At 41.7% G+C, this 144,179-nt stretch overlaps 3 protein-coding genes across 11 annotated transcripts in view; 2 read left to right on the top strand and 1 right to left on the bottom strand.

Moving 5' to 3' along the window:
- TFAP2D (transcription factor AP-2 delta) overlaps positions 1 to 44,997 on the top strand; it is a 54,328-nt gene extending 9,331 nt beyond the window's left edge. For all 3 annotated transcript variants that reach the window (XM_005308343.2, XM_065587252.1, XM_065587251.1), the window contains 5 exons: positions 7,310 to 7,475; positions 9,420 to 9,538; positions 19,240 to 19,381; positions 27,052 to 27,165; positions 44,175 to 44,997. In XM_005308343.2, the coding sequence (XP_005308400.1) occupies positions 7,310 to 7,475; positions 9,420 to 9,538; positions 19,240 to 19,381; positions 27,052 to 27,165; positions 44,175 to 44,394 (761 nt within the window). In that variant the 3' untranslated portion in view covers positions 44,395 to 44,997. The remainder of the gene's footprint in view (positions 1 to 7,309; positions 7,476 to 9,419; positions 9,539 to 19,239; positions 19,382 to 27,051; positions 27,166 to 44,174) is intronic.
- Positions 44,998 to 72,430: 27,433 nt separating this feature from the next.
- On the top strand, positions 72,431 to 127,413 carry TFAP2B (transcription factor AP-2 beta). Of its 7 annotated transcripts, none has more exons than XM_024101082.3 (10): positions 73,690 to 73,894; positions 77,329 to 77,355; positions 78,385 to 78,843; positions 83,758 to 83,818; positions 91,701 to 91,920; positions 94,475 to 94,593; positions 97,643 to 97,784; positions 100,857 to 101,116; positions 102,249 to 102,311; positions 123,971 to 127,413. In XM_024101082.3, exons 1-9 carry the CDS (start codon positions 73,814 to 73,816, stop codon positions 102,287 to 102,289), a joined length of 1,410 nt encoding a protein of 469 aa, XP_023956850.1. In that variant the 5' UTR covers positions 73,690 to 73,813; the 3' UTR covers positions 102,290 to 102,311; positions 123,971 to 127,413. The 7 variants fall into 7 exon arrangements, 6 of the variants coding, with proteins under 6 accessions (XP_005308397.1, XP_065443569.1, XP_023956850.1 ...); XM_065587496.1 differs by lacking the exon at positions 123,971 to 127,413 and adding an exon at positions 106,221 to 106,367; XR_010599357.1 differs by lacking the exon at positions 77,329 to 77,355 and having other exon boundaries at positions 73,694 to 73,894; positions 123,971 to 124,075; positions 124,757 to 127,413.
- Positions 115,299 to 117,187, bottom strand: LOC135982160 (uncharacterized). Its single transcript, XM_065587495.1, has 2 exons — positions 116,519 to 117,187; positions 115,299 to 115,923 (listed from the first exon to the last, which is right to left on the bottom strand). The coding sequence occupies exons 1-2, from the start codon at positions 117,060 to 117,062 to the stop codon at positions 115,421 to 115,423; spliced, it is 1,047 nt and encodes a 348-aa protein (XP_065443567.1). The 5' UTR covers positions 117,063 to 117,187; the 3' UTR covers positions 115,299 to 115,420.
- Positions 127,414 to 144,179: the final 16,766 nt, after the last annotated feature.

Raw genomic sequence — 144,179 nt, 5'->3', positions numbered from 1 at the left:
GCTTGCTTGCTAAATATTCTCTATGTCAAGACAGATTATCCTACTCTCTCTCTCTCTCTCTCTCTCTCTCACTCACTCACTCACCCCCCCCCCCCAAGCTAGGATATACCCATTCCTATATTTCTCCAATACTAAGAAGTACTATTCTGTATCCAAAATAAAATCTATACGTAGGAAATCGAAAAAGCAGAATTCGGTTTTACATAACAAAGGATAATGTATCGTTCTACAATGATGATGTGAAACTTTCCACTAAAAGGAAACTTATTTTTCTCCAGGTAATTAAGGGCAAAGGATAAGATCTGGATCTATAGGCGTATTCTGTACTGTAGGCTAATATAGTACTGTACATAAAGGCAGTTTAATCTTTCAATTAATTGTATTTTCCTCCTTTTGTTGTTCTCAGGCCCCACCTCCTTTCCCCCACCAGCTCTTATCTGTTGAAGAACCGTACAATAGTCTTGATAATCCTGTAATACCTATAATTGTGTCCCGAGTCCTAATGCACTGTAATTAACACGGCTGTCTCTTTTCAGGGGCCAATTTGAATTGCATTAAATCCTAATAACTTGTTTAATTAATAGGTTTCGCGGTTCCAGCCGAGATAATCTCAAATCGACAACAACAAAAATTGGTCGAGGAGTTACGCTAGAAGGCAGGGTCTGTAATCCGCGCAGCGTTAGACGTTTGTGTTTATTAGGCGTCAAATAAAATAAAATAAAAACCCATTCCTGCAGCTTGCTTTGCCCTACACGGGAACGGCAAGCACGTGACTAGGTTGGGAGAGGGATTCGATTTTGTTTGCCTGCAAAAATCGTCCCTTGTGGTGTCAAACCAATGCCACAACTGGTCGCTAATGTTTGCAAGATCAGGGTTCCTGCGAAACTTGAGGGAACAAACGCCCCGTTTCCATCAGAGCTGCATGGAAATGTGGCTTCAGCTGTAGCATGGGGCAGTGAAGGAGTTACTGGTGGGCAGGGGAGTCCGCTCTGTGCTAACCTTCTGCTATTTTCTTCACCTTCTGCTACATTTCACCTTCTGCTCCATTGCAAGGTTGGGAGCTTTTGTGCTTCCTAACGCGAGACAACAGCTTCAGCTCGGCCTGTCTGTGAATGGCTGAAACACGCGGTAGCCACACACACACATACACACACACACACACACACACACACCGGCGCACAATCCAAGCCACACAAACAGAACTCCCATAGCATAGACTGGGACAGGGCGCAAACCACAATGCACATGTCGCCCAGCGCACAGAACACCACACGCACCTGAACACCACCACAAGCAGATATGCGCACCAGGACAGGACGCACACATCGGTACAACACACCAGCAGCACACAAAGCAAGCAACCCACGCATAACCTCAGTAGAAGAGGGTCGCACCTCTCGCGCCACGCACACACAGCGAGGACAGCACCCAGACATGATACAATATGTCAAATACAACGCCCCCCAACCGCACGAGCGCGCAACCCCCCCCCCCCCAAGAGAGAGCACACCGACTAGCACAACGCCCAGCGGCACGCAATGCAAACGAGACTCACAGAGTGCAAAAGACAACACAAGGGAAGAGAAAAGTACATAATACAACATAGGGAACACAAAACACACCACACAGCGTACCAAAGTCTCATCAACACACACACACACACACACACACACACACACACACACACACACACACACACACACACACACACACACCGGGAGAACACACACAGCACAACACAAAACACAATATAGTGTGCCAAAATCTCATCATTCAGCATATACACAGAACACAGCAAGCCAAATTAAAAAAACAAAAAGAAACCTGCCTACATTTCCCCAAATCTCTGGCAGGATGAAGAGTTGGAACATCTGCTAAAAGATTGTTAACTGGGAATTTCTGCTTAAAAAAAAACCTTAATGTCTTAGGAGTTCTTTTAGATAGTTCTGCTCCTTTCTGACACATTTGACTATTAGGGAGACAGGTGAAATTAACAAATCAAACTCTAACAATGCTTAGGAGTTATTGATGTGAAAGAGAAATGGACTGATTTTTTTCCTTTTATCTCTGAACATTTTGCATTTGAGCCCATACCGTTAAAATAAGATTTATGTTCTCATTATAAAGCACAAATCCCTTCAGTATAATTGCATGATGTTGGCATTATGATTGATCAAGCACCCATCGTCCTTCCATTGAATGTCTTCCTTTTGTGCATCTCTGTAGAAATCTTTACAGTTGTGTTCCTGGAAGCCAGTGAGATGAGGACAAAGAACAACAAAACAAACAAAAGCACACTTGTCCTTTTGTTTATTTTGTTTTGCATCCATTATAGTGGCATTCCCTACTTCATCTGAATTAACTTCTTAGGTCAAGATTTTCAAACATAGGTGCCCAAAGTTAGGCTCTTAATTGACTATTTAGGCCTATACTTAAGTGGTTTGATTTTCAAAAGTATTGACAACTCAGCAGCTCCCACTGAACTCAACCATATTACTCATGATTTTACAGTTACACAGGTGCTTACATTCTTTGCTGGGCAAAAACCTCAAAAAAAATCCCCTGATTATTTACTATTTATAGTATATAGTATATATATATAAAATAAATTCACTTTTGCTGCATTCACACCCCTTTTGTGTTTAGTTAACATGAATATTCTGTAAACGAGGTTATTGCACAAATGTACACGGAAACAGTACGTTTTAAGTGACTATGAGAGATAGTCACACAGTTTGAACTCATAAATGTAAGAAACCTGATTACAAAGGTTATATGTATTCAGCCTGTCCAGTCACAAATAACCAACACAGCTGGAATTTGGAACATTTATAATGAACTGCTCACAAATAAACTACAGAGCAGCCGTTCTTCACAGACATTAATGTGAATCTGAATAATTTGATGAATAATTCTGAGAAAATTCTAAATTGCCCACAATGACTCATACACAGAAAAAGAGGTGGAATGTGTCAAATAAACCACTCATCAGTAGCTATTTTGACAGTTCTATTACTTAACAAAACATAAGGATTTCTGTGTTTCCATTTTGTAATAAGCTGCAAATTTGCCAGATTTTCAGAACATGGTAAAAAAAAATCTGAAAGGTGTCATGAATTGTAACCCAGAAATTCATTTTAAAGGCACCTGTAGACATAAAGAATAGAATAATAAAAGAACAGAACCTAATGTTCATTGTTTATATAAAATAAATCCCACATCTATCTCCTTAAAAACCCATTTCTTCACTGATGACTCTAGTGCATTATGCTGATTCTTATAGAAAAGCACTATATACACATGCTATTTGCTACAGGCCAGAAAAAATATGAACTCACAATGCAGTGACAGCAGTAGAAATATATGTCTCACATTTCTGACAAAGCAATAGCATTGTTTTCTATTAAAACACAAATAATTAATGCACAGCATTTTAACTAATGGGGGGAGAGAGGCATCTCAGAACACAGATCTACTGATAAATGGGCACACATGTGCCCTATTCAACATAACCACATGCCTAACTTTAAGTATGCCAGTGAGATTTAAAGTTAAGCATGTGCTTAAATGAATCAGGATCTAAATGATTTTCCACCACACTACATTATCATGTACATCTTCTATTCATATGAAAGGGAAACATTAAAACCAAAATCCACAAACCTGTCTTTGCACCTTAATTTACTGACATTTTCATTGTGTTGACAGGACTGATGTGTTTCTAGTAAGTTAGTGAAGTCCATTGGTGTTCCTACTATTATTATTTGATGCATTTATCATTATTGGTGGCTAGTGTTTTGCACTGAAATAGTTCATTTGGTGCAAAGAGAGGAATAAAGTACAAATACTCTCCCAAAACTGGCATTTACTTCCTTTTAATGCTAATTGGTCAACTATTTAGCACAACTCTTGATAGTTCTATTTCAAGAGGTGACGGTCAGATTAGGGGTGAGAGAACAAAGTCAAAGCAGAGTCCAGTACAAAAGAGCCAGTTTTACTCCTATTTAAGTAAATGGGAAGGAGATTTTTCCCCTTTACCTTCAGTGGGAATAGGATTGGGCCCCAAAATATTACAGCAAAAATTAAAAATACCCTTTCCCTATTAAAGCACCCAATCCTTCAAGGAGTTTATCAACAGCATCCTCATCTCCCAGTGAAGTTCATGGTAGCTTCGGGCACTCTATACCTTGAAGGATCGGGCCCAGAATCTTCTGTCCCTCGGTTGGGTTTTCTGTTCCCCTAATTATAGATATCTTTTTCCCCCTTTTCCTCGGTACTGTTATATTTGTTGAAATAGTAATGAGGATGACAAATAAGAAGACAAGTCATGGGATAAAGAAAGATGGTAACTTAATAATCACATTTATCATGCGTTCCACAGTCGTAGCTGATGCACCATACATGATCCTACAAACGCTTCCCCATCTCGATAATGCTTTGTCCTGAGAGTGGCCCCATTGCAGTCAACAGGTCTCTTTGCATAAGTAAGGAATGGTTTGCAAGATCAGTTTTATAGCGAATGGGCCCAGTCCTATGAAAACTTATTTATGTCAGTGCCTTGCTAGCTGGGGTAGTCCTGTTGGCATCTTTTCAACGGCACCACTCACAAAGGACTATGTTCTGAAATCTTTACTCTGTAAGTATCCTAGTAGACCTCACTGGGACTACTCATGTGAATAATTGCTCACCAGTGTGTGTAAGTGGCTCACAATCTGCCACTTTACTCATGTTGAGTACTGACTTTTCATGGGTAAGGTGCTACTCAGCATGAGTACTAGTGGCAGCATCTGGTCCCTAACAACTACTGAAGGGAGTGATAACTACTCATGAGAGCAAGGGTTTCCAGGATCAGACATTAAACTCCTGAGAGGCTTAGAATTTTTTGCCCTGTCCTCTGTTATTTCAGCTGTTGCCCACTGCCTGTGGTTGGCTATCAGCTAGGACAATTCCTTTGATGTTCTGTACCAAGAACTGTGTTTCTAAAGGTGAGCAATGATTGGCCTTAGTTGCTGTCATTGCTATTTCATAGGAAATAATGCACAAACGGGCCTCTCACTGCTGACCTCAGCTTCTTCTCAACTTTATCTCTACATTTTAATATACTAACTAAAAAAGAATTGGAAGCTAAAAATATGTGCATGCAGCAGGAAGCATAACCTGTGATCATTCACTGTTGTTTGTAGTTGTCCTTCCCTTTCTATTCCTACTGCCTCTCCCTTTGTTTATTGCCACTCCTTGGTCTCTTCTCTTGGGTGTAGGGTCCAGTCCCACGGTCCTCATTCCCATTAGTCCCCAGTGGGAGTATTCATGTGAGTAAGGACTTCAAAGAAGATTGCCTGCTCCTTGAGGCCTATTTTTGGAGCCATCTTTGTCCGTAAAACTCCCCTCTTCTCCGTGGTGCAGTAGCAATGAATAATTAATATAGTGCAATAATTATATGCAACAGATTTTACCATGTTCTAATTTGCATCTGGTTTTCAGCATTTCTAAAAAAAAATGAATTTAGCTTTTTTGATTTTTGTTTTGAAGAAAAGAACACTTTTTCTTTCTCCCATACATGTTCCCCCTCCGTATTGTTATTAATGGGATTGTTTGGCACGGTAACTGTGTTTTTAAATATTTAAGTTGTAAGGTATTTACAACTACAGATTAATGACAAGGTTTTCAATAAGCTCAGGTTAGGGAAGGAAAGCCAAGGTGGGACCAAAATATTTTCATATTAAATGAATAATGATTTATTCAGTGTCAATTGCTTGTGCACATATGGGTTTAATTTAAGAGAGAAAGAGAAATATTAACATTTCATTAATTTCAGTACAGTCTGATTGTTTGTAAAATAGACAAAGGACTTGCCTCTTATTTTGAAATAAGTAGATCTATATCTATAGCTCCCTCTATACATATACACATGTAGGCGTGTGAATATATATATATACAAACATGCAATGAGGCTATATTGAACTTAATCAGGGTGGAAAGAAAGATCAGATAAACATCTGAAGCCATCACAAATTTGTATTGCCATTTTCAGCTGCACATTATAGACCAGAAATTTTAAAATGTTTGTGAGAAAATATGCAGGGACTTTTGTACAACTCTGACTTGTATATACATAAACTCCACTGCATGCATGTGGCACTTGACTTATCTGTTCTAACACCTAGATGCTTACTCAAATCAGGGTTCACGTGTGCATCATAGACTGCACATTAGAGAGGGCAGATTGAAGAAATGCACCTTCCATTTGGAGCAGAAGGGGATCATTAGTCTTGAGATCCTGGGGAGGGTTCATTCCACACCCTTATGGTTGAAAGTTGCATTGTGCCTGAGAAGCAGAATTGTTGACCACATTCTTCATCCCTGAGCTTTTGGTGGTCTTGTAGATAACCTGGGCCCAGGCCAAACAGATGTTAATTGCAAGGAATAAATAGATCTAGAACTCATCTGGGGATAAACCAGTGTAGCTTCATTGTCTCCAGTCAAGCTATGGTGATACACCAGCTGAAGAGCTGGTCTAATGGAAGGCAGAGTGTTTGAAGGTTCTGAGACCTCTGGAACCATTCTGATTAAAAAAAAGTAATTGTAACATGACCATTTTTCCTAGACTGAATAGGATACCAGTGTTCACGATTGATGTTATACACTGTCTTGTGAATGTTAAGATGCAGTTTTTTAGCAGTGAGGGTAATTTACCATCGGAGCAGATCACTAAGGGATGTGGTAAATTCTCTATCACTTGAGGAGTTTCTAAATCATGACTAGCTGTCTAAAGCAAATGCTTTAGTTCAGCCATAAGTTGTCAGCATGCTACATGCAGGAATCACTGGCTGACATCAGAGGTGCTGGAACTAGGAGTGCAGGGGGTGCTGTAGCACCCCCTGACTTGAAGTGGTTTCCATTATATACAGGATTTACAGTTTGGTTCAATGGCTCTCAGCACCCGCACTATAAAAATTGTTCCAGCACCTCTGGCTGACATTACACGGCCAGTCTTGTGCAGATCAGACTGGATAATCATAATGGTGTCTTCTAGCTTTAAAATTTATGATTTAAAAAAAAATTGGTTCATTTCCTCCACCTATTAGATTTCAATCTAGTAGGTCTTCTGAAAACTGTAGAGTGAGAAGAAAGAAAGAAAGAAAGAAAGAAAGAAAGAAAGAAAGAAAGAAAGAAAGAAAGAAAGAAAGAAAGAAAGAAAGAAAGAAAAGTGCACAATTGTGCCTGTATTTGTCAAAGCAAAGAAAAATATCTTAGAGACCATACTTTGATTCCGTCTTCTAACCTAAGGCATGTGTCTTTTGTTTTGTAGGTGGTACCTGTGTTGTTAACCCCACAGATCTTTTTTGCTCTGTACCCGGGCGCTTGTCTCTACTCAGCTCCACTTCTAAATACAAAGTGACCATTGCGGAGGTGAAGAGGCGCCTCTCTCCACCCGAATGCCTCAATGCTTCGCTCTTGGGAGGCATTTTGAGAAGGTAAGTTGAGGTCAGGTGTAGCAGAATCAAGGTAGCACTGTCATTCTTTTCCTCATCCACTTTTGTCTAGATCATCATAGGTAGAGTACATCAGAAAATGGTGGGGAGAGGGGCAAGTTCTGAGGAAAATTTCAGTGAAAACAAAAAGAAATATTCTTTTCATCAACATTTTCTGCAGAAAAAGATGGACTTTTCATCAAAAAAAAAATCAGCTTTTCATTGGCAAGACCAAATGTTCCATGGAAAGCAGACCCTTTGTGTGGAAAAAAATCATTTCGTCCAAAAACTAATTTCCTGTTGAAAAAGAATTTTGATGGAAAATTTTCAGGAAGCCCTAGTCACAGCTTAGCCGCATAAGGGAATACGAGGGAGTGAGGTCCCCTGTTCAACCCCCCTCAGATTTTGACTCCAGTCAGGATGGAGTGAGCAGGTGCTACTTGCTCAATTCTCCCCACTCTGGGACAAAGGGGCAGTGAGAAGGGAGCAGTGGACAGGGTTTTGTCTCCCCTCTGCCCCACTCACCAGCCAGAAGAGCTGCCTAGGTTTGCAACAAGCAGTAAACTGATCTACTAAAAAGAGTGAAGTAATTTATTCCACCTCACACAGCCAGGGGAAAATGGGAGTGGATTGTGACTCAGAGGGGTGTGTGTAAGGGGTATGTCAATACTCCATAGCGAGCCTGCAGGGTGACTCAGGTTTGAGACCAACCACCCTTCTGCTCACACACAAATCTGTCTGATTCTGCACCTGGCTTCTAGGTCTCTGCTGGGGAGATAAGCCCAAGCCCTGTCCTTTTGCAGTGTGGACACAGGTCAAGGCACAGACCCAAGCAAGAAAGTTTCTATACCGAGGCATGGATACGTTACTACAGCTGTGAGACCTGGGTCCAGCAGGTGTAAGCCCAGGTTTACAATGCAGCGTGGATGCTCAAGTGCAGGCTTGGAAACGCCAAGTCCTGGGGCCCACAGATCCAGGTGTACGATGCAGTGTAGACATACCCAAAGTCTCTTGAGCAGAGCTGGGTGACTAACAGGTATTTTGATTCACTGGAGATTTTAAAAAGTAAAAAAATATATATCATTTTGGGTTAGACCAAAACCAATTTTTTTTTTTTTTAATTTTGAGAGAAGCAAAAAGTCAGAAAGAATTTTAGTTTCAGGCCAACCAAAATGTTTAATTTTGACAAAATGTTTTGTTTCAATGTCGACTATTTAAAAAGATTTCTGAATTGTTTCAAAATAGCAATTCAATAACATTTAAAAACAAAAACGTTATTTCAAACAGAAAAATTGACGCATTTCATATAGGAAATATCAAAAACCACGGTGTCTATTTGTCTGGATTTTTTTCTGAGGTGAGGATGTTTCAAAAAGAACAATGCCTTGGAATCAACATGAATTCGCAAAATGTTTCAGTGTCGCCCAATCTGCATTTTGCACCAGAAAAATTTTCAACTGACATATTTTGTCCAGCTCTGTTCACGAGGCTACTTTTAGGGTGGAGCCGCTTATGTGAAACCCTTTGCTCAGGACTGTGCTGAAAGTCACAGCCTCAAGTAATTTAAAGCTAGATGCTGATCACCGTACACATGCTCAATATCACCTTACCCAAGTGGTACTTCAATGGGACCACTACTAGAGTAAATCACTACTCGGTGTGAGTAAGGGAATAAGGATCTGTCCCTGACAGATTTTTCATTGACATCAGCAGTGGTGGGATAGACCCAAGATTAGCAAAAGGGGTGAATGGAAATTTTAGATTGGCATGTAATGAACAAACAAGCAAAATGAATACACAGATATTCTTCAGGAACTATTTTGGAGAAGTTGTATGGCTTGTGTTATACAGGAGGTTAGAATGGATGATCACAATGGGATTTTTTGGCATTTTGAATCTATGAATAAAATCAGTGTGGGATTTTTTTAATCCCATTTATCATGACAGAGCAAAATCCAAGAACGGGGGGCGCTGTTTGCGAGAAAAATTGGACAGACTGGGACTGAATTTGCCTGCAGGAAGAAGGAAAGCAGCCAATGTCACCCTTCTGACTTCCTTGGTTGAAGGTAGGCTTTGTAATATCATAATGTAATAATACTGTCATGTAATAATGTGTTTGCAATGTTGTAGCCACGTTGGCCCCAGCATATTAAGAAGACAAGGTGGATGAGGTAATATCTTTTTATTGGACCGGCTTCTGTTGCTGAAAGAGACAAGTTCTGAGCTCTGAGTGAGCTCGAAATCTTCTCTCTTTCACCAACAGAAGTTGGTCCAACAAAATATATTACCTCACCCATCTTTGTCTATGTAATAATTTGCATCGATATGACACCTTCCATCCCTAGATTTAAACATCATCATCCCATTTTGTACAAAGAGGCACAGTGACTTGCCTAAGTTCATGAGGGAATCACTGGCAGAGACAGGAGTTAAAACTCAGGTCTCCTGTCCCCCAGTCCAGTAGCTTATTCATTAAACCATGCTTCCCTTCACATTTATATGATGCTTTCTGACCAGGGAATCTCACACATTAACCAAAGAAGCATCACCGTGCTGTTGTGAGGTAGATGAGGATTCTATACCCATTCTACAGATGGGACTATTTCTCTGGCAAATGTGTCCTTTTTGTGTGTGTCTCTTCATGAATTGCTTAGAGCTGGTTCAAAATATTGAACATTTCCCCCCAAAAAGGGGACACATTTTTCAACAAAGATTTTTTGTGAGAAAAATTCCTTTTTCAAACCTAGAGCAGCTTAAGATTTCCCAGGATTTATCTGCAGTTTGAAAGGCATTCAACAAGCACTCCCTGCTGATTGCTGGCCTGTTGCTTGGTCGTGAGCAGCTCTGTGCCCCAGAGAGGCGAGGAACAGCTCCTCCTAGGTGCTGAGAGCTCTCAGCTCCCATTGACGCAGTGGGAGCTCAGCACCTGACGGGATAATACCCTACACGTCCATTCAGAAGTAAACAGGGCGGCTCAGGTTTGAAAATGGGAAAATGGAATGGTCAGCACGAGTGTGGGAGTGGAGAACACGCAGCACCTGGCAGGAGGGACCTAGCTCCTTGTTTGATCAAGCCCACTCAGCACATATGACTACATTGCGATTTAGGCCTGGTCTGTATTGTGGATTTGCCCAGATCACAGCTGGTTGTAATCAGGATAGAGCCCTATTGTAGACAATGTCTAAGAATATAAACCTGCACGGGGGAGTAAGAATCATCCCGCCCCTTACTCTCCTTTATGGGCTACCCAGCCCATAGGTGCTGGCACACAGAAGGAAGCATAGCTATGTGACCACTTACTCGGTAGGTGGACAGGGGCTCGGCAGAGAGGTGAGGGGTGTTGGCAGAGCCTCGGTTACATCCTACTCCTACCCCAATTTGCTTGCCAGCACAGCTGGTCATGCGATGGCGGGAAGCAGTAATTTACTTCTGGGCTAAGTCAGTAGCAAATTACTTCTCTCCTGCAGTAAGGGGGAAAACAGGGAAGGGGTTGCAACTTACAAGAGTCAGTGTGAATTCCCCACTTCCCCTTACTCAGGGCTATTGACAAAGCCACTATCAAGCCCGGGGTGTTGTTTCTGTTCTCTCACTGCTGGAAGGGTGGGAGCCTCTCAGAGTCAGGTTTCGAGAATGAACACTCATGTTTGTGATGCAAACTTCACTGTTGGCCAATGCCTGCTTAAAATTAGCTGTTTGCCTGAGCATTCCTGCTATTCAACTGGTTTGCTGGAATACGGATAGAAAGTGAACTCCAAAGGGGTGGGAACAAAGCCAAAGTGAATCCAAGTTTCTGTCTGAACAAATGTTCCAACAATATGTAGAGGTATTCACCTGGCTCTGTTGGCACATAAGTCACACTCATCTGGCACACCCCCTAAATGCCACATTAGCACAAATTGCACTTCTTTGCCTTTTACAATCGAAGTGAAACCTGTTTATGTGGCTGGTGAAGCTGTCCCCAAGACCTCCACGGAAATAGAACGCGCTTACACCAGGAACTGGGAAGGATTATACTGGCCACCATTTGACAGACAAGTTAAAAATCGGTGTGTCTTTTTTAACTCCCACATGATCCTATAGATTACACAGCCATCACCCATGCCCTGGTCACATCTATCGTACTTATCCGGCACCCATTTCTGTAGCACCTCAGAAGCTTTAATGCATTTGCTTTCTCAACACCTCTGAGAGGTAGGGAAGTGCTATTACCCCTAATTTACAGCTGGGGAAGCAAACCATAGAGACTTTCCCGAGGTCACACAGGAAATCTGTAGGAAAGCAACGAATTAAACCTGGATCTCCAGCTACCCCTCTTACCCCTGGGCCATCCTTCTTCTCTTTAGTATTAAGTTATTACGATGTGTATTATATGGGGCCAAGACTTAAATCAACTTGGAAGCTGGTGCAGAAGGTGGCAGCCTGCTTGGTAAGCCATGCATCAGATAAATGAGCACTCTACACCAATGCTCCAGGATCTGCATTGGGTGCCTGTTAGTTTCCAGGTGGAGTTTAAGATGCTGATTGTGACCTATAAAGCCCTAAATAGCTTGAGATCAGCTTACTTGAGAGGCTGCCTTTCTCATGCTGATATGGAGGAGTTGGGATTCCCTCCAAAACCTTTTCCATTCAGCTTATCCAGAACATCTTGTCCAGTTCTGAGAGAACACTTCATCCAGTTCTCTGGGATCCAAAACACTCAGTTCAACTCTGGATTTCGTCACTCGGGCACCTATATTTGGCATAGAGCAAAACGACACTGAGTTGATCAGACTCAATCGTAGGGGGGTGGGTACAAGGTGTACTGCACATACACAAAGTAACACAAACCATCTCTTCCTTCATATACATTTTCACATCATATTGCATTTACTGTACATTAAATCACACACTTTTGGAATGGCTTGGTCACTCTGCAGGAACCAATCCCTGCACAGCATGCTCTGTCTGTGTGCTGTTCCCGTGGAACCTGATCTTTACATTCCAAGTTTATCTTGTCCGTAGTCCCTGACATCAGGGTGTTGCTGCTTACCTTAGCTAGCACAGACACCCTGACTCCAGCATACTGTTTGTCAAGCCCCTGTTTACCACTTAACCATCCGTTTGCCTTCCCAATTACGCCCACTAAGAAATGAGGCAAGTTACTTATGTCAAACCAGGCCTACAAGAGGAGAGAAGAAGTGCTTGAGGAAGAGTACATAACAGAAGGAGCCACCAGCAGGGAATTGTCCATGAAGTCCTTAGGAATTCACTCTGCCCCTTCCCGGGGTCTGAAATTGCCAGAATCTGTGGATCTTTGGGGCCCATCACACAGCTCATCTAATTGCGGAAGTTCTGTGCATGTCACGGGCGGGGATGTGGTTTTTGTGGAAGCTGAAGTAGGGAAATGTTGTTTTTTGTGGCTTCTTTTGTGCAGAGGAGGGTGGCTGGTTTGCTCCGGCTGGTTGCGTTTTCATCGGATTGTATTTCCGCTTCTCTGTCAAGGGCACTTAGAGCCAGGGCGAGGAGTTCTTTTCACGTGGCCTTGCTGAAAGTGAAACAAATGAACCAAGTTGGTTGAATGTGATGGATTTCAGGAGGGAGTGAACTCCACACCTAGGTCTACCCCAGCAAAGGCACGATCTCCCACCGACTTAGGACATCCTTATACTGCAGCCTGCGCCATAATGCAGCTCTTCGTTCCTTCCAGGGCCTGGTTTAGATAAATGGTTTATGAGTCTGCAACAGTACCAAGCTAGTCCTTTAGCTCACAGAGTAGCGGGTTATCCTCTTATAGCCAAAGTTCCTGGGGTCGAGCCCTGGGGTGGGCTGAAGGAGGCATGCAGGAGTGCAGAGATCACATTTGCTTGGAGAGGCTCCCCCATGGAAGGGAAAAAGCCAGCCACACTATGATTTCACAAGGTGAAAAATCCAATCAAGCAATTGGAACTTTAAATAAAGCAAAATAAGACTTTAAAATCCAAGGTTTAAAAAAAGACAATCCAGGATTTTTTCTGCCAAACCCCATGAGGACACCAGTTTTATTGTACCCTACACGTATCTTTCCAAGGATCATCTCTTCGGTATCCCTTCCCAAGCGCTGCACTTCCTGGTAAATAGGGCAGCAGGGAAAATGGCTCTTTTGTCTGCACTGATATAAAACATCATATTCTTTCTTATCCCTTCCTTTAGCCTTTGTTTTCACATCCCTCCCTCCTCCCTTCCCATCCGGTGAGTGGAAAGACAACATCCACCCTCACCTCTGTTCCTTGTATAGGAGTTCTGCTGGATAGTAACATCAGATGGAGGTAAAGCCAAGGAGGAGAGGAGACTCAGAACCAGAGCTTTCTCCTGGGATACTGCCTCTGCCTTCACTCCAGATAGGAGCATCCCTCAGTCTTGGCTAGGCCCAGGAGAGCTTCACGCTGCTCCTTGCACCTGCCGTCAGAAGCCTGTCAAGGTACACAGCCTGGTCCCTCCAGTGGGGCTTTCCAGAGCTGTTTGTGTCAGCTCAACCTCAGCAACTGTCCCTTTCAATCATGCAAATCTTCCTGGTCAATTGTCAAGCATTATAGGAACACGTTGCCGTTCAGCGCCGGCTAGAGCTGTAAACAAGGCAGCGCCCCAGATTTAATGGGAAATAATGAATGGTCTCTGATGCCGTCTTTTGTCTCTGACTCAGGAAAATGCTCCGGCTATCAGCAACAAAGTCATTTTTTTGTGTTTAAACAGGGCACTGGATTGGAAAACGCAGGGCTTTTAATGGGAAGCTAGCATCCATCTTTACCGTGGAGGGACTAGTACTCCACTGAAAGAAGCAATAGCAAGCTAGGAAAGGAAGAAACCAAGATGACATCATACGCAGATGTAAAAAGAGACCCGATACAGCTCATCAACATTTTCCAAACTTCCATCTATTTTCCAGTCAATATTTTTTGTGAGAATTTTGATGGGAAAAAAGGGAAACATTTTAAGTGAAATTTCATGCAACGTGTTTCTTATTTTTCGACGCTATGTACAGTTAAGAACTCCCTCAAGCCATAATCAAGATAATGTGCAACACCGGCATGTATATAAAGACATAATAAGAGCTGCATCTAAATAAACAGCATGTTGGTATTGGGACAAAACCTCAGGTTTGTTCAACAATGAGGGTGTGTGAAGAATCATACCCTACAGGCTACAATATTTAGAACCTGACATTTTAACATAGAAAGCTCTTTTCACAGGGCGCGTCTCAGTAAAGCACTATATAAAATCTACATCAGTTTTCTCTTTCCAGCAAATACATCATTTTAAAGTTATGTGTATGTGTGAATATATACATATATATGCACACAACACATGCAGACATATATGCATTTTGATAGATAGATAGATAGATAGATAGATAGATAGATAGATAGATAGATAGATAGATAGATGTTATTACGCCTAATTTGTACAGAAGTAGCACCCAAACAGAACCAGAGTCCCAACTCAAGATATAAAATTCAAATTATAATCCCCTTGGCATAAGTGTCAACACAGCTATGTACTCAGCAGTGGTCCAATATACATGCAATCAATTGGTGAACAGGATTTACAATTGTAATCACATTTGCTTTCCATTTGCCTGCATGTATTTGAAAATGTTATCCAAATGCTAACATTATTCTGGGCCCTGTAACGTGGCTGGCTGCTTCCCATGTACCCTCCGTACGTGGCAGGTACTCCACACAAAGGTTTCTCTTCCTTCTCCCAAGCCTTGCTGCCTGGAGCCTTTCTTGCTTTGGGAGGCCATTCCCAGGACCTTCCCGGCTGGAGTCTCGGAGTATGTCTACATTGCAATGTAAGCCCAGGGTTAGTGGGACTTGAGTCAGCTGATCTGTTCTAGGGAACCCTGGGCTTGAGCATCTACATTGTATTTTAACCCTAGGTTCAACATTTTCTGAGCCATGCTCAAGGGTTCTGGCGTCCTCACTGCAGTGTGAAGACCCGAGTCAAAGTAACCATATCCCAGAGTCCCTTGAGTGCCCACCCTAAAATATGGCTGCTCTAGCCCTAGGACTGTGGTGCATTGTGGAAAAACTGTACTGCCCATTCTGCACATTACCGGGAAGCAGCTCACTTTGCAAAAGGCTTGATCGGTTCGCTCTCCATTGCAAACCCAGGAGGCTCGCTGACTGATAGTGTGCTTGCAAATTGGTGATCAGAACGGAATGGGTTAGCGCTGACCTCAGCTGCTGCCGTTTGCCAAGTGGGGAGCAGGGCAGCTTCTGTTTTCAATAGAGTGGATTGCAGATTGTTGGGATGGAGAGTGTGATGGGTTCCCCGCGGGGTGCCACTTGGAACTGGGATATCACTGAGCCCGCCTGTCCCACCAGCCTGGGTTCCGCTTACTCTGTACTGCTGTGACAGGCTCTCAAGCCCTTTTCCAGCTCACACACAGGTAGGGACACACCCAGCTGCAGCTATTTTCACACAGATGGCTGAGATCAGCTCTGCATGGGAAGGCTCAGCTAAGGAACTGCCCAGCACTCTCCCTCTGGAGAGTAAACCCAAAATTGTATTGTCAAGTGCTGCACAGAGAACGGCACAGCGTAAGCTAATTGAAATTTGCCCCCTCCTTCAACGTGGAGAGAGATATGCACAGCTTTTTGCCCCCCACCCCAGTTATGAATTGCACAAACTGGATTTTGGAATAAACAAAGAGCAGGTTTATTAACTACAAAAGGTAGATTTTAAGTGATTATAAGGGATAGCAAACAGAATAAAGCAGATTACCTTAGTAAATAAAAAAACCTGCAAACTGATCTTAACACACTACATAGGTAGGATATAAATTAGCAAATTCTCACCCTGAGTGATAAACAGTCTGGCAGATTCTTAAGGCAAAAGTTGCCTTGGCTTTTCCAGGTTTTCATACACAGGCTAAAGATCCTTCTAGCCGGGGCCCATCACTTCCCCTTCCCACAGTTCAGTCTTTATTTCTCAGATGTTTCCAGGTGTGTTGTTCTAGGGTGAGTGAGGACCCCCCATAATGTCATTTCCCCCCTTTTATATCATCTCCCCACTTGCTGGAAAGCTCTTTTGCTGTGACCTGGGTCAAACAGTTCCCATTGCGTAGTGCTATCTCTGAGAGGTTTCCATTGTACGCAGTTCCTGGATAATCCATGTGCTTGTGTGCATTTCCTCAGTAAGCCATTAACATTTTTACTGTCGTACCTGAAAGACTGCTTGTGGGTGTTTTCAGCCTCAGGACATATTTTAGCAACACATACCTAGCCAAACTTCATAACTTCACATACAACGGTAGCACATACAATCCAACAAGATATTACTGTCGAGCGGATCAAAACTTTTAGAATGACACCTCACAAGGCACACTTTGTATAAGACATATCCTAACTGCATGACAGTGGTGACTGTTGGGGTTTCAGGGTGCAACAGAGAGGACTAAGGAAGTTGTGGGATACTTCTGGGACCTGAATCAAGCAGGGCTGCAGCTACACTTCAAAGCAATATGGCTCAGACTTTGGGGCCTGGCTTGACTCGGGTTTGGACCCTCCATGGTCCTGGGATACTGGGTCCAAGCCCTGGGTTAGTGCAACTGTAGTGTAGATGCAAGGGAGGATTAGCCTTGAACCCTGGCTCAAGCATGGGCTTACATTGCTATGTAGACCTATCTACAGGACTCTGTGCTACAGCCAGCTTATCCCTAGAAGTCTCTAATCCCTGAGCATTCCCCCTTCACTGCAGCCTCCCACTGCTCTTTATAGAGCAGTCACCCTGATCTCTCCTGGATGTGGTTCATTATGTAATCAGCCCTTCAGCTTTAAAGGGGCAAGCCACCTTGTTACAGGACCCACTAAGCATGTGCCTAACTTTAACCACATCATAGGTAGTTCTGCTGGAGTCAGGAGCACTGATCACATGCCTAAAGTTAGACATGGGCTTAAATACGTTGCTGAATCAGGACTCTTATGTGTATTGCATTAGTGTCCAGAGGCCCCAGTCAGGATCAAGACAGAGTTGTCGGGAGGACGGCAATTCTGATTAGCGACAACTTTTGAGGTTTCAAAAGATTTTTTTGTTCCAACGTGGAACCAAAACTAAACCAAGTGAATGTTTCAGAAAATGGAATTTGTGTTGAAATAGGTGTTTTCGGATCAAAAACCTGAGTTTTTCAATTCAGTCTCTGTCTCTCTCTCTGGTCAGACATGACCAAAAATCTGTGGATGATGTCTCCTCAAAACATTTCAGCTTTGACAAAATATCATATATTGATGAGATCAGATTTCATGGAAAATGTTCCAACCAGCTCTAGATCAAGGTTCTGTTACGCTAGGTGCTGTACAAATAGTAGAAACCAGTTTCCTTTTTCCAACTCAGCAGTATGTTTAGCTTGCAGAGACATTTCCTTTGTTCAGTTCAGGAGTATACCCTTGCATTCCAGATCCAGAGCAGTCACCCTGATCTGAGGGATAGCTCAGTGGTTTGAGCATTGGTCTACTAAACCCAGGGTTGTGAGTTCAATCTTTGAGAGGGCCACTTAGGGATCTGGGGCAAAAATCAGTACTCGGTCCTGCTAGTGAAGGCAGGGGGCTGGACTTGATGACCTTTCAAGGTCCCTTCCAGTTCTAGGAGATTGGATATCTCCATTTAAAAAAAAAATCCAGAATAAATGATTTTAACATGTATATGGTTTTGAGCAGTGGTTCTCCACCAGGGGTACGTGTACCCTGGGTATGCAGAGTTCTTCCAGGGGGTACATCAACTCATCTAGATATTGGCTTAGTTTTACAAGAGGCTACATAAAAAGCACTAGCGAAATCAGTACAAACTAAAATTTCATACAGACAAACTGAGAAAGTAAGCGATTTTTCAGTAATAGTGTGCTGTGACACTTTTGTATTTTTATGTCTGATTTTGTAAGTGAGGTATGCAAGATAAATCAGACTCCCAAAAGGGGTACAGTAGTCTGGAAAGGCTGAGAACCACTGGTTTTGAGCACCCACAAACAGATTGTGCTTGCAAAAGTCGATGTCGACTTATGTCACGTAATGAGTGTCATGTGATCAATGCATGCATTGAATTGGTTTATACATGCCGTTAGGTGCATGACAACCTGATTTATGTAGACAGTGGGGGGGGGGTTGCATGTGGAAATTGAATATGTTCCTGTGTCAGAAAAAATCTTACAGGAGATGACAGTAGCATCACCCTCTAAATGGAAAGAGGTATTAGTCTAATTGACACCTCCCTCCAGCAGGTTCAGGGAATCTGGCCCCACCTCTTGGTATTTGCTGATCCCTTGGCTGCTCACTTAAGATGGGTTTCACTGGAAATTAAACTGGGGAAACCCACCCAATCAATAAACATACAAAGGAAAATTCAAAGATACGCAGCTGAAGTGAAATCCTCTATCCACCCGCACAAAGCCTCAGTAATCAGACTCCAGGGAATGGGGGAAGGACCCAGCGGGGGGGGTGAGATGGATGGACTCCATCATCTCACCAGCAGGACTTCACTGCAGCCTTTTCAGAGCTGCTGTTCCAACCGAAAGGCTGGAAGAGTGGCCACCGTGCCCCTCCATTCCTTACACAGCGCCCCATATCTGGGCCGCATATAATAGCAGGGCCAAGAGGCCAGAATCTGGTCTCAGTTACGCTGGAGTAATTGAGCTCAAGGACGTATTCACACTGCAGTGACCTATTGTGCTTACTTTTTTTTTTAAATATATAGCTGAAAAAAAATCTTGAAAAAAAAGTTTCGGATAAACCGATTGACCCATTTTGTCTGCCTCCAGGGGAAGCCTTACATTTGGCCAGGGATTTTGGCTACACCTGCGAAACAGAGTTCCCAGCCAAGGCAGTAGGAGAACATCTTGCCAGACAGCATATGGAACAGAAAGAACAGACAGCGAGGAAAAAGATGATCCTAGCGACAAAGTAAGCAAGAAAAATCATTAAACACAAGAAATGTGTCCAGACGCTTTTCATTTGGATCATAGGAGGTTTATTAGTATTTGTATTACAATAGCCCCCAGAGGCCGCAAGCGAGATCAAGGCCCCTTTGTGCTAAGTGCTGTCAAAACACAGTAAGAGACAGCATTTAACCTGAAGAGCTTACACTGGGACTGCTCACAATGCAGGAAGTTAAGCATGCGCATAAGTCTTTGCAGGACTGGGGCATAGATAGGGAGGGAGCATTGTTAAAACGTAGGCTCTTTGGGACAGAGGCCAGCTCTGTGTTCTGTGTTTGTACAGTGTCCAGCACAATCCTGCTCCATGATTAGGGCTCCAATCTGCTACCACAATACAACTAATAACTAATAATTATTCCCAATGTACAGAGGGGGAACTGAGGCACTGGATGCGGGGGTCAGATCCTCAGCTGGTACAATTGCTACAGCTCCACTAAAGTCCATGGAGCTATGACAGTTTACACCAACTGAGGATCTCCACCAGAGAGATTAAGGCCCCGATCTTGCTGCGCTCAGCTTCGCAATGCCTAACTGAGCTGTGAGCCTAACTGATTTTCAAAAGAGATTTAGGCGCTGAGGAGTCTAGATCTCGACTATTGATGGGATTTACACTCCTAAGTCCCTAAATCCCTTTTGCAGATGAGATTTAGGCTCCTAAATACATTAGGCATTGTGATGCCGAGCACAGCAATGCCTATAAAGATCGGGGCCTAGGTGACTTGCCCAACATCACACTGGAAGTCTATGGCAGAGCCAGGAACTGAAGCCAGCGCTCCTGAATCCCCAATTCACAAGATGACCCTGCCTCATTAGTGTCTGCAATAATGGGAACAAACCATGCCAGAATATAACTCATGAAATAAAGATAATTTGCTGGGAAGAAGGTATGCAGACCAGTTGGCCCTTATGGTCAATACACACCAACGGTTACAATTTTTCATGTACTGTTGGACCACAAGTATCTTTGTCTATTCTGAGCAGACTTTTGCTGTCATCACGTCGTTTATATGTCCAACGCTATATGTGAGTCAGAGCCAAGACTTCTTCGAGTTCTAAGTGGCAAAGCACATTAAGGACTATGCAATCTAGTGCTCAATTCCTGTTGAGGCAAATGAGAGTTCCATTCACGGACTAAGAACAACGCGTGACTCAGGATATGCATGTACATCACTGGCTTGATGTCAAGCTTTATTCATTCCTGGTACTGCAGCCCTTTGAGAACATTGGGTACAAGGGAAGATGTGAGTGCAAAGTATTGTTATTATTATACTTATGTTCTTCCCTCACGTATATCAGCTGTCTGATGCATTTCACAAATGTAGGAATAAGTAAATAACCCAGAAGTTGCTAAAACACCACTTGGCTCATTGGGAGTTGCGTAGCTACGCTTCTGGTTAAACCGTTGAGTATTTAGGGCTTGATTGTGCCTCCAGGCATAGCCCTGAGCAAGGGGGTGGTATATGTAAGCTGCACCACCCCACAACTACCCCAGAGGCATGGTGAGTCAGCAACATCCCTCCGAGGCACAAATTCTTCTATTCTCTCGCCTTCCCCTCGGGAGATAGTAAATTGCCTCTGGCTTATACCACCAACAAATTACCATCTTCCCCAGGCTGGTTCAGCTCTACTGGCTGGCCCATCAGGGGACAAGTCGTCCCATTCCCCTGCCACTTTCTACATTTACCAGCCACCTGCTCGCAGAGAGGGTGAGGAGTACCGGGCACACAGAGTCCATTTAGCTGTGCATCTCTGGACCCACAATCCAGCCAGTCCATCCGGGGGCCTCATAAAGAGGTTATCTTCTCCACCGCACACCCCAGCGCAGCTGCATAGTCCATGTCATAACCTAGCCCCCATTCTGTATACATGATACATTGATATGGACCAAAATAAATAAAGAGAGAAGTAAACAGCAGTTTAATCTGGAAATGCTCCCTGATCCTTAATGCAACCATTGACGCCATGACGCTATCATATTTTCAGAGTCATAGAAATGCCATATTTCCCCTCCACCAGCTAAAAGTACTCGCTAGTTGGTCAGTTAACCATACCTTTAAAAGTAAAGATATAATTTATCATACTGTATGTAGGAAAAAACAACAAGGAGTCCGGTGGCACGTTAAAGAATAACAGATTTATTTGGGCATAAGCTGTCATGAGTAAAAAACCTCTGAAGAAGTGAGGTTTTTTACCCACGAAAGCTTATGCTCAAATAAATCTGTTAGTCTTTAAGGTGCCACCGGACTCCTTGTTGTTTTTGTGGATACAGACTAACACGGCTAACTCCTGATACTTGACTGTATGTAGGGTGATTGATGTAGTGTAATGGACTGGCTGGTGTGTATGTTACAAATGCCCTCTACTGGATGGAATTTGAACTACACCACACAGTATCATAGGCCCTAAGGTATTGTGATCCCAGATACTACACAAATGGGCATCCGAAATTAAACTAAAATGCTTGGGCACCATAGAAACTCAAGGATATCCTGTGTCTAACCTTACCTGAATCCATTCTCTGCCACTGACAGTTCAGTTCCTCCACTGATTACAGTTGCTGGCTAGTTGTGGTACATCTTCCTACATCATGCCAGTGCATTCAATAGCCTCTATCACTGTCTTCTGCCAGCTCTTCCTCGGCCTTCCTCATTTTCTCCTGGGGTGTACCCAATTCAATGCTCACTCAGCATGCCTCCCATCTTCCATATGGTGTACATGTCTCAGCCACCTAAGCCTTCTTTCTTTGATTATATTTTCTAACAAACCCAAAGCTATCAGCTGCCTTACCCTCGCTTTGTTATTTTATCTCTCCATTAAATATGTAGTTGTTTAACTAAGAAAGTAAATGAACTGGTGGGTAGGTTGCGGGGCACTGCCCTCTACTGGATAGAATCAGAACTGCTTAACTGTGTGTCATTGATAGAGCTGATGAGATTGTCTGAATTTCGAGTTCTTGATAAAATATGAAAACGGTTGAAAAAGTTCCCTAGTGAAAATTTTCAGGTTTTTCAATCAGCTTGTGGAAATTTCTGAACAACCAAAAAATGTCATGGAAATGTCAACATTTTTTGAAAATTTGAAAAATCAGCAAAAATGATTTTTTCTACTTGTTTGATTGTTTATTTTACTAGCACTAGTTATTAACGTTCTGCTGAATGTTACGCTTCAGCTCAAGCGGTAGGGGACTTTGCTTATAGACCAGTAAGGTTTGAGTTCTAGACTTACTAACTCTGAAGTTTAAAATTGTTATTATTTATTATTTAGATTCCAGTAATGCCCGGGATGATCAATTATGGATCAGAACCCCATTGTACTAGGCACTGTACTAACAGAACAAAAATAGTCCATGAACCAAGGAGTTTATAATCTAATAAACTGTGATGCACTGTCCAGGGAAAATCATGAAGTTGTAGTGACCCCAGATGTGTTACAGGATCAAAGGCTGTAGAACACCTGCATGCAATAGTCCAAAACTCATACCACTGACTTAAAGTGGAGAGAAACAGGATATCACTTTGATTGGCATTCACTGTAGACATAACCAAATGTTGAAAATCCATAACCACACCAGAGGCAGGTTTCAGAGGCAGATAGTCCTTGATAAACTCTTTCAATTCCCCAAGGAGCCATTAAAAAACAATTACTCTGTCAGGGCCAAAAAGCCCACATGGCAACTTCAATTACTTACACAAGTCTAGCACAGATCCACTTCACATGCATGCACTGTTTCAAAGCGTCCTCATTCTCAAAAGAGCCATTGACAAGCCAGATGCACCACAGGCATATCTACCTGTACAAGACTGCATGAAGTGCTTCCCATCTCACCTCTTAGACCTGGTCTGGAGCCCACCACAGGCTCATTTTATGGTTACATCCCAGAATAGAACGACTGCTGTGAGACAATAGATCAATGACCTCTATAGTCCAGCATCCTGACGCCAAGAATGACCAATGGCAGATGCTTCAGAGGAAAGTGTAAAACCCTTACAAAACATCTAACTCTGCAATGCTATAACATAGGGGAAATGTCTTGACGATTTTGACTGTTAATCAGCTGATGCATGATGATGTAGGACCAGAAGAATGATTTTCCAAGTCAAAAACGTATTATGAGACATGTGAGCGAGAGGAAAGATGGTCTAGTGGTTAGGGTGCTAGGCTATGACTAGAGAGACCTAGGTTCAGTTTCCTGCTTTGTCACAGGATTCTTGAATGACCTTGGGCAAGTCATTTAGTCTCTCTGTGCTTCAGTTCCCCATCTGTAACACAAGGGTGATAGTACTTCCCTACCTCACAGGGTTTCTGTGGATGAATACATTAAAGATTGGGAGATCTTCAGCTGTTAAACACATCTTGTCAAAAACCTAGTTGCCCCAACATAACCCACTGCATAAGAAGCGTGGGAACCTGTCAAACCTCTGGCACAAAACAGGTGATGTCCTCCTATGCCATCAGCTCTAAATCTTCCACTCCATTGCATGACCATCATTCAGCTAAGGACACAAAATATAGCTATGGAGCTAAGGTCCTATGGTGATCAATACATTAGCGTTACTTTCATTGACACACAGATGGATAAGTAGTTATCATTTGAGTGAGTTATTCTACATCAGCAATGGTTGCTTGCTTGCTTTCTCCAGTATTTGTTTAAGCATCAGTGCAAGTAATTATAGATTACAAAGGGTATGTTGTTCATCACCTGAATTTAGGTCCTGTATTGAGAGAAAATTTGAGAAAAACAGTGATCTGCTCACAGTTGCAGATATTCCAGGTGTCGCAAAAGAGGCAACATTCATCTAATGAAATGGTTTCCTGTGAATTCTTGACTCAGCTCTAATGCACATTAACATACACATAAATCGAGTCAAACTTTTTTGAACTTCAGGTCAGCCAGGTCTGAAATTTGGGTGTGAGTTCTGGTTGGTTCTAATATCACACAAATTGGTTTGCCCATCCCTGGCAGCCAAGGAAATAATGTTTTCATATGTGAATTGAGCAGATTCGTAGTAGAGCCACCGAGGAGTGTACATTCAGCTGGGTAGACACCCAGTCTCTCATTGCATTTGCAAAATTGAACAGCGAGTTGGACATCTGAGCACTTGCCCCATCTGATTTGCACTCAAAATTCAGCTGCAAGCGTAAAAGGGAGGATGTGTATTTTGTGGGTGCAATGGAAAAAAGGAGCAAAGTTTGTGGCTGCAACTTGCACCCAGCACAGGAAATAACCCTTCTGGGAATGTATCCCCCTAAGTCATTAACAGTCCTCATTTGGCCCTGATTGGAGTAAAGCATCCCTCACATCCCTGCTCCGTGCTGCTCAGACTGTGACTGTGACCATGATGAGACGAGCTGGGGCAACTTGCCTGATACAGCTGGCGGCAAGCAAGGGAGCAGGGAGGCAGTGGATAGAGCATCGGCAAGGAACGTAGCCAGTGGGTGGTGAAGGGGTAAGCAATGGGAGGACCCTGACCCCACCCACTCGCACCCTGGCCTGAGTAGATGACTGGATGCAGAGCGAGGAGTACGCTGCTCCACGGAAAGGAGTAGTAACTTGTTTTCCCTTAGAGCATGAGAAGTACTGTGCCTCTTGGAGTCACAATTCACTCTCTGGTCTGCTCCTGGGACCGCGTGCCCATGTGCCATCCCTTCATCAGGGCTGCCTGCAGAATCACAGGCTGTCCCAGAGCGAGTAACTATGGAACCCCATGGAGTCGTTTTTCCAGAGACACTTCTCTGCCTGGGAAGCCACTTTAAAGTAGGTTACTGCTCTCTGTCAGTTTTCATGTATAATGCAAAGCTGCTTTTCTCCCCCTTCAATCTACAGCCCTATTTAACGACTTCTGACATATCGGGAGGGAAGAGATAGGAACCGAGCACTTGGCTCAGTTCTGACACTTCCCGTAGTCAAATCCTAACAACTTTTAAGCTGAACGTTTCCAACAGGTAGAACCTGGAGGTAGAACTGACAGGCATCCTAGGTGTGTTAGATCATTTATAAGCCAAAGCACTTGACTGATTTCTGTTGTTAAAAGAGTCTTTTTTCCCCCTCTAAGGGCCTGATTCATTAAAACTGTATACGCCATATGCATACACTTCTCTGTAAATTTACCAGAAAAAGTGCTGAATCCCTCTCTTTGGATACAAGTCTGCACTGATGCAAATCTTTCAACAAATCAGCTCGCAGAGCCATATTCACTGCCCCCATTTACAAGAGGCAGACTGGGTAAACCCAGACTAGCTCAGAGGTTGCTAGTCTCTTATCGCTTATGGGGTTCCACCTTTAGCGTAAGGGGGTTGTGGTATTGAAGATCAACCCCAATAGATGACCCCTGAGGGAATTAGTTACAAAAGTGGCACCCAAAAGGACTCAAACTTTAACAGGCCTCAGATACGCAGGATGAGATGATTTTAACAGCAGAGTTGTGTAATGTACATTTGCACGCTTCCCTCCACTGGCTGTTCTGCAAGAGGATAGCAGCCCACTATTGCTGCCAATCAGTGGAGTTACTCCTTTAGCCCAAGAATAGAGATGGTCGAGCTGGTGTGAACATTTTTGTCTAAATGCTTGTAGAGACCTATTGGTTTTGAATAAGTTTTTATCAGCCCTGGGAGGCAACAGAGAAAGAAAGGGGCAACTTCCTTATACTTTATAGCCTGATGGTGCGGGCCTTTGGGTGGGATATGGGAGATGCTGCTTCAAATACCTGCTCTGCCTAAGTCAGAGTGATGTGGGATGAAAAACTCTCCTCTGAATGAGTCCTGATTTCAGTGGATGGGCACAGAGCTCAGATTTCAGCCTGAAGGGAACATTTTGACACACTTCCATTTCAGGGAAAACATTCAAAAGTTTTTGATGCAGAACAAAACTAGATTTCAAAAGTTGCTGCAAAATGGAATTACTGTCCTCCGGTCAATCCCAGGAGAGAGGTCTATGTTGAGTTGTAATAGGTCCTGGGTTCAGACACTGTAGATGACCCACAGGTAGTTATAACATGGACATAATGAACAGCAGCAGGGGCAAATAGCTCTGGGAACATTTTGCTCCACAGTTCCCACTGCTGCATTTGGTTGTAGAGCTGGGGTTAGCTGGACCCAGGACGGGGTGTAGGCGAGGCACTTTATACACATTTGGCCAGTTTGCACATGCAAATATCATCTTGCCTGCCTATACAGTGTCTGTACAAATGTTGCAGACAAGTTTAGGGTATGCCTATCATGTTAATAGACTTTCAAACATACCTTGCCACTAGTGTAGACAAAATTTAACCCTTTAAAAGTGTGTTAGCTGACTCAGCTAACACATCTTTAAAGGTGTTAAAACTGTTCCATTCTAGGTGCAAAAAGCATGTGTAAAAACCGGTCAGGAAACCTGTTTTCCAACACAACCTGTTTCTTTAATCTAGACAGGGTCCTACAGAGAGGCTTGTGAAGATTCTGCTGACAGTGTCCATCTACTGATGCTTTTGGTCATTTTTTGCTGTCATATATCATTGTACTCTAAACCATTTTTGTGCTAGGGCTGGACTGACAGACGCTACACCAATACAGTTGAATTGTTATGATGTCTGGTGTGGGTATCAGCCTCACAACGGAGATTGCATGGATCCCTTTTAAATGATTCCCCTTTTCTTTTAGACAAATATGTAAAGAATTCCAGGACCTATTGAGTCAAGACAGATCGCCCCTCGGATCCTCAAGACCAACTCCAATATTAGACCTCGACATCCAGAGACATTTAACACACTTCAGGTATGACCTTTGAAGTCATTTTGTGGTGCAACTTCCCAAAGAAAGACAAAGGCTTAGGTTAACTGAATAGGAGAGATCTTGGAGAGGTGAATGGGAAGTCTTTTAAACTGGATTTCTTCTACAGGAACTGATAGATATTTTGTTTCTGCTTAGAAGGACAAAATTCCAAAGCTGGATCTCATAGGGTACGTCTTCACTACCCGCCGGATCGGCGGGTAGTGATCAATCTATTGGGGATCGATTTATCATGTCTAGTGTAGACGCGATAAATCAATCCCCGATCACTTTGCCGTCGACTCCAGAACTCCACCGTGGCAAGAGGTGGAAGCGGAGTTGACGGGGGCGTGGCAGCCATCAATCCTGCACCGTGAGGACAGGAGGTAAGTCGAACTAAGATATGTCGACTTCAGCTACGCTATTCTCGTAGCTGAAGTTGTGTATCTTAGGTCGATTCCCCCCCTTCTGTAGACCAGGCCATAAAGACTCTGCATTCAAATACAGTGGCACCTGTTCTCTTATCTCCCCACAGTTCGGACTACAAGGGTGTGAACAGCAGGGAGATGAGCTGTAACTCCTCCATGTGGATGCTGCAGGTATGAACTAAAAGGCTCCTAGTTTGCATTAACAGAGTCCCCTTCAAACAGGGCTACTTTAATGAGAAGTAGGAACCTTTCACTTTGCACCCACAGTGTCCACATGGGGGAGTTACAGTGCAGCACGTTGGTGCACACCGCTATTCACACCCCTGGCGTTCAAACTGTGGGGCAGTGGACACATTCCCTAAGAGCCACAAGAAGGGAAACATACAGAGCACCAAGCAGCCGTAACTGAGATTACAGCCGCACTGCACATACACATAGTGCGAGAAAGTCCCTGCCCCAAATTGCCTATGGTATAAATAGATCAAAGGTGGAAGCAACGGCATCAGAGCGGTGGCCCCCTCATTTCTACAAAGGTTCTTGCCCCCTTGGCTGGAAGAAAGGAAGTATTATCCTGCCCATACCACTTGAGGTGCAGTGAGATTCAAGGCCAGATTTTCAAAGGTATTTAGTCACCTAAAGATGCAGATAGACATCTGGTGGAGTTTTCCAAAGCACGGAGGTGCCAAATTCCTTCTGACTGAAACAGGAGTTAGTTAGGCACTTTTGAAAATCTCACTAAGTACCTATCTGCATCTTTAGGCACCTTTGAAAATCGGGTCCTAAGTGACTTGGCTAAGGTCTATGGCAGAGCTGGGGACAGAACACACAGCTCCCAATTCCTAGTCTAATATCTTGATTACAAAATCATCCTTCCTCTCTTTGCACAGAAACTACCATGAGCTTCAGGTAGGGTCTATGTCAGCCAGACAGCCCTTAAGTATTTTTGCACAAAACAGGGATAGTAGCAGTTGAAGCTTTACATCATTCTGTTGCTACACCACAGCCCTGACCCGGAGATTGGGAGAGGAAAATTAAGTCTTCGTGGTTCAGCAGTCCCTGGCCTTTCTGCTGAGACTGCCAACAAAGCTTCTAGTTACTGCCAGTGGAGGAAATGGTTTCAGTGCGGTGCACTGGGCTGTGCAAGTTATTTATTAACCACTAAATAACTTGATTGAAACGATCAATTTATTTCACGTACGCCACTGAAGAGCCATCAAATGGTACCTGCTAAGAGCTAACAGAAGAGAAGATAAGAACTTAAGAGTGGCCATACTGGGTCAGACCAAAGGTCCATCTAGCCCAGTATCCGGTCTTCCTACAGTGGCCAATGCCAGGAGCCCCAGAGGGAATAAACAGAACAGGTAATAATCAAGTGATCTATCCCCTGTCGCTCATTCACAGCTTCTGGCAAACAGAGGCTAGGGACACCACAAGAGCTGCATGTAAACTGCTCCCACAAGTAGCCATTTGGAGTGTATCATGCCAACAAATTGTATTTGGTGCTACAAAACCCAGGAACAATGTTGTGTGCTCTCTAGCACCATCTACTGGCACTTTATCTATTAACTAACTACACATACCACTCTCTTTTACGGCACAGTCCTGTAAGAGTAATGGCTTTCAGTCCTTACCATCCTGGACTGAGTTCCCATTAATAGTCCTCTGAGCCATGCAGTACTCAGCGTCTCCTGGGTCTTGTTTCCCCTTTACTCACACACAGATGCACACACAAAACATAGAGCTCCCATTAATCATAAGCTGATATAAATGGGACCATCCTGTTGAGGGAATGGATAAGTCACATTATATGCACACAAAGCAAATGTGACACAATGCAGCTAATCATGGTATGTTTTGCACATTACATTAAATGGGATTTAAAAGGGACACCGAGGGAACGGACCTAATACTGAAGTCAAGATTCCCATCCTCCCCTTTGCTGCCCTGTGTGATACAGGAGGGTCAGGGAGCAGTGGGAGAGTGGTAGAGGGGAAATATATAAGCCCTAGGCTAATTAAGGCATGGTTCCCTGTAGACTAGGGAGGGTTGCTACAGGTTAATGGGAGCACCAGCAGTCAATTAAGGCCCTGTCAGGAACCTAATAAAATCCCCTGCTTCAGGCAGTCAGAAGAGGAGGAAGGAGAGAGGACTGAAGCTTGGAGGTGTGTTGTGAGATGGGAAAGACCAGAGAACCGAAGTAAGGGAGACTTGTCCCGGCAGGGCAGGGAGACTCCCTTCCCCAGTGTCTAAGGACTGAGAGTAACCCCACCCACGGGGGCAGAGGGTAAGAAACCTGCAGGGGTTGAGAGGGGCTGGGACTCAGAGTGAGGAGCAAAGCCAGACCCCTCCCCCGCTTCCCTCCTCTCCCACCTACCAGGGCCACTAGCAGGTGCCCAAGAGCAGAGGCAAGGGGTGGCGTCTTGGCCCCCTGCCAAGAAAAGCGCGGGACCCACCATACTAACATTGGCCATCTTGTCATGCCTGCTACACTGGGACTTCAATCCCAACTGCTAACATCCTTGAGGATGCTTAACTTTATCTTCAATGGGACTACTCAGGTGCTTAAATTTGGGCACGTGGTTGAGTACCTTGCTGAATTGGAGCCTAAAGGCAGAACTTCCTTCACCAGTCACTTGATTGGCTTTGGCCTCGATGTGGTTTACATCAGTCAATAGGCAAGGTCAAGAGGGTAAAAAGTCTAGGACAATAAAATAAGAAACGGGCTTCAGCCAGACATTCCCCAGGTTAGAGAAGTGGCGGTTGTAATCGGAACCTGAGTCAGAATTTCAGATCTGTCCTCTAACTCTATAATGGGACAAACCAATTCCTGGATCCAAACACCCTGAAATGTTGGGATGGGCTTGGACCCATCTTTAAATTAAATGTTGTCCAGACTTTGATCCCAGACATTTCAGACATGGTTAAGGCTATGATTATGTCATGGAATCTGAGACTTCCATTGACCTCCATGACATTTTCTGCCCTAGAGCTGGAGCTCCCAGCCATCCCTCCTGCCCCCACAGCTCCCAGCCCCTGCCCTGGTGGGGGGACCCTGCAGCCCCCAGCCATGGTGGTGGGACTCCCTGGAGCTCTCACTCGCCGTAGGTGGTGGGAACCCTCCAGAGCCGCTCTACTGCAACGTCGGGGGGACCCTGGAGCTCCCACTCACCGCAGCGGCGAGGGACCCTGGAGCCCCAGCAGCAGTGGATGCTGAGCTGAACCTGCCTCCCCATTTTGTCATGGATTTTTTAGTGAAAGTTAGGGACAGGTCACAGCTTCCGTGAATTTTTATTTATTGCCCATGACCTGTCCATGACTTTTATTAAAAATATCTGTGACAAAATCTGAGCCTGAGACATGGTTCCTAACATTCCAGGGTGCTGTTATGCCCTCTAGTGGTCACACAGAGAAGTAGCTGTTCATCACCTTCCTCGCGATAGGAAGGGACTTGATCACAATAAGCAGAAAGACCTGTGTGTGCTTGACTCCCAACACAGGTAGATCAGCTGGTCAACATCCACTACACTGATAAGAGAATAAACCATCTATCCCAGTGGGAGACTCACTCCCTAATTATAGACTCTGTAGGACAGATTTACAAAAGAGCATGTTAGATGATGAGCTCTTTTGAAAATCTGGTCCTATTTGTTCAACATATTGTTAAAAAATAATATATCCTTACTACCTTTGACACTATTAATCACTCCTCCATTATGTGGTGTACACTGACACAAACTTAGGTTGTGAGCTTTTGTGCAGCTTTTGTGCAGTTCACAAACTGAGCACAGTTAAGTCTGTTCATTTCTTGAATGGGAGGCCTGCGGGGAAAAGCTCTGATGTTGCAGGAAGGGGTGCTGGGGATTTAGTGTTGCTCTTTGTGCTGACAGTGTACTCTCCACGGTAGGTGATACTCTTCCTCCTGAGTCAGCTCATGTCCCCAGTTTACTACTATAGAGCCCTGGACTGCTACGGAGGCCACCGATTGGAACAGAAACAAAACCAAGCTTCTGCTTTTTACTGGTTACTAAAGATCCCAGAGCAATGTCTACCAAAACAGGGGAGTCTGTTCAAATGTCCCAGCCAAATGATGATATAGGTAGCTACCGTACATTTGCCCTACTCTATGCTTCCACTGCTTTCATTGGATAAGGTATTATTCTTTTCTTCCTTACAAAAAAAATTGTGTGTTGTTGAAGACACATGGCTTTGCCGTGGTCCATCTCAGAGGACCACCTTTTGATACTCGATGAAGTGATCGCCCTATTCATTCAAGCAAGTTATCCACTGATGTAAGTAGGTATGACTCTAGTAAAGTCAAAGATATTGCAATCATTTATGGCAGGAATTAAATTGGCCTATACACGGTCATGATGTCCAGGGCTTTGATGCTCATGAAATGTATTAATTATTCATTCTTATTACATACATCAACATTGCAAAATTGTTTTTTTTTTAAATAAATTGGTAGCCCTTTTTGATTGCAAAGATAATCATTAGTGGCATTATTTGTAATCTGAGCACCAGTTGTGTGCTCAGTGCTCTCCAAACATAATATTTCCCAGATGAGACAATAAAACTGAGGTAATGACCACTGGCGGTCATCAACAATTCCGTGACATTTTTTAACAAGAGTACAAACCTGCTGTCCCAGCTATATTCCAATATAATAATCTGCCTCGGAATACATTTTACCTCCTGTACTATGAGGAAGTTTATAATGTTGCATAGCTCTCTGTCCTGTGACAAAACCACTAGATAGTTATTGGGGGTTTACAAACTTCAGACTTGCACTAGTTGTTCTGAAAGCTCACAAACATTTTGGCAAACATAGAAAGAATATCAGGCTTTTGCCTGGAATCTCTCTCTCTCTCACTCTAATCTGAGCTGATTATGACTTTAGGTGGAAAAAAAAAAAAACGGATGTAGTTTCACTCAGGTTTAGTATAGAGATAGTGGACTGGAAAATTCTGTTTACAGGTCTGTCGCATCTTACGCGCATTTAACATGCGCGATTTCAACTTTACACAGTCGGCAAAAATAAAAAAAACAAAACAAAAAAAGAAGAGAAAAATAACAATTTGAATACTATACCTGTAGTGCGGGCAATTTCGCCCGCCATTGAACTCAATGGAATTTTGGCTATACACGGTTTTCGCTTTACGTGCTAACCGTGGAATGGAACCCCCGCATAAGATGAGACAGATCTGTACTCTCTTTCATAAGACAAGAACAAGGAAATGTGGAATGAAATTGGAAGGTGGCAAATTCAAAACAGATAAGAAGAAAAGCAGCGTGAGAAAAGAGTTTAACAGAAAAAAAGACTGCACATTTACATGGACAACATAAATGAATAGTAAATATTAGGACATAAACAAGAGCTTTGGAAGGGATATAAACTCCCATGCACAGAGCAGAATCTAGCCTTTTTTTATTGGGTACGATGAGGAATTTTTTTATCTAGGAACAAGCTTATCCCATAACTGCCAACTGCAGAGTTTCTTGCATCTGGTACTAGCTAGCATCAGTGACCAGATGGAGCACAGACAGATCTGACACAGTATTGTAATTCCTATGTTCCAATGTTTTAATTCTTCACCTCAAATCAGGCAGTGGCATCTCTTGTTGAGACCCCCCCGTTCATCAAGATACTCAAGCATGTGTTTAAGGACAGGAATAGTCCCACTGAAGGAATAAGAGTTTCTAGGTTTGCTCAAATGCAAAACTTAAAGCTCACGCAAGCGGAAAGCAAGGAAAAGCTTCAAAGAACCCCCCTGTGAGCCTGAAAACTGCTGAGTTTCACACAACTCTAGTAGACAGGCATAAACCATAGGCTCATCTACATGACTGATACAACCATGTTTGTGCAGTTAGCTTCTGACATGCCTATCTGGCCTGAATACAGAAAACACAGTTTCAGCAGCTCTACGCTGCAGGTGTACAGTGTGTTAACTATGTTCGACCATCCACTGATACCATGCAGCCATGTTTATATCGGTGCACTCTGGGAAAATCTGAGTAATTATCCTATACTGCGTAAGTCTGGATAGAGGATTTGGGGTGTTTTTCAAAATTCCCTTGCTAATGCCCTCTGAGAAGGCTTCCTGCAAAGAGGATTGGGAAGCAGGAAAGTGCTAAACCTGGTTACAAAAGCATAGTTAGGTTTTCCGATCTACACGACAAAAGGATCATGCTAGGTCTGAGTTAAAGGATGACAATAACGTGAGTTACCCGACAGGCAGCAAACGCTGGTATATGTTGCAGAGCCATGAGTTAGGAAATTTGTTTCTGTGTCATGTATGGATCTGAACTAGGTTTGGAGTTAATCATTCTATAACCTGGCTACAAACATGCTGAAAGACTTTAGTACAGACAGGACTTATGGGAGAGCTTTTGCACAGCTCCTGGCAGAATGCATCACTTAGTTCAGGAAGTGAGCACGCGAATCCTGGGAAAACTCAGGGCCATCCAAAGGCTGGGAGCATTTGTGAAACCACATTGATGCCTGCCTCTCAGTGGCTTTTTGTTTGCTTCTAGTGACCAGCCCACATATAGAATTGTATGAGTCTGCTACTACCTTTGTTTTTTAAGTTCAAGTAGTGGGGGCTCATGCATCTGATCCAGAGAGCCCAAGTTCAAGACCTGCAGTAGCGAAAACACAGTTATGGGGTCCTAATTACCCTTGCACAGGGTTTTGTCATCAAATCTGCCACAGGCGCTCTCTAGTGGTCAAACATGACTCTATGAATTTTCAATAGAAAAGAAAAATCTCTCCAAACACAAAATGATATTAGCAAAGAAAGTACCCAACGGGCTTCTGTAGCCTGAAAGGGCAACGTCCATCATCCCATACTGTCTTTCGCATTCTGGCTATTCCCAAAACACTAATAAGTCATGGAAGCAAAGTAAAATGAAATGTTTTATTGGGGGATTTAAGGAAACTCCAGGCTAACATCAGCATAGAAAATTTTACATGCTTCAGATTTTAAATTTAGGCCCTAGATATCATAATGGTAGCTGCTTTCAAAATAATGTTGGCTTGTGAAAAGAAAGAAAGAAAGAAAGAAAGAAAGAGAAAAATTGCCAAGTACTGTACAGTACATTTTTAAATGGCTTTTACTAATAACAATTTATGCCAAAAGTGACTAATGACTTAGGGTACCTCAGGTTTTGGGTGCCCAGTTTGAAATACTTTAAAGAGTCTTGATATTCAGAGGGTGTGTGCTCAGTATTTCTTTAATATCAAGCCCTTTCAAGGTGTCCCAAGTGAAGCACCCAAAACCAAATCACTAGTCACTTGTGCAAATCTTGGTTTAGGGCTAACCTTACATTTGTTTCTGACCCAAAATTCCCATTGGATTTGGTGGAAGCTGTGTGTGTGTGTGTGTGTGTGTGTGTGTGTGTGTGTGTGTGTGTGTGTGTGTGTGTGTGCAAGGAACATAGGACGGGCCCTTTAACTTATTGAAAGTGAAATAATTTTTTAAAATGTATGGTGAAATCCTGCCCCATTGAAGTCAACGGTGAAACTCCCATTGACTTTAGTGGAGCCAAGATTTCAACTCTAATTCACTTTTCAGTACATCAAGGATATAAATATTTCCCCATTACATTACTTAGCTACTATCTTTGGATTTGTAACTGTAAAAAGCGCCCATATACAGGCTCTGGGCCCCTCGCCAATTATTTAAAATTACAAAACCAAACACAAATTTCACTCAAACCATTCCTTATGCCAAGCACAGCTCATAATCACTGCTAGAAGTCCCCACCCCCAACCACCATTTATCAGCCTATACCTCAATCCCTCTAACTGTCTTCAAAGGTCAAGTGAAACAAATGGTTACAGATTCAGTTCTGTCAGAGTGGTCACCACTGTCACAGACCTGTGAATTTTTCCCTTTATACAGACCAGCTGCCATATATTAACAGTTGGTTAATTCATTTTAATGTAGTCCCATTTCAAAGAAGACTAGAGCAAAGCAACCAAACAACCGGTTAATGCGCTGCAGTTTGCTCCAAGTGAACAATTCATTAGTTTGCTTTGGTTCAGTCCCATTTCAACATAAGAACGGCCATACTGGGTCAGACCAAAGGTCCATCTAGCCCAGTATCCTGTCTACCGACAGTGGCCAACGCTGGGTGCCTCAGAGGGAGTGAACCTAACAGGTAATGATCAAGTGATCTCTCTCCTGCCATCCATCTCCACCCTCTGACAAACAGAGGCTAGGGACACCATTCCTTACCCATCGTGGCTAATAGCCATTAATGGACTTAACCTCCATGAATTTATCCAGTTATCATTTAAACGCTGTTATAGTCCTAGCCTTCACAACCTCCTCAGTTAAGGAGTTCCACAAGTTGACTGTGCACTGTGTGAAGAAGAACTTCCTTTTATTTGTTTTAAACCTGCTGCCTATTAATTTCATTTGGTGACCCCTAGTTCTTGTATTATCGGAATAAGTAAATAACTTTTCCTTATCCACTTTCTCCACATCACTCATGATTTTATATACCTCTATCATATCCCCCCTTAGTCTCCTCTTTTCCAAGCTGAAAAGTCCTAGCCTCTTTAATCTCTCCTCATATGGGACCCTCTCCAAACCCCTAATCATTTTAGTTGCCCTTCTCTGAACCTTTTCTAATGCCAGTATATCTTTTTTGAGATGAGGAGACCACATCTGTACGCAGTATTCAAGATGTGGGCGTATCATGGATTTATATAAGGGCAATAAGATATTCTCCGTCTTATTCTCTATCCCCTTTTTAATGACTCCTAACATCCTGTTTGCTTTTTTGATTGCCACTGCACACTGTGTGGACATCTTCAGAGAACTATCCACGATGATGCCAAGATCTTTTTCCTGATTCGTTGTAGCTACATTAGCCCCCATCATATTATATGTATAGTTGGGGTTATTTTTTCCAATGTGCATTACTTTACATTTATCCACATTAAATTTCATTTGCCATTTTGTTGCCCTATCACTTAGTTTTGTGAGATCTTTTTGAAGTTCTTCACAGTCTGCTTTGGTCTTAACTATTTTGAGCAGTTTAGTATCATCTGCAAACTTTGCCACCTCCCTTTTTACCCCTTTCTCCAGATCATTTATGAATAAGTTGAATAGGATTGGTCCTAGGACTGACCCTTGGGGAACACCACTAGTTACCCCTCTCCATTCTGAGAATTTACCATTAATTCCTACTCTTTGTTCACTGTCTTTTAACCAGTTCTCTATCCATGAAAGGACCTTCCCTTTTATCCCATGACAACTTAATTTACGTAAGAGCCTTTGGTGAGGGACCAAAGAGGACTAGATCAAAGCAAACTAACCAACTGTTAGTGCACGGCAGCATGGTCCCCATGGTTACCACGACTATCACGTGAAATATCTATTTTTTACCATGACTGTGCGGTGGATTATGCATAATTTTACTGTGACAAAATCTTATTCATCGTAATGGTACATGGCAGGATATATGTGATACTGTGGCAACACAATCACATGGATGTATCATAAATGTTGCATATAAGGTATTTATATATTACCTATCATTGTAGTATCTGAGCCCCTCCCAATCATTTAATATATTTACCCATCTCGACACCCCTGTGAGGTAGAAAAGTGCCATTTTGTAGATGAGGAGCCAAAGCAGAGAAAGACTAAGGCCCAGATCCTCAAATGTATTTGGGTTCCTAATTCCCATTCACCTTTCAGTATATGGGCCCAAGTGACTTGCCCCAGGCCACACAGGATGTCTGTGGTTGAGCAGGGATTTGCACCCAGGTCATAGATTAGCACCCGAACCACTGGACCATCCATCATCTTGTAAGGCTTCAGCCAGACTCCAGCAATATGTGACCTTTACAAACCTTTTCTCTGAACTTGATTGGAGTTTTACTCTCATGATGGCTCCCATAACCAGGACAGTTAGGCATGGTGTTGGGATTGATTATACATTTGTTACAGCTCTAATTGTCTGGGGAGGATGAGCAGGGGGGGACATGAGATGCCAGGGCCACATCATTCTTTTCAGAGTAACTCTTTTAAAACCATAATTACATTACAAAGCCATTGAATATGGTGACATTTCACCAGCGACCATCCCTGGGTGATGAACTCCTCCCAACATGACTTCTTCATTATCTCTTAGTCCCCACATAGTATTTAATCAAAACAAAGGTCTGTTTTCTTTATTCAGATACAGATAATTCTTCATAGACTAAGGTCACAGCAGTGAGATTTTCAAAAGCACTTAAGGCCTGGTTCTCATACAGTTTTTGGACCAAAATAACTATGGCCTGCTCTACACTTAAAATGGAGGTCTACATTACTATGGGTAGGGGTGTGAAATATCCAAATGCCTGAGCATGGCAGCTATGCCGACCTAAACCCCTGGTGTAGACACAGCTAGACTGGTGGAAAAATGCTTCTGTTGACCTAGCTACTGTTGCTCAGGGAGGTGGAATTAGTAGTGACAGAAAACTTCCTTCTGTCGTTCTAGTGTGTGTCTAAACTACGGCACTACAGTGGGATAGCTATTGCGCTGTATCTGTGCCCATAGTGTAAACATGACCTATGTCTGTTAGGGGTGGGATTGTTTTACTGATATAGGGCTTGTCTACACTGGCACTTTACAGCCCTGCAACTTTCTCGCTCAGGGGAGTAAAAACACCCCCCCCCCCGAGCACTGCAAGTTTCAGCGCTGTAACATGCCACTGTAGACTGCACCAGCGCTGGCGCTGGGAGCTATGCCCCTTGTGGAGGTGGGTTTTTTAGAGCCACAACTATATAAGCCCCGTTAAAGCATTGCAGCTTGCTAGTGAAGCCGTGCTCAAAGGTACATTGTGTTAATACTAATATAGCTTGTTCCTTTTCATCTATACAGTATAAGCATCTTTATACCAGTATGGCCTTGTCTACACTTGCAAGTTAGAGTGCATTAAATCAGCCCCGGATGCCCTAACTCCTGAGGTGTCCACACTGGCAAGGCACTTAGAGCGCCAGGACTCCGTGGCTGGAGCGCTCCTGGTAATCCATCTCCACGAGAAGCATAGAGCTTGCTGCGCCCCGGCTGGAGTGCCGGGCTGTCAGTGTGGACGATGTGTTGCATTACTGTGTTGTGATTGGCCTCCGGAAATGTCCCATAATCCCCTGAAGTCAAGTGGCCACTCTGGTGATTGTTTTGAACTCGTGTGCTAAGCAGGGCATGCTGCACTATGGTGTATAGTGGCCACTAGTTTATATTTGCTCTCTAGTGAAATGCTGAGTTTTGTCAGTCTTGTGACAAAACATTTTAGGGTCTGGGTCTTGGCTGCCTTGGTTTTCCATATGGACTCTCGTGATAGGTGAAATCAGCCACAAGATTTGAGCTCTGTGGAGCAGGATGTTTTTGGTGGAGGTCCCTAGATTCTAGAACCGTTTTTTCTGTCCCATCAGAACTCATCTTTGCTCTCCATGGTATAGAAAAGCCCAACCTTTTATGATGGCATTTTCCTACCATGTGTTTGGCTATGAAGGGAGCTGACTGGGTTAGTGTCTTGGAAACTGCAGGCTAGCTGTATAGTTTTATAGAGTTCTCTATTCCTGTAGTATCTGATACCTTTACTCAGACTCCACACACGTTCCCGAGGGCTTCCTTGTGCCACTTAACCTGAGGAAAGGTATCCGAATCAAGCCCTTAGATCCTGCAAATGAAATACAAAAGGACTCTTGATGTCAATGGGAGCACTTGTGGCGTTAGGTGCCACTCAGCATGAGTAAGGAAATCAGGCTCTGTTTTAGTTCTTGCTTCAGTTGCTGGGATCTCATCTGGGAGCTGTGTGTGGTTGCTGCCAGTTGTCTGCAGCGTGTTGTGAAATTTGGATAGTCACTTATGTTTTTTTGGGATGTTCATGTTCCCAGAAGCTTGGGCAGTGGGTGCCTGTTTCTGTTTTTGCTTTTTTAATTAGGGTATTAAAAATTGGTGCAGATGGCACCACCCATGGAGAGTGAGCATGGTTTTTTTTGCAATGCAATGGCACGCCACCCGCCTGGGGTGAGCAGGAGTGCTCGAGGTAGCTGCCAAACTAGAGTCCAAGCCTTCAGGCACACTGGGATGTTTTAATTTTAAGTAAGGACATCATTAATACATGAGCAGCCAGAATTGCATCATAACACGAGGCATGCCTGTAGGCAGGAATATATGCCGGGTGTACTAAAGCATAATGGTTATAACACATTGACCCTAAATAACTTCTTCCATGTGAAGATCTCAATGCATGCTACAAAACCCAGTTAATTTAGCCTTGCAATATTTCTGTGCTATGTTATTGCCCCCATTTTGGAACGGTGAAGTGACTTACTTAGAGGTCACACAAGGAGGAGGGCAGAAGATTTGGGAATACCTCAGGCCAAGATTTCCAAACTCAACTGCTTGATTTAGGCTCCTCAATCCGTATTTAGGTACCTTAATAAAAGTGCCTTGATTCAGAGATGTTGAGCACCCTCTGATTGTTTTGATTTCAGTAGGCACCTCTGAGAACCAGGCCACTTTTATTTCAGTACCTAAATGTGTGTGCTATGGAACTGCAGTTAAATACTTTGCCCCAAGTCTTCAATCTCCCAGACCTATGCTTTAAACATGAGGCCATCCTTTCTCCTCTGACTGGAATAAACTCACTGTTACTGGTAAAGAGAAATTATCCAAGCTTTGCAGCATTTTCAAAGGGTTAAAAAAATTGTGGAGCCAGGTGAATGACTGTGATAAAGAATAAAGGACATCTTCTCTCAGCCTCGCTGTACCTTATCAGTAAAACGGGGACAATAAATTATACACAGTGGGGCTGGTCAAAAAATTGTCTTCAAAACTGTTTCTTTTGGAGGAAGAGAGGCTGTGTATTATGGCGGTTGTGTGACTGGAGTGCGTGATGGGAGATGTGATCCTATGAGGGAGCCCAACCTATAGAGAAGAAAGGGACGTTGAGACGCCTGATCTACAACTCCTGTGAGGCATTGAGGTGGCATTTCAGAATCAAAATATTTGGGTTTTTGTTTTTCACTGAAAACATGATTTTTTTCCACAGAAAAATAAACCATTTTCCAATCAGCTCTAGTTATGATGCTGACTGGTTTGACACCATGTATACAGCTCTTTTTTCAACCTATACATGGTTTGCAGACAGGTGGTGTTTTTTTACAGTTTTGTTCATTATTTGAGATCTGCCCACCTGTATACACCGATGGGCTGCTGGTGAGCTGTTCCCTGGGAATGTTCAATATAGTATTCCTTCTTTGCTCTTCATGATGTGACAGGCCATCTTAGTCACATGGTATTGTTTCTATTCCCTGACTTGATGACCAGAATGTTTAAAAACAGAGCGGGGTGGGGCTTGCATAAATCACTTCCACACAGTCCTTTGCACAAACACATATTCTTACATATTCATGGGCCTTTGGCTTTTCTGTAATCCTGTGGAAAACAAACAAAATGACAGTGCATACTGGCAACTATCAAAGGAACTTCACGGCTTTCACTTGAATATAAGCTAACAAATATTCGTTGTGTATTCCAGTGTACACAACCCTGGCCATTCCAAAATCATAAACCAGGCCCTGAAAGATCAGGCGTGTGGCTTAAAAATAATGAGATTAACCCCCGATTCCCGACATTTGGGTTCCTTTTATTTGCCTTCTGGTATAGCAGCTTTAGGGTTTGTATTTTAGAGCTTTTCTCCACAGTCATGAGGGCTTGAAGCTTACACTCTCAGAATGAAAATTGAGATCCTCTGTAATCACATGACTCCAGAAGCTTAGACTTTAAGAAAAACAGCAAATATCACATAAAATGGCCAGATTGGTGTAAATATTAATCTTTTGTCCAGTGTGCCAGGCACTTTCAAAACATAAAAAAGGCACTGTCCCTGTCCTTAGAGGAAAAGACTCTACAGTATGAATACATTTAGATTTTCCTCATTTACTATAACTAAAATGAAGGCCCAATGGGGCCTCCAGATATTATTATTCAGTAATTATTAAGTTGTTATTGTTAATGTTTTTTCCCATCTGTAAAATGGGGATAATGATGCTTAACACCTTTGAAAAGTGCTTTGGGATGTCTGGCTGAAAAATGTTACATAGTTATTACTCTATTATTGTTGTTGTTATTTATGGGAACCCTCAGAAGACTAGGAGATTCAGATTCCAATGTCTAGAGACTTCTCCAAGGTGTCTGACCAACTAAACTCTCCACATTTCAGTCAGATATCTCAAAAGACCATGACCCTCCCTAAGATTTCTGGTCCTTCCTGCTTCTAGGAGAGGCAGAAAGTCAAGCCTGTCTTAAATGCAAGTGCCCTGCATTGGAACTTTTCTGCTGCTCCCCACTAGGGTTGCCAACTTTCTATTTGCAGAAAACCGAACACCCTTGCCCCGCCCCCTGCCCTGCCCCTTTCTCGAGGCCATGCCCCAACTCACTACATCCCCCTTCCTCTATTGCTTACTCTCTCCCACCCTCGCCCACTTGCACCAGGCTGGGGCAAGGGATTGGGGTGTGAGAGGGAGTATGGGCCCTGGGGTGAGGGCTCTGGGGTGGGGCCATAAATGAGGGGTTCAGGATGTGGGAGGGGGATCCGGGATGGGTCACAGGATTGGAGTTCGGGGGTGGGATGAGGGCTCCAGCTGTGGGTACAGGCTCTGGGGTGGGGCCAGAGATGAGGAGTTTGGGATGTGGGATGGGGTCCTGGCTGGGGCAGGGGGTTGGGGTGCAGGAGAGGGTACGGGCTCTGGGCTAGGGGATGCAGGCTCTGGGGTGCAGCCAGAAATGAGGGGTTCAGGGTGTGGGAGGGGATCTGGGCTGGGGCAGGGGGTTGGGGTGCAGAAGGGGGTGCAGGATGTGGGCTCCAGGTGGCATTTACCTCAGGAGAATCCCAGGAAGCTGCAGCATCTCTCCGGCTCCTAAGTGGAGGCGCAACCAAGTGACTCTGTGTGCTGCCCATGCCTTCAGGCACCACCCCCTCAGGTCCCATTGGCCGCAGTTCCTAGCTAACAGGAGCGGCTGAGCTGGTGCTGGGGACCGTCCCTCCACCTAGGAGCCAGAGGTAGATGCCAGCAGGTTCCCGGGAACTGGTTAGGGAGCTGGGTAGGGAGCCTGCCTGCGCCACCAACTGGATTTTTAACGGTCCAGTCAGCAGTGCTGACTGGAGCCACCAGAGTCCCTTTTCGACTGGGCTTTCTGGTCGAAAACCAAACACCTGGCAACCCTACTCCCCACTCGCCTCCTCCAACTTCTTGTCAACAAGCTCTCACTTATTTTTAAAATGTCTGGCCAGATTGGGGAGCCAAAATGCTGAGGAGACTTGTCCTTGCTCTGCAGAATACAGGAGGTGCTTCCCTGACAGCCCTGCAGGTGTTTTAGTGCATTCAACCACTCTCACCAATCTCTGCATCACAGGGAATCCCCCATGATAGCCAGTTGCTTTTTAGCTGCAGGGGTTAGTGGCTCTTTGGTGCTTGTTAGTGCAGTTCCTTAGCCAGCCAGAGGTGTCACCGCTGAGCAGCAGGGGGCATTCGCTTCCTGCAAGTGTAATTCATTGATCAGTGTGCATGTGTGTCCACCCCTGTGCCTGATCTACAGAGGATATGAGTATGTTACAGCCATACTTACAAAGTGTGGGTCTTTAGCTCAAGCTATAAGCACTTATGCCTTTTGCTTGCGAGGTCACTGGTTCAATCCTCTTTATTGTCCAAAACAGCCGCTATCCCATACACTGCCTCTTCAGTAGTTCTCCAGCAGCAGAATTTTGCCTATTGTTATATAACAAAAGATATAAAATAAACAATAGAAAAGTGCTGCACCTTTAATCTCAAAGCACTTTATCAACTATATCTGTGCAGCACCACTAAAATGTAACCACTTTTGGGGTGCAGAGCGGAAGCAGCAGGGCGGAAAAGACTGTGTTATGATGTAACCCATGCCTGCTTGGTGGGGTGTGCTGTCCCTCTCTAGTAGCATCTATACCATCTAGCGATTAATGAGTCTGCAACAGCCTTAGCTAAGAGGTATGTGGCTTTTAGCTCATGCAGTAGAGGCTCATACAATAAGCTTCAGATGTCCCAGGTTTGATCCTGATTATTGGGGTCTGTCAGCCTTATCATAACACTAGGACAAACCTTTATCTTGACTAACACTACCTTAGGATCTATAATGCCTGTGCATAGCAATCAGGCCCTTGGTTTTTAATGGTCTCATCTGGAAGACTCAGCAAACGATACAGAATTTATTTAATCTACCACAGAAAGATGTTGTTAACCCAGCAATTCCAGTGAGCATAGGGGACAGATTCTCAGCTAGTGTGAATCGGCATAGCCCCATTGAAGTCAATGGTGCTACATCCTCTGAGAAGCTGGCTCTAGGTGTTTCAAACCTGATCCTCCTATCGCAAAAACACCCCTTTGAAGTTGCATCTAGTCTGGTTTTCTTTTATTTCTTTCCTCCAAAGGCAATAAATATTTGAGGGGGAAAGTCTTGAATTTCACTACAAGACAATCAGTGCACAGTAAACTCTTCAATGTTTCTTTTCTTTCTGTCTCCCTGTCTCTCTCCCATGTACAGTTTGATCACTCACGGCTTTGGAACTCCTGCAATATGTGCTGCCCTAAGCACTTTCCAAACTGTTCTCAGTGAAATGCTGAACTACTTGGAAAAACACACATCGCACAAAAACGGAGGAGCAGCAGAATCTGGCCAAGGACACGCCAACTCGGAGAAAGCCCCCCTGCGGAAAACTTCAGAGGCTGCTGTGAAAGAGGGCAAAACAGAAAAGACAGACTAGCTACATCAAACAGAATCTATTTCCAGAGAGTCTTGCTGCTGATATTTTTTCTTTTTTAAATATATATATCATTGCGGGTGATTTATCTCCAGTGGACCAAAAAACAAAAAACAAAAAAAAAGGGAGGGGGAAAAAAGAAAAAGATAAAAAAAAAAAAACCCTGAGAAAAGAAGTGTACAGTAATTGTGTGATGAAATTGTCACTTTTTTAATTTATGTTGCTCTAAACTATTTTTTTGTGCACGTAGTGTTTGATCGTTCCCAATGATACACTAACACTGTTTTTTATAAGCACTTCTGGACTCAGATGAGGTGGCACGCGTGATTTGTCCGGGCTAACTTGAAGCACTTTCTTATCCGGCAGCATAGTTAGGAATGGGGCAAGCGCCAGAGTCATGGGATATGAAGATCTGGCATTATAACTTTGCCCATGCGACGGATCAAATGGAAAGAGTGCCTCCTTCGCCCTACCAAGCTGGCCCAATCAGCTGACCATCAGGAGACAGTATGGAAACTTGGAAAGGGGAAAGAGAAGAACCTTTATGTCCTGGGAAGAGTGGACCACTCAATAGTTGGGCTGCGCAGCCCAGTGTGGGAATTTATGGTAAATCTGCATTGGAATTATGCCAGAGAACTGTCCTGATTGTTCAAGAAGCAGCCCTGGTGCCTCTCGTGTGAAGGACATCACAGTCTAAAATGAAAGGGCTTTGATAGTTTCAGCAAAAGCCCTAGTAACTGTAATCATTGGAGGTCAGATTAAATGACAGGCTTCTGTCCCTTATCCCTTATCCGCCCCTAGTATTGGCAGCTGAATTCAGAAACTGCAGTCAATCGTATCTGGGACTGTATTCAAATAGATTGATGCAGGTGGTTGGAGAGGACTTTTGTTTTGCTTTGATTTTACGATTCTTTTCTTTTCTTTTCTTTTCTTTTCTTTAATGGCTTATATCTGCAGCTTGTTTGTCTTTAGCAATGCAGCTAGGACTCAGGAGTTTCCAAAAACACCCACTCACAGATCAGAGGTTTTAAAAAAATCCCATTTCAAATAAAGGATGTCTCGGGATAGATTGGCCTTGTCCACAGCAGCCAGAGGTTTAAAGGCCTTGCTTAAGTATTTCTAAAGCCCCACTTTACCACCTGCCACACTCATCATCTAAAATGGAGCCAGCCTTAGCATCCTCCAGGCTCAACTCACTTCAAGCCAAAAGTGTCTCCGGTCTGATTCTACTTTGTCTTGTCTTAGGTTAGTTCCATCCAGCCAATTCATGCCAGAGGAGTTTTATTTCATTAGCTCACCACTTCTTTTTTGGGTTTCCATCATGTCTCTTTATTGGGGAAGGAAAAATATTGTTGCACATGCAAGAGTGCCTTGGCTGTAAGTAGATAGGACAACCAAACTGGGATTACAAAAACTGGCCTTCAGAAAGAGTTGAAGTGTTGGAGGAAGTGAGTCAATTGTGGCCTAGTCCTATTCCCACTGAAGCCAGTGGGAGTTATGCCATTAATTTCACTGGGAGCAGGATTCATACATTTATTGAGAGCTGATTGAGTTTCAGAAAACCTACCAACTGTTAAAGAATCACTATTGGGTCAAATTTAGCCCTATATTTAGTCTTTGTAGAAACAGGGCTTTTTATATAAAATATCTAAGACCTGTGCAAAAGTTTCCCTGACATATTTTTAAAAATTCCTGTGGAAACAGTTGTGAAAGACAAACATTTTCATGCAATGTTTGCAACTCAGACATTGCAGGATTGTGCTAGAACATGAGAAATTTGAAAATGAAATTCACTAGTCACTGACTATAAGCAACACAGAAACTCATTCATCGATTTTCATTCCCAAGCTGAGGGAAATACAACAAATAACGAAATAAATAAGCAAAAATAAACAGAAAGCAAAATCTTAAAAGGTGCTAAGTGTCTTGTGCCCAACCCAACTCCCTCAAACTATTGGGAGTTACAGGCGCTCAGTATGTCTCAGGATTTGACCCTGGACTTTTTTTTAAGATGACAGTATCCCACTAATGTCAAGTTGCTTTTTAAAAATATCTCCAGATTGACCACATTATGAAAGTGTAATGAAATTCAGTTGACAAATAAAAAGAGGCACATTCCCTAGCACCAAAAAACTTGAATAAATCAACATTAGAACTGCTGGGGGTAGGGGGAGGAAAAACAAGAAAAAAAATCTAACACTTTTGTAATTTTTTTATCAAAGTTTTGAATTCTGAAAATGTTTGACAAGCTGTGTAGCTTGTTCTATAAAATGGTGAGTGTGGGGGGGGGGGGGAAAGGGGAATACAAATACATTCTCAATTTTTTCCCCATTATTTTCCAATTACATTACAAATTTTGAAACACTTTCTACAAAGGCACCAAAGTACCTGTGGCCATGAATTCTGCCAAGACACTGCATTCAATTATAATATTGATCAAATATCGGAGCCAAAAAATGCTTACATGCCCCTATTCAAAGTAATATGGTGTTCAATATACATTCTAATGTCTCTACAATCTTTACTCTTAAAATAACAAGGAGTCTGGTGGCACCTTAAAGACTAACAGATGTTTTTGGGCATAAGCTTTCGTGGGTAAAAACCTCACTTCTTCAGATGCATAGAAGTGAGGTTTTTACCCAGGAAAGCTTATGCCCAAATAAATCTGTTAGTCTTTAAGGTGCCACCGGACTCCTTGTTGTTTTGTAGATACAGACTAACACGGCGACTCCCTGATACTTGACTCTTAAAATACTTACATTTTCTGCTGGAGCTCAGTCACTGCTATTATTTGTATTTTGGGTTACTGTTCTACCCACTTAACATTATTAGAAATTGTGTGCTGTTTAAGCCCCGGCTTTCCACACTTATGCCCTATTGTCCACTAGAAGTTCTTAGAAAGGAATCACTTAAGGCCTGATCCGAAACGTGTTCAAGTCAATGAGATTCTTTTCATGTATGGTCTTTCTTATAGCTCAGCTCATACTCCTATTTCTCTTCTTTGCTCCCCTGAAACTCTTTGAATGCAAAACACATCAAAACGCTGTTTGAGAACCTAATTGAAGCTCATGTTCTCTCTGTGTTTGCTTGTTTGTTCTCAGTCTTTCCAATGAATGTATTTACTTTCTTTGGAGGGAAAAATATTTTAAAGTTCTGTTTAAATGGTTGGAATTTTCAAAGAGATTAAGAGAATTAGATGCCAAAATACCCCTAGAATTCAATGGGATTCAAGCAACTAACTCCTTTAGGTTCCTTGAAAATCCCAGGCTAAATTCTTATCCACTCTACCTACACATGCACACAAACATCTTTTCCTTTCTCAGGCCTTATCTATAGAGAAAAGTTGCACCAATGTAATTGAACTGATTTAAAATCAGGCTAGTTACACCAATGCAAACCCCTAATGTAGATGCACTGAAACCGGTTTAAAACTTGCTTATGTCAATTTAGCTTTTTGAAGGTTACTACTTAGGTTTCAAGTTTGCTACCAGTGGAAAGCATCCCAATCCCATTCATCCATTAGATCAGCCTGAATGATGGGCAGCGGCTTGAAGTTAGATTCAAAGAAGTATCCAGAATGGTGGGTGTTTATCCAAAAGTATATCCAAATATATGTGCACATTTCTGAGCTAGAAATTAGGGCTGGAACAAGCTCTCTCATCACATATCCATGAATTTCTCATTCTACGCAGGTTAGAACCATCTTTCTCATGGCTGAAATCCAAGACCAAAAAAAAAAAAAATGAACCAACTTTTTTTTTTAACCCCCGAATAGATGTGTGGCTCAAGTTTTGTGTGAATGTCTTATTCTAATTGAACCAGGCCGCCCAGCCTTTAAACATTCAGCAGCTCTGTTAGCACCTGCTCTCACTGACAACACTATTAAGAATCAGATGAGTAGCCATGTTAGTCTGGATCTGTAAAAAACGACAAAGGGACTAGTGGCACCTTATAGACTAACAGACATATTGGAGCATAATCTTTCGTGGGTGCGTCTGATGAAGTGGGTATTCACCCACGAAAGCTTATGCTCCAATACATCTGTTAGTCTATACAGTGCCACAGGACCCTTAAGAATGCTTTGCACTTATATGGCATCTTCAATCCAAGGTGCTCTACAAAAGCTTTATTAAGTAAGCCTCAGAAAACCCAAGAAGTGGTAAGTAAATGAGTATAATTCTCCTTTTGACACAGAGATTAAGGGCCAGCTATTGCTACTCTTACTTTGGTTCAGTAGCAGCTTACTCGATGAGTAGTCCCATTGACTAATAGTGATGACCTTACTGACGGAGTTAGGGTATTATTCATTGGGAGCAAGGGGATCCGAACCTGGCCTTAAGTCACTTGCCCAAGGTCAGAGAGTAAATCAGTGGCAGGACTGAGAATAAAATCCTGTAGTCCGCACTTTGAGCCCCTGCTCCAAACACTAGACCTGAGTGTTCTCATGTATCACCCTATAATGTTATTAAGAGTTGCAAATGCACATTAAGGAGACAGTAACATACGCCCTTTACACAGCAGGTAAAGCGAGAACTAGTGGAATTCCTACACACCTGTTGCAGTGAGTGAGCCCAGCAGATGAAAGGCCATGACTCTCCCAGTTAAAGTTCAAAGACTGCAGAGAGACTTGTTCTTGATGTTGAAATGCTAGCAAGCAGCTTGCTGCAGCTTTAGTACCTAACTCCTTGCAGGTGACACTCCATCATTTTGATGGAGTGACACCAAGAATGAATTTGGCCCCTAGCTTTCCCCCCTTCCCCCCATAGATGAATTCCAAATATCCATTGGGAAGAGACTGTCAGATCTCCAAACCCGACAAGGCATCCGTTCTTTGAAGTTTCTCGTCCATTTTTTGCTAAAAGATATGGCAACCAGACAATGCATAGTCCTCCCAAATCATAGGCTTTTGTGTAAATATTGCCCCTGCTTGTCTCTTCCCTTTGAAATTGACTCACTGGCACAGCTGACACTTGACTAAGGAAAAGTCATTTTTATTTCCTGATAGTTCGTTGTCTCAGAACACTTTTTCTAATCACGCTAGACTTTTTTTGGTCTTACAAATCATCAATCCGAAAGGGCTGATGATTAATTCCCTGAGAATCTGACTTTCTTTTATCCTTCAGAGAGGCAACTCGGCTGCTCTAATTATTTACTTTAAAGGAAGATAAAAAAAACAGTATTAATAGACAATCCAGCCTTGCAACACAAAGGAAAATCAATGACAATAATTATGCAGGACAGTAATTATAACCATATCCTCTCCTCTTCCCCCATTACAGATTCTACAAGTTTCAAAATATAGCTGATTGGGAGGGAGAAGAATATTATTTCAGTTTCCTTTGCCAAGTGAAGGTCACATCGAAAGAACCGACCTTTTTTATTGCTATTATTTTTTAAAATTTTATTTAATTTGTATGATGAACTCCATTCTGTACAGCAGCTGTTGTGATTGTATTAAATGTGACTGTGCACTTGGTCACAAACAAGAAATGTCCTATTTATTGTTGGGGGATTAGGTTTTGGTTTTCTCCTTCAATTTAATTTAATTTTATTTATAATTCAGTGGTAAAGAACATAATCTTTTATATTTCTATTTCCTATATGACCTGTCCGTTTTACATGAGTCTCTTAAGATAGCAACCACATTCAACAGAACATTTCACGGCAATAAAATCTATGTTGATTTAACCTGATGTCTGGCGCTGGAAAATAATTTCTGTCTATGAAGAAAGATTAAAGATTTAACAGTAGGGCCATATGACAGCAACCAGCATTATTATATTATGTACTTGTATTGTAGTAGTACTTAGAGGGTACCCCAGCTAAGAATGAGATCTCATTGTGCTAGACACTGTAGATCCATGCAATAAAAGACAATACTTGCCTTGAAAAGCTGACAATCCAGATAGATGAAGCAGACAAAGTGCAGGTGAGAAAATGGATGTATCACATGCCCATTTTACAGATGGAAAACCGAGGCCCAGAGAGATTAAGCAATTTGCCCATGGTTATGTTGGAAGCCTGTAACAATACCAAGAGCTGAACTTAGATCTCCTTAGGGCCATGACTATCCTTTGTCCATGGGAGAATCTCAGAAGGTGTGAAATTCAAACTCTATTTTGGGTGGTAATCAAAAGGAAGGATTAGTAATGGGCACAAACTGCAAAACTCCAGTTCGGATTCAGGTCCACGGTTCTGGAAGCATTCAGATCCAGCATTGTGATTCTTCCCATTATAGAAATAAGGAGCAGCCACAAAAGTTTGTTTCTAGATCTAAACCCCAACTTCTTGGATGTTTCAGTTCAGCTTAATTCTAGCTTAGATGTTTATCTTAATTATTCAGAGCACTTGACGTCTGCAAAGTTTTGCTGGATACCTCACAGGAAAAGGCTTTGCATTTCCTGGACATACAGCTTCTAGCTTGGTTGGGAAAGTGTTTCAGTACTTCCAGCAGTGGCCATGTGCAGGTGCATAAAAATGAAAGACAATAAGGAAATGTCAAGTTTCAGAACTGTCAAAAGTTATGTCTTGAGCTCATCCCCTTGGGGTAAGTGCAGGTGCCTCATTTACCTCATATGTCATTCTCTGGGTGACAGCAACCCTGTGGTTGCCCTCCAGCTGTGCCTCTTAGCAAGTCCACCCCATTCCAGGGATATAAAACAGTCCAGATAAAAAGGAAATACTTCTCCAGCCCTCAAGTGGTTGGCCCCCCTTCCTTGTGTAAGGGAGAGGGAAGCAGGCTTTCAGGCCCCACACATAGTCTCGGCTCCCACACTTCAGTGTAGCAGGGAAGGAGAGGCCCCAGGGGTGAGGCAGCTGGAGAGCAAGTCCTCGTCCAGCCGCTGTGGCTTCTGTCCCATGGGGCTAGGGCCAGCTCCCCACTATAAGCATTGCGATCCCGTTTGCTAGGTTGCAGCACCACTTAGGGTTGGCACATTTGCTCCATCTACAGAAGGGTGGACCCACCAAACATGAGTGGCGGTGTGACTCCAGAAACTAGGTCTCAACGACAATCAAATTTGGCTCACCTATCCCTCCATCTCCGTCTGTGGAGGGGCAGACACGCCAAGCCTGGGGGGCACTATGACCTTGTGGGCAATGACTGGAGCGGGAAGCCAGGCTCACACGAGCCACTGTTGTGCAGGTCACAGACTTTATTAAAATTCACGATTACCATGAACACCATGACTTCCGTGCCAAAATCATAGCCTTTCTAATGAATGATGAAGAGCACAATTCACTGGGAAATACCACTTCTGTAGTCTAACTGCTTTTGTCCAGGATCAGTTCTGTGAGTCCCTGCCCTTTGGTATGTACCAGAGAGTCAGAAGGAGATCAGTGGGCCAAATTCATTGCTGGTGTGAGTTCAGTGCAGTGACACCGGGGATGAGCTCAGCTCATTAATTTCACATTGGGGTATAAGTCATCCTCCCTATCCACAGGAAAACAAGAACACCAAGAGAGATTTGCAGGCAGATTTGCAACGCGCATGTTCACTTTTACATGCATTAAATGCCAATGAATAGAAGCAACCTCTGATTTGTACACATGTGCCTGAATATGTGTGCGCAAAGTAGAAGGGGAGGGGTCATCCAACTGCATCAGAATTGGCCTCTGAGCAACAAGGTGTATGCACATGGGTGTACTCTGCTTTGTGCATGCACTGTTTGAAATTCTAGCTGCCGTTTTTTTAGGGGCCTGATCCAAAGCCCAGTGAAGTCAAAGAGAGTCTTTGATATAACATCATGGAAGCCATCAGAATAACACATGAAAATGTTTTGTCACGGACCAGCAGCAGCATCAAAGTGCAGAGCACATCTGAGGCCTTAGGCCAGGTAAGTAATAGAACACAACAGGGAACCTGATCCTATGAAAGGGTGAGCACCCTCAACTCCCAAACTAATGGACATTCAGGATGGTCAGAAGTTAGCAGGATTGAGCCCAGCAGGTATAAGGTAAAATCCTGCCCCCATGGAAATCAATGACAAAACTCCCATTGACTTCAGTGGGGCCAGTATTTCACCCACAGTGTGCAGAGATATCAACACAATTTGGGTATGATCAGTGAATCTCTTAGTTAAGTACATTAACATTAAATATCATTAGAGACATTAGCCTATCACTATTGAGTCCCAGGGCTTTCATTTAAGGAACGCCCATTAACTGGAATATAACAATCTCATCATTGAAGTATCTCCTCTTTTCTATTCAATGTTTCAAAGTACAGTTTTCATGTCCCAGACAGCTTCCCCTTTCCACGTGCTCAACATCAGGACTACAAGGTGGCCCCTGCAATAAAAGAGAGAGCTTAACTTGGCTTTCCTGTTCAGCAAAAACTAAATTATGACTGGCATTGTGTGTTCCAGTGGAGGGTCCTCCTCTTTTTTAAAGCAGCCTATTTTTCCATTTCATGGAGCACTCCCAAGCTCGGGCATCATTTGCTATGGAGAAAGGGGGCAGTTATCTCCCTTCCTCTCCCGACCTTAGTTTGCGTCCCCTCCCCACCTCCGCTGACTTTTCATAGGTCTGTTTGCTCCATTATGTCTTCCATTTCCCCTGCTGCCTCAGCTTTGCAGGATATAATATAGTCACATATAATGTCCCATATGCTGACAGCTCCCACATCCCCAGTATTTTTCTGAAATGGTGGCCCTGCTCCCAGAGTATGAATATCAGCATATATTCATACTTGGGGGGGGGAGGGATAGCTCAGTGGTTTGAGCATTGGCCTGCTAAATCCAGGGTTATGAGATCAATTTTTGAAGGGACCACTTAGGGATCTGGGGCAAAATCAGTACTTAGTCCTGCTAGTAAAGGCAGCAGGCTGGACTTGATGACCTTTCAAGGTCCCTTCCAGTTCTAGGAGATAAGACATCCCCATTAATTTATTTATTTAGCAGTACTGAATTCAGTGGCTCAAAGAGCACATAGTCTTTTTCAGTTTCTAACATTGATGTAACTGAAGGGGGAGCAGAATCATGGCGAGACACACAGGAGGGGCAATAACTCTGACCCAACTCAAATGCCAGGGGCTGGGATAGAGTTTAATACCTGTGCCATGTGATTGGCATCAATATTCACTGATTCTAGTAGTTAGTGTTAAAATGAATGGCCCCCAATTTTCAATACTACTTCTATTTTGAATTAAAACATGAAAGTCATCCTGTGCACAAGGGGGCAGCAGGGAATTTTGATGTAGCAGGACAAGACTTTTTGAAATAAGACAGAATGACTTTCCCTGAAAAATGAAGACACTAAACCTCTCTTCAAACTGTGCTATTTGAGCAAGGCAACTGGAGGACTGGGCAGAGCAGATATCAGAAGATCGGGTAATATTTTTTAAAAGAAAGTATTTATTTGGAGCTGTAATAGGGCTGTTAAACAAAAGGCCACATTGGGAATAATTAGAGAGTCCAGGCCTCATTGAGAACACCCATGCAGCATTCTGGCTGACTCAGCCAGAATGCCTTTATGAGGATGTCAGGAAGTGCACACTAAATGGGAACTCTTAGATTTTAAGGCCAAGAGGGACCATTATGATCATCGAGTCTGACTTACTGCAAAACATATGCCACAAATTTCACCAAGCGATTCCTGCTTCAAGCCCATCATTTCTGGTTGAGCTAGAACATATCTTTTCAAAAGGTATCCAATCTTGATTTAAAGACTTCAAGTTTTGGAGAATCCATCACAATCCTAGGTAAGTTTTTTTCCAATGGTTAATTACCCTCACTGTAAAATATTTGCACATCGTTTCTAGTGTGAATTTGTCCGGCTTCAGCTTCTAGCCTTCGGATCTTGCTATGGCTTTGTCTATTAGATTCAAGAGCTCTCTACTGTCAGAAATCTCTTCCCCGTGTAGCTGCTTACGTTCCATGGCCAAGTCACCTCATAACCTTCCCTTTATTGAGCTAAATGGATTGAGTGTCTTTAGTCTCTCACTGGAAGGCAGGTTACCCAAACCTTGAATCACTCTTGTAGCTCTTTTCTTCACCCTTTCCAATTGGTCTACATCCTTTTTAAAGTGTGGACACCAGAACTAGACAAAGTATTCCAGAAGTGGCCTCACTAATGCTGTATAAAGTGGTAATAACATCTCCTTAGTTCTATTTGATATTCCCCTGCTTATACACCAAGAATAGCATTTGCTTTCTTAGACTCCTCATCAACCAAGGAGTTACTGTTCAGTGGTTTATTCACCATGACCCCTAAGTCCTTTTCTGAGTCACTCCTTTCCAAAATACAGTCCCCCATATTGAATGTGTGTGACCTACATTCTTGGTTTCTAGGTGTATGACCTTGCATTTAGCTGTATGAAAATGCAAGTAGCGACCCCATCTTAACACGAGATCCAAATCATTCTGTAAGACTGACCTGTTCTTATTATTTACCATTCCACCAACTTTTGTGTAATGTGCAAACTTTGCAGGCTATATATTTTTTTCTTCCAAATCATAGATAAAGATATTTAAAAGCATTGGGTTAAGAACGTATCCCTGAGGGACCCCACTGGAAATGCCCCTGTAGGACAATGATTCCTCATTTACAATTACTTTTTCAAGATTCATGAGTTAGATATTTTGTAATCCATCTAATATATGCTTCATTGATTTTGTATAGTGCTAATTTTTTAATCAAGAATGTTGTACGGTACTAAATTAAGATACCTTACAGAAGTCCATTATGTCAACACAGTTATCTTTATTGGCCAAACTTGTAATCTCTTTAAAAAATGATCAAAACAATGTATATATTTTAGGATTCAGATTTTTAAAGATACTTAGGCATGTAAAGATGCAAATAGATACGTAATGGGATTTTCAAAAGCACCTAGGTACCTAACTCTCAGTGTGATGCTGTGGCCAAAAGTGCAAATGTGATTGTTGGATACATAACAGGAATGTTGCATGGAGTAAAGAGGTTACATTACCTCTATATTTGGCAATGGTGCAATCACTGCTGGAATATTGTGTTCAGTTCAAGAAAGATGTTGAAAAATTAGAGAGGATTAATAGAAGAGTCATGAGAATGATGAAAGGATTAGAAAACATGCCTCTTAGTGATAGACTCGAGGAGTTCGATCGATTTTACCAAACAAAGAGAAAGCTAAGAGGTGGCTTGATCCCATTCTATAAGTACCTACATGGGGAACAGAAATATGATAATAGAGATCTCTTCAATCTAGCAGACAAAGGTAAAACAAGATCCAATGGCTGGAAGTTGAAGCTAGACAAATTCAGACAAAAAATAATGTACACATTTTTAACAGCAAGGATAATTAACTGTTGGAACAACTTACCAAGTGTTGTGGTGGATTCTCCATCACGGGAAGTTTTAAAATCAAGACTGGATGTTTGTTTAAAAGATATGCTCTAATTCAGTGGTTCTCAACCATGGATATGCATACCCCTGGGAGTACTCAGAGGTCGTCCAGGGGGTACGTCAACTCATCTAAATATTTGCCTAGTTTTGCAACAGTCTGCATAAAAAGCACTAGCGAAGTCAGTACAAACTACAATTTCATACAGACAAAATAAGAAAGTACACAATTTGTCAGTAACAGTGGGCTGTGACACTTGTATTTTTATGTCTTATTTTGTATGCAAGTAGTTTTTAAGTGAGGTGAAACTTGGGGGTAACACAAGACAAATCCAAAAAAAAGGAGATATACTTAGCTCATAGAACTGGAAGGGACCTTGAAAGGTCATTGAGTCCAGCCCCCTTCAGTAGCAGGCCCAAGTACTGATTTTGCCCCAAATCCCTAAACAGCCCCTTTAAGGATTGAACTCACAATGCTGGCTAGTGCTTAAACCTCTGAGCTATCTCTCCCACCGTGAACCTAGCTGTCCCTTCTGGCCTTACAGTCTGTGAATCTCAGTGCTTTGGAAAACGTTACCCAATATCAAGTTTATTTGGCAAGACCTACTTTCCACAAAAGCAGGTTGATTGTTATTAATTATGCTACCATCCTTTAATTCTTTACTGATGGCATCCCATATCAGCATTCCCATGTTCTGCCATCCCTTTACAGCATTCCTCTCCCATGCCTGCTCAGCTATACCGGCTGGTGCTCATGCTTCCTCACTTGCACCTGACTACAGGGTCATTGGCCAGCTGTAGGGAGACCATATTTCCCTATGCTGAATACGGGACACCTCGCTCTCCACACAGCACTGGGAGCCGGACACGCCCCACCGGGGGGAATATGGAGGAGCAGCGGGGCTGGGGTGGTGGTGAATGGGCAAAGCAGGGAGAAGACAGCGAGAGGGGGAGCATATAAAGGGTTGATGGGTGGGCAGCAGAGACGACACATAACTGGCAGCCGCCTGGTGCCTGCCCAGGCTCACCAGCTACCGCAGCTTGCAGCTTTCAGGCGGTGCCACACGGAAATGGGACGGGGGGTGGCTGAGAGCCGGCACGCAGCAGGGCTGCACTGACAGACCAGCAGAGGGAGCAGCCAGCCCCGCACGCTGCATCTTTGCCCCTCCACCAGCCTTGCACACCCACCCCATTGTCAGCCACTGGAATCCCCCACTCACCGCTGGTGGGCGGGCGGCTGGTGAGCAGGGATCTGGCCAGCAACAGGACCCACCTGTACTGATGTGCGACCGGCAAAAAATATGGGACAATTTGCCTATTTTTAAGAAAAAGTCAGGACACCTGCAGGAGGGCTTAAATATGACACTGTCCCTTTAAAAACGGGACATCTGACCACCCTAGCCATCTGGCCCATATTGTTTCAGACTGTTTTAAGGGGATTTTGTGACTGTGAAAGCAGTTTGATTGGCAGCAATAAAACCACAGCGAATTGCCAGAGCAGGCTGAGCAAGAATGATAGCAAGGCACGTTCTCCAAGCCGGCGTCCATTCCTGAATCTGTGGCTTCTAGGAGGCACAAGATAATTCAGTCTTTGTGTCCATAAAATCTTTAGCTTCTCCTGAAACTATCAAAAGAAGTGTAGGTCTGACCTAGATACCTGTAACAGCGATCACAAAACTCATTTTACAGAAACCACTATACAGCCATGAGAAGGTAATGACTTTTGCTTATTACTGATCTGGGCTGGATTTGCAATAGTGACCTAGATGAAATATTCCACAGGCCATTACTGTTCCCACCCGTGAGCCATCTAGTCTCCATATGTTTTTATTAATATGTATTTAATAAAAATATTAATGAACCACCCTAGGCAATGTCATTATGACCACTGGAATGAAGGAGTCATCAAGACATAAAGAGTTTGCCAATTACCATACACTGTGAAGTGGGTAATAAAACTGCGCAAGGAATTAGGAATGGTCAGCGGCCATCGTGTAAATGGAGGGGCAGGAGATACAGATAGCCGGTTTGTGAGGGTACTCAGTAAATACAGGCACTTTCAACCACGATGGTATGTCACAATATCACCAACTCATTTTCTAAATTGAGGTCTGGTAGAAAAATAAGGATTTGTCCCATGAAAAAGTTCCAGTGTAATAAAAAATGGTTGTTTCATTGGAATTTTTGGGGTGTGGAATGTACTGATTTTTCAGTTCGACAATCTGAAGCAAAAAATGTGTTCAAACTGTTTCCAAACTTCTTTTTTGTTTCAAATCATTTTGTTGGAAAATCTGAAAATATCTCATACCAAACAATTTTTTTTTTTCATTTAAAATTTCATATCATTTGGGAAAAATGCATTTTTCATCAAAAAGTTTTGATGAAACAAAATTGATTTTAATGCCACTTCGAAAGGGAATGAAATACTTGTGAAAGGTGTCAGGTGGAAAACTTTGAATACAAAATGAAATTGTCCAAAGTTTGTAGGAAAGAACTGTTGCTTGTGAAGTATATAATGAGCAAGTATATTATGAGTACTGGCAGCTACAGCTCTCTTCTATGGCCTCAATCTTGTTCTGGAAGAACCAGCTTGAAGAGGGACAGAAGCTGTGACTGGGTCCTTGGCCACTGAGTAAGGCAGCCAATGTGGCCAGTTAGTGCCAGTTGTGACAGTGGTTTTTGTGATATAACCTGGGACCACCAATTCATTTTCCATTGGTCTCCAAGTGAGCATCAAATGGGAATGACTTTTAGTCATTATCGACTTGGGCCACATTTGAATTGGTGACCCTCGACTGGAGTATATATGTCACACCAGCTCACCTGTATAAGAAAGCAATAATAAATACTCAACACTTAGGTGGTGCTTTTCATCTTCAAGCCACTATGAAAATAATAGCCACTAACTAATAATACTACGTGCTAAGCAGGACTGTGTGAACCCATCTTGTTTTTCTCATTTTATAGATGAGGAACAGAGAAACAGAGAAATTAAGTGACCTGCCTGAGATTACACAGTAAATTTGTAGCAGAGCTAGGAACTGAACCCTTGACTACACAGTCCAGTGGCTTGACCACAAAACCTTTCCATTCAATTGCAATACAATGGTAGCAATATTCACTCAAACTCAAATTGAAATTGTGAATTCAATGGGAGTGTAGGATCAAAAACTCTGCAATGATCCGGAAGTAAATATAAAATCAGTTCTGATAAAATTTTCAGATGACACAAAGATTGGTGGAAGGGTAAATAATGGTGAGGACAGGACATTCATACAGGGTGGGGGCGGGCCAGAGGTGGGAAGCTTTTGACCCAGTCCCACATGACATTCTTATCTGCAAACTAAGGAACTGTGCTCTAAATGAAATTGCGATAAAGTGGGCACACAACTGGTTGAAAAACAATACTAAACAAATAGTTATCAATTATTCACTTTCAAACTGGGCAGACATATTGAGTGGGGTCTCGCAGATGTCTGTTGTGGGTCCAGTACTATTCAATATTTTCATTAATTACTTTTATAAGTCTGCTTATAAAATTGGCAGATGACACCAAGCTGGAAGGGTTGCAAGCACTTTGGAGGCCAAGATTAGAATTCAAAATTATCTTGCTAAATTAGAGAATTGGTCTGTATTCAACAAGATAATGAAATTCAATAAAGATGAGTGCATAGTACTACACCTAGGAAGGAAAAATCAAATGAACAAGTACAAAATGGGGGATAACTGGCTAGCCCGAGTACTGCAGAAAAGAATCTGGAGATTACAGTGGATCACAAATTGTATATGAGCCAACAATGCAATGCAATTGCAAAAAAGGCTGATATCATTATGGGTTGTACAAACAGGAGTGTGGTATGTAAGACATAGGAGGCAATTGTTCCACTCTATTCAGCACTGGTGAAGCCTCAGCTGGAGTATTGTGTCCAGTTTTGGTCACCACAGTTTAAAAAGTGGACAAAAGGGAGAGAGTCCAAAGGAGAGCAGCAAAAATGACCAGAAGTTTAGAAAACCTGACCTATGAGGAAAGATTAAAAAATCTAGATATGTCTAGTCTTGAGAAATGAAGATGGGTAGGAGGACCTGATAACAGTCTTCAAATACATTAAAGGCCATTATAAACAGGACAGTGTTGAATTATTTGCCATGGTCACTGAAGGCAGAACAAGAAGTAATCGACTTAATCTACAGCAGGGGAGATTTAGGTTAGATATTAGAAAAACGTTCTAACTATAAGGTTAGTTCAGTACTGGACTAAGAAACCAAGGTAAAGGGACTGTTTTTCAAAGAGCTGAGGCTCCGCACTTTTTGGAAATCAAGCCCCTTTCAAGCACTCAAAAATTGAAGCTCCCTGATTTACTAACCACTCTGGAGCTTAAACTATTCAATAGAGCTGTTTGACATGTTTTCAGTGGAGCAGTTTTGCATTGGAAAATGTCGTTTTATTGAAACTGAAATATTTCACAGAAACGTGTCGATTTTGACAGAATTTTCAATGGAAACATTTTAAACTGTTCTGACTTTCTCATTTTGATTCAGAATCATCAAAAGGTTTCGTTTTCATAATGTCGAAGTGTTTCAGTTTGACTTTTTCATTCCATTGCATTTCGTTTTGACATTTATATTAGAATTTTAACTATAATATTACATTTCTACATTATATATTACAATTAAGACTCTATGTCATATTAAAGTACATAATAATGTTTCAACTTTATCAACATGAAATATTTCAATGTTTCTGCATCATATTTTTTTCAGAATTTCCATTTCACAGGAAATGTTGACTTCTCATTTCAATATGGAATAGTTTTTTGTTTCGGACTGTCAGACTTTCCTGTGGAATGGAAATTCTTTTTTCCAACTAGCTCTACTATTTAACGGTATCCCTTTAATAAAATAATTTTAAATCAGGCCTTTACACACACATACGTTGAATAACCAGCTCCTTGTCTTCCAAAGCAATGTTTCTGTGTGTCTGATGTAAAAATCCAGGATATTTGAGTTTCAGGTTATAAGGGCTACAACTGTGTGAAATAATAGACAGCCACAATGCTCCCCTTTTCAAGCAGTGTGTTTCCTTGCTTCTGATGAAGTGGGCATTCACCCACGAAAGCTTATGCTCCAATACTTCTGTTAGTCTTTAAGGTGCCACAGGACCCTCTATTGCTTTTTACAGATTCAGACTAACACGGCTACCCCTCTGATCCTTCATAACTGTTCATGCCATCTAAAATATTGCTGAAACTGAGCATGGTCATTTTTTGCATTAATAGAACATCAGCTCCCCCTACTCCCCCAGGTTCACATTGTCACCTCTTCTTGAAAATGCTACCAATACAGTGTGTGGCAGTAGATCTATCTATTCTACCTAACAAGAATATCCGTGGATACTGTAGGCATAGAAACATTGAAATGTGGTAGGGCTGGATGGGACCTCAAGAGATCATCTAGTCCAACCCCCATGCTGAAGCAGGACAAAGTAAACCTAGATCATCCCTGATAGGTGTTTGTCTGACTCTAACCTGTTCTTACAAACCTCCAATGATGGTGATTCCATAACTTCCTTTGGTGTCTTATTCCAGTACTTTGACATTTGACAGAACTGAAAAATCAAAATGTTCCGTTATTGTCAAAATGAAACGGTTTGTTTCCAACACATTTCTATTTTTCGGGCTGGAGTCACAAAATGGCCAGAGGAGGAGAAGGTGGTGGGGATGGTAGTGACCTTTTTATAACTTTTAGACCAGTGGTTAGGGAGACCCAGGTGCCCTTCTGCCTGATGTGGAGAAGGCAGTTTGAACTTGGGTCTGCCACATGAGTGTCTGGACCACTGGGCTAAATGTTATAAGGAGGACACCAGCTCTACCACCTCATGCGCCTCCTGCCATTTTGGGAATCTAGTCCTCCTTTGCTTTTTGTTAAAAATGCTTGAAATGAAAACAAACAAAAAAAATTGAATCAGATCAAACTCACCTCACTCCCAACATATCACGAGAGTTGGAAACCCTGGGTGGGTTAGTAATAGGCTGTGCTGGTGCATGATGGGATATGTAACCCAGCAAGATGCCTCTTTTGTCCCCTATGGGCCAGACTCCCTGGCAGGACTACACCTTGATGTCCGCAGAGTCATGTGACACCCCTGATGCACCAAGCAACTTAATGGGCTGGACCACATTGCACTGTGGGACGTATAGTCCTCCAGGGAGCCTGGCCCATAAGAACACCATGGGAACCTGAAGGACAACTCCCAGAAGGCAAGAGAAGTGCAGTTTGATACTGATCTGACTGGAAAGGAAGTGTTCGGAGTCAGCTCAACAAAGCAAAACGTTTCAGTTTCAGGAACATCACTGTGCTCTGTTTCAGGCAACAACGCTGAAATGAAACATGTTGACATTTCTGATTCGAAATCGGTCCGAATTTCCACTCCAAAAAAAAAAAATCTTTTTCTCCCATTTTGGGACAAAACAGATGTTGAAAAGTCAGAATTTTCTGTGGGACAGAAATTCCAAATATCATTCAGCTTTAGTTCTTATACTGCAGCTATACTGGAGAGCATTCCAGCCATTCATCTAAGCAGATTCTTATAATGATGCCAATGATCCTAGTATCTAAATACCTAATTAAGGAAGCCACCATCTCACTGATTTACAGAGTGGAGTCAAGAGAAGGGGGAAAAAAGCCCCTGAAAAAAAAGAGAAAGTCAGACAGTAGGTTAGTTTATTACTTTTTCCTCTCACTCCTTAAAGTTGACTCCCCTGTGCCATGAAATTTAAGTACTGTATCATGGCCATAGATTATTCACTGAACAGTCTGGCAGGGAGTATCCTATAATATAGATGCTTTTGTATACATGGAAAGCAAATCTGTATTTCAAAGCACCATGAAGCAAATTGCATACACAAATGCTGTATCAAAATGTATACAGCAGAACTGAGGTAAAACAAATAAAATCAGATCTTCTGACTTTCTGACTTCACATCTGAATGTTTGAGCAGACTGAAAACTTCCTTCAGTTTTCATAGTATGAATATATCTCCACTAAAATTAATTTCTGATTACAAATGTACATCGAGTGATCGGTTATTTCAATGGGAACATAGGAGTTTAAATAAATAAGAAAGGTATGATTTAATCGGATGAATATTCCGATGATCAGTTTGGGTTTCAATATCCAATGCAAAGTGCGGGGAAAATTGAATGAGATATTATTTTTATTTCAAAACCTATATGCACTTTTTTGTCTTGGCTTCCAGCAATTGGGGTCTGTTAAACCAAAGCTTATTCTATCATATTCTTAAGCAGGGGTGTTGGAACAATTTTTATAGTGGGGTGTTGAGAGCCATTGAACCAAACTGTAAACCCTGTATATAATGGAAACCACTTCAAGCCAGGGGGTGTGGCAGCACCCCCCACACCTCTAGTTCCACCACCTATGTTCTAAAGGGTGGAAAAATGGAAGGATAGAGAGGAAGGATTAGCCAGTGGTTAGGATGTGAGCCTACATCTTGAGAACCTCAGGGTTCAATTACCTGCTCCCTACAAACTTCCTGTCTAACTTTGGGCAAGTCTTTAGTCTCTCTGGGCCTCAGTTCCCAATCTGTAAAAGGAGGATAGTAGCACTTCTCCGCCTCACAGGAAGGCATGAGGATAAATACAATAAAAATAGGCATCCAGCTACTATTGTGATGAGGGCTATAGAAGTATCTTAGATAGATAGTAAGTATGAGTGAACTAATATTAGCTTCAGCTCACATAATTTTGTCTCCCCAATTTAGACCACGTTTTAATTTTAAACACTGCATCCTTCAGTAAAAAGAAAATCTGGATATTCGTATAGTTAAGTTTCCATTTCTGGTAAACATTCTTTAACTTCTCTAAATTTTGGGGGGGTTAATTGGTTGTGAATAGATAGTTAATATAAATCTCTCCAAACCAGATGATCAGTTATTTTATTTAGAGGTTATTTACTTTCTATTCTTAATTTTAGCTCACTGGCATCATTTAAAAAAACATAGGTTTCAGAGTAGCAGCCGTGTTAGTCTGTATCCGCAAAAAGAACAGGAGTACTTGTGGCACCTTAGAGACTAACAAATTTATTAGAGCATAAGCTCTCATGGACTACAGCCCACTTCTTCGGGTGCATATAGAATGGAACATATATTGAGGAGATATATATATACACACATACAGAGAGCATAAACAGGTGGGAGTTGTCTTACCAACTCTAAGAGGCCAATTAAGTAAGAGAAAAAAAAACTTTTGAAGTGATAATCAAGATAGCCCAGTACAGACAGTTTGATAAGAAGCAAGTGTGAGAATACTTACAAGGGGAGATAGATTCAATGTTTGTAATGGCTCAGCCATTCCCAGTCCTTATTCAATCCTGAGTTGATTGTGTCTAGTTTGCATATCAATTCCAGCTCAGCAGTCTCTCGTTGGAGTCTGTTTTTGAAGTTTTTCTGTTGTAATATAGCCACCCACAGGTCTGTCACTGAATGACCAGACAGATTAAAGTGTTCTCCCACTGGTTTTTGAGTATTATGATTCCTGATGTCAGATTTGTGTCCATTAATTCTTTTGCGTAGAGACTGTCCGGTTTGGCCAATGTACATGGCAGAGGGGCATTGCTGGCACATGATGGCATATATCACATTGGTAGATGTGCAGGTGAACGAACCCCTGATGGTATGGCTGATGTGATTAGGTCCTATGATGATGTCACTTGAATAGATATGTGGACAGAGTTGGCATCGGGGTTTGTTACAAGGATAGGTTCCTGGGTTAGTGGTTTTGTTCAGTGATGTGTGGTTGCTGGTGAGTATTTGCTTTAGGTTGGGGGGTTGTCTGTAAGCGAGGACAGGTCTGTCTCCCAAGATCTGTGAGAGTAAAGGCTCATCTTTCAGGATAGGTTGTAGATCTCTGATGATGCGCTGGAGAGGTTTTAGTTGGGGGCTGAAGGTGACAGCTAGTGGTGTTCTGTTATTTTCTTTGTTGGGCCTGTCTTGTAGGAGGTGACTTCTGGGTACTCGTCTGGCTCTGTCAATCTGTTTTTTCACTTCAGCAGGTGGGTATTGTAGTTTTAAGAATGCTTGATGGAGATCTTGTAGGTGCTTGTCTCTATCTGAGGGATTGGAGCAAATGCGGTTATATCTTAGAGCTTGGCTGTAGACAATGGATCGTGTGGTGTGTCCTGGATGGAAGCTGGAGGCATGTAGGTAAGTGTAGCGGTCAGTAGGTTTCCGGTATAGGGTGGTATTTATGTGACCATCGCTTATTAGCACAGTAGTGTCCAGGAAATGGACCGCTTGTGTGGATTGATCTAGGCTGAGGTTGATGGTGGGATGGAAATTATTGAAATCATGGTGAAATTCCTCAAGGGCTTCTTTTCCATGGGTCCCGATGATGAAGATGTCATCAATGTAGCGCAAGTAGAGTAGGGGCATTAGGGGACGAGAGCTAACGAAAGCTTATGCTCTAATAAATTTGTTAGTCTCTAAGGTGCCACAAGTACTCCTGTTCTTTTTAAAAAAACATACTAATTGTTCAGATATCTATCTATCTATCAGCTCTCTGTCTCTTCACCTTTTGCCTCCTCCCTCTCTGAAATTTTCCATTATTACACATTTGAAGATGTTACATTATTTGTTTCCTAATATGAAATAGACTATTCGCCTCCACGTCAGTTGGAAATATTTACCCAGGAGACCTCCAGCGCCTCCTAGCGATAGGGGTGGCGCTTGCATGAGATTGCATTGGATTTTCCTGAGCTATTTCCTTCTACCACCCCCTGTAACCCTTCCCCGCCCTCAACTCACACAGATGCAGACAAGGATAAAGAAAATCTTCAGCAAAAGCCAGCAAACAAAGAGTGTTTGTAGAAATGTCTAAGTGCCTTAGAACACATTGCATATGATTTATTAATAGGATTCTTGTCTAAATTGTGAACAAGGCAGCAAAGTGTTAGCTTATTTTGCCAGGCACTTATAAATCATGCACACTCAGAGAGAGAGAGAGAGAGAGAGAGAGAGAGATGTATTTCTGTTTTGTGACTATTTAAGTGATAATTTCATTTTTTTCTATTTGTTTGTCATAGGGTTTTATACTGCAATCACTGTAAAATCTGAGCATCTTCCTTGTAAAATCATTAACAGTAGTGAAGTCCCTAGTGGACTTCTGGAGTCTCTGACACTTCTCTCTTGATGGGGTAAAAACAGGTATGATTGGTTACCAAGTTGACCACATCTACCTCTTACCAATCTGTCTTCTTTGGTACCTTTTTTCTTTGTGGCCTTTTAAATGAATCTGGTAACCTGACTGTGATCATATTGAGAACTGACTTAATCACTATATTCTGCTCTTTCAAATTCTAGCCAGACTGACATGCAGGGCAGTGAATCTGTTATGCAGCCTCCAAACGAAGAGAACTTGAATTTATTATTTTCTTAGTCTATTTTAATAACTTGTACTGATTCTGCTCTGTTTTAAACAGATATTATGAGTGGGACTCGGTGGGGAGGTTACTGGAAATGGAAAGTGTGCAATCAATAATAATGGGAGATTCCTATATCCACATTAGGCAGGGCCGGCCCACAACATTTTGGCACTTGAGGTGGGAAGCTCAAATGACGCCCCCATGCCCGCTCGCTTGGGCCAAAACTTTGGAAGGTCTCAGTTCTGCCTTCTTCCTGTTCTACTCCTCTCATGGTACTGCTCTGCTACCTACCCCAATAAAGGAGACCTAACAACTTAAAATGCCTTGTTCAAAAATGTTAAGTAACACTTAACTTTCAAATGCATGAACAGCAAATGTAACTTTTCTTGTCTGCATAGTAAACACTGGCATTTTTATATTTTTGAATAATCAAAGTGGTGCTTTCCCTGCCTTCTTGGTTGCAAAGATTTGAACTGCTTCCTGAAGGTCCACAGTCATAGAATATCAGGGTTGGAAGGGACCTCAGGAAGTCTTCTAGTTCAACCCCCTGCTCAAAGCAGGACCAATCCCCAGACAGATTTTTACCCCAGTTCCCTAAATAGCCCCCTCAAAGATTGAACTCACAACCCTAAGCTTAGGGGGGACCAATGTGCAAACCACTGAGCTATCCCTCCCCCTCCAAGGCCATCTCATGCTCTATTGAGATAGTTGCAAAGCCAACCAGCCTCTCTGTGTCATTGTGGAGCATAGATGTGTTTTTATTAACATCAGGTTGGAGAAGTTGTGTTCTCCACTGGCAACTGTTACAGGAAGTGTTAGAAGTATGCAACAAAAGCATTTGGAAAGAGGGTGGTCATCTTATTTGTGCACATATATTCCAGCACAGCCTTTGGAGTTGATCCTGCTGAAATGTATCTTGAAAGGGCTTTCAGTTCACCACCTAAATCACTCGCATCAATATTGCGCATGTCATCATGTGTCAACCCTGTCTCTAGTGCCCTGCATTGCTGGTGTAGGTCTTCTTCAAGTATAGTGAGGAGTTTTGGAATATCATACAACATCCCAAATATACTGCTGTGTTCCTTGAGCTACATGAACGTTCTTCGACTGACTGTATTGCACAATCTAGCACCTGGTTAAAGAATTCAACTTTTAATTGTTGTTTGGGGTCTCTTATGCGATTATCCTGTGCCTCGTAATCAAAATGTCGTCTTCTTCAGTGACTCTTGTATTCTTGAATGGTTGGGAAAATAGCTTCAGTGTGAAGTTCCTCTACCAACTTGTGTGCACTCTTCAGAACATTTTGAAATCCCTCATCTGACGGGTAAGACTGTAGGTATGACTTTGCTTTGTCCAGTTGTTCCATTGCTCCAGATATATCAAGGTCAACACCTTGGAGTCTCTTGCTTACAACATTTATTTCAAACATGTTGTGGTCATGCCAAAACACTAAGCCACACAGAAATTTGAAGTTATGTATGTTTCTGGTGATTCCATTTCCTTCTGGCACTGTTCCAGTTCCTGTCATAGTATTATCCTCCATAATGGTAACTATGGCATCATCTATCTCCTCAATTTGGTGTTTGATAGGCTTTATCGCCTCCACTCAACTTTCCCATTGTGTGGCACTCAGTGATTTCAATGCAGAGAGGATGTTCCCAGATGTTGCTTCAAAATTTTCCATCGATGTGTTGATGCAGAGAAAAATACATAGATGCTTTGAATTACATTAAAAAATTCAGCAGCCTCACTAGAAGCTGATGCATCACTGACCACCAAGGTCAATGAATGAGAACTGCATGGGACAAAAAAAGCTTGAGGGTTTAGCTCTCGGCTCCGTGTCTGCACTCCTCTGTTCTTTCCTCTCATGTTGGCACCATTATCGTAGCCCTGACCTCTCATGTCAGCTATCGCAATTCCCGTATCCTCCAGCTTTTTAAGAAGCACATTTGTCATACCAGCTCTTGTAGTATCATCAATGTCAATAAATTCTAGAAAATGCTCTCTGACAGTCACCGTTGCAAAGACATTTTCACTAAGTTCTGTTGTTGTTACAAAATGCACCATTAAAGTCATTTGTTCCGTATAGCTGATGTCAGGTGTGCAGTCCAGAATAACAGAGTAATATCTTGCTGACTTCAGATCTGCCACAATCTTCTGTTTGACTTTTGTTGCCAGTAACTGTATGATCTCATTTTGAATTGTTTTTCCAATTTAATGGTGTGTGTACATTTCTTGGGTGGTGACTCTTCTTAGATGCTCCTGGAGTACAGCATCAAACTCAGCCATCAGCGCCACAATTTTAAGGAAGTTTCCATTGTTTGGCACATACAGCTGATCGGAAGTGCCACGCAGTGCTAGGTTTTGGCTAGCAAGCATTCTCACAATGGCAACGAGCCTTTTCAGAAAATGTTGCCAGTAAAGAGACTTTGATGCAATCTTCTCTTGATGCTGATCATCTATGGTGGCCTTTGACCTTAGTCTCATCTCAAGCTCTTTCCACCTATGGAATGCTCTCTGGTGATTTGCTGCCTTCTCATGGCATGCCAGATTTCTAGCCAGATTTTTCCAGTCCTTTGTTCCTGTAGAAGCCAATGTGGCTGGAACATTAGACTGGAAGAGTTTGCAACAAAAACAGTATGCAGCATTCTGGGTTTTTGAGTACATAAGCCATGGCCTTTCCACTTTGTCACCTTTGGGGATTTCATGCCAGTAATGTGTTGGATGGAAACTTCTATTTTCATTGTCTTTGGGGAACATGAAGTTTTTCACTTGCTGTGGCCCAGGCAGTACAAGGAAATCCCTCAGGCTACTGCTCAAGTGTGTCCACAGTCCTGGATCATCTAGACTTAAGGAACTAAACTCAGCAGCAGCTGTTTCTTGCGCCTCCGCCGCACTCTTCTCTGATCTACACTTTTCTTCAGGAATGTGCCTGGTTACATCCATTTGAGATGGAGATATGGATGCTGCAAAAGCTGCCAGGTCACCTGCACTCTGACTAACTGGTCATCTCCTCACCACTCACATCCTCACTGGAAGGCTCACTGTGAACATTTGTGTCTATGTACTTCAGAAGAGCTCCTTCCTGCTTAGATAGAAAAGCTTCCTTTGCCTTCTTTCTTTTTCTGAATGCTGCCCCAGAGGGGCATTTTCTTCTTTCACTCATGACTGCTGTTCTGTGCCAGCTACAGTGACTCTCAACACTCAGTTGAAGGGGACAAATAAGCAGGTTGATAGCAGGGCCTGAGTGAGGGAAGATATCAGCATCTTAAGGGCTTAACTGGCTCCTACTACTTCAGTTGACTGCCTGTTCTCCTCAAGTGGGTTCAGGGAAGCAGCAGGAAACAGGAAGCTCCCTGAGAAGCAGGTGTTAATCAGTCCAGGCTCATGGGGGGGTGCTAGAGAGGTACATAAGAGGCTCCTCCTCCTCTCTCTCCCTGCAGCTCCTGCTGCTTTCTGTTATTCCCTCTCACCTTTTCTCCTGCCTACCTGTTATTTCTCTTGTTCCCTCCTTCCTCCAGCACAGCACTCCACCATCTCTGTGCATCTAGAGCAGAGAGAATACATATGCACCAGCAGCAGATACAATTTTCTACACTCTGGGTCCTAGTGGCACTCTCCCTCCTCCCCACCCCACCCCCCCCCACACACACAGTCTGGCACCTGAGGCGGCCACCTCAGTTCACCTCCTGGTAAGGCCAGCCCTGACATTAGGATCAGCCCCATCAAGAAAGATCCTCCCATTAAGATAGGCAAATAACTTTAACAAATTTTAAGATTCAAAGGAAGTTTGATGCTTTTGTGTAGTCACTTGGATTTATGGGCTTGATCCAAACCATTCCTGCCACTTAACAGCAGGTGCAGCTTCAAGATTACTGTTCATGGGAAAGGAGCATCGATAACTTCTGCAGACTACCCACTGGAAAAGTATAAATGGAGTTTATGGATTTACCAGGAATAAAATTAGAAACTGGATTTAACTTCTATTTAGAAACGTGTGCATATTGTGTTATTCAAGGACAGGAGAGCTGAATGGTACAGGGCCTAGCATCAGAACAAGAGAGGTTTCAGGTGAAAAAAGCATATAAATTGTGTCATCCAAATCTTAACCACGGGTAAAAATTCCACATTTTTCCGAAGGAGTAAAGTTTAAAAAGGGAAAAAGAAGGATTGGATTCTGAAATTGTGTGTGTGTGTGTGTGTGTGTGTGTGTGAGAGAGAGAGAGAGAGAGAGAGAGAGAGAGAGAGAGAGAGAGAGAGTTGATAGTGCCTGGAACTACTGAATAAAAGGCATTTTCAGTATGAAATGGTTGTCATAAAATTCACTTTGGATAAGAGCCTCCAGCTACCAGCAGAGGGCGTTGCACTAAATTGATTTTATTTTAAACTGTAGCCAATAATACATTGGGGGAGGGTGGGGAGAGAGAGAGAGAGAGAGAGAGAGAGAGAGAGAGAGATTTGTTATTATAAACGTGCATTCTGGCTTCAAAATACAGGGAAAGGATGCAAGCTTATTAGATAGATAGATAGATAGATAGATAGATAGATAGATAGATAGATAGATAGATCAAATATTAAATAAAATGGGAGTTAAAATAGAATATGTGTTGAAATAATGTAGTATTACCTTACTTTTTGACAAAATAACAATAGATTTAGGTTGATTGGGGGAAGAGTTATTAACTTGGGTAAATAGACAATATTACTTATTTTGTATTTTTATACATTTAAAAGATAGCATAAAAGAACCATTGTTACTTGACTGTGAAAGGATAAAACTATTGAGATTTGACAGTGCATTTTGACTTGTTTCATTTATTATTTTGTAAAAATGTTCAACAGAAAGAGAGATGTCTGTCCTAAAATAGCTATCCGTGTGATTGCTAGAAGTGAAGAGCGTTAGCTATTTGTTACTCTTAGTTGTAGACGGTAGACGGTAAGAATCACAATTATAGTTGAAGTTGTAGACGGTAAGAATCACAAGAACTAACAACCTTTTAAACTCTATAGTCAAGAGTTATTGTGTTAAGACAAATCCCAACAGAGGGCGCTGCTGCCCCGTTCAATGATGGATTTCAAAGGGATTTTAAAGCTTCGTATTAAAATATGTAGGATTTTTCAGATGTGGTCAGTTTGGAACAATTTTCTTAGATTTTAATCGTAATAACGGTAAGATTTAGCGATGGACATTTTGATTCCATGTTGATAACCTACTTTTAAAATATGTATTCACTCTTTCAAATATGGCCCTGAAGAATAAAACATAACAAATATGATATTGAAATTACATCATTTGATCAGTTCCAACAATTCTGAGTCGTTTGACATGAAAATATTTGTTTGCATTAATTTCAAAATGTATATTAAAATAGTTTTTAAAACACTAACGATAAACATTTTAAAATCTAAGCTACATATTTATGTTGATCAATTATTATTATACGTCTAACGTCTTTAATATGAAGCTTATTATACATTTTAGCTAATATAATATAATATATTAATATAAAATAATATAATTATATTTTAAATGACCACATTAAGCAGAAATAAACTCCATAGGGGGGAAAAATATCCTTGATAAATCAAATCGTTTTCCAAATGTTCATCAGACACATGGCCCTATTGCGTTGTGTTAATGAGAGTTCTAATAAATATGTGACTTGCGAATCAGAATGCACAGCCGAAAACATTTTGCTAGTTGAGCAGCCTTGGTCGATACATCGATTTGATCTTTTTTTGTATTATGACTGTGTTTTCTGATACGTGGCACTTACATAATCTCCCGTGCTACTCAATTGTAACTCGTAATAACGCACAAATAGATCATAAAACGGAGTCACTTTGCAGCACCAGCCTTGTAGAAGATGAGCCAGAGACTTCAGCAAAACTGGTAGTAAAGTGTCCCTTTATCTGATATTTGTTTGAATCGGAATTATTGCTCATCACAGGCAGAACCGTATCTTTTGTGATTGTGAGTGTAACATAAAATATAAGCCTACATGCAAACAACACATATACGTTTCGCTTTTCAATATCCTATTTGTACTACTGCTTGAGACGGACGTCTCTCTCAAACCAACTAAAGTCCTATTTGATAGCCCCACGCAGCAATGGATAATATAAGACAATCTTCGCCGAGAATCCCTCTTATCTGCTTTAATAACTTGCCACAGAAATTGCCCTGCTCCTCTTATAATAACTATCTGCTATTTGTTTCGTCCCCTTTGTGGGTTGAGCTTCCAGTGGAGATGCATGCTTGGAAATGGGGTGTATGGAGGGGGAGGGGGGAGCTGGGAAGGGAGACAGAAGAAAGACGAATTTACACTTTCTAGTTTAATTTGCGGGGCTGAAAAATCGGAGACTCTGCTTATTAAGTCTCCTCACTCCTAGATTTAAACCGATCCCGATTTCTAGGAGATTAAAAAGTCCCAAGGACTATATATATATATATTCCTCATGGGGGTCACATATAGATTGATAAAGATGTTCAGGAACATTACGGACGCCCTGAAGTTCCACAGATAGGACCCTGAAATTAGAAACACCTCCTTGTCGTACTCATTAGTTCACTGAAAAGCGCAGTTGTTTTCTTTCAAAGCGAGAGATGGTCTCTCCTTGCCCTTAATAACTGCTCGTGTCCTTGGCAATACTAAAAATGGACAATGCAAACGAATGTTTGCCTGGACACATCAAGGCTAGTTGTGTTCCAACGCCCCAAATCAACGGAGAAATGTAAAAGCACAAATATAACTTCATGGTGTTAATGTCTTTTGAAAGTAGCTACTAGCTCTTAGAGAGGTGTTCGGGATATTGTTAAGATCTGTTCTGTGCCGAGAAAATGTCCCGAGTTATAAAATATCTTGCTCAAGCCATGAGTATAAGGATTCCAGATGCAAAGCTTTTACTTTAGATTCGCTCCTTCCGCTTTAATGTCCCTGTCTCTAACTCTCTGCTTTTGTGTTTTACTGCATAGGAGAGAGGATTTCTGGACATGTATATAAAAGCATAGTATGTGGAGGGAAACATAATATCTCATTGCAAATGATGAATCGTTTCGTATAGAGGCAAAATAGTCTGTATTTTAATATAAATAAGGATATACAAATATCCACTATTCTGTCTGCTGTGGATAAACACATACAGCGGAGAGAATAATGGGTATTAATAAGTGTATATATGTGTGTGTATATATACACACACACATATTCATATATTGTGATACACACAACGATAAACTTGTGGGTATCGTTGAGTATCACAATATATGAATATGTGTGTTCATATAAGTGTGTATATATATCTATATGTATATATGTATACATACACACAATGTGATCTATACATACGAATGCATCTATAGTTGTATGCATGTATTTGTATGTTTATGTGTACATATCCGACTATATCTATATGTATATATGTCTGTATATGTATAGTTGTGCGATTCTCTCTCTATATATGATGTCTGTGTGTACATATATATAACCAATAATGTTTTTACTATCCGATTGAGGTTTACTTCTGCAGCCTATTGTTTCAGACAACAGATATAAGTTGCGATGGAAGAGGAACGTCGGATTTGCTGTCTGTCCCCCATTTCCAATTATAGATGGATCATTACAGACAGAGAAGTACTGAGAATCCAGACATCTGCTCTTCACATGAATGCACTCACCTCCTAGAGAACAGCCTGCCATCATGCTCTGGAAACTGGTTGAAAATGTCAAGTATGAAGATATCTATGAGGTGAGTATATAATATGCATGTGTGAGAGAGAGTATATGTATACAGTATATAAATATACATCTACATGTTTATATGTACGTTTATACAATACATATATAGAAAGGTACATACATATGGAAAGCTATATAGATAACACACATATACATTCAGGAAACCCAGAATAAATGTTCATATGCTTATTTATTTGCTTTTTTTTTTTTTTGTCTGCAGCAAGGCGAGTCCTTAACTTTTTTTTAAAGCTATTTGATGAGATTTAAAACATCAACGAAATGATCTGGGGGTTGAAATAAGGCAACTTAGACGCAAAAGTTTGATTTTTAGATCTCAAATTCAACATAATTCGATTAAACGCGGACAAATGTCAAGAAAAAAAGCTTAAGAAAGGAAACACACTCTTGTAATCCTATGTTTTGATACATTTCTGGGTTGTTGTTGTTTTTTCTTATTTTCAGCCCCAATCTTAGAGCAACCTAAGGTTGTTGTTTTTCTTGTTGTGCCTTCCTTATAAGATACATCTGTCTGATTTTTTTATAAATACACTGAAATATATATATATGTACATCAGTATTTATACACACATAGACATATATATAGTCAGAGATAGCTACATAGATATAATCAGAGAACAGTGAAAGTTGTATGGATTATTCAGAAGGCTTTGATTTTTGAGGCTCAAAAGCAAAAATGTAAAACATTTGCTAATTTTCTACTGCTTCATGACCTGGATATTTTTTTTTTTTGTAAAGTATGCTCAGTTCATTTGGTTCTTTTAAGTTAATCAGCGACTGCATTTTCGCAGAGAGGAAAAAGACTTGTAAGGAAAAGGCGTCTGTATTGTCCCGTTTCGCTTTTTTTTTATTTTTTATTATTATTATTTTTATTTTTGGGGTACTTTGCAAATGTGAGCAGCACTTTTGCTAAGGAGATTTTTAAGAAGGGTCCCCCTTCAATTTCAGTACAGTGGAGTTTGTTGCCAGAACAGAACTCGTTCCAAACGGCAGGATACGGTGCCGGTTGATTGTTTTAGCAGTAAAGTCTGCATGGAGCGTGTTTGTCCAAAAGAAGGAACCCTGTTCCCTGCAGTCTATGGAGTGGATACCATGTCATGGGCTGGCTGGTCAAAAGTCAGAGCCTTTAAGGACGTAATTCTGGAAGTGAGTTAATATTTAATCCAGAGATCTGAAGGAGAAAGAAAGAAAGAAAGAAAGAAAGAAAGAAAGAAAGAAAGAAAGAAAGAAAGAAAGAAAGAAAGAAAGAAAGAAAGAAAGAAAGATCACTTGAAGGGACATGATAATCTGTAGGAAGTGTTTCATAAAATGAAGTGATCGAGATAAAATGTACAAAGGTTATCAAAGTGCCTCATGCCTGAGAGTAGAACCGTAGTAGTGAATACGATTCAGTGTGTTCTCTATAAGCAGTCCTATGATCCTGGCGGGGAGCCGTCTTCCCGATAGAAGGAATGTCTCAACTCTCAAAAGCTCCCGTCAGGCTAATTATCAACTGAACGCTCGCAAAATCCAGCATATGCAGAATTAGTATCGGGGCAGGCACGGCTCTGTCCCCTTCGGACAACCTCCCATCCCACTCCTGCTTTTCCTTAAGTGCGTTCCTTTCCAAATACTGATCAAGTGGAAAGCCATGATCTGCCCTTCCTAATAACAACCATCCAGAGGTAGATATGTCTCTGGACTCTCTTTTTTTTCTTCAGAGGACGCTTTTAAGGCTATTTGCCCGCTTTAAATTTTATTTATACTTGTACGTTTATTTTATCTCGGAGACAGGGAATTTAGCAGTGGGGAATATTTTGTTTGTATTTTGTCTTGAAACATGATATACTCTTAACTTTGTGGGGCTTGGGAAGTGATTCTGTAATGCCTAGAGTTAACAAAAAATACCCAACCTACTCCTTACCCTAGGAATAGATAGATAGATAGATAGATAGATAGATAGATAGATAGATAGATAGATAGATAGATAGATAGATAGATAGATAGAAAATTGAATCTTTCCAGGGTTTTAAAAAAATCTCTCATTCTCTCTCTCATTCGCTCTGTCTCTCTCTCTCTGTCTCTGTCTCTCTCTCTCTCTGATTTATAATTAATAGTATGGTCTAAAAACCTCCTATCTACTTAAATTGATGTGGTCTTAAAACAAAAGTGGGAGACGAACTTGCTCTGGGAAGCGTGGGTCTCTGTAGGAGGGAACGTAAGTTGAACTTTAACAGAAATGGCTGGCAGGCCAGTCGAACGGGTTCCTGAAACATCAAAAGGGTTTTCTATCGCCCCTGGCTTTGCCTAGAAACTATAAATTTAGTATCCTTTAAAATTCATTGCATAAATTTTACATCTGGGTGAAAACTGGGCGCATTTTTGGCATAGTTAGGGGGCAAATGAGCATGGAGAATGAAATGGAACCCGACTTAACACTGATTTATTTGTACGTTTGAGATATTTTGCTTTTACAAATAAATGCGATCTGTAGCGTTCAGTCAAAGTGCTTAATTGCCGCTGTAAACAGACAAATTATAGTGGTTGAATAGTTTATTTATTTATTTATTTTCAAGAGAGGATCAGAAAAACTCCCCCACCCCCCGTTATTTGTTTACAATATATATATCTCTATATAGATATATATATAGATAGATAGATATAATATGAACAAAAGCACCAAGAGCAATCAAATTATCTTATTTGGATGCATAATTACATGTAAAAGAAGGAAATATGAGTTTTTCTTAGCCTCTAGCATTGCTCCATAGCACTTCCTTGCTCCAAATCAGCAGTGTCTAGTTTACACTTCTTCCTCTGCCTGAGTTAATTGAAGTTATGTCTTTTCCTTGCTAAACTTCCCCACCCTCCCCCCCGTACCTTCTCCCTCTCTCCCCCAACTCGGCTTCTGCCAGCCCCCCTCGTCTGATTACATCTAGTAATTCTCCACTGAATGAACGTCATTTACAATGGTAGGGGAGCTCTCGAGCGGGCTGCAAGCTTCACGCTCCATTTGGTCCTGCATTCTCCCTTTAAAGTAGTCGTGTAATATTAATAGTCATGAATATCAATTATTATGAGGCGGTGTAGAGGAGGACAGGGAGGAAGGGGCATCGGAGCAGTCTCAGCCTAGCCTTGGGTTGAAGAGGATTGCATCTGGAAGCTCAAAGGGGGGAAAATAAATAAATAAATAAAAAACCAGAGGGGAGGGGGGAAATCATAGATGTCTACATAGGTTTCCAACCTCATTTTTTGCGGGGGGGTGGCGCACTGGCTAATTTTTTTATGATGATTTTTGATGGCTAGACTTGGAAATACCTCAAGCTGTTCTCCTGTGTCCAACACGTCCCTTTGCCGAGCTCCTTGATATTTTTCTCCTATTATTACTATTATTATCAGCACCACTCTTTTATTTGTAGCTGTTACAAGACTTTTTTTTATTTCCAGATGTTAGTCCACACCTATTCCGCCATGGTGAGTTTGGATCCATGTTGTACCAGAATTGCATGTTCTCTCTCTCTCTTTCTCTCTCTCTCTCTCTCTCGCTCCCTCTCCCCCTCTCTCTCTCTCTTGAACGCCTTTGGCTTGGTAATTTAGCACAATAATTGGAGGAGGCTTGCAGCTGCTTCTCCTTTTTGCATTGTGTGTTCTTGGTTTGAGCTGGGGGGGAGAGGAAAACTTTTTTTTTTTTTTTTTTTTTTTTTTTTTGCCATCGCTGGTGGGGATTTGGACAACACTTTGTGGACTAGATATTTTCTTGTTTACTTTAGCCTTGCAGCCTCAGCTAGGATGGAGTTGGACAAAACTCCTCTCCCACACTTTCTCGGAAGACTTTCATATTCCCCCCTCCCCCTATACACACAGCAAGACTTTTGATTATAATTTTAATGCTCCATCCCCCCCCCCTTTTGGAATATAATATTTGAAAGGGATAACATACATTCGAAGTTGCTGCAGAAATCACAGTGGCTGGATTTGTTGTTTAATATTTTTATATATGTATTTATTTAAAAAAAACCAGAGGGTTGACTTTACATAAAGACACATTTAACATTTATTTTCACCCTCTCCTTGTCATCCGACTATTACAGCATTTCTTCTGACCTTCCAAGGCAGAATGAGTGGGTGATATTTTTTTTAAACCGGAGTTTAGTGGTGAAGGGGAGTGAATAGATGTTTGAAAACTTTATACGCTGTGGTTTGGAGGGATGCTAGGCAGCCAGAGAACGGATCAAAGCCCCACAAACTGTACCTACACAGAGTACACCACTCCTACATTTTTAATTATGACATTTTAGTATATTTCTCTCCCACCTCCCCCTTCTCGCCTGTCCTTGGAAACTTACATGATCAGGACAGGAAATGCTGGACTATTTCGAGTCCGGGGGATTTAAGGGGTCTATTTAAATGCGTATTTTATTTTATCTTGCGGTGTGATTTGTTTTTCATTTCCTCTTTTTTTTCTTTCCTTTTTTTTTATTCCTTTCCCATTTTTGTTTTTAGGACCGGCATGATGGAGTCCCCAGCCACAGCTCCAGATTGTCCCAGCTGGGCTCTGTCTCCCAGGGACCCTATTCCAGCGCCCCGCCGTTGTCTCACACCCCGTCCTCGGATTTCCAGCCGCCTTACTTCCCACCCCCCTACCAGCCTCTTCCTTACCACCAAAGCCAGGACCCGTACTCCCATGTCAATGACCCTTACTCCCTAAACCCCTTGCATCAACCCCAGCAGCACCCTTGGGGACAAAGGCAGAGGCAAGAGGTGGGATCAGAAGCCGGCTCACTGCTGCCACAGCCTCGGGCCGCCTTGCCTCAGCTCTCGGGACTGGACCCCAGGCGGGACTACCACTCAGTGAGGCGGCCAGATGTTCTCCTTCACTCGGCACACCATGGCCTGGATTCCGGCATGGGAGACAGCCTTTCTCTGCATGGCATCGGACACCCAGGAATGGAGGACGTGCAGGTAAGGCGTTCCTGCTCCTTCCCCCGCTACTGCCAGGGAGCCTGAAGAAATCTTAGCAGCTGGGAGACACATAGTCAACAACGATCAATTATGAATCATAGCAATTAGACAACGGAAAGATCTATTAGGTTACCCTCCCCCTGCCTCTTCAGGGTCGTTCCCTACTTATATTTTCCAGTATATTTCTTAAAAATATTTTCTTTCTTTCTTTCTTACACTCATCTCACAATACATTAACAAGATGAAAGGTACAATAATGAAGAAAGAAAGAAAGAAAGAAAGAAAGAAAGAAAGAAAGAAAGAAAGAAAGAAAGAAAGAAAGAAAGAAAGAAAGAAAGAAAGAATAGGCGTTTCTGAATAATCTAGGCATTTTGAAAATGGATAAAGTTTATGAAAGCTTTTCTTATTTCAGATATTAAGCCATGTGAAATATGGGTCTCCCAACCAGCTTTTTGCAGTTTTGGGGTTTCAGTGAAATCTTTCAGAATAACAAATTTTAAAAAAAATTACTCCCAGTTAGGAAAAAAACAAAACAGAACAAAACCCTGTGTATAGGATCAAGGATATATAAAAGGATTGCACAGGGCACTGTTTTTAAATGTTTTGTGTGTGTGTGTGTGTGTGTGTGTGTGTGTGTATATATTCTCTTTATCTAATCTATCTATCTATCTATCTATCTATCTATCTATCTATCTCAACAACATATATCATTGTTCTGTTCCATCCTTTGGGAAACAATGGAGTTTCATGGGCCTTGAGGTACAATATTTCCTAGCTCTCTCACTCCCCAAGCCAAAGTCATTACGGGCTATTTCCTTAAAACAAAAGCCCCATAACAATTTCACCCAAAATGGCTCGGCTTCGACCTTACTAGGGCACAGCTCCCATAGTAGGTGGATGTATGATTTTCGGCCCACATTTTACACGAGGGTTGCTGGTTGGTGGTGGTGTTGTTTTTCCTGCTTTTTTGTTGCCGGGTTGCAGATATTTAAAAGTCTTGGACAGATTTTTTAAACTAGCAAGGGAGGAATCTGCAAAAAGGAGAATAAAGAACTCAATAAAATGAAATGCTTCACTAAAATAAATGGGCTTCTACCCAATTCTACATAAGAGTACCCAACAAGCATGAGGAGGAATTCGTTTATTAGACCTATTGTTGCTCAGCTTTAAAAATGCAAGACTGCTGAAAATACAATCAATGGAAGGGGAGAATTGCAAATTTGATTTGCTTGGGTGTCACTTTAAAGACTCGCACGCCCCTGTATCTTGGTGCGTTAGCGTTTGCGATGGTCATGGAAAAGGCTTTCCTTGGTATTTGGTTACTGCTCCCTCTGAACTCAATGGCAATCGGAGCATTGGATTGCACGGATTTAAAACTTTATTTGTCAGACCTACGCGGTCTCCCTGCGCTACATGAACAGGCTTTATGGGGCTCATCCTATATTCCTTAGTCAGGCAAAACTGGCAATGGGAGTGTTGCTTGAGTAAGGACAACAGAATAGGATCCCTTATCTCTCTATATCTAGTACCGAAAAGATATAGAAAATATTAACGCCAAAAGAAAACTAACATAATTAGCTGGTATACTCGTTGTGCTTGTGTTATAGCTAGGTAGAGACCGGATACAGTTATTCGTATTCAGATATTTTTAAAGCAAAACGAATCCTTCTATTAAACTCCCCGCTGAGTCAATAAGGCGCAAGGTATTGAATACAAATAAGGTGCATGGTCATTTTCTAAACAAAATAATATATCCATAGCCTACGGTAGGAAGGACCTAGTTGAGCCTGTGCTGTATTGCTCATCCAAACAGCTAAAGGGGCGTTGCAGACAGGGTATTTTCGTGCAGGAATCTATCTCTGGAGTTCTGGACACAATGTTTAGACAGGATAGGGCACTGGGAGAATGAGGCAGGTACTTATTTTTAAAGGTTGGATCTTAAACTGAAAAAAATATTCCAAGGGATAATTTATGAAGATGAAAGTGCTCATCAGCAAGTTAGTATAAATAGGCACAGAGGTGGTGACAGGATTGTATTTATTGACAGTCATTTTCTATTATTTTCCCTCTGTGTTTGCGAGCCAGGTTAAGTTGGCGGTTTTCTTAATATGTGATTCTTAATATGGACTTTTTTTAGGACAGGTTAAAAAAATCCTATATAGCCAATAAATACACCTACTTTCTATGCCTTATGGAAAAAAAAGTTTCCTTGAGGCGTATTAGTCAGGGTTTATTTGCTCACAAAGTTTTACTTTTTGAGTAAAGTTTTTTTTCCTTTAAACCATCAGATTAAATAGATTTCAGAAGTATGTGTTTGGCTGGCAGAGAGAAAGAGAGAGAAAAAATTGAGGATATGATATGATATAAACCCAGTTCCAGACCATGTGTAATCCGTTGTCCAGGAACATAATTAAGTGGTTGTAACGTAGGGTTCTGTTGTAAGCACAGTGCTGTCCTTTGCGGCGTATTAGGGTTTCCATCTGCAATTTACAACCGACAAATATGCACAGAGAAAAAAAAGGATCTTCACATTGAAAACAAATATGTCTCCCCTAGGTAGAAAAAATAAATTAAAATAGCCATTGCAATTTCATCCTTATTCCTCGCAGATTAGGGGATCTGCACCTTTTATACCTTCATTATTATAGCCAAAGCTATAGGGAAGAAATGCATCCAACTCTCTCTCTCTCTCTCTCTCTCTCTCTCTCTCTCACACACACACACACACACACACACACGATCACACATCCAGAGTTTGCAAAACAAATGAGAAACTCTGTGGGTTTTATTTCAGTTATATTATTTTATAGCTGCTGGGTATGGAGATGGTGTTTAGAACGGGTCAGTACTATCAAGTTTATTTGCAATAATACATCTCCAGATTTGCTAAATTTATGCTAGAAACTCATCACCTCCCCCATTACAACCTCTACTCCTTCCCTTCCTCCACCGCCCCCCCACCCCCCATCCCCGTGTATGCAAGCTAAGGAGGCTGAAAGTTAAGTTGCACCAAAACACCCGAGTCTCTTATAAAGTAACCCCTGGTATCACTTTTAACTAAAGAAGTCTAGTAATTAAAAGTCTGAGTTGTTTTTCCACGTTTCCGCATGCAGTCCTAATTAAATCTTTACGATCCTCTCTGTGACTATTAACTGCCAGCATGCTGCGCGAACATCCTGTACAAAAACCCAGCAGGAGGGCGTAATTAGATAGAAAATCAGACAAGAGTCTTCTCATTAACTGTAACAACTAACCCACGTTGCTGATAAAGCGAGTGGAGTGCATACACACACACCTAGGTAGACATAGACATAGCCAGGCAATATCGAGATAAGGTGAGGTTACAAAAAGAAAGATGGCGCTTAATATTTGCCTCCATTTTTATAGCATCCTGTTGCAAAATGATGCTCTCCACCAGGCTGCACCATTTGTTCATCTTCCTCTGTCTCGTTGAAGACAGTATAGAAGCTGCTAAAGGAGAGAAGAAAAAAAAGAAAAGACCTTATCATTGTATTTGATATTTCCCCTCTTATTTTCTGTGATACCCTGTAGGTATGTGGCCTATTGATTAAGGAGGAGTAAAAAAAAAAAGACAAAAGGAACCTGTGGGGGGGGGGGGGGCAACTGGGAGGCTGGGGTCAAGAGGGAAAGGAATTCAAGGAAATATTGTTTATTGTTCCATCACACTTTGGATGTGCTGTTGGAAATATAATTTTATCCTAACTCATATCCCACCTTAGCTGGGGTCTCCTGAGAATAGAAAGATATTTACATAAGGACTGGATTATGATAAACTAAGACACTACTTGGAAAGGTAAAGTTAGAATAAGAGGAAAATTCCATGACTTAAAGATGTTTAATGTGTCTTTGGGAAACAAAAAAAAACCAAACAAACCCCAAAGCCATCTAATCTATCTATCTATCTATCTATCTACATCTGCAGTTTAGAACTGACCACAAAACGGAACCACTTATTGAAATCTATTAGAAATGGTTCTTTAGTCACCTCTGTTCTCTGCGATGGTTGTTGTTGCTCATTGAAGAGGGTATTCTATATCAGACAATTTATATTAAAAAATAAAACTTAACATTTGCCCCTGCTGCAGTGTAACCATCTTTGTTTGTTTTCCTGCTCAAGAAGTTAATGCCATAATAACAGGTGTGCTTCTAAGCAGGGTGAAAGTAGACAGGTTGAGGAGAGAGATTGAGTGACTTTTCTAGGCAATCGATTTAATTGCTCTTATATTTTGTCTCTGTGTAATTCCCTTCCCCCATCTCTCTCTCTCTCTCTCTCTCTCTCTCTCTCTCTCTCTCACACACACACACGCACACACACACACACACACACTTTTAAATTGTAACCAAACCGTGCGAGCTGTTAATCTCTGTTTGTTTCCTATACTATGTGGGTGTTGCACTCTACTCTGAATTGCTCAAATTTTAATTACAAGTCTATAATGTAAACCTTCCTATATACAAAGTAAATGGCCTGTGAGTTAAATGGCAGGGTCAAAAATAATAATAATAAAAAAACTAAGTTGGCCTTAATCGTGTTCATTTAGATACTAGATCTTGGAGATGTTACCAAATTGCCAAATTTTCAAAGAAAGAAATATAAAGCTTTATTGAATGCAAAAGAGACTATGTAATATCCATGTTTTATAAGATAACAAAAATACTATTGCACCCCATATGCTTCACACCTCTTTTTTATTATAAGACCATATGATTTGGAACAATTTCATTTCCATGTCGATTTGGGGGAATAATAATAATAATACTAATAAACCTTTCTTCCCCCAGTGAATTAATATAAATGGAAATAACAGAAACTCCAGTTTGGAATGACATGATTTATGTACGCCATACTTTAATATCCAGTCAATTTGAATAGTGATGTTTTTATATTCACAGTCAGTTGAAGATGCCAATAACAGCGGTATGAACCTATTGGACCAGTCTGTCATTAAAAAAGGTATGGATTATTCCAACAAGTTTGACAAACTTATACTGTGTAGCAATGTCTTCCTGATATGATTTTACTTTGAGGCAATTAGTTTACCCGGAAAAATAGACAGGCATGGGAGATAGATAGATAGATAGATAGATAGATAGATAGATAGATAGATAGATAGATGAAACGAGGAAAGAGGAACTAAAAGGAACGAGTATTTTCTTGTCTGGGAGTTAGATAATTACATTTTATCTTAAATATTTCTTTTAATTGTTGCCAACTGATTTAAAATAAGTAAACAGCCATCAAGTTTTGAATTTCCCAGCAATTCCTATTTTGATATTGGTGTAAAAATGCCACCACATATTATAAAATAGTTTTCACAGATATACCTTAACTTTTCACCTCTAGTAGTTCTTGATCTGCACTGTGTGACTCTTAAGAATTGTTTGATTCCATTTGTGGCTTTTATGCGTTTTCCAATCGTGCCAAATGTGTTGGGGGGAAAGAAACACATGCTTATGGAAATACAACCTCCCCCTCCAACATGCCCATTTTTAAAATCATTCTGCATATGCATTCATGATTTAGTGTAACTGCAGAATCACCCCATACTGTTAAAGGGAATGTGATATTAACAAATGTTTGCAGTCTCTTGTACAGCTGTAAGCAAAATAATTAACTAATTAAACTAATTAAATGTAATTACAATAACTCATTTTGGGCGTGTTGCAGCTGCTTAATTTTTTTACAATTCTCTGACAGTCACTTGAAGATGCATGGCGATTAGTATGGGTTATGCTGATAGACGTTAAACAGCTCTCACACTGCACATTTAGGGAGAGCTATCTTTAATTATCCAAGGAATTTCTATTTCTAGATTCAGTTTTAAATACTAGAGCTGACGCTTAGCAATGCTGGCCCTTATGTTTACTATCAACAGCACTTATCTTCAGTGGTTTATTCATCTAATGCACATGAAACCGATACTTTAATAGGGATGAGTTTCTAGAATATTAAGAAAAGAACGTAAGGGTGTTGGTGGAATAAGAATTCAAGGCAGGGTGAGGTATTTCAATCGTTTGTTTCCTTTAAAAATGTAATTATGTAAATTCGAGCAATCATAATTTTGGGGAAGGGTGGATGAAAACCTGAAGCTCTTTTGACAACATAATTTATGTCCGGTGGTGGAAAAACGTAGGGTTTTGTGGGAAACAGTGAATTGTCTTACTTTAAGAAAAAGAACTGCTCTGCGCTTTTCAGTTCGCATGGGTTACCAGCCTATGAGTTTAGGTGTGTGACATACCGGTTTGCGAATGTATTCTCTCTCTATATCTATCTATCTATCTCTTTCTCTCTAGCTCATACGCAATGTTTTCTCTTGGGTCTTCTTGATTAATTGGCGGTTGATTTGTGGCTGAGAGCCTTCTTTTTAACGTTGATCTACCTTCGTATTTTCGTTGCCCGTACGCACATTTTGCATTTTGTTATGTACAGAACACTGTCATGTATTGTATGTGACCACTTCGTCAAAACAGTCTATTTTTTTTTTCAAAATGAAAAGGGTAGCAGGAACATTTGGTGTCAATACACAGTGATTGTGGCTATAAAGGCAGTCAGTGTTAAGCAGTTAAGCACATCTAATGATACTTACAATTATTTATTTAAATATATATATATATATATAGAGAGAGAGATTAGAAGATGCTAATAATTCTAGTATGCATGTGAATGTGTGCACACATCTGAATATACCAACACCCACAGGTGTATGCTTAACCTTAGTCTATATCAGAAGACACTTAGAATTATAATCTCTATATTTAAAAGTATATATACGCACTTTTAAAATCATATCAGTAAAAAAGATACCGACATTTTCTTGTAGATGTGTTAAAAGGCATAGGAATGTTATTTCCCCCCTTAGAATTAATGCTGTGCTTTATCGAACTTTTAGTCTAATTTTGTGAGTTTCGTTTTTCTTTGAACACTGGTAGAAGGGAAGAGACATATTTGTGGCTGACGATATTGGATCAGACCGATAGAAGGTGCAAAATAGAAAGGGTTCAGTATGAATTTTGCTGTGGTCTCAATACTTTGCAGCCATGGGAATGTACTTTGAAATAAGAATAAGTTATCAAAGACCCGCAGATCATTCTTGCTGGCAGATGATAGATAGAAAGATTTTCTTCTTGACTATTACCAGTAAAGTACACTTAATGATAAATGGAATCTGGACAGGAGAAGGGTTGAGAGATTTGCCTGTTTCAAAAGAGGCTAGTTTACTGTTTAAAACGTTCTCATAACATGTAGTGTGAAAGATAGGCTATAGAACTAAATTATTAACACAAATATCTCAACCATCCTCTCGGATATAAGTGCTTATATTTTTATGATCTTTGAGTGTCATGGAGGTAATGATGATCATCTATCTATCTATCGCTTCAGAAAGCTTGCCTAAAATTTGAAGAAACCCTTGTAAAAATATTATAATCATCATCATCATCATCATCTTGAACTGTTCAATTTATCATCCGTGTTGATCCCACACAATAGATTATATACACACACACACTCTTGTTATGTTTGCTATCCGGGCTTACTTGACATTTCTGAAGTAATTTAGTTAAGAGGAAATGAGTTGTTCCCAGTAGAGAGAGCAAACGAGTGGAGTGAAGGTAGCCAGCGTGATAAATGGCTCTTTCATTTGGAGATCTCCAGAGCTCGTTTAAGACTAATTTTCTGTATTAGCCCCCTTTGAGCTATTAATGCAATAGGCAGGGACCGTGGCCCCTCGTCTCTTAGCTGCCCCATTAGAGAGCGCATTAAGCTGCCAAGCCTCTACTCTACGGTGGTGGTGGTGGTAGTGGTGGCGAAATAATGAAAGGTAGTTTTAAACTCTCCTAATCTAAACTGGCAGAGGGTGGCTAATACGATTTGAAGGGGTCTGGTCAATGAGCAATCAATAAAGTAATAATGAGAAGGATGCGGTACATTAACAGTCTAAAAATCCAACAAGACATTAAAAAATCATTCTTAACTCTTAGTTCCATTAAGATTGGCGTGGTGGAAAGGAAAGGAAAGGGAGGAAGCCTAGATAAATGACTATGATGATCATCAAGAGTATTAATATTAGATTTATCTCAGGTTTAAGGAGTTACCAGCTACATATTATCTGGGTTTATCCTCACATTCTCTGTCACCCAGGTTTCTGCTAAAATCAAGGGGAGGTTTTCGGTGTGTAAAGAAGGCCGTAGCGGATCCCCTTGTCAGCAGCTCAGCTGTAATTTGTTTGGCATGATCTATGACAAAAAAAAGTTGTCCTCTTTCAAAATCTCGCGTGACCTGAGTCCAAAGTTCAATTGTTGTGACTTTGGGGACATAGTCAGTGACCTTAAAAGTATCCTGATTTATTTACTTTAAACTATTTCTAGACATTGTCTGTGTACACACACACACACACACACACACACACACACACACACACACACACACACACACACACACAGTAGCACCAAACTCTATTTTAAACTTCATATGTTAGCATAGTACAAATAAATTCTAACCCCCCCCCCCAAGAATCACACAAAAGGAGCCTCTTAACACTAAAAAGTCACTCCCTCAATAGAACAGGATAAGATTTTTTTTTCTTCTCTCCCGCTTCCTGAAATGGCCAGCAATAAATGATTAACTAAAAACCACGATATCTGGTTACAGCTTTTCAGGTGATCGAGTTGCGAATCGGTTGAAATGTAACGTACAGAATTTGCCTAGCTTTATTTATTTATTTTTGGTTCTTTTCCTGGAACACCAACTGTATTTTATGATCGCTGTTACTTTAATGGGAAACAATTTCGGGGTAATAGATTTCACTCTTAAATTAACTCCTAGCTTCAAAGGCAAGGAGTGGTGGTGGACTCGAACTCTTGCCATCAGCTCATGAATACACGATAGATAGATAGATAGATACATAGATTTTTAAAATAAGGATCGAGGCTCAGTGTCAGGGGGTAGTATATATTCTCGGGTTTCTAGGTTTACCTACAAAGCCAAACCAAATCTCCCACTACCAAATCATTGACTGTTCTGATGGACATACACCTTTCTAATGAAGGCTAATTCCAAATCCCGTTAATACTTACAGAGATTTATAGACCAAAAAATTGATATTATACTATTATGATTTGCCCAGTGCAGATGATTAACCACCAATATTTCTTTAAACCATGTTTTTGTCTTGCAGTATAACGAGGGTGCTGGAATAATGTCGAGTACTTAAATCCCATTTATTAATTTAATCCGTGTGTGTGTGTGTGAAATGCTACTTTTGCATTGCCACACAGTTATGTAGAGCAACCCAACAGAGAAATGAAAAAAGACTGAGCCTTAATGTATGCACAGAAAATTGTAAACATGTAAAGAACTGAGAGCTTCACGCTGAGGTTTGCCATGCTCCATTTCCTTACCATTTCCTGCTGTCGTTTTAAAGCGCTCTCACTCATCTAGAGATTCCGTTTGCAGGAACAGTATGCTCATAATTACTAACAAATCAAGCGGCTACTGTTGCTCTCTCGGTTTATTGATAAGCTGAAGAGAAATGGAAGGGAAAATGACAATGAGGCCGAAAGGACCAGGAGAATCAATTTTTTTTTTCAAAGGTGGAGGGGAGGTTTTGAGGGACAATGGGAAAGGAGACACACACAAAAGAGTTTGGGAGAAAAAAATTGTGAAAGTGACAACAAGATCAGCATAAATTGGACAAAGCAAAACATGCAAGAAGTAGGCAGAAACTTGTGTGTGCGTGTGCTGTGTCCTTCTATGGACAATTATTATGAGGCATAAAACCAGATTTGGAAAACACATAGATGTAGGTAAAAATACTCCAGGGAATACAGTGTATAAATGTTTAAATAAATGCATTTTACACACAGCCTCTAAAATCTCAAAATTATATTATCTCTGGTAATAGTTCTAATATCTTTGTAATGATAGAGATAGATAATTAATCCATTCCATGGTAAACTCACTTTTTTAGGAGTGGCAGGTAATTTACAAAAGATAGAGTATAGATTAGAATACATATCTCTGAAACTATGAAATCGCAATAGATATGCTTGCATAGGCTTGTAAGTTTCCTAAATGTGTTTAGAATTATTATACTCAAGTGATCTTGATGTATACCTAGTCCCTTTTGTATAGTTATTGTAAAGAACAATCGCAGAAGTTTGCAAAGCATAGCAGGGAAGAGGACTAACTTGCTTATCAAAATAAATTTGCATGAAAAAAAATATTGAACATAATAAATCCATTTTTCAAAGGTTAACTAATGTAACAAATGCTCCATACAGGGCAAAGCAAATTGGGAGAGAAATGTTTAAACATATCATGTGTTCAGCTCTCTCTGTTGTGAGTTTAGACGAAGATCAAATTTTCTTAGGACTGTTGTCTCTTGTTTAATTTCTCAGTTCACTGGACAGTGACCTGATAAACTAGTCACTAAATATAGGTACTGGAAAGGTGTATCAAAACCTTTGTGTTTGTTTGTTGGCGTGGAGAAAATTGCAAAGTGAAATGATCTCAGTTGTTAGTGGTCCTTTAAAGGATTAGTGATTTCACAGCGTGTGCATGTTCATTTATTTTCAAAACAACTCGATTGTGTCTTGATGGGGGCACTTGAGTGACTCTGCAAAACATCTTACTTGAAAAATGTAGCGCAGAGGGGAGAGGGTTTTTTTTTTTTAACATATATCCTTAAAGCATCCTAAAACCAAAGGATCTGACTGATCAATGGAGACAATGACAACATTCCTATTAATAGCAATGGAAAAACCGCCTCGGGCCTCTGCCCCTCTTTTATAACTGTTTTGTGCCAATTTCAAGTTTTTTGACGGGCTAGAGTTGAGAAGCTGGAAACGTCCTTCCGAAGCTGTATACGTTGTCTTACTCAAAATAATACGAAATGGGAATCCGTTTCAGTTTCTGATCCCCCCCACCCAGTAAAGCCACTCAAAATAATTTGTTTACATTAGAGACTATATGCAGTCTATTTGAAGCAATCTGTCTATATGAAATCTACATGCGTTTTGGGTTTGCGCTGTTATAGAGGTTTTATTGTTGGAGTCTGGCCTGGCGGTAGGAAATAATTTATAATAAAAACAGCGAAACCCTGTTGTGTCTATTCCATACACGGAGGTTATAAAATTGGCAGTTGCCCAGTTGTTAGCACTTGTTAAGGTATTAGGATATCCGATCTTATTGTTCAGCAGCCCCAGACGACTTAAATATTCCCCCAACTCCAATGGGTTGATTCTCCAGACATGCTGCAAATAAATAGGGTTTTATGATTTAACTGGCATGTATTATAAGTACCTAAATAGCTGGCATATTTGTGTAGTCGAACCTATTACTTGCAAAATTGGTTTTGCCATTGATTGACTGGCAATGCGATATTGCAAAGGAGAATCTGCTGTACAGGGGTGTGTAATCAATTAGTCTTCTCTGTAAAATATGCCCCCTAGACTACCACCAGCGAATCTAGAATTTAGGAATACACGTTCTATAAGGAAATGAGGCTGCGGTGATTCCAAAAGAGAGCGGCAGTAGCAGCTGTCAGCTCTTATTAACTCCTGCATAAAACATACCTTAAGTATGGTTTGTTATCAATTACTTGCAGAAATGAAACAACTGGGAAAATGCTGCGACGCTGTCTATAAATTAAAGTGATTGGTTGATTGATTAGAGCACCTGCTGTAAATCATAACAGTTACACACAATTATGAACAAGCTATTTAAGTTGATTTGTAAACAAAATTCGTACCAGGAGGGAATTGCTTTCATTTTTAGTTTAGCAAAAGAAGTGTTGGTTCCTAATTGTGTCTGTTTGGTGTTAGAAGAATTAGAATGTTATAAGTCCTTCGGTTTTTCCTAAAGCAATCTTATTTGTTACTCAGAGAAATTAACTACTTTGTCTGGTACTAGTTAAGGGGCAAACTTTTAAAAAGAAATCCCCTGGTGTATTTTTGTTGCTGTAATCAGACCAGTTTTATTTAGAAACTGAATACTCCCACTTTTTTTTCTGTTTGTTATATAATATGCTAAACAATCTGATACCAGACTATTTTCTAATGCACCTTTTTAGGGGGAAATAATTGTGCTAATTATGTTGCACAAAAGAGGGGGAGGGATAGCTCAGTGGTTTGAGCATTAGCCTGCCAATCCCAGGTTTGTGAGTTCAATCCTTGAGGGAGCCACTTAGGGATGGGGCAAAAACAATACTTGGTCCTGCTAGTGAAGGCAGGGGGCTGGACTCAATGATCTTTCAAGGTCCCTTCCAGTTCTAGAAGATAGGATATCTCCATTTAAAAGCCCAAAACAACACTAAAGTAATCCTTTCCTTGCTAAATTCTGTAGTCCCGATTCTCGCTTAAACCAGTAACTCCTTTGACTTCATTAGAATGTTTCCTAGTTGTTATCATTGTTAGTAATAGAAGTATTAGGAAGAGGAGTATTAATATTCTTGTAACCCAGCAATGTGCCCGGCGCTGTCCATTACACAAGAAGATATAGCTCCTGCATGGCAGGGCTTACAAAGAAATAATTTAGGAAGAAATACACTTAAAATACATTTATAATATACATCGTTTTTTTTAATTGTCAAACCAATATACATCAGCTGTACTCCACTGCACCTCTACCTATCCATTATCACCCATCCAGGTCAATTTCCTGTAGACTCAAGGCAACGGTGACTCTTATTGGTGTAGCTACTAGGAAACTCTGGGCCTATGAATTCACTTTTCTTCAGATGTGCTATGGATGTCAGACTAGCCAGTTTGGACAGTTTGCACTCTTATGTGTCATCATGTTACATACCTCCACACTCACCCCTTCTTTCTCTCTCCAGTTCCAGTTCCTCCAAAATCTGTTACTTCTCTGATGATGAATAAAGATGGCTTCCTGGGTGGAATGTCAGTCAATACCGGAGAGGTGTTTTGCTCAGTACCTGGCCGCTTGTCCTTGCTCAGTTCCACTTCAAAGTATAAAGTAACCGTGGGAGAAGTTCAAAGACGCCTCTCGCCTCCAGAGTGTCTGAATGCATCCCTCCTAGGAGGAGTACTTAGAAGGTAAGGGCTTGCAGCAAGTGTGGGTATTTACGTAGACACACACATAGACTAAGCATTTTGTCTAAAGTCTACACTATGGTAAAGACATTTGCAAATATGTGTTGTTTTTATGTTGTAGTTGTGTGTGTAGAACTCAAGGCAAGGCAAAAATAAGCAGCAACAGGAAAACATGGAAATGAATGCATAAAGTTACGTTAGCGTACAAGACTCTGAGAAGGCAGCTCATAGTAAGGTCAATAAGGGATCTCTCTCACACACGCACACACACACGCACTTACTTTACTTCCCAACTCTCTCTTACATACACATTAATCTACTCAAACATACGTTTTAGAGGAAGGCTTCTATTTAAATAAAAGGTCTTCTCTATGAATACAGGAGTTATAGGTAAGACAGCTTAGCTACTATGATTTTTCCCTGTAAAAGAAACAGATTTAAAACAAAGAAACTGTATTTATTTATTTATTTATTTATATTAGTTAGGAAGTTTGAAGAAGTTTACAAATCCTTGCCAATTAAATATCAGAAATAAAGCAATCATTACAACAGGTAGCTTTTGTTTAAAGAGGCATTATGCCAGAATATAGTCATCGGATATTTCTGTTTTAAAAGGTGTTACTCTATTACAGAGTGAGCATCATTACACCTACAAAATGTCCTTTCTAGTGAGTTTCTTGAATTTAGTGACATCTCTGTATACACATATTTAAGGACCAGGCATGTCTATTAAATGCTAATATTAAACAAAAAAGGACATAGTGTGATCGGGGTTTTTTTCCAGGTGAATTTACTTTATCTGATATTGACCAAAAAGTAACCAGATATCTAAGTATCTATTTGTCCTCTGTCTAATTTGCTGGGTACATAATTGGTGTGTTATTTTTTTCCATATCAACAGCCTCCCATAGTTTTTGAACCATTCCTCTAGGGTTGGACTAATTTTCCTTTTCTAACGAGAAGCTACCAATAGTCCAACATCTACTAGAAGATGAGAGATTATTAATTCTTCATTCCCTCTTGTGTGTGACCATTTCCACTGGGAAGCTCTTGAAGGATTACCAAAGGATTATTTGGTGATAAATATCCAACAATTTGTGATATTTAGTTACAGGTTTTATCCCGATACTTTCTAATGACTGGACATGTCCACCATATATACATAAAATCTCCACTTTAATCCCAATTTCTCCAACATTTATCCCCATTTTACATACACATACCCACTAGATAGATAGATATGTTAGTTAAGGTACTGTTTCAGTGCTACCTCACACCAGTCAGGTTAATGTGAATATATTAAAGAATATTTATTTTATTGTAATATAGGCAGGTTGCTGGTCCTCCTTCCCATAGCAAATCCCAGTCCTCTGTGGTGCCCATGTCCTTCTCCCAGAGTGTCATATGTGGACATATTGTTAGGAAAGAAGAAGCCAGATTTTTTACTTACAGATGCTAATCTGCCTGTGCATTGTAATAGAAAGTGGCGCAAAGAGAACATCTGCAAGAGAAATTTCAACTAGAAAATATAACTAGCAAGGTTAAACACATACATCGTTATTGAGCCTCAGTGATTTCTGGAGAAGACCCAGGACCCAAACAGTGAACTATGCTGACTTTACTTTGTATCTTGAGTCTAAATTTTAGAGAAGCTTTTGGTTCAATATCTATATTTCAGAGCATGTGAAATATAGATAGCTGCTCTCTTGCAACTGTGCCATTGGTTCCTATCTCCTTTGGCACAAAATACTGACAGACCAGAATCTAGGTAGGGAGACTTTCTCTACAGGATTTGACTTCCTTTCATATTCCTTATATGCAATTAAAGAAGCTGTTAGTGATAAAAGATCTGGGGTGAAATCCTGGAGTGCTGAGGTCAATGGGAAAACTCCCATTGACTTCAATAGAGCTAGTATTTCACCCCGGATTTTAAACCATCTGAATAAAACTAGACCTGGCCCTAACAATAACTCTGCGTTTCCCATGTATATCACAGTCTTCCTTTTAATGTCTCTATCAATAATTTCCTATATAGATTCCATTATGTGCTCTTATCACTAAGTATTCATGTCCCATATATAATGTAGCTGTTCCAATAGATAGTTCAACATTTCCTGTATAATATCTATTGAATTCTTCCTTAGGTGTTCTTATCAATTTCCCGTATAGCTTCCATGCTTCCTCTAGGTATACCCTATCAGTTCATCCCATACTTCTGTCTTTCCACCTAGATATACAATCGTATCCTAATACGCCTTAGTCTTATACTGTAGGAACCAATTTGGTTTCTTCCATAACAGCAGCGTATACAGAAGTTATTTCATTCTGTGCATTTGTTTTCTGTAAGTTAAAGAGGGAGGGGGAACCTAGTCAGTTGTGTGTGGCAAAAATTAAGCAAACCTCAGCAAACTCTATCAGCAAGCGCGGGCACACACAATGTGCTAACCTCAAGTTAAAACCTCTTCAAGCTCCAGTGGTCTTTAGATTGCACAGTCTAAAAGTTTGTTTCAGGGACATTCCGAGGTTAATCAGAATGTTAATTTCTTTGCAATTCCAGAGCCAAATCGAAAAATGGGGGGAGATCGTTGAGAGAGAGGCTAGAAAAAATCGGTTTGAATTTACCAGCCGGCAGGCGTAAGGCCGCAAATGTCACTTTACTCACCTCCCTGGTGGAAGGTAAGCGGTGAATTGCAAGCTCGCTTCACACTATTGGCTGCTCCGAAGTCTTTTCGGTTTGGGAGTTTGACATTTTGCAAAGTTTCATGGATTAAGTGGAAATCGTTGCAGCGGTGGCATTAAGATCTGTTTAACATGCATAATACTGGGTGAAATTAAGACTTTAAGGATCCCATTTAAGTCACGCTGAAGTCACTGATCAAACTCCCATTAACTCCAATGGGTGTCTTGAATTCAGGTTTGCCTCAGTGAGATCTGCAGAATCGAACTTTCTCTGCAGTTATCCAAATATTCCCATTCCCTACTTTTGTGGATTTCCAGGTTGTTCCCTTTGAATAATGGTCTAGTCCAGTGGTTCTCAAACTTTAGTATTGGTGACCTCTTTCACACAGCAAGCCTCTGAGTGTGACCCCCCCCTTATGAATTAAAAACACTTTTTTATATTTAACACTATTCTAAATGCTGGAGGTGAAGCGGGGTTTGGGGTGGAGGCTGACAGCTCCCGACCCCCCACGTAATAATCTCACGACCCCCAGTTTGAGAACCCCTGGTCTAGTCTGTGCTGGGTCCAGAATTTTAGCTAATTCATTACTTCCAACCTTAATTATGACAGATGCACATTACAATACGGCCATTGAACGAAAATAATAAAGAACTATTTTTTTTTTTAATTTCGGCAAGGGAAAGCGGTTATTACAAATTAACAGTTATAAGTACAGTTTACCTGAGGGTGAAAGTTTAACAAAGAAACAAGCGAGCCCTTTCTTTAAGAAGAAGGGGAGGGGCGGGGGGGATACAAGAAAGAAACAAAAGGAAAAAACCGGAATACTCGAGTTATACCTCCTCTTAAATGAACAAACGCTATCCCGTACTTGACGTGATGCTCTGATGTTGGTACTGTATTGAAATGTGGAATCCACAAGACTCTCACTTGTTTTTTTAGGAAATACTATATTTATTCTGGGGTAAACTGGCTCTTCAGAAATTATAACTAACAATTATGTGGATGTAATTATGAATTATATGTATTTATATTATACATACACAAAGAGGCGAGTAACATTCAATATGTACAATAACACACTATGTCGTATCTCATATGCATGTGCCTATAGTTTTGTACTATATATTAACTTTTACATTCTTCTGATTTAATTATAAATGCAATACATAGTTACACACTCATATGTGAAATCAAAATCAAGACTATATTCGTTCTAGTTATAAGTATTGTTTCTATTTTGACGATATAGTATATCTATATATTCATAAATCATAGTACATAACATGAAAATGCCGATCAAACTATGAATGCATAGTTAGACACTATATACAAACATTTACCATGTGAGAAAATACATTCATCGTCTGATATGCATATTCATATATATTAATTAATACATAGTTTCAAACACACACCCCAAGCACACCCCATACCTATATCTATGCAGAGTGTGTGTAAAACTATGCATTCACATTAACAGCAAAATCAGAACATCTGAAAAGTTGAAACATAGCACAAATGTATGTGCAGATCCATATGTTTGTGTGTCTGTGTGTGTGCAAATACATTATATATGGATATAAAACTATACAACGTTTACATCATTATATATTATGTTACTGTCCTCTGATTTACTTACAAATCAACAATTTACCTTAAAAGATTTCCCTTCTCCTATAGAAAGTTGCGCCTGCTCTAGATTTTTCTTGTTTTCTGACAATAGGGTTTTTTTTTCTTGTTAAATTATGTTGCCTATAGCATAAATGTTTCACTCATCTCTGGCCAGGATTAACAAAAAGCAGTGAGGATGGTGTCTCTGCACATAATTGGGTGGGGGGTGGGAGGAGGGGAGATAACCGTCCATTGGAATTCTGGCATTTGGCGGACAGTGTGATTCATCTTTTTGGTGATTATTGAGAGAGCTTTTTTTTTTTTAAATGACGTTTTAAAGTAAGTCCTGATCGTTAAAAATAATGTGGTACTAGAATTATTAGACATAGCTGGTTTGCGTGTTAGAAATCTTCCTCGTGGTCCTCCGGGTGGTGCTTTAAAGAGTTTAATGCTTTATTCTAGAGGGGTTGTGCTATAATCTGATGGAATCCCCCTAGAGTCTGTTTCCCCACACCCCCTTTCTTCAGCTACTGTGTCGTCGTCTTCTTCTTGTGGTAGAAAGTACATCAGTAGGAGTTTGATGACACGAACCTCTGGAGGGTAGAAACCTGAAGCCAGGCAGGCAGAGGAAATGCCAATTAGAATGATAGTTAGAATAATTATTATTTTTCATATGAAAGGTCCCCTTCATTGGGATCTTTTTTTTTTTTTTTTTTGGTAGGGTGAGGGTGGAATGGGTAGCTTCTGTTGTATTGTGATCAGACCTATGCAAAACTTAACTTTCCATTGGATACAATGCAGTTGGCTGCTTTGTTTTCCAGATGTGGCTATAATTGTGTGTGTGTGTGTGTGTGTGTGTGTGTGTGTGTGTGTGTGTGTGTGTGTGTGTGTGTGTGTGTGACGCACACGGGATATGATATTCCATGGTAGAGCTTTTGTGACACTTTTCTGAGCTATGAAAATACAAACCTATTCTGCACATTTAAAGTCCGGGTCCATTTACCTATCAGGACGTCTCTTTTGTTTTCACACACTTGAAAGTCTATATTACCTATGTATTAATAACACACTTTTTCTCTGCACGTGGGACTAGAACCGCAACCAGTGTAAATCACCAAACTCAACTGAAGTCAATAGAGCTAAGACAATACATGCCATGTGAAGACCCCTTCAGCCAAAAACTGGGGATGTGCTCTGCAGAAAGAGACTGATACAAGAATAATGGGCTCCTACACCCAGGGAACCGTCTTTGTCATTGAATTCAGTTGGGGTTGTGCCAAATTGAGCTGATCTTTTCAAAGCGTGACCAGTACCACCAGCAATAACGTGTTTCAGTATATTCCAGCCGGCTCGGTTGAACCATTTTCTGGTCAGCCTCCTCACTAAACAACCATGCTGGCCTGTGATGATCAAAGGCTGTTCATTTCTCTTCAGGTGAAGCTGTTCACTTAGCTCGGGATTTTGGATACATCTGTGAAACGGAGTTTCCAGCCAAAGCTGTTTCCGAGTACCTGAACAGACAGCACACGGACCCCAGCGATCTCCACTCCAGGAAGAACATGCTCCTGGCTACAAAGTGAGTCCACAGCCCGCTTTGCTTTCAGGGCCGCCACTTGGAGAGTTTGACATTCATTCTCCTCCACGCGGCCATTCTCTGCAAAGGAGCCCAGCAGCGCTTTCTCCAACAGGCTTTGTTCCGATCTCCCTCTCTTGTGCTCTTCTCTCTCGCTGTCGTCCGTCATTGTGCGCTGGGTGTGTGGGGGAGAGGTTGTGCTCTGGGTGTGTTCCTGTCCATGGGTCTGGTTGTAGTGTATGGTGGACCTGTAACACTACGTGCCCGTGCGTATCGTTGGAGCTGTAACAGCGTCTTTGGAGCTGTGTGCGCATGAAACACACTGTGGTTTGACTCTTTCTCTCTGTGTGAGTGTGCACGTGTCCCCATGTTTGTGTCTATTTCTCTCCCCTCCCCCACTTTCTCCTCCCCCGCCTGTTTTGAGTCTCCGTGTTTCTTTCTTTTCTTGTGTATGAGTTTGCAGCTCTCTCTCTCTCTCTCTCTCTCCTCTTGTTTGTTTTTGGGTGTGCATTCCTCTCTTTCTCTATTTGTGTATTTCACGCTTCTCTCTGTGTAGGAGTGGCTAGGCCTTGCCTCCACTCCCACTGAAGTCAAAGGAAAAACTCACCTTGATTTCAAGAGCGAGCGGCCTTGTCTATCAAAGACCCCGACCAACTAATTTACAATCTCCCCTCCCCAAAATGTGTACCGTTAATCACCTTGAGAAATGCGCAGCTGCAGCTCCAGAAGGGGACCTTGTAAACCTGCCACTACATCTAGGTCTCTGGAACTTTTACAGGAGCTTTTTCTATTTTGTTTGATTTACTCCTGTCGTTGGCTCTCGCGCTATATGGTTTGATGTTTTAAGGGCAGATCAGGTTTTCGGTGGTGAGCTCTGGGTGTGTCCCATATATTAACTCTGTCGCAGGCAAACCCCAAGCTATTTAGTGGCTCTGGGACGTCGCTTGCTCCGCTGACAGCACAATTTAAAGAAATATATGGAGGCGTGGAAAATCGTTTGCTCAAATGTGTCCAGATGTTTTTTTTAGACGTGATTGGAATTTGATTGCCCTTTTCCGCGGGGTCAAAAGATATTAATGTCCCAGAACTTTAATTGCTCGCAGACCTGCCTTGCTCTTTGAAGCTTTAAAGGGTTTGACTCATTACCGTTTGCTCTGCAAACTCAAAGTTTCCTCTTTTGCACTTTCCTAGTGGATAAGACTTTTATCTTTCCCCACCCTCTGAACTCTTTAACCCATCGGGAATTTCAGAGGATCACAGATGAACTCTTCTTTCCTACCTCAATGTTGCTATTATTTGTGGGGGAGGGAGGATTATCATTTCCCCTCTGGGTTTCTATTTCGCCCTGGGATGATGCACCTGTTTAACTGGGGGCCTTGTGAGTGGGGTGAAGGGAGGTTTAGCCACTAAATGAAAAGGGAAGGATTCAATTTTCATCCTCCAAGGTGGCAAAGGAGCTGTTTTAAAGATAAACAAGCACCAAACGTCAAACCCCCTGCTTCGAAGCGGTGCTCCCCAAAAGGTGGCTTGTGTTCATTTCATCCCGGCAAGAGTAGAGCAGCAACCCGTCCCTGGTGTCTATTTATCGCCCCGGGCAAAGGCTGTCGCTTTGACCTTACCTCCCGTTTGTTGCACCAGCAGAGCTGTACCTGGTGGCTAGCGCTTCCTTTGTGCTCGTGGAGCGCGCGGTGGTGCTGGCCTGGCGCTCGCCGGTAGGGCCCCCGAGCTTTTACAAACAAACGCCACCGGGCGGACTGGAAAGAAGAGCGAGACAGATTCCAGGAGTAGCCGATACAGCGAGACCTGATTTTAAAAAGAACGAGCCTGAGTCAGATGATCATGGGGACCCCCCCCCCCTTATTGTAGTATATAAAATACCCTGCTGGGCACAGAATCTGTACAATGCTGCCCATGTGCAAGACGGTCTGGAAGCATCTACAGACTATGACCGAATGTGTGGACATGACAGGCCACGATTTTCAAAAGGGATGTTGGGGTCTCAAGTTGAGGATGTCTCAAAGGGGCCTGGTGTCCAGAAGGGGAGTGTTCGGGGCTCTCTGAAAACAGAGGCACCCACATTCTCTAGTCACTGTTGCAACTCTTGGCTTACATCATCGAACAACCCCCTCCTTCCCTCCCCCCATGGGAAGAGTTCATTCAGGATTCATGGGAAGAGAAAGACCTGACTACATTTGGTATTCAGCAATCCTACTTAGCAGTCATCCCAATGAGTCATTTACAGGCTATTGGTGGTATTGCCTTCACATGAAGGCTAGGTAGTATTCATCTCTGAGAAAATAATAACAATAACAAAAATCATAATAACTAATAATATAATTAATAATACCAGGATCAAGCTCCAGATAGCAGTTATCTATCTATCTATCTATCTATCTATCTATCATTTAGGGCAATCTGGCTAATTCTAAAGGCAATAAATAGACTAAATAAAACATTAAAAAAAAAAGATAGATGGCATTTCAGAAGCATCTTTCTGGCCCAAGAATAAAAAGTCTCTAAGTCAGAGAAGAAGAGGTGTAATTGAAAGAGTATGATTAACTCTACTAGGAATCCTTCTTCTCTTTACTGATCAAACTCTGTAAGGAAATAGCCAGGCAAGGGCCTATTCTTGCAGTCCTCCTGCTCCCTTGGACAATGGGGAGTTGTGGAGGGGTAAGGAGTGTAACATCAGGTCATGAAATCAGGATCTTCTGTCTGTTGTTGGAGGGAAGGTGGGAGTAAGGAGCCTTGAGTTCTGTATCTAACTTCACTACTGATTGTCTGTGATGCCTTTGTTTGAGTCTTTCATTGACTTCAGTAGGCTTTGGGCAAGGCCCTCAGCCTCCTTGCACTCTAGTTTATTTATGTGTAAAATGACTATAGTACATTTTCCTAGTGTGTGTGTGGTTGGGGGAAGGTGGAATGAGAGGGGCAGCTGCCAGTCTTTGTAACTTAATGCATGTCCAACACCTTGGAAGTCTCAGGCTGTGTATAAAGTGTTAATCAAAGAGAAGTGAAGTGACTGACTACTCTGGGCGCTCTCTCTCTCTCTCCTTCTCTTTACTACCCTTGCAGGCAACTTTGTAAAGAATTCACGGATCTCTTGGCCCAGGACAGGACACCCATTGGCAACAGCAGACCCAGCCCTATTTTGGAACCAGGCATTCAGAGCTGCTTGACTCACTTCAGCCTCATCACCCATGGCTTTGGGGCCCCAGCCATCTGTGCTGCCCTCACAGCCCTCCAAAACTACCTGACTGAAGCTCTCAAAGGCATGGACAAGATGTTCTTGAACAACAACACTGCTAACAGGCACACATCTGGGGAAGGACCAGGTAGTAAAACTGGAGACAAGGAAGAGAAACACAGAAAATGAAAAAAAGGAGAAAAATAAATAAATAAAAGAGAGAGAGAGAATCTTTTAAAACAAACAAAACAGTTTTAATTTTAGCTTTAAAATATTGGATTGGGATTTGGAAGAATTATATTAGGTAGGACAAAAATAATAATAAAAAAGAAAGACAATAACTTAAGATCAGAGGCGCACAATGGAGCAAGAACAGTGGCTCAATGTCTCTTACACGGAACATTTGAAGACAACCACCAGGATTTTTCCACTTCTGTTCTCACTTTTTTTAATGATTTTTTGGGAGGGAGGGGGCGAAATAAAATAATAAAAGGAAGAAATGAATAACTTATTGGAAGAAATCAGAGAAACGCTTTGGTGTCAGTGCGTTGGTTTCTTGTTTGGGCTCAGATGTACAGTCTATTTTTTTTTTAATCAAACAGTGTCCTGTGTCTACACTAGGGAAAACAAAAAAATCTTCCAGTAATATTATCTGGGACATTTCCATTCCTAGCATCAACACCCCTCACTTCCAACCCTGCCCTCATCTTACCTTGCTCCTCTGGATCTATATAGACTAGAAAAGGGGCTGGTTTGGGTAGCAAAGGCTACACTATGACTTGCTAATAGAATTGTAAATGTATTAAACTGTTTCTACATTAATTACAGTGTCTACATTAATTACAGTACATTGGGTGTTTCAAGTCATATTAGCTCAATCCAGTTAACTAACTCGATTTTTAAAAGGCACCCTTTTTTCCTGGTCTAGACAGACCCTCTGTTTAGATTACCAGTGTTTACAACTATACATGTATAATTTGGTATTTAGCATTGATGGCAAAACTGCATTGGCTCTTAGGGTGCAAAATTTGAAAATAAGGTCCAGTAAGATGTTAATGCTGTTTAAAACTCCTAATCTTATATTTAAGGTATCCTAATTTCCTCTAAAGGGTTTATATTCCCAACAATGCCAATGTCTCTACATTTAATTTGTTCTAATAGTGTGGGTGTATTGAGAGAGATCTACCCATTTTTTTTAAAAGAAGTGCTAGTAACAAAAATTGAGTATGTAATTCCTTCTCAGGAGTATGCACTATTTTATTTTCTTCTGTTTCCCAAAGCTTTGCCCGCTTGGCTTATGAGCTTCTTCAAAGAGGACTAGAGCTCCCTACACAATATATCAGGTACAGAGAAAAATAATCCACGATTCTAATACTTTTTTTTTTCTTAAATCAAAGCCAGTGGTTTCAGAATTCTGCAGGTGTACTTCTTTAAAGAAGCTCAAAGGGAATAATTGAAACCAGATTAAAAATAACTGAAATCGAGATGTAATATTAAGAAGAAGAATACCGTTTTGTCGAAGGGTTGTTGCAAACACTTGCTTGGGCATTAGTGTTTGATACACAGAGCGAAAGGAGTTGCTAAATGCAATTGTGTGGGTGCCTACTAGGGGCGGGGTGGGATTGCAGGAGAATGTCCTGAATGACTATCTCACTCTGAGGAAATCTATTTCTCTCTAGAAAGTTATTAAGATGTTTCTGTGACTCTTGTTTTAGAACAAATGCAATAGGAGGAAAAAATAGCACCGATGTTGTGGGGTTTGTTTGTTTTTGTTTTGCAGTCATTGGGTGCATTACATGATGTTTTATGACTAATATACATTTTAAAGACATGCCCTTCTATGGCATATATGGGAAATAATACTTCTGCTTAAGGAGATGAATTTCAGCTTGGATTGTTCAGTCTTGGATAATTGTATTTATTCAGTGGGGTAGAGATTCATGCATTAAGGAATCCGTTCACATGTCAGAAAAGCTACTGTCGCTGGGTGAAATCTTGGCTCCATTTAAGATAATGGCAAAGCTCCCATTGACTTCAATGGGGCCAGGATGTCATCCTCTATTTCAACTTGAGATCAGATACTGAATTCATTGTGTCTCAGGCAGGTCTGAAATCCCAAAGAGAAGAAAGTCAAACATTTGGACGTGGTCTTTATTTTCTAAATAACGGCAAGGGGGGGGGGGGAATTTCGTGTAAAACTATTGCCCCTTTCTCCATTTCCCCAACAATTATTTCTTAAAACAAATAAACGAACATGCCTTTCGCTTTCCAGACCCATCCTCACGTGCTTAGCTACGAATACCACACTTCCTAAATACTTACATTTGATATCCTCTTTGGCTTTCCTACCCTTGCTACGGTTAATATAGAGGATTATCTTCAAGCAGTAAGAGGAGAAATTTACCTTGCGTTTCAAACCAGGGACTGGAGCATACATAAAACCAACCCTACTGGACTTAATTTACAGGATATCCCCATTCCAGCCAATGGGAATATTAACCCCGTACAATTTAGCCCTAATTCAATCCTAATTTAAATCTCAGGCGACAAACATTATTATCCCCATTCTACAGAAAGGGTAAACTGAGGCTCAGAAAGGTTAAGTGTCTTGTCCAAAGGCTCACAGCAAAGCAGAGACAGGATTAGAATCTAGGCGCTCCCAGCTACGGCGGAGAGGCAGAGCCAGGTCACTGAGATCTTTGGTTCTACTTGTTCACACAGCATCTGAACAGCTGGGACCAAATCCTTCCCAGTAGTCCCCTTAATTTCACCGGGACACTCCTGTAAGAGAAGTCAGTGGTCTTTAGCCTATGGACATCATCATTCAGTCTCCTTACAAGACAGCCTACCCACCACCTCTGTGATGTGGGGGGAAACACTTGAGTGGAAATTAATCACAACATTCCTTGCAAGGCAAGTCTCTCGTTTCTGTCCGTTAGAGACAGTTGTGTTTCTGGAAACCAATCACCAACTAGTGCAGCAGAAGCTGGTCTATGTCAAGAGCATTTACCACGTGCCAAACAGGCATAGCTAAAAACTCTCCAAGGCGCAGCAGCCGAAGTGGGCTTATTGAACACAAAAGGCGTTGTATTGAACACAAATGGCTATCATTGCTTCATATTTATGAAATAGCTCCCAGAAGCCCCAAACACCACCAGGTCCCCATCTGTACAAATAGATATGAAGACACAGTTCCTGCCCTAAAGAGTTTACAGTTCAACTTCTCTATGTTGTAGCCTATCTGAAAAGGGTATGCCATTTGCAAGAATTTCAGAGCAGATACACTAGAAACGCACTATAAGAACTCCGATCTCGCCCTTGCTGAAATCAATGGTAAAACTCCCTTTGAGTTTGGTGGGAGCAGGATCGGTCCCGTGAGATTTGATCCAAACCCAGTGAAGTCAACAGGAGTTTAATTCAACAGACTTTGGATTAGTCTCCAATGAAACATATCTAGGGGGTTGAAAGAGTCAGCCACGACCTGCTCTCTCCTTGCTCGGGCAAACAACCCCTTGACTTCAGTGGAACATTTCCCCACCCCCTCATGCCGGTAATGAGAGAAAGCTCGTGGACATTTCTAAATTGCAAAAACATGGCATGGGTTTAAAACCTAATTGATTCCCCCATAATCTAATATTTGGCAACTGGTAGCAGGCGTCCATTACTGATTATTATAACTTTGTTGAACAATTTATCCCTCTAAACGCATAATTCAGCCTCCTGCTCTCAAACTATCGCTAAAGTATAACTTAATTGCAAGGCATTACCCAGTCTTTTTGCACTTCCCCAGACTAGGCACCTTTGACGTTTATCTGATAATTGAGTTATTAAAAGATTTGGTTTCCTCGGGATCATAAATCAATAAACAGGAGGATTAACATGACAGCTTTGCTTTTAACTCAAGGGAAACGTTTAAGGAGAGACCTTGAAAAGTTTGTTTTAAAACCAAACAGGTGGGTTACTGTAAATTTAATTTCCCCCTTAAACAATTTGTTTAATATATACATGTAGATCCCATGTTCAACAACTCAGTTCCTGTGCCACCTGCAGCTTTTCTGATAAGCCACATGGTTATTAACACGAGATATAAACGAATCCGGAGGCTAGTTTTATGGCACGTAGGATGGGGGAAAAACCTGTGTATTTAATTAATATTGGGCCATATCATGTCACCAGAAGTCTCTATTGAACCAAAATCTGATAGCGCAATAGGGTCCCTGACCAGAGATTAGTCGGGCAATTAAATGTACCTGTGTGTCTATATATTTAAATAATTACCGTCTTGCATCTTGAACAAATTCTATAACAAAATACCTTGAGCTTGTTTTTTTTTAGTTCTGCAGCCCTGAAATATGCTCACGAATTTGAAAACGACAGAGCTGTTAAGACTAAAAGTTACCCTGCTCATGTTTTCTGAAAAGCTTTGCTTAGATTCTTATTTTGTACCATTTTAATCTTTTGTTAATTGGGGGGGGGGGAGGGGGAGGAAACACTAGCTTACTTCGATCCAGTAATGGTCCTAAAGATCTCCAGAGCTACTGAAAAAGTAGTTTTCTGTTACCCTGTTATCCAACAAAATACCCCTTCTGACTTAAAGGGACACTAATTTTTTTTTCTATTTTCTTATACCAATGTAAAAGAAAACATTATAAAAAACCCCACATTTTAGAAATATCTGACGGTACAAAAGAGCCTATCTATCGTAACCCCTTGTGTGCCAAAGTATGTCTACATGTTATAAAAATAAAAAACACAAACAAAAATAACTATAAACATTAACCTAAAAACTGAAAACGTGGGAACTGATACCACCCTCCTTTCTATGCCAAAATTGATTCCTTTTTGGATCACCTTGAATAGTGAGAAATATCAGCTGAGCGACTCTTCCTAAAAAAAGAAATGCGGAGGGGCATTCAATGTTAAGTTTGTACATATTTATTTATGCTTAATTTAACGGGAATGTGTAAATATGGCGAGCAAGTAGTTTTGAGTTATTTATCTGTGAATCTATACCTCTGTGAATGGGTGGGGGGATTTAAAAACAAAAAAAGAAAAAAAGAAAAAAGAAAAAAAAGAGAGAAAAAAACCGCTTGACACTAGATAGTATCCTATCTGAATTTTTTTTTCTGTTCTTTATAGACAAGCTGTTATGGTAATGGGTAGAAATTGGTTTCTTGTCCAGTGATGACCTGATTTACATAAATAATAAGAAGAATAAAAATTGTTGTGTTTTGTTGTATTTTCCTCTTCAGTTTTTTTGAATGTTGGTGCTGCTTCAGTTCTGCAGACGGATTTACTTATAACGCCAAGAAGTCTTTATTTTCCCAATCTGGGCTTTGGGAAAATTAGGATATGTCTCTACATTAAAAAAAATGACAATAAATATTGCTTCTCAGAAATGTTGGCATTTTATTTCTGTCTGATTCAGAGGTGTCTATAATTTTGCCATCTTTTCCTCCTCTTTCTAAACAGACATAATAAACCTCATGCCATGTTAACGTGATCTTTTGTTTAATTTTGCCTGTATTAGCTAGATTAGTGGTAAATCTTCTCAAGCCCAAGTATGAGCTAGTAAAACAAAGTTCTCTGTATTATCATAACACTGGAACAACAGGAAACATTTTGTCCGAGATCACCACTGCTGTAACACTGTACCCGTTCCAGTTGTATGTGTGTGGATGGATGGATCGATGGATAGATATTTCTGCTCTATTTATATGTTCAATGGATCAAGCTTGGTGTTGATATGTACAAGGCAGAATGAGCTATACCCTCCTTTTGTATAACTGCAGCACCAGGAATGAGATCATAGCAAAAAGAATTCCCAAGCAAACCTTATTTTGTGTTGGAAGTGACACTTATAAGGAACATAGGGACAGATCCTGATTTCATTTGCACCAATATAAATCTGGAGTGACACTGGCATGACTCCGGATTCACACTCAGGGTTAATGTTGGAAATGAGATCAGAATACTGTTCAACGTAAATTAGAAATGGGAAAACTACCAGATTAGCCCCTGCCAATGCCATTAGCCTTTGTCCGGACCCTCCCCTCTTAGAACTAATATACGCATGTGTTTAGACAAATATGGAACATTGACGGTCCAAGAAATCTGGATAATTAGTGACCTATTTGTCCCAGTTTAGACTGAATGCACGTCCTAGCTGGTTTTATTTTCCTGTTAGTGAAAGGATGTCAGGGGATTGGTTGGAAGTTTTTTGCTTTACATTTCTATAGAGCAACACAAATTCCCACCGATTTGACTCCACGAATAGAAATAATTCATTACACATGATAAGAAAAAGAAATCCAGTCTGCGTTACAAAGAAGAATTCTAGGCGCCGTTTGCATCAGCCAAAGAAGGGCTGGAGTCAACTGTGACCTACTTTCATGTCTCTGGGAAATGCGCCCATCGAAGTATTTTAAGGATCCACGTACAGTGGGTGAAGCAATATAGCCCTGAACTAAAGCAGGAAAGAAAATACAAGGGGAATAACTCTCAGATCCTGGCAATTAACGGCACTGTAGGCGGGCCGGGACCCATCTACTGCTTGCAATGGTTAATAAAAAACAACCAAAAAATCTATTAAAAACCATCTAGAGGGTTTTAGCCAGCCCTGGCCAGGAAAAGGGTTAATGATTCTCCCTGGAATTGCTCAGATAACGTTAGATACTTGCATTTATTTCCAAAGCGTTTTCTATTGTTCATGTATTTTGCATGCAATATTTAAAACAGCGCTGGAAGGCCCACGGACTCGCACTGAAAGATGGGGGGATGGGAAGGGACAGGACCAGGGAGTTCCTCTGTTACCCTGCAACAATGACGTAACAATTCTGTTGTAACGAACCAGGAAAACTCACCATCTCTTTGGAAATCCAGTGGCCTGATCCTACCTGTCGTTAAAACACCCTAGCAGGGGGCTGGGAAGTTTCCCAGGATAGCAATGACAGTAGGGCATTTGCACTAAAACGACAGGATCGGGCTCTATAACGTTGCTGTAATCTCAGTTTCATTAAAGAAATAGTAACTTCCCTCCATCATCTTTTAGAATCACATTTATCATTATTCATTAATGAATGAGTTAGTTAAGTAAATTGGGATGTGCTCTGGAAATAAAGCAATCCTAGGGATCAGTCCTACTCTCACCGCACTTTTCCAGGGGCTTCAATCCATCCGGATCAGGCCCCGGATATCTATCTATCTATCTATCTATCTATCTATCTATCTATCTATCTATCTCCATACACCCCTTCTATCTATCTATCTAAGATTCAAAATACACACCACCACCATTAAAGCGTAGTTGTAAAACTTCCTACCACACTGTTATTTTATAATCTGCTCTCTCAGTCATGACCGGGGAGTCCCTTTTCGTTTTTCTGTCTTGCCTCAGTCTCTGTTCTAAACTCTTGCTAGTTCTATTTTCTATTACACAACTTCACATTGATTTATATAGTCGTAAACATCAGTTTTGTCTTCCATACCTTTGGGGTGAACTCCTTTTTGCCCCACCTACACAGAGTGTCCCACGTTTATACCAGATCTCATAAATAACATCTCCCCTGTCCCTGTGATGAAAGTAGTCAAATGTCTTTCCAGACTACAAATCTATTAATTGAATTCGTTCTCTCTCTCTCTTTCTCTCTCTCTCATTAATAGATAGATAGATATAGATATAGATAAGTATAGAATTCGGGACATTTCAGACCAGATTGTTTCAAATAAATACAATTTCTTTGTTGTTTCTCCTCCAAATTCTGCATAATGCAAAATGACCCCATCAGAAACTAACAAGCGTTATGAAGAAGTAGAGAAGCAGTTTATTTTGCCCTTCCTTTTGAAACTCTTAGCTTCAGACTTCATTGTTAAAAGGGAAAGTGACTGCAAATATTGCTCTGCTATGTGAGGTAGAGTTTTCTTTATTTACATATGTACCCGAGGCAGAAGCTGCTAAATGTAATGCTGCACTAAGTAAATGATAACACTTCTGACGCCCTTTCATGTCTTCAAATTTCATATGAAACACACACACACACACGATTATGGGCCTGTTCCAGCTACCATTTGAAGCAATGGCAAAGTTCCCTTTGATTTCGATGGGAGCAGGATTGTCCCTCTATTTGTAAATGTCTCTTGAGTGTCACATATGAAATCCTTCTGTTGATCATCAGTTAAGAGTGACCATTTCTTAATATGATACTGGCTAAAAGCACAATAGAAGGTACTCATTACAGAATCGACTTTGTAGTGGCCATTCAATCTCTCTATCAAATGGCATTGGATATAATTATTTTTGCTCCCCAAAATTCTCAGATAGAAGTATTTCACACTTGCACTGATGGGTTTATATTCCCCACCAGGAGAGATCAAATAGACACAGTCAAATATATCCATTAATTTAAAGAAGGGAATTACATTCTTTACAAGACTTGAAAAAGCAACCACAAAACATAGATTAAGCAACGTCTTATCTGTGGTGTTGAGTGATGTATGCAGTTTTACCTTTGTTGCCTTTCAACGGTAGGAATATGTCGTTTGCAGGACTGGGAATCCGTTCTGAATTATATTATAATTTTATAATTTATTGCTATTGTTATTTATTACTGCTATCTTTTCAAATACAGGAGCAGACAAATGCCCAATATAAGGGGACATTTAAAATGTCTGAGTTTTTTGGTATTTCCATACGAGTGTACACTGGATTAGTCAGATATTCAGAGTGACAAAGAGCATCCTCTTTAAGGTGCCACCAGACTCCTTGTTGTTTTTGTAGATACAGACTAACACGGCTACCCCCTGATACTTAGCATCCTCTATAATTTCCGCTACTTTCTCAGTTTTATTTGGGAGTACTGCCTCGGTTAAAATTATAGCACGAGGGGTATGTGTGTGTGTGTGTGTGTCGGCGGGAGGGAGAAATCTGAATATCTACAAAATACATTTTTAGAACATCAGTTACTCCATATTTGCTTAATGGACTCACCCATGTGTACAGCTCTCAGTTGTTCTAAAGAGACTTAAGCTGCTGTCCTCGTGCCAGCAGAACTTTCATTGACTTAAATGCATCCTCCTATTGACATCAGTGCGCGGTTCACAGGAGCAAGGACTGTCGTTCCGGGTTCAAAATAGGCTAAAAGCAGAGAGCAACAATTAGGATGAGGATAATTATTGATCTCGCCTTGACTCGGATGTTTCTGTTTGATTTCAGAGTTCGGTCTATTTAGGTGGTGGAAAAGGAGCATGCCCAACTGTGTATTAACCATGATAGAATAATGATACAATAGCTAATTATAATGGAAGGGGGAGGAGGGGAGACAGATTGCTTGATAAAACAAAGCTAACTTTTAGGAAAGGGTGCCTGGCACATGTCCTTCATGTAAATAGGCTGGTTTAACATCAATTTACTATTTATAATTGGAACAATATAAGTAAGAGGAAAAAAGAGAAATGTTCTAAATGGTTATGTATTATAAACATTGGCTTTTGCTGGTACAATTTTTCAGATCATTTTTGGTGTATGATGTGCGCAGTTATAATAAACATAGATTTTAAGTTCCTTGTGACATTATCTAGCTATCTAATGTGCATGTATATTTATATATGAACATATATACTCAAACACACAAGTACATATAAATTGAGAGAACCTCAGATTGGTCCAGTCAAATTAATTCACACCCCTTTGGTTATATAGAACCCAATTATTCAAGTAAAGTCTGCAGGTTCTACCCCTTCACTGATGTTTGTGGGGAGATGGAATGTGCCGCCTTCTTTTTTAAGTTTCTAATGTTTATTTAAACCTTAACTTTCCGTGATACCTTCCCAGTGACATCAGACACCGTAAGGGAACCAAGCACCGAACTCTAGGCTGTATTTTATAAGCACTGCTCGTTAACTTTCTCCCCCTAGCTTGTTGAAGTTAGGATTTGCTTCCAAAGTTTGGAGATTAGAAGAATAACAAAGGGTGGGGTTGGGTTGATCGACCTCCCCTTCTGTTTAAAATATGTTCTCATTAAAATTATGTTCTAATGATTTCGGGAAAGTATCAGTTCCTATCTCTGCTAGGGCGTAGTTCTAAGGCATTTATATGTGATAATTCGATGCTTTTTCTTGTAGCTAGAGATAAGTAATGGTTCTGTGTGTCTGTGTATGTACGTGTATTATTGACCCGTGGGGAGTATTTTACTGCTACTTGTCTTTTCCAGAGTAGAAAATGAAGCCTAAAGAGTTATTTTCTCACTTCCGGGTTAGTTTCTTGCTTTCTGTTTATACCAAATAGGTTGCCACGTTCCATGAGTTTTGCTAAAGTCGTTCTTAGTTTCTTTCATGTGCCCGCGGTCCTTGAACATCTATGGGATGCTATAATCTATAGTATAATCTTTGAACAAGGGGCTCTCCCACTCAGCTGAAAGCTGAATGGGGGCGGGGGGGGGGAATAGGCTATAACAGTGCTATTCAATAAGAGAAGTCTTGTCTAATGTAAACTCACATCTATGTCATTGTACAGTACATCCCTTCAGTATTGCACTTAAGGGGGTTTATATCCAGCAACTTCACTCAGGAGGGGAGGGACAAAGTATTCTGTGTCCCTTCCGTGGCCTATGTATTGCACGTGCTGTAGAAAATGTGTAGCCAATCAGTGAAACGTGTCCATTGGGCCCGATCCTACACCCAATGAAGTGAATGCCAAAGCTCCCACTGGCTGCAGTGATGGCCCTATTTGGATACAGGGAATCACCTTTTCGAGTGAAAGCCCCAAGGGATCTGCACACATTACCATTGCAGGGATAGTGCAGCTCTGCTTCTAGCAAAGTTGCCTTCTGAAACAAATGGGTTTGCTATAAGGAGGGCTCTAATTTCCACCCTCCCTCTGTATCTAGCTATATAGAATCATAGAATATCAGGGTTGGAAGGGACTCAGGGTACGTCTACACTACGAAATTAGTTCGAATTTATAGAAGCCGGTTTTATTGAAATCGGTTGTATACAGCCGATTGTGTGTGTCCACACAATAAAATGCTCTAGGTGCTCTAGTCGGCGGACCGCGTCCACAGTACAAGGCTAGCGTCGACTTCCAGAGCATTGCACTATGGGTAGCTATCCCACAGCTATCCCACAGTTCCCGCAGTCTCCGCCGCCCCTTTGAATTCTGGGTTGAGATCCCAATGCCCGGATGATGCAAAACAGTGTCGCGGGCGGTTCTGGGTACATGTCGTCAGGCCCCTCCCTCCCCCGTCACAGCAACGGCAGACAATAGATTCGCGCCTCTTTACCTGGGTTACCTGAGTTACCTGTGCAGACAACATGGAGCCCGCTCAGCTGAGCTCACCGTCACCATATGTCCTCTGGGTGTCGGCAGACGTGGGACTGCATTGCTGCACAGCAGCAGCTGCTAACTGCCTTTTGGCGGTAGACGGTGCAGTAGACTGGTAGCCTTCATCGGCGATCTGGGTGCTGGCAGCCGTGGGGCTTGCCTTTTGGCAGTAAATGGTGTATTACGACTATTAGCCGTCCTATTACAAGTCGGGTCATCGCACATTAGCAGAGTCTTCCCCGAGCAGCCGATTGTGCAATAGGCCTGAAGACCATCGTCATACGCCGCCCCGTATTTGCTGCCAAGCACCCAGAAAGATGCCGAGGGCTATCAGTCACGCTGCACCGTCGTCTTAAGATGTAAAAAATAGATTTGCTCTGTATTCATTTGCTTCCCCCTCCCTCCGTCAAATCAACGGCCTGCTAAGCCCAGGGTTTTCAGTTTAATCTTTGGGGGGAACATTCTGTGTGACAGTTGTTTGTGTTTCTCCCTGATGCACAGCCACCGTTCTTGATTTTAATTCCCTGTGCCTGTACGCCATGTCGTCACTCGGCCCCCCTCCCTCCTTCCCCTAGTCCGTCAGATACTACGTTTGCGCCACAGCTCAGAGAGCCGAGAAGCGGTTCGCGCCTTTTCTTTGAATTCTGGGTTGAGATCCCAATGCCCGGATGATGCAAAACAGTGTCGCGGGCGGTTCTGGGTACATGTCGTCAGGCCCCTCCCCCCTCGTCACAGCAACGCAGACAATAGATTCGCGCCTTTTTACCTGGGTTACCTGTGCAGACAACATATCACGGCAAGCATGGAGCCCGCTCAGCTCAGCTGAGCTCACCGTCACCATATGTCCTCTGGGTGCTGGCAGACGTGGGACTGCATTGCTACACAGCAGCAGCTGCTAACTGCCTTTTGGCGGTAGACGGTGTAGCATGAGTGATAGCCATGGGGCTGGCAGCCGTAGGGCTGCATTGCACCAGCCCCTTGCCAGGCGATGGTATATTATGACTGGTATCCGTCGTCATCGTATTGGTGTGGCTGTCAATCATGGCCACCTGGGCAGACATGCTACTGTTTCGATGATGATGGCTACCAGTCGTAATATACTATTTTCTGCCAATTGCCCAGTATTGTCTGCTAAGCACCCAGAAGAGGCCGAGGGCGATGCTGGGTGCTGGCGGACGTGGGGCTGGCAGACGTGGGGCTGCATTGCTACACAGCAGCAGCCCCTTGCCTTTTGGCAGATGATGGTATTTTATGATTGGTATCCGTCATCGTCGTACTGGTATGGCTGTCACTCATGCTGCACCGTCGGCTGCCACCTTAAGATGTAAAAAATAGATTTGTTCTGTATTCATATGCTTCCCCTTCCTCCGTGAAATCAATGGCCTGCTAAGCCCAGGGTTTTCATTTTAATCTTTGGGGGGACCATTCTGTGTGACAGTTGTTTGTGTTTCTCCCTGTTCCTGTACCTGTACGCCATGTCGTCACTCGGCCCTCCCTCCCTCCCGCCCTCCCTCCTTCTCCTGGTCCATCAGATACTACTTTCGCGCCTTTTTTCTGACCAGGCGCCATAGCTAGCACTGGGATCATGGAGCCCGCTCAGATCACCGCGGCAATTATGAGCACTATGAACACCACGCGCATTGTCCTGGAGTATATGCAGAGCCAGGACATGCCAAGGCGAAACCCGGACCAGGCGAGGAGGCGATTGCAGCGCGGCGACGAGAGTGATGAGGAAATTGACATGGACATAGACCTCTCACAAGGCACAGGCACCAGCAATGTGGAAATCATGGTGTCACTGGGGCAGGTTGATGCCGTGGAACGCCGATTCTGGGCCCGGGAAACAAGCACAGACTGGTGGGACCGCATCGTGCTGCAGGTATGGGACGATTCCCAGTGGCTGCGAAACTTTCGCATGCGTAAGGGCACTTTCATGGAACTTTGTGACTTGCTGTCCCCTGCCCTGAAACGCCAGGATACCAAGATGAGAGCAGCCCTCACAGTTGAGAAGCGAGTGGCGATAGCCCTGTGGAAGCTTGCAACGCCAGACAGCTACCGGTCAGTCGGGAATCAATTTGGAGTGGGCAAATCTACAGTGGGGGCTGCTGTGATCCAATTTGCCAGGGCAATGAAAGACCTGGTGATAGCAAGGGTAGTGACTCTGGGCAACGTGCAGTCAATAGTGGATGGTTTTGCTGAAATGGGATTCCCAAACTGTGGCGGGGCCATAGACGGAACCCATATCCCTATCTTGTCACCGGAGCACCAAGCCACCGACTACATAAACCGCAAGGGGTACTTTTCAATGCTGCTGCAAGCCCTGGTGGATCACAAGGGACGTTTCACCAACATCAACGTGGGATGGCCGGGAAAGGTACATGATGCTCGCGTCTTCAGGAACTCTGCTCTGTTTCGAAAGCTGGAGGAAGGGACTTTCTTCCCGGACCAGAAAGTGACCATTGGGGATGTTGAAATGCCTATCGTGATCCTTGGGGACCCAGCCTACCCCTTAATGCCATGGCTCATGAAGCCGTACACAGGCAGCCTGGACAGGAGTCAGGACCTGTTCAACTACAGGCTGAGCAAGTGCCGAATGGTGGTGGAATGTGCATTTGGACGTTTAAAAGCGCGCTGGCGCAGCTTACTGACTCGCTCAGACCTCAGCGAAAAGAATATCCCCATTGTTATTGCTACTTGCTGTGCGCTCCACAATATCTGTGAGAGTAAGGGGGAGACCTTTATGGCGGGGTGGGAGGTTGAGGCAACTCGCCTGGCCGCTGATTACGCGCAGCCAGACACCAGGGCGGTTAGAGGAGCACAGCAGGGCGCGGTGCGCATCAGAGAAGCTTTGAAAACGAGTTTTGTGACTGGCCAGGCTACTGTGTGAAACTTCTGTTTGTTTCTCCTTGATGAACCCTCCAAACCCCCCCCACCGACCCGGTTCACTCTACTTCCCTGTAAACCAACCACCCCACCCCACCCTCCCCTCCCGCTTGCAGAGGCAATAAAGTCATTTTTTTTTAACATTCATGCATTCTTTATTAGTTCCTTACAGAGGTAGGGGGATAATTGCCAAGGTAGCCTGGGATGGGTGGGGGAGGAGGGATGGAAAAGGACACACTGCATTTTAAAACTTTAACTCTTATTGAAGGCCAGCCTTCTGATGCTTGGGCGATCATCTGGGGTGGAGTGACTGGGTGGACGGAGGCCCCCCCACCGTGTTCTTGGGCGTCTGGGTGAGGAGGCTATGGAACTTGGGGAGGAGGGCTGTTGGTTACACAGGGGCTGTAGCGGCGGTCTCTGCTCCTGCTGCCTTTCCTGCAACTCAACCATACGCTCGAGCATATCAGTTTGATGCTCCAGCAGACGGAGCATTGCCTCTTGCCGTCTGTCTGCAAGCTGACGCCACCTATCGTCTTCAGCCCGCCACTTGCTCTGTTCTTCCCGCGATTCAGCCCGCCACCTCTCCTCTCGTTCATATTGGGCTTTTCTCATCTCCGTCATTGACTGCCTCCACGCATTCTGCTGTGCTCTATCAGCCTGGGCGGACATCTGCAGCTCCGTGAACATCTCGTCCCTCGTCCTACGTTTTCTCTTTCTAATGTTCACGAGCCTCTGCGAAGGAGAAACATTTGCAGCTGGCGGAGGAGAAGGGAGAGGTGGTTAAAAAAGACACATTTTAGAGAACAATGGGTACACTCTTTCATTACAAGGTCGCATATTTCGGCTTGCAGGCAGCCATCGTAGGCCACAGTGTTTTGGCTTTTTTAACCTTCTTAACATGCGGGAAAGGTTGCAAACAGCAGCGCATTTCCCATATCAAGGATGAATTGGGTTGTCCATTTAAAATGGGGTTTCAATGTAAAAGGAGTGGCTGCGGTTTCCCGGTTAACATGCGGCACAAACACAAGTAAACCCCCCCGCCCCACACACACACACGATTCTCTGGGATGATCACTTCACCCCTCCCCCCACCGCGTGGTTAACAGCGGGGAACATTTCTGGTCAGAAGAGCAGGAACGGGCGCCTCTGAATGTCCCCTTAATAAAATCACCCCATTTCAACCAGGAGAGCTTTCTGGAGATGTCCCTGGAGGATTTCCGCTCCATCCCCATACACGTTAACAGACTTTTCCAGTAGATGTACTGGCCGCGATTGCCAGGGCAAAGTAATCATTAAACACGCTTGCTTTTTTTTTGTAATGTTTACAAATAGTTACAAAGTTACACTCACCAGAGGTCTCCTGTGTGCCCTGAGGGTCTTGGGTGAGTTCGGGGGTTACTGGTTCCAGGTCCAGGGTCACAAACATATCCTGGCTGTTGGGGAAACCGGTTTCTCCGCTTCCTTGCTGCTGTGAGCTACCTACAGTACCTCCATCGTCATCATCCTCCTCGTTCCCCGAACCGTCTTCCCTGTGTGTTTCTCCAGTGAGAGAGTCATAGCACACGGTTGGGGTAGTGGTGGCTGCACCCCCTAGGATCGCATGCAGCTCCGCGTAGTAGCGGCAAGTTTGCGGCTCTGCCCCGGACCTTCCGTTTGCTTCTCTGGCTTTGTGGTAAGCTTGCCGTAGCTCCTTAATTTTCACGCGGCACTGCTGTGTGTCCCTGTTATGGCCTCGGTCCTTCATGGCCTTGGAGATCTTTTCTAATACTTTTCCATTTCTTTTACTGCTACGGAGTTCAGCTATCACTGCTTCATCTCCCCATATGGCGAGCAGATCTCGTACCTCCCGTTCGGTCCATGCTGGAGCTCTTTTGCGATCCTGGGAGGACTCCATCACGGTTACCTGTGCTGATGAGCTCTGCGGGGTCACCTGTGCTCTCCACGCTGGGCAAACAGGAAATGAAATTCAAACCTTCGCGGGTCTTTTCCTGTCTACCTGGTCAGTGCATCTGAGTTGAGAGTGCTGTCCAGAGCGGTCACAATGAAGCACTGTGGGATAGCTCCCGGAGGCCAATAACGTCGAATTCCGTCCACACTACCCCAATTCCGACCCGCAAAGACCGGTTTTATCGCTAATCCCCTCGTCAGAGGTGGTGTAAAGAAACCGGTTTAAAGGACCCTTTAAGTCGAAAGAAAGGGCTTCGTTGTGTGGACGTGTCCAGGCTTAATTCGGTTTAACGCCGCTAAAGTCGACCTAAACCCGTAGTGTAGACCAGGCCTCAGGAGGTCATCTAGTCCAACCCCCTGCTCAAAGCAGGACCAATCCCCAACTAAATCAACATCATCTAGCTCCGACACTTTGCTACCCGTAGCTGTATTTTTAAACTCTCCCACTGTTTGACGTTCAGAATCATATTTGTAAATCTTTCCTTATATACATTATTTAGCAAGGTGATAACTAGGTTGTCCTGCCCGCTTCCCTCCCCCTTCCCTTTTTATACCCTCCAACCTCCCCTTCCCCCTCCACAGCATTCTGTCAAGCAATAGGCCGTAAAATAGTTACCCAGACCAGCAGACAGGCAAGTGCCGTTTGAGAGTAATTTCTGCCCCGAGCATTTCGCCAGGGGCCAAGCAAGCGTGCTCTCTAACTGATCAACCTGGATATTTCATTATTCATTAATTTACTGTTTAACCAAATCCCACTCATTATCAGAGGCAACGCTTGGCAGAGCCCAGCGAACAGTAGCAGTTGGTGTCAGGCGTGGAGAATTGGCCCATTTGATCCTGGGCTGTTTTATTATTCAACACCACTGACTGAGAAAAAGGTCCATGAATAATAAAGAGCCAAAGCGTGTTTGAACTGAGAAGCATGACACAGCCTTACAAAACAGCAGTTAGAAAATTAAAGGCGAGGTGGCCCAGGCTTTGCATTTTTTATTCTGGCTGTGGACACAGACATTTAGATCCTACATTGTTTTATAATAAAATGTAATAACAACAACAATAATAAATGATTAATACCAACAATAACATACATTATCATAATCTCACTAGTTCGTTCCCTTCTGATTCCAATTTTGCATCCCTGGCACACCTAGAACTCCAATTTTTGGTCGTGATCCTGCAACCTCATATACTCCAGCAGCCCCCAGCAGTTTAATAGGATTAGGCTAAGCCTATATTTTCAAAAGTTGCTAGTGAATTGGGGTGCTTCCTTTTTTGGATGGCCAACTCCTGATATCTGACAGGGGCCTGACTTTGAATGGTTGGGCACTTTGTACTTTTGAAAACAAAATCAGGCTCTTTTCAGATGTTCAATATGTGGGATTCCCCAACATGGAGGCACTAAAAATCACTAGTCACGTTTGAAAATTTAGATGGAAAGGGTTTTTTTTGCATAAGAAAGGGTTACACGGTCAAAGAGAGTTTTGGCTGAAGCCAGAATGCTGGAGTGGGTCATTTAATACTTGCAACTGAAATATTCACAAGAGCAAGCCTGGAATAACCACAACAAAAACAAGTCACCCACACAAAGCACCCCAAAGCCCTTTAAAATAGAAGAATATCTATTTTGGTGATGAGGATACTAAAATATTCCCCTTGGTCATTCTACAATGAAGACTCTCTTTGGTCTTTCTACACTGGTGTAATTCCACTGAAATCAACAAAGTAACAGCAGGGTGAATCTGGCTCTCTTTCTGCTGATCCCTGCTGTTGACTTTGCTAGGCACACCACTCTTTGCCTGCCCCCTTGTGATATCACTTTTGGCTCAGGCACTGGTTGAGGGTCCTGGCTGGGATGTAGGAGGAGAGGAGCCCCTCCTCCATGCATAGAGTGGAGATTCAGGAGGTAGGATGGTTGAATGTGGAGTGGTAATTGCAGGAACCAGTGTAATTTATCATCACATATTAATCCTGGTCAGGATCAACAAAGATGTCCCAACTGATCTAGGTTTGGTTGATTTGGCTCAGTTGTGGCTAATTTTACCCTGCACCACATGTCTCTCTTTATTTGTGGCCTAGCATTCAGTAAAGGCATCTCTGAATAGGCCATGTGTCTTCTATTGTGGCAGCAGGCCTATAGTCATAGACCTGGCCAAATCCTGCAGTCTATTCTCAAGCAGAACTACTATGAATTTCAATGGGATTTCTATTTGAATAAGGACTGGTGGATCCAGCCCACTGCAAGGAACAAGTTGTAGAAATATTCTAAATTTAGAAATATAAAATAATGAATATCACTGCAGCAAAAACTGTTTGAGTCAAAGTAGCATTTTATTTTTTCCCCAATGCTACTTGACAAGGATCAGAGGGTCCATTTGAATAAGCAATTGGAAATTTGGCTGTTTATCCAGAGCTTTGCTTATCTCTCTGAATCAAAATTTGTGTAGAAATCTCTCAAGAGCAGGACGTCTTGCCAGATTTCAGAGGCTTCTACGTCCAGTCTGGAAGCTGGAAGAGCAATGGAACAGGAAAACTGTGGGTGGAAGGAGCTTAAAGAACTGCAAAAATAAATAAATAAATGGTTCAGATCAAACGTATTTCTAAGCACGGGTGAAAATTCAATGGTGTGTTTGTGCATAATTCCTATTTTTCTGATTTGATTCACTCCATCCATAATATTCTACATCACTGTGCAAGTTCATGGATTTAAATGTCATAAGTGCAGATAACCCTTCCTCTGACTTTTGGCCTAGACTGTAATCAGGTCTAATAGCCCAGAGGTCAGCCTGCTGGTGTTGCATTTTGCCAGAATAAGTTTTGTAGGACCAGGGCAAATTGCCATTGAAATTAACAGAAGCTGCCTGGGCCCAAGGCCTTTCAATAGCAAAATTGTGGGCTCAAGAAAGGGAATAGATAGTCTCTTGGGTAGTCTTATGGTTATGGTCAAGGTGCTGCACTGGGACTAAGAAGATCAGGATCTAATTCCCCACTCCACCACAAACCTCCTGTGTGATCTTGGGCAAATCACGCTCTCTCTGTGGCCAGGTTCCTCATCTATGAAATGGGAATAACAATACTTCTTTTCCCCAAAGGCATATTGTGCTGAAGAACTCATTAATGGTTGTGAGAGGCCCATGCGCTATGGTGATAAGGGGCCCTTTTCCCTAAGCTTTGTCTGTCTTGTCTATTTAGTTTATTAGTTCTTCAGGGAAGGGACTGCCTTACTGTGTTTGTACAGTACCTAGCATAATGGAACCCTGATCTTGGTTAGTTGCCATCATACTGAAATTATTCGTTTATTATAATTAATATTACTAGCAGTAGCAGTATCTAAGTACTGATCGTAGTATCTAGCAGTATAGGAAGGTAACAAACCCCAGGGGGTATTTTGCTGTGAGGGAGGCATTGCTTGGGGACAGTCGCCCTCCATGATTACTGGTAGCAAACTGTGTTTGCTTTATTTTCTATGTGGTCAAAATTGTAGAGGAAGGTCTGGCTTTTCCTGTGTGTTCCTGAATATGACAAGCAGGCATGTGCGTCCAATGAGGGCTATTGACTGTAAGTGGATGTGAATGTGAGGGAAGGATTACATTGTAGGTGCAGAATTGCTGGTTTAATTGAATGTGATTGTAATTAAGTGTGGGTGTACTATTGGTAGTATAACTGAATGGGAGTGTGAGGGTGTGATTTTAATTAGGTGTGGGTGTAACTTTGTGAGTATAACTGAATGTGAGTGTTGGGGAGTGGGTATGTAACTGAATGTGAAAGTGTCTGAGTTAGTATATGTTAATGGTGGTAAGAGGGGATGATTGTAATTGAAGGTGAGAGTAGTATTAAGAGGGAGGCTGAATGTATATGTGACTGAATAGACGTGTGGTGGAATGATTGTTATGAATGTGGGTACAGCGATATGACCGTGACAGAGTGACTGCCAATTGATGTCTCTGTAGCTGAAGCATGTGTGATATGTGTGTGTATAAACACAGCCAAAGTTCAACTGTGGTTTTCTGCAATGAAGTGTTCGATTGTACAACCCTGATGTTGGTGAGCATAGTAAGAAATAGTCTCATTGACTTTAATGGGGGTAGATATATTGATAAGTGCTTAGCACCTTGAGAAAAAGTTGACAAAATCAGGCTCAAATTGAACATATATTAGTGAAACCAGTTGTGATTAGGGTTGGGCTACTCCCCAAATATTGCCTGTTTGCACAAATAAAACACGTAACGTACTTTTGCTGTGTTCATACTCCCATTGTGTTAGTTTCCCATCAGCATAGACAGCACATTTTCTACAGGAATCTTTGTGGAAACAGAATTTCAAGTGACTGCAACAGGACATTTGTGGCAAGTGCATTTTCAACTCTTAAAAATGAGTACTTGCATCTGAAACTTGTTAGTAAGGGTACATCTACACTGCAAGTGAATGTGTGGTTGTAGCATGTGGTAGCTTCAATCTAGCTAACACACATAACAATGTAGACATGGTGGTGTGGTCTTCACCATGGGTTAGCATCCAGAGTACAAGCCTACTGGGATCTTGGGTACACACTTTGGTTGCTAGCCTGTGCAGAAGCCCATGGTACCATGTCTACACTAATATCGTTACCCCAGTTAGCTAGATTAAAGCTAGCACCTGCCTGTACTACAACCACACTTTCACTTGCATTGTAGACATACCCTAAAAGTTACAATCATCCAATCAGGGAACAGAAATAACAACAAATACACTGTGTCTCCAATCAAAACTAACCAGCACAGCTCGAATTTCAAATATGAAATACAATGAACTGCTCCTGGATTATCTCCAGACTAAGGTTTATTCATTGAAATTATTTGTCAAATGATTTCAAATAATGAATACTTTGTAACCTTGGAGACCATTCATGAACATAAAAAGAAGGTGAATTAACCAAATAATTCTTCTTTGCTACAAATTATTTGCTCAGCTCTAGTGGTTTGTGTGCCTGCATATTGAGCTCATTGTTATTGCCAATACACTGACGTTACTTATTTTTTGGAGTTCTTAGTACTGCCTCACACAGAGATGTACACACATTTCTTTTCATATACCTTAAGGTTTATCTACACTTGGAAATATACCGAAATAGCTATTCCAGAATAGTTATTTTGGTATCACCACCCATGTAGACACTCTTATTCTGGAATTAGAGTGCCTGAATCAGAAATCAGAAAAAAGGCCTTCCTATTCCAAAATAAGAGTATCTTAATGGGTAAAGAGTATCTTCAACTTTATGTTGAAATAAGTATTCCAAATTGGGAATAATGATTCTGGAATAGCTCTTTTGGTAAATTTCCAAGTGTAGACAAGCCCTTAGAAAGGTAGTGTAGGGGCCCAGGCAGGAGTCAGGAGTTATGGAATCTATTTCCACACTTACTACTAGCCCGCGGAAGCCCTTCATCCCTCAGTTCTTCCATAAATGGGGATAATAATACATACCATCCTTTGTGAATCACTTTGAGGTCTACAGACAAAAAAAAAACACTATACAAAAGCTAAATATTATTATAGTTTTACAAGCAGATTGATAAGTATTCACGACTTTTATACCATCTCTGCAGAATCCTATTCTACTTGAAGTAAGACACATCTGAGAATTTCATTTATGACACCTAATTCAATACTAAGTAGAGGCCCAAGCTGAACAATACCGATCTGGATCCAGAATTCGGCATCCCCCCCATGTCACGGTGCACAAATCTGAGGATGTCCAAATGTCATAAGATTTATCTGTGTAACCCTGAGTTCAGAGGTTTCTGTACCAAAGTGTTAGGTGCATACTTTGGGCCTGATGCCGAGAGGAGCTCATTTCTCTGACCCCCAAAGTAGGATAGTAGTTATCCTAATAGATAAGGATGTGTGTGTGCTCTCCTATTGTACTTGTGTTGCACTCTGCTATTTATAGCTCACTAGATGCCTTTTTGGCTTTGAATCATCTGCAGAGCTGAGCACAGGCATAAGGAAATGTGAAGTAACCAGAAAAAAGGCACTGTGACAGGTGCTATGGTTTAAAGAGGGGACATGTCCTAAAATAGGGATGTTTGCTATCAGTTTGGAAACACAATGCTATGGAGAGTAGCAGCAAGCAGCAGCAGCGAAAATCCTCAATGGCCTGTTGTACCTCTGAAAAAGCTGTAGAACATTTTACATATGTTGGACACATAAAGTCTTTGCTTCAGTAGACCCAGTTATTAGTGTCTGGGCTTGAGTGCCTACAACTTCCATGGATGTTAACTAGAGCTGTGGCTATAAAACCACTGATTCTCTGATTCTGCACCAATTCAAGCCAGTGGCACAGTTCCTACTGACATCAGAGGTGTACGATTGGGTCCTTCAGACATCAGTCTTGAAGAATGAATCACTGCAGATTTCTATAAAGGTTTCAAAGGGAAATGAACTGATTATAAATAACATGCTTGGGGAAAGTAGTTTCAGTTCCAGACCAACCTCATGAACAGAATCACTGATGTTCTCCCTGGCAAGCCTGGAGTTAAGTCTGCTGCAGATTTGTTGATGAGGTTGACTGAGGTTTGCACCACACATAAGAAATACAGTTGGAAAAGCATCATCCTGGGGGGCTATAATCCTAGTTGTGATAAAGGTGTTGAGAGCTTTATATTTCCTGACAGCAAGATCTTTCCATAAAGTGAACAGGAGGAGGGATATTACTGGGGTTAGCCAGCGAGTTATTTAAAATTTCTGGAAGCTATGGTGAGACTAGTCAGATTACTATACTCAAGAGGTCAAAACTAAGTTTTCTTCTGATCTTTCTTATGATGGGATGAAAGGAAGGATTGACAATGTCCTTCTCAGGTCATGCATTCTTTGTACCAACAGCAATAATATCAGACAAGACTCTCAGCATCTGAACAAGGGTGGCAGCAGCAGCAGAAGCAGTCGCAGACTCCAGAAAAAGTTCTCTGCTCTCCTGAAGACCAAAATGTGAGCATGTTTTGTGCAGAATAGGGCACAACACCTGGTTCATATCTGTACATTGAAATTATAGGACCCAGTTTTGCAAAGCACTTGCACAAATGCACAACATTCAGCACATTTGACTTCAGTTGGACTACTCCGGCGCTCAAAGTTATGCATGTACGTAATCCAAGCCATAACATGCTTCCCATTTAATTTAGAAGATCCATGGAACAACAGCTTTCACATGATAATAACAATAATACTTAGCCTTTATATGTAACTTGGCATACTCAAAGAACTTCACAAACATTAACTAACTAATGGCTAATACCTAGTATTTTTGAAGAGCAATATGGTATTCTGCATACCACACAAATATTGTCTAAAAATAAACATTTGGGTACAGGCTCAATCTAGGGAAAAGTAGAGATAACCAGGTCTGTAATTGACTGAAAAAAATGTCTTGCCCTTTCCAGACCTAATCACAGTTAGATCCTCCCACTTCTTCCATCAGTAATTTGGAATTAAATGTAGAAAAGTGAATACATTAAATGCATGCATAGTAATGTTTTGATCTTCTCTTCCTTTCTTTTCTTTGTCCATTTTCCCCTTCACTCTTCCCTTTCTTTCTTTCTTTCTTTCTTTCTTTCTTTCTTTCTTTCTTTCTTTCTTTCTTTCTTTCTTTCTTTCCCCCATCTACTTAAGTGTAACCCTTCAGTTACATTTTTACTCCACCTTCATAGTCTACCTTAAAAATTATGAGAAGGCAGCAGTTAAAGATGAAGTCCTGTCCTCAGTGATGACAATGGAAGTTTTACTATTGTCTTCTGTGGGGCCAGGATGTCACCCTAAGTTTCCATGTTTGGCAGGTAAAAACTTATTAAAAAAGGGGGCTTGCTGCTATCCTGCCACTGATGTGAATTTCAGTCCATTTAAGTTCTGAGCTTAACAGAGGTTGTGAGGCTGATTTCTACATGATGGCGTTGACATCAGCTTTGCCATTCAAGCCCCTGAAAATTTAGCTAGCTGTCATCCTGTTTGGAGAAAAGACAATGTGAAAGCTTCACAAGTAAGAAAATATTCAAGGGTATATCCAATCTGATGACAATTTTTGGACATGGAGAAACACTAGGAAACTCAGAAGTCCAGTTACATTGTATTATTTCAGGCATAAGGGTGTCTATTATGGGGATCTTCAAGTTATTATCCCACCACATTTAAAACAACAAATGATGGAACAACCTCATGCTGGACACTGCAGTGAGGTTCCTCTATGGGTGACGTTTCCCAAATATAGTGAAGAGAAGACAAAAGTGTGTTACTCTATCTCAGTGTAAGGAATATTATTTAATGGGCACGACTGCATCTGTGGTCAGAGCCTGAGAATCCCAAGCAGTGCCTTCAAAATGGATTTTGCTAGCCTTTTCAAAGGATCTTGATGGTCATTGACATGTACTCAGAAGAGTCAGCAGATCTGTGTGATGTGTTATCCAGAAACTGCATGAGAAGTTTAGCCATTATGACTTATCAGAACTGACAACCAAAGACAATAAACCTAAGCTTCTTTCTGATGAGTCTATCAGAACTTTTATGAAGATGAATGGTGGTATCATATCAGTGCAGTGTGGTACCAGTCAGCTACTAACCGTCTAGCACAAAGATTTATTTAAACAGTAAAACAAGGCTTGCATAGTTAATACGATACATAGCTTAATCACAGACACCTGGATCATTTCTTATCATTTTACTGAAACATAGCCAGTAATTGTGACAGTACAAAGAAGTCTCCAGCACCTGTAATAGTCAGAGAGCAGTTGATTACCTGTTTTGACTTGCTGAAATCTTTGAGGACGACACAAGTTCAAGAACAATGGACACAAGTAGGCCAAGCGTAGATATGAGTAGCATTTATGAATCAGGACCAGGACTAACTTATAATCATGTTACAAAGGGTTCCCACTGTGAACATTGCTGAGACAAGTTCAGTATTAAATGCACAGGACATGCAGATCAATTTTTAGCAGGAGCTACAGCACCTTCATGGGATGAATCAGCTTGAAAGGTCAAGATGAAGCATCTTTTGCATCCTCTTCATTAATGGAATCAACTGAAGACGTTGTACCATTGTGACACTCTGTACCTCAGAGTAGCCCCCTGGAGCCCCCATATTCACCGTCATATCATTATGATATGTTTTGTACAACGTATACCTTGTGAGGTATAATTTTAAAAGTATCAATCTGTTGAACATTAATATCCTGTTCATTGTATGTGCTATCATTATATGTGGAGTTATGAAGTATTGCTGTATGTGTCACTGAAATATGTTGTGAGGTTGGGAACACCCACAAGCTTTTCAGGTAAAACAAAGGAACAGCCATCAATAGGCAGACAGTCATTAATGACTCATTAACACACAATCCACTATCCCAGAGATTTCCCGGAGAAGGCATGTACACCCTGGGAGTGGATTTAGGCTAGATCTACACTAGATACCTTACAGAGGCACAGCTATACCAATGCAGCTGCTCATCTGTAAGATCCCCCGTGTAGCTGATGGTAGAGAACTCTCATATTGACATAGTTAATATAGCTGTCCCTCAGGGGAGGGATAGCTCAGTGGTTTGAGCATTGGCCTACTAAACCCAGGGTTATTAGTTCAATCCTTGAGGGGGCCACTTAGGGATTGGGGGCAAAATTGGAACTTGGTCCTGCTAGTGAAGATAGGGGACTGGATGTGATGACCTTCTGGGGTCCCTTCCAGTTCTAGGAAATAGGATATCTCCATATATTATTAGTATAAACCACCCTCAACGAGCAGCGGTAGCTATGTCGATGGGAGAGCATTTCCCGCTGACATAGCGCTGTCCACACCTATGCTTCTGTCGGTGTCAACTATGTCATTTAGGGGGAGTTTTTCACACTCCTGAGTGACATAAGTTATACCAACAAAAGTGCTCGGGTAGATGTAGCCTAGCACATGTCACAGTGAGGATCTTTCTAGCAGCTGGAAGAAAGTATACAAGAGGGAGAGAGACATCCTCACTTGGCCTCTCTTCCCCCCATCTCAACACCTGGAAGAAGGTCTGGAAGAAAAAGACTTTGAACTGCGGGAGTTTGGTTCCAGGCTGGAAAAGGGTCCAGTCTGTGTACTGAAGCACTGTAAGCTGCTTGTACCATCTGTAAGGGGTGAGAAAAGCTGTTTGGTTCAGCTCTTGCTTAGTGTAAAAGTTTAGGACTTAGAATGCGTGTTTACATTTCATTTTCTTAAGGTAACTGTCTCTGACCTTTATGCCTACCACTTATAATCACTTAAAATCTATCTTTCTGTAGTTAATAAACATATCTTAATGTTTCAGCCTTACCAGTGAGTTTGTCTAAAGAACTTAAGAAATCTCAGGTTACAAAGCCTGGGGCATGTCCACTTTCCTTTGATGAAGTGGCGAACTAGATAATAGGCTTACACTGGCCAGGGTTCTGATTAGTGGAAAACGGGTGCAAGACTGGGGAGCTGTGGGGAATTGGCTGGTGCCTCCCTGTTGATGGTTCATTAGTGCCTGGGAGATCATTCATATAACTCTGCTGGTTGTGTTCCTGCCTGAGGATGTCTGTGTGAGCGCAGTGCCTGTCAGAGGATGGTTGCTTGACATCAGCAGCACAATGTGAGAGGCAGCCCAGGTTGGTGGGTTTGGAGGGATCAGCAGTCCCACAGTCCAGGTTGTACCCTGGGGACCCCGTTACAACCATGTTCTCTTTACAAATCAGTAACTGATTCCACCACTGTGACACTTATTTTGCTGCAATATACATTGATGTAATATCCAGCACACATTGGACAAGAGTCAGAAGGCCTCCCCAGCATTTGCAGTTGTAGTTATCAGTCTCCAAGAGACACTTTAAGGAAGCCTACCTGATTTTTTTAGTTCTAAGCATTCCCATGCTTTGGTGATGGTGCAAGGTAAATATCTACACAGACACTAATTCAGCAAGGTACATACCTAACTTTAAGCAAATGAATAATCCCATGGAGTTTAATAGTGTTTTATTGAATGAATGCAGTAGATAGAAAAAATGATAGAAAAAACTATTCCTTTTAGTAGCAAGGAAGATATCACCTATTGATATTCTCTGTGGTTTTCCATTGAATGACTTGTCTGCCATGACAATCAATCCTAAATATTTAAGGGATTGTAGCAGGTATCTTATGGCTTTATGAGTTGAAGAAAAAAATAATAATTAAAAAGAAATGTATTACTGGCCTGTGGCTGTTGTGACTTTTATTTATTTGAGAAACTAAGTTGGAAACTCAAGAGGACATAGTAGGAGAGTAACAGCAGCTCAGGGAATTGCAGGAAGGTCAGTACCTGCCTATGTGTGACGGTGGGAAATGATCTTGGTATGCCATGCTAATATCTGCTACCCTTCTTGTAATTATATAATAAAATGTGAGCCCTGTTCTATGAAGGGATCAAACTGTATTGTTTATATCCTATGTTAAATTTCACTTAGACAAATTATCATATGTAGATATTATATCATATGCCATAGATACAACGGTCTGTTACAACATTGCCTTCTCCCACTTGTGCACCCTCCACCAAAGCTGGTTACGACTACAGCCCCTACTCATGGGATCTGCAGAGATTTCTTCATCAGTGCATCCCTGGGGTCCCACATATTTCAAGAGGGGCGGAGAGGAGGACGTGGAGGTACACTCTGAAGAAGCAGTTTGCAAAGGTGGGTGCAATCTGCACACCAAATATCTCAGGAGGCATCAGGACTCCCTGACTCATGGCTATGCTTAAATGTCACAATCCAGGCCTATATATGTGGGGCCTGAGTCTGCGAGGTGCTGTGAGTGCTTCCTGCAAGGTGCTGAACACCCTCCGCTTGTACTGACTTTGATGAGAATTGAAAAAAAGTCAGCATCTTTCAGGATCAGGCCAACAGTCAGCAATGCCCAGTCTGCATACCTCTGTATATCCCCAAAGCCATTCCCTCAAATGGTCATCTTATTAGCTTGAACTGAATGGGAGGAGATCCTGTGCACCCGTCACTAGTTACATCCTAAAGCACTACAGGTGTCAGGAGCCAGGCAAACATTTTTAAAGTGCTGCTTAACAGTTCTTGAAATTGAAAGCAGTTGTGATCTGTTTTATGGCCAGCACAATAAGAATTATGGTACCCAATTTATCTTTAACTAATATGATGCCAGAAACGTATCCTAATTTTCGTTATACTGAAATAAACTGTTAACATCCGTTATTTTTCCCCCTGTAAGCATCAGCGCAGCAATTCTTTTGTATCTGGAATGTAAATGAAAGAGAAAGTATGTTGTTAAATGAATAATCCATTTAGAAACACACTCTTGGTTGCTAAAATAATCAAAGTTGTTACAGGGTCTGATCCAGCGCTCACTGCAATCAATAGCAAAACTCTAATTGAGTTCAATGGGAGCAGTATCTGGCCTTAATTCCTTTGGTGCTATCATTGTAATATAATTGATTCACATTATTGTTATAGAGCAGGTTCCTATTATTTTTCATGTAGACGCATGCATTGCAACAGATTAGAATGGCTCAGATTCAGTAAAAAGCAACAGAGGGTCCTGTGGCACCTTTAGGACTAACAGATGTATTGGAGCATAAGCTTTCGTGGGTGAATGCCCGCTTCGTCGGATGCATGTGACGAAGCGGGCATTCACCCACGAAAGCTTATGATCCAATACATCTGTTAGTCTTAAAGGTCCCACAGGACTCTCTGTTGCTTTTTACAGGTCCAGACTAACATGGCTACCCCTCAGCTTCAGTGCAGCTCTTTCATAGCTTGTCATAGGAATGTGGCTTTAGTGCCATGACTGGAGTATCATTTTCCTTGTGATATGTGCACAAATGAATAGGAGTTGCTTGGAAATAACTGGACCAAATCTTCATTCTCCTCACACAAGGCCTGTGTATAACAAGGGCTTTGCAAGTACAAATTACATCACTGTTGAGAGGGATTGAATCTCTCTCCGTGTGCAAGAAAAGGACACAGCTTGGCTAAAGTTACGGCTTCTGAGTATAAGAGGATTAGTAAGCACAGTCCGCTGCACTTCCTGCTATGCAAGGTTTGGGACTAGTGCCATATTCCTCCACTGTGCTGTCCCATCAACAAAGATTCTTGTCACTGTCCCATGCAGAGGTCTGCACTGTAGCACTCAGAGAACGATGGCGTATCCAGATCTATGGAGTCTCGCTTCTTTTTGGGGCCTGACCAATTAACTTCAAAGGGACTTGGACTGGGCTCTAGGTGGCCCGGCTTCCAATAAATGATCATGTATATTTAATGCAATTGGGGTCTTGAGAACCCTTAGAGGGTTTAGGTCTTTGCAATTTGCTCTTCTTATTCCTGGTACAAAAGAAGGGATGGTGAGTGTAGCTCTTACATAAGGTGAAGTACGTGTTTCAGCTTCCGATTACATAGGAGGCCAAGAACCTCTTATTCAGTTGGAGCCTCACCCACATTCCTAGGGATGGGATTGACATTAAAAATGAGCAAGACTCATCAACAATTTCACCCTGAAGAAATTCTTCACCTAGAGGGTCATAGAACAGCTGATCCACGGGACAGTTGAGAGTGCAAGCAAATTTATATCTAGAATGGATGAGTGCTGTAGATTTTCCCTGAGCTCCACATGTCTATTTTCTCCCCCTGAGTTGTTTTCCTCCCTGGAAGTCTCATGTTATCTAGGGCTGTGATCTTACCATCTCTATGAACCTGAGTACTGTTGGACTAGGTCAATAAGTGGATGGGACTTTCGGAAACCCAGGTAACAGTCGGCAGTAAAGATGAGCTTAAACTGCAAAGTTCTGCTCTGGATGTGGACTTCCCTGAAGAGTGGAGGTGTCTGACAGTGGTTTACTGGGAAGTGTTGCTGGTGACTCAGTCGATGATGCTCTCTCCCCTCTCCTGGACCAACATACTGACATGGTGTTAGGGGTCACTGTTGCTTTAGGGGCTGACTGTCAGATGAGGTGTAAAAGAGAGACTATTGCTCTTCGTAGCCATCAGAATTCCATGACCTTTTGCATACAAATATAGATGTTAACCCCTGTGTCCTGGCCAAATTCTAACTAGGGTTGTTCCATATTACCTACATTCTCTATGCAGTTTCAATTGGCTAACGAATTTATTCAGCACCTTGTCTCCTAAAATGTAATATATTGTTGTTGTGTCCCATTGAACAGCTGTGATTTTCCACCCCAGAGGTGGCAGCACTTCCATGACGGAAAGGGTTTTAGATCTGTGTGCCTCCAGAATCCTAATAAATCATTGGTCCCTCTGCTGTGACTGCCAGTAAAGATGCTATATATAGTACTTTTGCTTAAAAAAAAAAATCTGAAGCCACCACCACCTCTCCCTCCACGTCTTTTAATACCAAATTATTCTACAAGTCTCTCAGTGTGCTATTTGCCAGCAGCGCTGTAATTAAGAGGCAAACATTCCAAACAAGATATTTGGAACTGAGTTTGAAATTTTTGTTTTCTCCTTCCTGCCCAGGGGATTTATCTAAATAAATAAGTAAGTGAATAAATAAATAAATAAAATGTTCCCTAAGTCAGAAGATTCTCTGGTCTTATCCACCTCTTCCAGGTCTTTATGAGCAGGAAGGAAGGTTTGGCAGTTTTTCATTTCCTATGAGAATATCAGAACTTGGAACAATAATGGAGTCTGGAATTGCTCTTCATGAAAAATGTGTTGAAATTATCAGCAGAATAGGAGGGAAAATGCACCAGGTGAGATCAGAGATATAAAAATAATTTTCATATTACAAAATAGTTTTCTTTCTTTAAATGACATGAAAGGCTAATCCGTTTGGTATCCAAGCTGTGTATTTATCTGGTAATACATTTCACTGCAAATAACTCCAGCCTATATTATTATGGCAATACATTTTTGTTTGTTTGGAGTTTTGTCATTGGTATCAAATGCTGAACAAAGCTGTTTATTCCAACCATGCAGATGGCAGTCCACTGGCAATAGGTAATGAACAGTGACTGAAGATCGGGACATTTATAAAACAAAATAGCAAAGAGTTTAATTTGAATTATCTATCTATCTATCGAATGAACAATAAGCTGAATGAATTGAACAACCAAACTCAAAATGAGCAATCATTGATCATATTGCTATTATATTCATCTTCCTCACTTTCTCATTTCACTGAGCTATCCCTCCCCTCATTGGCCTGCTAAACCCAGGGTTGTGAGTTCAATCCTTGAGGGGGCTATTTAGGCTTTCTCATTTGTTATGCTTATTAAATTGCGTAACATACATCTATATTGGGCAACATACATCTAAGATTTTTTTGCATCAGGGACAATGTTTTTCAATGTGTCCTGTACTGCACCTATCACGCTTTTGGGTGCTACAAAATAATGAATTAATAATAATAATAACAACAATAATTTTTTAAATACGATGATGATGAGGATGAGGATGATGATTGATATTTGTGATGAAATACAGTTCACAGTTAAAAGCCCAGAGATCTCAGCAGAATACATCTTTCCAGCACATTGGTGTAAGCCCTGGAGTTGGGAGATAACTATTGCCATGTGTTGGTGAAATGGGAAAGGAGTGGCCCAGAGTCACTTGAGAACTCCATAAGGGAGGGAGCTCTCTGCCAGCATCTGTTGGTGAGCCACAGAAACTCACTGAATGGTCCAGGCCTCATTTTCATTTCAGTTATGTGGTTGGTTAAGGGTGCCTGGTTAAAATACAGTTAAGTTTTGTATTTGGGGGGCAATATAATGCTAGTGACCCTGCTAGTCAATAAAGGAACATGAGATCTACATCAAATATGCCTGGGGTCCCGGACAGAAACCATATTCAGGCACAGCGGGGTAAGGTATCCTGGACAGGGATAAAAGGAGCGAGACAGGGGAAAGAAACTCCTACCTTCTGCTGGAAGCACTTCTCTGGTGCTAAGGGGTCTGTTTGCTCTTTAGAGAGCAGAGCTGAGGCAGCTTGGAAAAGACAATGAAACGCTGAGGCAGCTTCAAAGGAGCAGACAGCACAGAGTGGAGGCAGCTTTGAGATGATGGATGGTGCAGAGCTTAGGTGGTTTCAAGGTGATGGATGCTGCAGTGCTGGGGCAGCTTCAAGGCAGCAGACAGTGCAGAGCTGAGGTGGCTTTGAATCTATGGATGGCCCAGACTTAAGGTGATTTCAAGATGACGGACGGCGCAGAGCTGAGGAGGTTTCGAGATGACGGGGCCCAGAACAGAGGCGGCTTGGAGGCGACGGATGGCAGAGAGCTGAGGAGGCTTCAAGGTGACAGATGGTGCAAAGCTGAGGCGGCTTCGAGGCAATGGACGGCACAGAGCTGAGGAGGCTTTGAGGTGATGGACAGCGCAGAGCTGAGGAGGCTTTCAGGCGACGGATGGTGCAGAGCTGAGGAGACGTTGAGGTGATGGATGGCTCAGCACAGAGCTCTGGAGGCTTCGAGGGGATGGACAGCACAGAGCTGAGGCAGCTTCAAGGCAATGGACTGTGCAGAGCTGAGGATTCTTGGGCTGAAACCACTAACAAAGCACCAGTTTTCCTAAAGTACTCTGGTGTGGGCCTCCCTACCAGCAATTAAAGCTGAATTCACTTCAGCTAAGTCAGGTGGAGGGGCCTCTAGAGAGGCCCAGGCAGCACTGACCTGCTAGATTCTTTGGACTCCACCAACCCAAGATGACAAACTAAGAGTAGGGAGCTGGGGAGGAAGGAGGGAGCTAGAATGCCTTAGCCCAGGGGTAGGCAACCTATGCACATGTGCCAAAGGTGGCACGCGAGCTGATTTTCAGTGGCACTCACACTGCCTGGGTCCTGGCCTCCGGTCCGGGGGGCTCTGCATTTTAATTTAACTTTAAATAAAGCTTCTTAAACATTTAAAAACCCTTATTTACTTTACATACAACAATAGTTTAGTTATATATTATAGACTTATAGAAAGAGACCTTCTAAAAACGTTAAAATGTATGACTGGCACGCGAAACCTTAAATTAGAGTGAATAAACGAAGACTTGGCACACCGCTTCTGAAAGGTTGCTGACCCCTGCCTTAGACACTCACAACTGCCAGAGCAGGATGAGGCTGGGACGATTGTTAAGACACCCTCAGGAGTGGGATTATTGCTTAATATTGTTAAAACAAATAAAAGGAAGTTCTTCTTCACACAGCGCACAGTCAACCTGTGGAACTTCTTGCCTGAGGAGGTTGTGAAGGCTAGGACTATAACAGGGTTTAAAAGAGAACTAGATAAATTCATGGAGGTTAAGTCCATTAATGGCTATTAGCCAGGATGGGTAAGGAATGGTGTCCCTAGCCTCTGTTTGTCAGAGGGTGGAAATGGATGGCAGGAGAGAGATCACTCGATCATTACCTGTTAGGTCCACTCCCTCTGGGGCACCTGGCATTGGCCACTGTTGGCAGACAGGATACTGGGCTGGATGGACCTTTGGTCTGACCCAGTACGGCCGTTCTTATGTTCTGGCAGTGCACACATATCCATTGTTAAGAAAAGCAAATGACAACAGGGGACATTGAGACTCAAATTTATTAACTAGAGAAGAGTGAGTTTACACCCATGTAAATGACTGCACTAGCCGTATGGCAATGGTAAATAGATCTATGGAGTTCCTTTACTTCAGGACCACAAAGACCGGGGAATATTGCCTGATCTGTATGTAGCGACATAAATAGAAAGGTTGTCGCCTTTTGCCTACTCTTAGCTCATGCTCCCATGCAGGGAAGGGCACATTTTGGCCCTTGTTGTCTTGCAACTCACAGATGTTTTGCATTTATTCATTCATTCTCTCCCCTCTCTCCATACATGCCCTACCCCTCTCTCCCTTCTCTCCTTCTCCCATTCACTCACTGTGCCGTCTCTCATTCTCTGTACTTGCACCTGCAAAACAGGCATCCATTCTAAAATGTCCAGGATACTGAGATAAGGGGAATTTCCAAAGCAACCAAGTCTGGAAAGTACCATACTGGGAATAAATATCAAAAAGACTAGTCATTTCAGAGCAAATGCCACTCGGTCGGAAGCAGTAAAACTAAAATACTAAGCATGCCAATAATTCTAATCAATATGCCTCCTTTGCATGTCAGGCTACAAATGCAGAACAAAGTTGGTTAAAATGCATGTCCTGGGACATTTTAACATCTGGGACTTTTTATTCATTCATGAAGATTGGGACTCAGATTTGAAAAGCTGTTTGAACAAGTGTGTTGATGCAGATAAGGTTTACTGTGTGTGTATATTTACTGTGTGTGTGTATATATATATTATACACAGACAGACATATATACACACACACACATTATATATATACACAAAAACATATCTTAATAAGGATGCTTTATATGTGTGTGTGTGTATAATATATATGTATATATGTATCCTTATTAACATATGTCTTTGTGTATATATATATATATATATATATATATATATATATATATATATATATATATATATATATATATATATATATATATATATCATCCTTATTAACATACGTTTTTGAATCACTGCCAACATCTTTCCAACTGGGGACAAAGTGTAGGTTGCTGGCATGTATTACTAAAGCTCTCTTTGGAATGGAAATTTCCCAATGCTAGTTCACAGGTTAGTTTGGTGTTTGATTTAATCCAAATGGCATTAAAAAGCTGGGATTTATTGGAGTCCAAAATAAGAGTTTATGTTAGTATTTCTCACATTAATATTTTTCTGTTGTTAATCAAGATGATTATTTATGTTTGAGAAGCATATGACATGGTAGAACCGACAATAAAGGGACTGATCCAATCTGTCTAATGTGCTTTCATGGTTCCCATCACTAGTATCTAAGCACCTCACAATCTTGAATGTATTTAGTCTCTCAACACCCCTGTGAGGTAGAGAAGTGCTGTCGTCTCCATTTCCACAGAGAAATAAGTGACTTACCCAATGTAACACAAGAAATATATGGCAGAGTAGGGAATTGAACCCAAGTTCTAAACAAGTTTCTAACCATAAAACAATTATTCTTCTCCTACACTTATTGAAGGAACAAGATACTCCGATTAACTCCAACAGCCATTGGACCAGGCTGTAAAGTATTGATTCAGCAGAGTACTTATCATATGACTAAATTAAGCACATGAGTAGCCCCATTGACATCAGTGGGATTACTCATATGCTTCAAGTTCTGTACATGCTTAAGTCCTTGCTGAATTGGGGCTTAAGAGTCTGCCTCTCCTGTTGGCTTTAATGGAGTTTGTGAGTACCAAGTACCTCACAGCATCAAACCATTACAGTGATCTGAATCCATAAACCCATATTGTGTAGATGATCAGTTTCAGTATCATAAACTCCACAGAGCTGTAGGAGAACCCAATAGTACTGTAGTTCAGTTCTTGGTAGAGTCTATGCCGTGTTGTGCCATCCTAAGTTCTCTTCTATTACACAAAGTAATGTCCATTAGGGGAACGAGGGAAGATTGTTCATTTATGACTGCAAATGGGATTGGAAAGAACAATTCCTACACATGCTTTATTTATTTTGGCAGGTTATTATAAGTGTGTTCTTGTGTGTAAAGCAGGGAACTGTGAGCTCCCAGCTTTTCCACCAGCTCATTCTGTAGCCATGGGAAAGTCCCAGCCTCTCCTTGACTCAGTTTACCCATTTGTAAAATGAGAGGAACTTGCCCAAAGTCACAACAGAGCAGGCAACTGAATGCTGGTCTTCCACCTCCCTGGGTAGCACTCTAATCACTGGACCACCCTCCCTTGAATAATGGCTTGATTTTCAAAGCTACTGAGCATCACTAAATTCACATTGATATCAATAGGAGCAGCTGGGTGCCCAGCACTTTTGAAAATCAGGCCACTTATTTAGGGCAGAGATTTTCAAATGGGCTTATAGGCTCATAAACTTTCTAAGAGAGTTGAGCACCTCACTCCTTTAGGTCTCTTTGAAAATTCCAGCTTAGGTACTTAAATATGGATTTAGGCCTACATTTTCAACAGTGACTTAGTAATTCTGGGTAACTCAAGTTATTGGTGCCCACCTTCGAGGGGCCTGATTTTCAGAAAGTGCTGAGCATTTGCCTTCTGAAAATCAGACCCATTTAAGGCGTCAGACAAAACAGAGCGATGCAAAATCACTAGCCCCTTTTGAAAATGCAAAGCTTTAAGAACTTAATTTTAGCCTTGTATAATTTGGAAATCTCATCCCTTGAGTCTACAAAAATGGGCTGGAATTCTTGAGAGAAGAGCCTCTTTCCTGAGATTTCTGGCACATCTGGTTCTCATCCTGCCAGGGGAGCTGCCTGCCTTGTGAAACTTTGTTTGCAATGTTGTTGTAGCCATGTTGGTATCAGGAAATGAGAAAGATAAGGTGGGGGAGGTAATATCTTTTATTGGACAAACTTCTGTTGGTGAAAGACACAAGCTTCATCCTATTTGTGATACTTTAGCATTTTCAGTTCCTGTCCCAGCTTACAACCAGAAGTAAAAGACGATTAAAAAATCTTGATAAAGCTCTGGTTTGAGTTTAGGTGTAAAAACAGACAAAGGTTCATCTGATTTCTGTTGGACATGCATTGTTGGCCAGCCCTTTTCAATAAAGATATTCAAGAGTAGATTAGGTAATACTTTTATGGGGTTCATGTAGAGGACTAGATGACCTCTTGAGGTCCCTTCCAACCCTGATATTCTATGACTAGGGTAAGAGGACAGGCTAGAAAAACTAGGAGGTTCTGCTCCCAAGGGTCTCATCTATGAGTCTATGATTAATGAGGGAATGGTTCATTCTGCTTCATGATTCCTGTGCATTACAACATTCCATGACATGGTTTTAGTATGTAAGGTTTACAGCTGGAAAAATGAGGCTGAAGTGCTAAGTTATTTCCCAAAGCCACCAAGGAAGTCAGTATCAAGACTGCAATTCAGAAGTGCATGGTTCATGGTCCCATGCTTCTTTGACTAGATCATACCTCTCTAGCAAACCCCTAGATGAGTATGCAGCATTGTCAACGGGTCTCTTCATTTAGCTCTAGCTACACACAGTGTTTGGACTCAGGACCATGGCATACTGTGTTTCTTGCTTTAATGCTGAAACATTTTGTATGTGCTCTTTTTAAGAGATAGCGACCAGGATGTGGTCATGTGGAAGTACAAATATATGCCCCTGTGAGGTTTTGGAAATAGAAACAGTGAGTTACGCATAAATATTTCCACCCTCTGGTATTCATGGCTATTAAATTGGCTTCTTAAGCTGTGTTCTTCAAAGAATAATAATTTTCTTCCTATGTCAGTGAGCAGGATTGGCTTAAATTTATATTGGGGAATGAGAATTGTGTTTCAATTTGCAACTCATCCATCCTGTTCTACCTGTGACGGGTTGGACCCCTTGGGAAGCCACCTGATGTGCTGAAATACCACTGAGTCCATCTGTTCTGCCAGTATGGGCCCACTTTAACTTGTTCTTACTGAGGTCTTGGCTACATTCGGGACTTCACAGCGCTGCTGCCAGTGAGTGTAGTCACGCATCCAGCGCTGTGAGAGAGCTCTCGCAGCACTGTAAGTACTCCACGTCTCCGAGGGGAGTAGCGTGCAACGCTGCGAGGGAGCGTGCCGCGCTGCAGGCTCTGATTACACTGGCACTTTACAGCGCTGCACTCGCTGCGCTCGGGGGGGGGCGGCTTTTTCACACCCCTGAGCGCAGCAAGTTGCAGCGCTGTACAGCGCCAGTGTAGCCAAGGCCTCAGTCAGGCTCTTAAAACCTCCTCTAACACACACACAGGCAGGGCCACACCCAGCTGCAGATCAACTCTGGGAAGACTCATCTTAAGGGACTTGCTCCAACACTCAGATGTCCACCTCCCTTCGAGTACAGACCCAAAGATATATTATGAAATTTGCCTCTTCCCTCAATGTGGAGGAGGGCGTGGGGTCCAACCCATCACACTACCTTACTGCAAAGAGAGGAGGATGAGTATAATGTCTGCTCAGCACAAGCTTCCAGTGTTACAGCCTATCTGGATTCAGCTTCCAAAGGGTGTAAACATAGATCAGGTGAAAAGACTGAAAATGAATCCCAGATGAGGGAATTGAAATTCGGTAGTGACTGGAGTCAGTTTCCTAATGTGTCTGTCTTTTGCTGGAAAGGAACCACAAGGCAACATGATATGCACGGCTAATCCAAACAGTTTGCAGGGAGCAAATCACACTTCCAAATCTGCTCTGATACGTTTAACCAAAAGTTAAAAATGAGTATGTCCTCTTGATGATTTCATGTTGCATAGCAGATCTGATATCAAATATTAAAATCAGGGGCATTTTTAGTAAAAACATTGTCTGAAAAAAAACCCAGTAAGCACATGTCCCTTGCATAAAAATAGAAATAATTACACTAACTATAAAAGAGCTATATGTTGTAACATTAGAATATTGCAATTTTTTATTTTGTTTCCCAAGTGGTTTCCAACTTCCCAGCAGATATCACAATCACCAGTGCACAATCTATAATTATGTTTAGTTCAGATTAAGTGACAAGGATGTTAGACAATAAAAAGATTGAATATTCTGGAGTTAACAAAGAACAAGATGGTTCATTCTTAACATATGTTACCACAACTCTGCAGTGAATAGAGCATTGGCCTGGAACTCAATAAACCTGGGTTCTGTTGCTTTCTCTGCCATTGGTTTAGTGGTGGACTTCAGAAAAATTATTTCACTTTCCGGTGGCTCGATTTCCCCATTTGTAAAATAAGGAGAATGATATTTACCTCCTTTGTAAAGCATTTTGAGATATTTGGATAAAACCACTATACAAGAGCTAGGTATTATTAACAACAACAAAAGCTAATTAATTTATTAATTTAAAAAGTCAAAATCAAAAATATTGTACCAAGCCAACTTTTTACCCTGAAAAAAGACAAGTTCCAGAGACTCCACAAAGTTCACTAGGGACTTCTCTATTTTTTAGATTGCTCTCAATTTTACATAGAAGTTGCTCAGATACAATGATGATGGATGGCCATATAAAATCCTAAAATAGATAATAGTTGAAATCACAATTTTTATAGTGAGGGTGCTGAGAGCCATTGAACCAAATTGTAAACCCTGTATATAATGGAAACCACTTCAAGCCAGGAGGTGCTGCAGGCCCCCCCCCCCCCCCATCCCCCATATGCCTAATTACAGCACCTATGGTTAAAATTAATATATATTTGCCTGGGAGGTTGGATGCTTTAGGCATTTTTAGTGGGGTGCAAGGTCTATCGCTTCTAGGTCATTTGTGTCCATTTGTTCACAAAGCTGATATCAACTATAGGCTAAACCAGTTAAATATATAAGAAGAGATAAGTAATTAATAAATTCAATTGTAACAATGTAATCAATACATTGATGCTTTCTGATTTGACCAGGGTGATTACTGGATCACCACTAATGCCTTGGTTTTCCCGATATTCATTTCACTTAACAAAAGGTCTCCTTTGAAGCAATTTATTTGTGCTTCTAATCAGAATGCCCCTTTCCATTTCACTCTTTCTGCTTGCTTGAATTATTAGCTCTGATTCTGTATAGTCAAAATGTTACAGACTTGGCTGCTAGGACTGCAAGATTCATGGGTTTTGGGTATTGTGCCACAATGAAAAGAACTGGAGGGAAGAGTGAACTGGTGTGATGAATAATGGCAAATGCTTCAGCCCTATTGGCAAAACAGGGAGTTACTGAGCTATCAATGATCAGGATGAAGATTTTGAATGGTAGCTAAATGTGTGGTTCCCTTAGAGGAGTGATCCAGCTTTGGGCTGGTTATATGTGTGGCTATCAATGATCACAATGAACAGCGGTGCTCTGTGGTAGCTGCTTGTAATGTCTTTGCGGACTCAGGGCACGTATCCACTCATAAGTCTTAATGGACACATATTGAAAATACCAAAAAAAGTAACCATGCACAATTATTGTAAAAGTAACCATGCACAAATATCCAGGTTTGGCATCTTTGCAGAAGTTGCTGATTTTGAGACTGATGTAGTAGCCTCGCAAATCTGTTGTGCAAGGTCACCATTTATTCTTTCAATGGCATAGCATGGCATTTCCTGGGGCAAAATAGAGGCCATGGGCCAGATCATAATGATGTAAATCAATGTACCTCCATTGACTGAGGATCTGGCCCAAAGTCTGTACCTTTCCTTAGGAAAGTAGTGGTATATGTACTTAAACACATGGGATGAAATCCTGGCACTTATTGAAGTCAATGGCAAAAGCCCCATTGACTTCAATAGGGCCAGGATCTCATGTTTGAACAATATTTTAGTTACAATGACATCCCCTCCAAGTGTGGTGTGACACAGTGTGGTTCATGATATTTTGTCTATCGGTGCATAGGCTTGCATGTCCTGAAGAATAAAAGTTTGGGGTTTGAATGAACTTGTTTTCCCCATAGCTGAATTTGGTTTTTAAATCTGTGAGCCAGGTGTGGACCATAGCTGTTCATATGGGTGCACCAGTACATTGGTTTAATGGAGCTAGATATGGGACAAGACACAGCATTGTTGTCTTAGATGCAGGAATCGGTGGATGGAATTCTGTGGCCTGTATTAGGTAGCCTGTCAGACTATATTAGCATAACAGTCCCATCAGACCCTAAATTCTATGAATCTAGGGGGGAAAAAGTCTCTTAAACCAGGGAAACAAATTTTCCATTGTGAAACAAGGATATGAAGTAAATATGGGAGCAAAATGAAACTAGCAAGGAGAGAATTCCCAATAACTAGGAAGAATTGTAGGACTGTTCTCCACCCCTAACAAGGATACATGGAGTCTAGATTTCATTTCTGAATTAACAAAATAATTCTGATATTAGGGGACTATCTAAAACATAAAATCTAAAATTAACATGTTTATGTTAGGCAAAATACAAATGAGTAAGGAGCCAATTACCAATAATTTGGGGAATCACATAGGGGCTAGAAGCAAATGTGGTTTGTTCGGTTTTTGTATGATTGACTTTTCATTGCACCAAGGAGCTCCACTGAAATGCATTCACTTCTGGCTTCTGTTGAACAAGGTTGATCCTTCTGATCGCATAGCATAGATTGAGCCAATCCTTTGACCTATCCCAGCGTATCAGGCTCAAACTCAAAATACCTTGACAACAAAAGTTTGAGACAGTTTCTGGTTTGCCACATGTTAAGAAGTTTCTGTTGACTCTTTGCAGGTGGGCGGAAAAACCAAGCAACCTCTACTAGCTGATGGATGGATGGATGCATTTTGATCATGAACCAAAGCTGATTTCAAGTACTAGTTTGGTTTCACACAACTTTAGTTATGACCCGCCTTTCCATGTTTGGCCTTATCTGAATCTTGTGTAATACCGTCATTAGCCATTAAGGCCACAACAGGCAAAAGTAGAGTGTGAATATGTGTGTCGGGGTGAGTCTCTCTCCAGGTATGTGAAAGGTGGTGAGCAAACGTGTAAAAGTGAGAATAGACATCGTTTTATGTCTAGAGCCCTTGTCCTCCGGCTTGTGGTATTGTAGTTAAGGCATTGGACTGAGGGCAGGTCTTCACTACGGGGGGGGGGGGGGTCGATTTAAGATACGCAAATTCAGCTACGCAAATAGCATAGCTGAATTCGACGTATCACAGCTGACTTACCCCGCTGTAGGGACGGCGGCAAAATCGACCTCTGCGGCTTCCCGTCGACGGCGCTTACTCCCACCTCCGCTGGTGGAGTAAGAGCATCGATTCGGGGATCGATTGTCGCGTCCCGTCAGGACACGATAAATCGATCCCTGAGAGGTCAATTTCTACCTGCCGATTCAGGCGGGTAGTGTAGACCTAGCCTGAGACTCAAGAGTTTCGGTTTCCATTCTCTGGTCTGCCACAAACTTCCTGTGTGACCTTGGGCAAGTCAATTAATTTCTCTCTGTCTCAATTACCTATCTGTAAAATGGGGATAGGTATTTTTCTTGTCTATTTAGACTGAAAACTCTTTGGGGAAGGGACTGTCCGTTACTATGTGTTTGAAGAGTGCCCAATACAATGGGACCCCAATCTCAGTTGCAGCCTCTAAGCATAGTGGTAATAATAAGTTTCTCCAATTCCTATGTTATTATTGACAAGAGGAAAGAAAGAAAGAAAAAAGAGAAGTAAAATATAAAACAATCCCTTTAAAGCTATCCAGTATTTTTAATGCAACAATAAGAACAATAATAGAAATATAATCTGATTTCTGAGTTCTGCTGATAAGACTAGATTCTTGTAGCAATTATTTTGTAGCATTTTTTTTTACCATCTGCCCATTATCTTTTAAAAGTGAAATAACATCAGCAATAACCAGGAAAAAAAATTATATTGCCTAAGTATGGTCAGTGCACTAAAAATGAGCCCAAACGATCATTCCAGATTTAAACATTTCTGAACTGGGAATGGGATTATGTTTCAGATTCCAAACCTGTATCTGAATTTTACAACTAGCCTTTATATGAGCCAACTCTCACTTCAGCTGTTCTCGGATCAGGTTCTGTAGAGGGATCACTGAAAACCTCAGATATGAAATTCCCTCCCCAAAATATGGGGCATTTGACGTCTTGGATTCAAGATCCTAAATTTTCAGCTTAGCCCATTTCTCATAAAGGCTTCTAGTCTCCCCCTCAATGCACTGATTTAAAGTCAGTGGAGTATCTCTCGATTTACACCTTTTAAGTGCGATCAGATTCTAGCCCATTGATTTCAATGGAGTTCCTTCTGACCTACGGGGAGAGTATGTTTTTCTACATCACAAATTGATGGGCTTCTATTTGAGGTAAGTTTTATTTCACTAGTGATAGAAATAAATTGTGGGACGGATGCTGTATTAAAAAAAAATAGTTCCAGCCCTTTCCCCCCCTTTGTAATGCTGCAGTTAATGAGGCAAAAAGCATCACTACAGATCTAAACATGACAATTCGGCAACTTTTATTTCCTTAGTTCAGCTGAATTTGTTATTCTCATACATTTTTATAATTGCCTTTTTTTCCCAGCTATCAAGTTCACACAGGTAGAAGAAAGGCTGTTTTGGATCTGAACTTGATGCTGGAGGTTGTTAGAGAGA

This window comes from Chrysemys picta, chromosome 3 (genome assembly GCF_011386835.1).
Source record: "Chrysemys picta bellii isolate R12L10 chromosome 3, ASM1138683v2, whole genome shotgun sequence".
NCBI lineage: Eukaryota > Metazoa > Chordata > Testudines > Emydidae > Chrysemys > Chrysemys picta.
Note: the sequence above shows the minus strand (reverse complement) of the source record. Positions and strands in the feature narration are given on the sequence as shown.

Coding starts and splice junctions, on each gene's coding strand:
- TFAP2B (XM_024101082.3), top strand. CDS start 73,814: ATGCACTCACCTCCTAGAGAACAGCCTGCCATCATGCTCTGGAAACTG. Junction 83,819..91,700: donor CCAGTCTGTCATTAAAAAAG/GTATGGATTATT, acceptor TTCTCTCTCCAG/TTCCAGTTCCTCCAAAATCT. Junction 101,117..102,248: donor CACATCTGGGGAAGGACCAG/GTAGTAAAACTG, acceptor TGTTTCCCAAAG/CTTTGCCCGCTTGGCTTATG.
- LOC135982160 (XM_065587495.1), bottom strand. CDS start 117,062: ATGGAGTCCTCCCAGGATCGCAAAAGAGCTCCAGCATGGACCGAACGG. Junction 115,924..116,518: donor GGGCACACAGGAGACCTCTG/GTGAGTGTAACT, acceptor CTCCTCCGCCAG/CTGCAAATGTTTCTCCTTCG.